At 39.2% G+C, this 144179-nt stretch overlaps 2 protein-coding genes across 2 annotated transcripts in view; both read left to right on the top strand.

Moving 5' to 3' along the window:
* Nucleotides 1-47066, top strand: part of TAF2 (TATA-box binding protein associated factor 2) — a 49621-nt gene extending 2555 nt beyond the window's left edge. The window contains exons 3-25 of the mRNA XM_054385285.1: nucleotides 1-151; nucleotides 7040-7158; nucleotides 8395-8536; nucleotides 8884-9115; nucleotides 10259-10443; nucleotides 11001-11114; nucleotides 12363-12462; nucleotides 14103-14188; nucleotides 17592-17727; nucleotides 17940-18094; nucleotides 20011-20125; nucleotides 20227-20336; nucleotides 21069-21134; nucleotides 22397-22649; nucleotides 24671-24811; nucleotides 26085-26195; nucleotides 27407-27600; nucleotides 28177-28316; nucleotides 31354-31423; nucleotides 33018-33127; nucleotides 35461-35690; nucleotides 38872-38995; nucleotides 46618-47066. The exon at nucleotides 1-151 is cut by the window's left edge and continues 10 nt beyond it. Of these exons, the coding sequence (XP_054241260.1) occupies nucleotides 1-151; nucleotides 7040-7158; nucleotides 8395-8536; nucleotides 8884-9115; nucleotides 10259-10443; nucleotides 11001-11114; nucleotides 12363-12462; nucleotides 14103-14188; nucleotides 17592-17727; nucleotides 17940-18094; nucleotides 20011-20125; nucleotides 20227-20336; nucleotides 21069-21134; nucleotides 22397-22649; nucleotides 24671-24811; nucleotides 26085-26195; nucleotides 27407-27600; nucleotides 28177-28316; nucleotides 31354-31423; nucleotides 33018-33127; nucleotides 35461-35690; nucleotides 38872-38995; nucleotides 46618-46883 (3350 nt within the window). The 3' untranslated portion in view covers nucleotides 46884-47066. The remainder of the gene's footprint in view (nucleotides 152-7039; nucleotides 7159-8394; nucleotides 8537-8883; nucleotides 9116-10258; nucleotides 10444-11000; nucleotides 11115-12362; nucleotides 12463-14102; nucleotides 14189-17591; nucleotides 17728-17939; nucleotides 18095-20010; nucleotides 20126-20226; nucleotides 20337-21068; nucleotides 21135-22396; nucleotides 22650-24670; nucleotides 24812-26084; nucleotides 26196-27406; nucleotides 27601-28176; nucleotides 28317-31353; nucleotides 31424-33017; nucleotides 33128-35460; nucleotides 35691-38871; nucleotides 38996-46617) is intronic.
* An 18732-nt stretch (nucleotides 47067-65798) lies between these two features.
* On the top strand, nucleotides 65799-133770 carry ENPP2 (ectonucleotide pyrophosphatase/phosphodiesterase 2). The gene is made up of 25 exons (XM_054385317.1): nucleotides 65799-66020; nucleotides 79233-79335; nucleotides 84699-84854; nucleotides 86820-86945; nucleotides 88994-89054; nucleotides 90298-90395; nucleotides 91507-91586; nucleotides 92768-92887; nucleotides 101488-101543; nucleotides 103942-104007; nucleotides 104650-104722; nucleotides 113286-113397; nucleotides 115174-115299; nucleotides 117671-117702; nucleotides 118501-118628; nucleotides 120575-120662; nucleotides 120810-120897; nucleotides 121789-121961; nucleotides 122252-122303; nucleotides 124049-124185; nucleotides 124692-124827; nucleotides 125822-125899; nucleotides 128434-128566; nucleotides 129169-129325; nucleotides 133600-133770. Exons 1-25 carry the CDS (start codon nucleotides 65799-65801, stop codon nucleotides 133768-133770), a joined length of 2772 nt encoding a protein of 923 aa, XP_054241292.1.
* The last annotated feature ends 10409 nt before the right edge of the window (nucleotides 133771-144179 follow it).

Raw genomic sequence — 144179 nt, 5'->3', positions numbered from 1 at the left:
AACTTACAATATTTCCCACAGTTGCAAACCTGAATAGAATCAAACTGAACAGTAAACAGTGCCGGATTTACAGAGTAAGAGTCAACGACTTAGAAGCAGCTTTCATCTATAATGATCCAACACTGGAGGTTTGTCACCACGAGTCAAAGCAGTAAGTGATGTGTTTAAAATAACGCTGTTGCTGTTAAGCATAACCTATTTTATTATACTGGCAAGTTTTACCTGGTGATTTCCTAATTGTGACTTTTGGTCGGGCTACTTAATTTTGGTAATAATTTGGCCACTATTCTTTAGAATGTCTTTTACTAACCTTTCTTGGTATTGTTTTGTAAAAGCATAAGCAACTTTTTGAAGTACTTTATGGGGAAAAACTGGTGGATGCCAGTAATATTCCCAGTGCTTTAGGAAACTCTTTCTGGGTGTTTTTTCCCTGTTAAGAAAATACGTTTGGCTAAAATATATCATTGATGGACCTAAGGTTTATTTATGCCCAACTTTTCCTCTTTTTATGTTCTTATAAGAGAACATTTTACAGTGGTGCAACTATGTTCACGAGAATTCCACGAGAGGTGTTTTTCGTGGTTCCTTTTTGGGGGTTGTTTGTTTTATTTTGTTTTATTCCAGCACGGTTGATAAAAGCAGTTTGGTTTCATCAGTACAATATTAGGTAGACCAAAACTGTATGCTCTGATAATTTGTCCTGTGAAAGTTGTCTAGATTTTTGACTTGCAGTGTTGGATTGGATAGTTATTTTTGATCCTTCCTATTTTTAAACCTACAAATATCCATATGGTTTCAAAGTTATTTGGAGTATTTCCCATTTTCCTAATAAGATTTTCTAAGAACTGGTTCTGGTTTTATTAAATATGTCTAGATAGCCTTATATATAATTAGCTTATTTGAAACAAGTAATAGGAATAAGGTGAATCACATGAGGTAAACTATTACACTACGAAATTAAGAGACTTATTACTGTCCTCCAGCTATTTGTTGTGTCCTCTTGGACAATGGTTGCTCTGAGAGACCTACTATCTGGAAAGATGAAGAGGGCTCAGTATGTAGCTTCAAGGGTGATACATACAGCTGACAAAGGCCCATAGGAGTTGGCTAGACTTACTCTGAAGCAACCTGCCAAGAGTTCATACAGCCCTGCTAGTTAGATCTGTGAGAATAGTGGCATTCTCAAATGATGTAGCTAGATCTGTAAGAGATTGTCTACTCATTGTCTTAATGACTAGAACCTTTGAGATATTTCTTAGTCCAGCTCAGTTTTTAATCTAAACCTGACTTTTGTGTTGTCTGAAAACCAGAGTATTGAAGAGAACTTGCATTGTTCAGTTACTGAGATTCAAGTACTACTTTTTATCCCAAGTTACGCATCCTTTGATTTATGAGTATGGTAGACACTCTGTATTCCTTTATCATTTATGGAAGAGTGTCAATAATTCAGTTTGCACATAAAATGTTCATTTATATAGGACACTGAATTGGATATCAGAATTCTGAAATGTGTTTTTAGCCTTGATACTGAGCCACTTGAGTATGTTAATTCTGTAGTTCCTATCTGTTTTGACTTGATCTTTTTTATTGTTATGATTGCTCAGTAAGTTAACAATTCAGAATCCTCATTATGGGGATTCTAGTTGTTCTGAAGAGCTGGAAATAAAGCTGTTGGTCTTTCTTGAACAATCAGACTTTCATTATTTATTAGCATCATAGATGAGAGTATAAGTCTAGAATGTTATCTAAACTGACTTTGCAATTTGAAAGGAAAGGTTTCAAATTTATTCACCATCTGATATTGAAAAGCATGTAACTTCCCACATGTATTGGGGAAATGGTATGGGAAAAGTAGTAAGCATTGCCTGTTTATTTTTCTGTAAGAGAAGCACCATGGAGAAATGGTTTCACTAAGTGTTCTCTTTAATTTTACTGAAACTAATGTTCTCACACCTTCTTTTGGCTGGCTTGGTTGAATGCAGAGTTTGCAGAATTGTTAAAGAACTTCTAGTGAAGGTGTTATACATCTTTTAACAGCAGCAGATGTCAAATCATAGGTTAGAAAGGACCTATTGAGATCACCTAGTCCAGCTCCTCTGCTCAAGCAGGGTCAGTGAGAGCAGGTTGTACCGGGCTTCATCCAGATGGATTTTGAGTGTCTGTAAGGACTGAAACTCAGCAATGTCTCTGGGCAGTCTCTGCCAGTGTTTGATTATCCTCACAGCAGAAAGGCATTTTCTTGTATTCATGTGGAATTTCATGTATTATAACTTGTGTCCAGTGACAGAACAACAGGCAGTGGGCACAAACTGAAACACAGAAGGTTATTCTAATCATCAGGAAACACTTTTTTACTCTTAGGGTGACTGAGCACTGGGACAACTTGCCCATAGATCTGGAGTTGCCATCTTTGGACGTATTCAGAAACAGTTATGACATGTTCCTGGACAATCAGCTCTAGGTATTAGTTGAGAGGTTGGACCAGATGACTTCCAGAGTTTCCTTCCAACCTCAGTGATTCTGTAATTCTGTAATAATTGAATCCTGAATAACATCTGGAAGATGTGAGAAAGGAGCAGCATTTTACTACAGTAAGCATGCTATTATGTTAAGAAATGGATCAGGAGAGAGAATTTTATCTGAGTTTCTTGGTTTAGAATCCTAGTGGTATAGTGGAACCTATTGTATTATCCTGTTTAAGAGGACTGAGCAAAATTTGAGGACAATGCATGCAAAATGAAATCCTGTCTTACACAGGGCTACAAATGGCCTGTGATTTTTTCCTACTGCAGATTTTCACATTGCTATTTGAACTTAGTAGAAAGCTTATGTGTTTCCTGTATTTCCTCCTGTGTTGTTCCTAGTTATGAAAGGCAGAGGTCACCAAATAGTCTTAATGAAAAACTAGTATGCTGTTCTCAGTATCTCAGAAGGCAGAGGCTACATGGGTGACAGCTTTAGGTCAGATGCATATTTTTTCCATTGAAGACAAGGGGTCACAGTTGGGTACTGAGCATGATGGTAGCTAAGTTTTGATTAAATACAGCATCTGCTCTTAAGGCAGGATTAGAAACAAATGTGCTAGAAATCTTTAAAACTCTGTGTTTTCAGATGTACCTACATAATGCAGTCACTTCCTGCCTGTCTGAGCAAACATCTGATCAGTGCTGTGAAGCATAAAAGAATTCACATAGTTTCACTATGTGTACACAAGGTGGCAGAGAATCCCATTTTGCTCATGCTTTTAGTGAAGAGTTTGCAGTCTTACAAAGATGGCAAATAGTCTTGAAGAATGTCTGTTTGGGTCTTGTTTTGGGACAGCTGGGTTTGAGTGTTATAGATGCCTCTGTCCTCATTTTCCCTCTTCCTTCTAAATTGTTACTTTCTCAATCTGTCACTATAAGGGAAGTGAGCAGTAAGCTAGAAGAGGGGACAACATAGTAGCCTTCAGCGTGTGTCTTGCAATATTGTTTCATCTGAAAAGTCAGTGACCAAACCTTTATCCTGTGCAAAAAAAAAAGAAGAAAAATTTCTGATGGAGTGAGCAGCAGTCGTCCTTTTGCTGCAGTAATAGCTTTCATTTCCACTGAGAGGATGCTCATCTAGTTGTAAATTCATTATAGACTTTTATAGAAATGAGTAGTGATGTAGAGAGCTTTTGAAGAGATGGCAAAGCCCAAAACCTTGCACAAGAATGAAAATTAGGATTCAGATTGTTGCTTTATTCATAAATCATCTATATGTGTAAATATAATACACTGTATGGTACATTTTATAGGATACATTTGGGGGTTGGACTCCACAACCAGGTATGAACTGTATTGAATTAAGGGTAATAAAGACTAGTAAATTACATGTGGATCAAAGACCTACTTGGCCAAGCAGTGTTAAATTCTGTAGGAAGAAAGTGTTTTATACACTCTGTATTTGGGTAACAACTGTTACTGTTTTATAACAGTAAAGTAGCAGAACTCCACCTAGTACTCAGAGATGCTATGGAAAGTTGATATGGAGGTATCTGGAAACAATAAGTAGCTTTTAAAAGGCTGATCGTTGCAGGATTCATGATCTGTAATTAACAGTGTTTTGGTTGGATTCTGATAATAAGATATATCTTTACCATAAGAAAATATAAATGTGTATTACTTTTTCATTGTCAATCTACACTTAACATCAGGAAAATTTATCTTTGCTCCTTGGGCTATAGCTTTTGGGGTGTACCCTGCCTCTGTTTAACTGGCCATATCCAGTTTATTGAGACAGTTTAACCTATGAAAAAATTAATCTGTGGTATCTAGCCTTTAATGGATTCCTTTTACAATGAATGACAAAAATAGCAGTATCAGAATAGACAGTTTTCCATATGATGTTAAGCTGTGTGGAGTCTACCTTTCTTGCTATAAAGCCATAACCTTTTCCTGTCTGTGAATCCGTTGATGTTTAAAATGTAACCACAAGTTTACGACAATCCTCAAACTTGGAACAAATGCTCACTGGTGTATTGGAAAGGAGTCCTCTATCAGCAATTTTCAGAACCAGTTTAGAGTTAAAAATTTGCAGGTTTTCCACTGTAACAGGATGTTACTGTTGTTTCTGTTGCTAGTTTCTTTAATTACCAAGAGTTTTCAGTCATGCAGTCTTCTTTTAAAGAGTTTTTCCAATTATTTTTTTTGCCTTCCTAGGATGCCGTTTGAGGATAGCTTAAAGTTGGGGTGGCTATGATCCCATTGACAGTCTCCCATGCCTCAGTACAAGCACTTTGACCTCTCTGTATGTCTGAGGAGGGAGATAAGCTGGAAACTGTCTGCAGAATAAAAAAAGACTTTTTTTTTTTTTCTCCCATTTGGCACTTTCAGCTGCATTACCGCAGGGCTGAATGAGCAGTAGTCCCCTTAATGAGGGAGGGAGTAGGAATGTGTGGCTGAGACTAGGAGTCAGCACATCAGCTGGAGTTTAAGTTGGCTCACATTGTTCTTGAGCCATGGCTGAAGTTATAGTATGTTCCAGTGCACAAATTCAACCTTGTACTTTTAAAATTTGTTGACATTATATCTTATCTTTAGTACACTTCAGCTACGGAAAAATAAAAAATTATTGTGTATTAAAACCCAAAATTTGGGTGTTTCTATGCTCATATGCTCCCATTTACTGTTCACATCCTATTTTCAGAACCTTCCAAGCAAATTAGACAAGTTTACTGCTCCTAACATTCTCAGTCTTGGTAGTGATGCCAGGGAATTTGTGCACTATTGTTGCCAAAGATGAAAAACTGCATGAAAATATGTTCTTAATATATTTCAGGGTTTTAGCAAAGTTTTTAGATGTGGAAGGATAGAAATAAAAGCATGTTTGACATACCTAGACTTAATGTGATGATGCTGGCATGGTTAATTGCCCTTTATTCTTCCAAGTAAGGTATTGTAAATTGGGTTAAATGCTGGTTGTTTTTTTTTTTTTCCTGTGGGTGGTGAAAAGAGAATGGTTAGATGAAAGGAAAATCCTGAAATGAGATCATGTCTGCTCTGTGTGGACTTCAGATTCCACATAAGAGTGGAGTCCACAGCCAAATGTAATTCACTCCATTGTATTGCAGTAATCCTGCACTTGAGTTGGGGCAACACCCAGTATCAATATAGGCTGAGGGATGAAGGTATTGAGAGCAGCCCTTCAGAGAAGGACTTAGTGGATAAGAAAATGAATGGGAGTGAGTAATGTGCACTTACAGCCCAGGAGGCCAGACCATATCCAGGGCTGCATTGAAAGCAGCATGGCCAGCAGGTTGTGGGAGGTGATTCTGCCCCTTTTTGTCTGTCGGGACCTCACCTGGGGTTCTGCATGGAGCTCTGAAGTCTTCAGCACAGTAGAGACGTTAGCCTGTTGGAGCGAGTCCAGAGGAGGTCCACAAAGATGATCAGAAGGTGCTCCTATGAAGCGAGGCTGAGAGAGCTGTGGTTGCTCAGCCCGAAGAGAAAGCTCCAGGGTAATCTTATTGCAGCTTTTCAGTACTTAAAGGGGGCTTGTAAGATTTTTAGCAGAGCTTATTGTGACAGGATAACAGATGGTGGGTTTAAACTGAAAGATGGTGGATTTTAACTAGATGAAGGAAAGGAGTGGTGAGATATTAGCCCAGGTTGCCCAGAGAGGTGGTAGATGCCCCATCCCTGGAAACATTTAAGGTTGGGTGGGACAGGGCTGTGAGCACCTGATCTAAAGAGCAGGTGCTGCTTATTGTGGAGCAATTGGACTAGATGACCTTTAAAGGTCATTTCACATCCAAAGCATGCTATGATCCTATGGTGACTTAATGTTTGATTAGGACCCTGCCACCACAGTGGTTGAATTCATCAACTGTACCCAAATTCTGGGGAGAAAAAGGTGATAAGCAATTAAGACAATTTTTTTTAGATGCAGAGTTGTGCAAGCTCTTGAAGAACTGTGTAGTAGAGGATTAGAAATAAGATAGGTTTTCCCATTTTGCAGAGTTTAAAAATCCATTTTGAAGAACTATTAAAGCTATCACATAAAGATGCAAAAGTAGTTATTTTTTAACTTGACTGGTCATTCTGTAGTATCTGAACATAATCACCTTAAACAATAAGAAGAGAGCATCTGGTCATAACCACTTTAACAGCAAACATATGCATGATCTGTCTTATTTCAGTAGAAAACTGTTAATTTAAGTTGTATTCAGAGTAATGGTATGACTTTGGAATTAAGTGTGCAGTCAGTTAGCTAATATATAGTATCTTAAACAGCTTAAACACTGAGCATTTCTCACTTGGGTCACTGAGGATCATTACTGTTTAAGACTTTCTGATCATAGATCACTTATTTAAAAGCCTAGTTTTAAGTTCTGGTTTTTGAAATCTCATCTGTATTTCTTTTTTTCCCCCCTCCATTCCTTTAAAACAAAACTAAATACTGGGTTGAATATGCACCGTTAAATTCAGTATAGAAATCATCTAACTTCCAAAGTTGGTGGTTTGGGTTTTTTTTAGTCCAACCTGTACTTTAAGAATTAACTAGGTGTTTCTCACAGGAGGAATCTCAACTATTTTTCCAATGCCTATGCTGCTGCAGTCAGTGCTGTGGACCCAGATGCTGGAAATGGAGAACTGTGCATTAAGGTTCCCTCAGAGCTGTGGAAACATGTTGATGGTAAAGTACAGAGACCATACTGAAAGCTTAACTTAAGAGACTATGTGAGTTAGCTACGAGTTTGCATAGGACAATACTAAGCTTATAGAAAGAGACATAGTATTACATTATTTTATGAAATGATGGTTATACTGTTTCATTATTCCTGACCCATATCTTTCCAGCTGATGATATGGAGAAGTACTTGGAAGATTTCTTAACACTCTTTACAAAGTCTTAGGTGGTCATGAGCCCAGAAGTATACATGAAGAAGTGGGTGTAATGGAGTATATTGGGTGCTAAATTATAACTTTGAAGCTGCTTCCAGTATATATGATACAACAAAGAAAATAATTTACAAGGATATGTCTATGTACATCTTTTTTTAAAAAGCAAATTATTTTTTTCTCATCTCACTTTGTTTTAAGATTCATTTGGTAGTGAAAAGTAGACTACTTGATAAACTGGTCTACTAGATCCTGGAACAAGTAACTGTTCTAATAAATCACTCTCTAGTAAATCACTCTTGTATTGTTTCATCTCATGCTTTTTATCAGTTTTTGTCATGAATTTGTGAGACTTGTGAGAGAGTAATAACTGTCATGAAGCTGACTCATGCAGTGTGGTCAGATGCATCTTAACTGGAAAGGTGCTTTTAGTTTTTAAGCTCCAGTTGTCTTTTACTTGCAAGCCTTAAAAGGGAAAATATTAAAACAGTTATAATTTGTCTTTCAAACTTCGAATGCCAAAATATGGTGAGACTTGTTGAATAAATTTCACCATATGCTTGAATTTCTTTTCTTTCCAGTTTAATCATAGGTGAGATTTCTGTGAAACTAAACCAAAGCAAAGACACAGTTGCAGGAAAAGCTTTAACTGTAGTAAGAGGTTGTAAGAAATTACAAATGGCAATAACATGTCTTTTAGGAATGTGCCTGTTAGATACAGTTTTTGTAGAAAATTATTTCAGCAAGGTACAAAGGAGGTCATGTTTAGAGTACAATCAATGTAGAAAGACTCTTTACTATTGGGAAGTTGGAAGATGAAATATAACTCCAATTGCAGATTTTGTTAATTAATAAAAATACTTTAAAATTCATATCCTGTAAGTTAAGCTTTGTAAGTTGACCTGGAGGTCCATGAGAATGAAGTAAATAATCTTGAAAGACCAAGAGTCAAAAAAACTGAGTGATTATTTTGAAATAACTTTCATTTAAGTTGTATATATTTACTCCAATTTCAATCTTGGTGCTGCAGAGTTAAAAGTCCTGAAAGTGCATATAAACTTCTCTCTGGACCAGCCAAAAGGAGGCCTTCATTTTGTGGTACCCAACATGGAGGGCAGCATGGCAGAAAGAGGCGCTCATGTCTTTTCATGTGGTTATCAAAATTCTACAAGGTAAGAAAACTATGATTGAATGGTAGACTGTATTTCTCAAAGTGTAGAAAATAAGAGTAATTTATTTGTATTCTTCTAAGTTTGAAAAATTCTGAAATTAAGTTTGTGCTTGAAAGGAGCTTACCAGTTTGAAGTAGCATCTAATGATTAGTAATTAGCATTTCCAGTCTTTATAGCTCAGGAGCCTGCAATGCTTTATAAAATTAATGTTTAGTAGGAGTTAGTATTGACAATCTGCAAAGTATTTAAGAAGATAGTTTGGAATTTGAGAAGAAAATCTGTGAAAGAGAGGTTATTATTGTTATGTGTAATTGTTAACCGTTTCCCCCTAATCCTAACTTCGCTAGGTTTTGGTTTCCTTGTGTTGATTCCTATTCTGAGTTGTGCACTTGGAAGCTTGAGTATACTGTAGATGCTGCAATGGTGGCTGTTTCAAATGGAGATTTGGTGGAAACTGTATATACCCATGATATGAGAAAGAAGACTTTTCATTACATGCTGACTATTCCAACTGCAGCTTCTAACATCTCCTTGGCAATAGGACCTTTTGAAATCCTTGTTGATCCGTACATGCATGAGGTAATTATTGTCATAGAGGTCCTTTGTTGTTTTTTTTGTTTGTTTCTAGAGAATTAGTGACTATTTTTATGTTGCAACTGGTATATGTTGGTCAGATATGAGTATGTCTAGATATGATCTCCATTAATAGAGTTATATGATAAAACTTGTCCAGTAATGCCTATATATAAATTTGTCTCCAAGTTAATGCATTTGAACGAACAATAATCCATTTATGCCTGAATTTATGGGGCTGATTTAGTTGGAATTGATAAAAGTGTATTTGTGAAAATAGCATTAAACTTATCCCATTGCTGGTAGTAGATGAAAATTGTTGCTACACCATTGAGTAGTCTTCTGAACTAAATTTGACACTGAGGTTTCATTCTTAACAGATTGTTGCCACCAGTTTACCTTTACATCTTTCTTTCAAATTAGGTAAGGATGGAGTTGGCAGGCAGATTAAGTTAGTAGTTCAGCGTGAGGACTGGCCCGTATATTCTTCTTTTGAAAGAATGATAAGAAAGTACTGGGAAATGGCTGTTTTCCTTGATCCAAAGGCAGACAGCAGATTTTAGTTCTCAGCAGTGGTATTCTGTTGACTTTTACTGGTGGGACATATTTCCTTGTGAAAGATAATAGCTGTTAAAAAACTAAAAAAAAATCAGTTGTTGATATTTGAAAAACCCAGTGATGAATTTCTGGAGTTTCACTTCTGTAGAGCTGACCTGAAGGTATGTGTAATTGTGAACTTGGTTCCTGTATCACTGCTGAAGTTGGTGGTGTTGCTTTATATTTGTTAACAAGTCTTTTCAACAAGCACCGTTTCACCGATTTAAAGAAAGCTAATACCTTTACCACATAAAACAAAAACACTTTGTCCAAAAGACCTTGAATTGCAAAATCAAAGGAAAATGTCAAGTTTTTAAAAATGATGGACATTACTAGACAGACGTTGTTACTGTGCATTGTCTGCTAAAAATCATTCTGTTGCTGCTGTTGCTCTCACAATTATGACATTCCGTCGCACTTTTCGTTCATGGTAGTCATTATTACAGCTTGAAAATACTTCAGTTAAATTTATGGCAGCTGTATTTTCGTTGTGTTGTGGCATTTTTCTTCTGTTATGTAATATATTTGTACCAAATTTTCCTTTGTTTTTAGGTGACTCACTTTTGCTTACCACAACTTCTCCCGTTGCTCAAACATACCACGTCATACCTTCATGAGGTGTTTGAATTTTATGAGGAGATTCTTACCTGCCGCTATCCATACTCCTGTTTTAAGACTGTTTTTATAGATGAAGCTTATGTTGAAGTAGCTGCTTATGCATCCATGAGTATTTTCAGGTTAGTATTGGAGAAAATTACAACTTCTAAATCCACAGTCCTAAAAGCTGTAGATCTGAGACTATTGAGAAATACATGAGGTTCTTATTTTTGTAGCTTGAGTTTTGGACTCTCTAGTTTGTAAAGGCTGGCTTTTGCTGACATTGCAGGCTTTTAACACCATTTTCAGTGTCATCTGGTATAAAGATGTTGAATATTTTATCTTTTAGAAAAACTTGCCAGTGGTTTTATTAGAAACACTTTGCATTAAATATTTAAGATCAAATTAAGTGCAGAAGTTTGATTATGTTTTATTTTTTTCTTCAGCTGGGAGATGGTACTAGGAATCCAAAAGGGTTTCACCAGTTAAACTGCTTGTCTTTACACAGAGAGTTCTATATGGCTGGTAATTGCAGGAGATCTGCCTGGATTTAGGGTTTTTAAAAAAAGATGTTATTATTGTATTAGAAAAACAGTGAAGGAATTATTTTATTTGATTAGGCTTTTAAAGGAAGGTCTCTTTGTTTCTTTGGAGCTGGTGCTTATATTGTGGCATTTTTCTTTTTATGGGGGTCCAGCACAAATCTCTTACACAGCGCAATGATTATAGATGAAACTCCACTGACAAGGAGGTGCTTAGCACAGGCCCTGGCCCAGCAGTTCTTTGGATGTTTTATATCCCGAATGTCCTGGTAAGTATTTTACCATTTCACTCTCCAGAAAATTGGGAAAATCAAGGAAACTCAAATATCAATTTGCTTATTGCATTTTCTCAGAGTAGGTGAAACAGTAACTGTAGAAAAGGAAAAAGCAAACAAACCACACAATAATAAAACAAGCTCAAAAAATGAAAATCCATGAATGGGTTGGTTGGTTTGCTTGTTGTGAGATATTATGGTCAAAAGACTGTAAGATTGAACATGTCTCTCAGAAATTAGTGCTACTGAATGTTGTAGTGTACTTTGGCAGAAGGGAAACTCTTTATGTGTCATTAGTAAATTTCTGTCCCATATTTTGGATGAAGAAGTGTAGCCTTCCTAGGAAGTACTTGTGGAGTACAGAAGCTCAGAGAGGGAAATGCAGACATTACTGATAAATGGACAAATTCACTGGGGTCATAAGCTGCCTGGAACTCCACTGCTCAAAAAATCTCTGCCAGCTGCCTCTTGTGGTTCTGATCAATGTTTATTTTAAAGCCTTTTTCATACACTTTATATATCAGGGACAAGGAGCTCATTATGCTTTTCATGGCTAAAAAGGATGTCCTAGAGTGTCCTTGGCTTAAAAAAAATTAAACATTTTTCTAAAAAATAGAAATTAGTACTATTTTAATTTCTATTGCTCTTTTTCTTATTTCTAGCCTACTTCCATTCTGAAGACAATTTTAAACTCATAATGACTCCTGTTCTTTTAAGGTCTTTATTTTACTTACTTCATCATACCCTGTATGTCATTCTCATATTTAGAATTCTAGTTTGTGATAATTTTGCAGGGGTTTTCCCATATTTTTCTCTCTTAGAACATAACTTTTAGCAGAGGTATTTAAATGACTGCCCTCTAAATTGCGTGACAGGTGTTTTGTCTACTTGCTGTCCAAATCTTCTGCATTGCATTGAGATGTTTTTCACAAAATTAAGGTCATGAGCAGTTGTTTTAACTTTAATGTCCATTTCTGCTGTTTCATTGTTACCGTTTCAGCTAAAATAGTTTGGTTTTCTATTTTAATCTGAGCTCCTGTACAAAACTTCAGTTTTCCTTGGCTTTACAGTTCCATCAGTCCCATCCAGATTTCCCGTTGCATAAATTGGTTCACAGCTCATCAGACATAGAGAACTTAGATAACCTGCTGAAATATGGGGCTATTTTGAGCTGCTCAAAAATACTAACCCTTGCAAAATACCTTGTGAAGTGTTACAATGAATGTTTCTTTCTTATTACAGGTCAGATGAATGGGTGCTAAAGGGAATCTCTGGTTATATTTATGGTCTTTGGATGAAAAAAACCTTTGGTGTTAATGAGTATCGCCACTGGATTAAACAGGTAACAATATAATAGTAATATTTTCTGTATATTTCAGACATTTTGCATCAAAGAAGGTGCAATATAAAACTGGATTATAATATAGTCTTGCATTACAATCTGAAGAAATACTCAGTAGTGGCAAAACTTAGAGCTGAAATATTTTTACCACGTGCTGCAAGGGAAAACACCAAACACACTAACCAAAATATGTTTCTGGGACCATTTCATGAATAATAATTTTCCTTGTCTCTCTGTGGAATTGGTTTTCCTCTTTTTGTTTAGGCTTTTGTGCAAAACCCAAAACAGTAAAAAAATATTTTATTTCTTAACACTTAGAATAGAATATAGGATTCTTACGGAAATATTCAGTGAATTTGTTATACTGTGATGGCTGTCCATATAGGCAAGAAGGGCTCCAGTGTTAGCTTGGATCAAGAACAGAGCAGGCATTTTTTAGTATCATTTCAGTGCTAAATAAAACTGTAAAGAAAAACCCCAACTGTTTGAAGAGATTTCTTTTCTTGGAAATGAAATTTCAGTCTATACCTTCTATTTCCATAGGTGATGCTCTGAGACTGTCACTTCTGAGTGATAGCATCAGTGACTCCTCATTTTTTTCCAGTAACATTCATTCACAGAAGGATTTATATCTTCTCTCTCTTCTCTCATCACATTCTCTTACTCTCCTTATTCCAAAAAAAAAGATTCTTAACCCCACGGACCCCATTTATATCTCTTACTCACATGGGGACCCAGTACAATGTCCTTATCAGCCTAATGTAGATTCATCTCACTAGTTTGTGTGCAGTCTGTGTTAAAGGTGTGGGTGCTATAGAGAACAGCAGAACTAGATGAAGGTTTGTCTTGAGTGTTCACTGCTGAGTGCAGTTGGGTATTATCTGCTGGATAGTATCATCTTCCCTATGAGTTAGTGAAGTGCTTCATTGTACAACTAAGGGATGCTACTGTCCCAGCCTCTGAGTTTTCTCTTACTGCTTTGAATGTATTATCAATGTATGAAAGTGTGTAAGCTGAATCAATGAGTAACAATATGTATTAACATTTGGAAATTCCTTGACTAACATTGGGTTGTAGACAGACATCAATTCATTTTCCCTGTGCTCAAGCTTGCCTAATTTGATTCAAAAGCCATGGTGACTGTTGGGTGACTGCAGAGCCCAGGGATACATTCTGCCTTGAAGTGTGCTTGTTAACATGAGCACACAAATACAAAGTTGGGTTCCAGTGCAGAGCCTACTTCTATCTGTCTTGGGCATAGATGAAGGTGAGCTTCTATATGCTGAAGTCTGCTGTGTGGCTATACCCAGTATTACTTACCAGTGCAAGAAAGTGGTTTCTTTTGGTCAGAGACAACTTATTTATTGAACAATGATACTCTTTAAGTATATTACAGTTAAATATTGTTGTGGGTTGTCCTGCCATTCAAACCCAGAACAGATACTAACTCCTAATTTCTCCTGTTTTGTTCTTTGCCTTGCTGAGGAACATCCCAATTTTAAAATGCTCTTGTGTTTGTAAACAAGTTTAGTTAGGACACATGACATGAACAATGGTATGAAAAGCTTTCCTGTCTTCTTTAAATAATTTCTCTATTTTTCAAAATTCTGGGTTTTTTTAATGTATGTTGTACTTTTTAGGAGTTAGATCAAATAGTGGCATATGAACTGAAGACTGGTGGAGTTCTGCTGCATCCAATATTTGGAGGAGGAAAAGAGAAAGACAAGTATGTTTATTTAAAGTTGCAAGTCAATACAGGGTATATTCTTATGGGGCAATTAATACATGCCTTAGGTATGTGTATAGCACAACGCCAGAGGCTGAAGATCTTCAGCTGATGAAGATATGTATTACCAGTCTTATGAAGTACATCTTGAGTATATTGCATTGGTATTTTTTTGTTGTTTTTTTCTTTAAATCTTGAAGGGTATTAGTTATAGTTAACGTTTATAATATTGTTATGAAACTATGTTTTAAATAAGAGGACAACAGAGAATATGGAGCCAGAAATTTGACCTGAGCTATTTTTGGAGTGGTTGATAGTCTTTAGGTTTTTTACAGTTTCATGAATTTTATTCTTCCTTTTTCTATTCACTCTCAGTTAACACCTTGCAATTTTACACTAAGATTTCTTAATCAAGAGGAAAAATAAAGTATTAGATCAGTTATCTGTGAAGTACCATTGTGAGCTGCTGAGTTAGTATTTTCTCAATAACTGTATCTTCAGTATTGCTAGCTATTTCCCCTTACTCCTTTTGTGATGGTCCTGTACTACCCACTGAGTAGTGTTAATCACTGGAGATAGAAGAATACTGGTACAAGTCAGATCATTAAGTTGACTGGGGCTTCAATAACAACTTTTTGCTGGGTGTCCTGCCAAATACATTTGTATTAGAGCAGTCCCAATTAATAATAATATGAAGAAAAAATTAGGTTAGTTAATAATCCCATTTTTCAACTAAGTGGGAAGAAGAATATGGAAATAAATCGCTGTGGGGAAAAAAATTCTTTCAGGCACATACATTTATGTGCAAAACATCTCTCGTAGATTCTTCCTCGTTTTGTGGTGTAAGATAAATACTGATCTCCAAAGCATGCCCTTGAAAAGAAAAAATCCCAAAGCCTGGGAAAGTGACAGAAGAGATACTTCAGGTTAACTTCTGTATGGATGAAAGCTTTGAAACAAAACTTTTTGTGTTACATTTCTATTATGCTCTCCCCTCTCAGATTTTGGTTCCCTTCAGCCTTTGATTGTGCTGGTACCACCCTGTTGTAAAAATTAATTACCTCAAGAAATGCATGTAGATATATTTCAAATGGAAGAAGCATATTAACCGGTTTATGTTGGAAGTCCAGAGTGTGTTTGAGAGCATGAGCATTATAAATTTCCATGGATGAGCCAACATTTTCAACTTTGACTTTGAAAAAGGTTCTATGTCCATATTGCAAATTTTAATTCTCATTTGGTGCTAATTCACTAAAAGTTAGAGAAGTATAATGATTTAAGACAAATATTATCAGAAGAAATATATTAATATTGAATGAACTACAAAACACTACTGTCAGATGCAAACTTGTCTTAGTTTTGATTTTTCAGTTAAATAGTGTAACCAGTACCAAAATCAATCAACACTTAGTAAATTTAAGAAGATTCAGCGTATGTGTCCTGGCTTGGTTGTAATTTTCAAGAAAAGAGTTCTACCAAAGTCAATCAACTGTATAATTTGAAGCCGGATAAAGAGTTTATATGCTGAGACCCAATTATTATACAAAGTCTGAACCATAACCTCAGTTTCCTTCTGCATTTCATGGTTGCTAACCATTCCCTTGGAATGGAGAAGTATCCAAAACAATAGGATCACTTTGATCAAGAGAACTGTTAACAATTGCCTGTCAAGTAGAAACAACCAGCAGTAAACCTAAAGTACCTTCTTATTCATACACCTAGGAAGAGTAGTACTTGCTTAAATTTAGAAATACTTTTCTATCTTCTTAAAATGTTTAAGCAGGCATTCATGAGTAAAGTCAGAGGAGTCTCCCAGTAAACAGAAGGATGGAAAAAACTGCTATGACATTGCAGCTACCTTGATTCTTGCCATCTCCTGAAACCTTAAGTGCTGCAAATAAGAAAGCTAATAAGTGCCGATACTGTCCTGGTAGAACTTTTGTAGGAATATGGGCTAGGCATTTTTTCAGCTATGTGGAATAGTTAAAATGGTCAAAGTTAAAATGGCTTGTTTGGTTGTTCAGAGTTTTGAAGACCAGTCTTTTCCAGGTTTGGCTTGAAAGATTAGGCATATAAACCTTATCTTTGATCATTACAAATTCAGCCTCACAGAGTCTTCTTCTAAAGGCTTTGAATAAAACAGAAGTCTGGTCCATCTGGAAATGGTTTAGTTAGCTTATCTGTGAGTGAGAATCGCAAGGGAGGAATCCAATTTCATTCTTAAAAATTTTAAGTAGCTGGCATTTTCTGTGTTGCAATGGGCAGTTTGTGATTCTCCACCAACCAGCATAAAATAATCCTGGATTCCCACTTCTTAAGAAATTGGCCTGACATAGTGTGGGTCTAGTTCCTTTAGATGTTTGTTATTCATTCATTGAAAACTCGAATGTCCTAGGAAAAAAACCTAGAAGAAGAAACATAGCACAGCAAAATACAGTGGCCACAGACTTAATTCATCAATAAAATCAAGCCAGTTTTCTATTTATCTCCACTTCTCAATTTTAAAGGGAGCTAAAAAGTCTTACTTTTCTTGAGAATTACATTATTAAATCTACTTTTCTACTTTGAAACTGGGATATAGGTCACAATGTTTGTGCTCTGAAATGCAAGACTTAGGGGAGAAAATTTTAAAGCTCATCAAGATTAAATGTTTTGGTGTTTTTGTTGCTCTATAGACACTAAGGCTATCTAGAAATCAGTCCTGTTTTTAAAAGTTTCAGGGTTTCACCATTTGTTTCTCTTCTGATAAGAAATGAACTTCAACTATTTTAAATATTTTGCTTATAGACATGAAGGGTATGTGTGAACACAATTCATGTTATGAAAAACAGCGTGGCAGCTGTCACATGGAGCTCTGCCTAGTCTTCCTTGGCCTGTTCTCTGATTTAGAAGGTAGTGGTTTGCCAAAGTATTGAAAGCATCAGGTTGATGATTAAGACAAAAACAAGCAATTCCTTGGGTTTATCACATGAAAGTCTGCAGTGAATTTTAAAACTACTACTTTTCTTTATTTAAATAAATGCTGTAATTGTAAAATATTATGTACAGTCAGTTTAAATGGAAGTGAAGCAGGGGAAATGTTCATTCACAAATAACTTCTAGACTCAAGTCACGGATTACTTGCTTTGGTTGCTGCTGCCACCACTGTCTTTACAGGACTCCCCAACATGTATTACCTACCCTAAATCCCTCTACAGAACTTGATCTATTCCATTTACATACACCCATGTCACCTTTCTGTACAAGTGTACAGTGGTTTTAAGCCTGTCATAATTTAGACCTGTAAAGCAGTAGAAGTGAACCTAAATAGTAGTTGGTGTAGCTATAATCTTGGTTCCTGAGATACATTTCAAGTTTTGTACCATAAAATGCAAAATAAAGACCTGTACTTTTTATTTTTCAGCCCTGCATCACATTTGCACTTTTCTATCAAACACCCTCACACACTTTCCTGGGAATATTACACTATGTTCCAGTGTAAAGCACATCTTGTTATGAGACTGATTGAGAACAGGATTAGCATGGAGTTCATGTTACAGGTAGGTATCTAAATGTTTATGTGACTATAAGCAACTTTTTCTTGTTAGTTTGATTTCTATTCACTAAATGGATTTTAAAGAAGAACAAAACGTAATTGTAGGATCCTATTTATCAGAAATTGAGGTTCTTGGCCTTTAGTATTAACTAAACAGAAAAGCTTAGTTTATGTATTGAAATATTAAGTTAAAGTAATAACTTTTTATCCTTCTAGGTTTTCAACAAGTTGTTGAGTCTGGCCAGCACTGCTTCATCTCAGAAGTTCCAGTCACACATGTGGAGTCAGATGCTGGTTTCCACATCTGGGTTTTTGAAATCTATCTCCAATGTCTCTGGCAAAGACATCCAACCTTTAATAAAGCAATGGGTGTATCCTTTCTATTCTTAGTCTGAATTGTTAATATGGAGAATAAGTTTGGTTTTTAATTGGCACTGTTAAAGGAATGTGAAGAAAGGTATGAAATATATTTGCTTAAAACAGTTAAGAACATTTTTCTTTGATTTAGATATCTATGTGAGCCACAGGTTCACTGTGAACTCCTTTCGTGGCCACTCATGGTACACTGGCTTTTTCATGTGTTCTTTACTAGGAGGAATTTCATTATTTTAAGTTTTACTTTGAAAGAAGCACAAGAACTCTGCTGGAATTCAAGGCCAAATTATACTAGAGGGATTCCAGAGGACACTGCCCATACAAATATGCTGAAGTCTGACATGGAAAATGCTATAGTCTGCTGCCTTTTAAGATGTTATTTCCAGTAAATCACCATGAAATAAGTAACCTAAAGTGCAGACTGATAATTTAAAATACACTGGCATTTAATAGTTTGGTAGCTTGTGTTAATATTACCATTTCAGGTAAAATAAACATCTGTGTGTTGACTGTTTAAATTTTAGTGATATTAAGGAGGAGGATTTCTTATTTTGGATCGATATGAGGGTAAATTTGAATTTGTTTCATTTGACAGGTTTAATTGGTACTTTTAATTAATGTGACTGCAAACTACAGTAATATAGGACTGCAGCAAAACCATACCTTCCTGTTCTAACAGAAAATAACAGCAGGTATTTAGACTTCTTATTTGAGCTGACTTAATAATGTTCATGCATCCCAATATCTCACTGCATAATTAATATTTACAGAGTAATATGAGAACTTAGTATTTTACCTACATCAAAACTATTCATAAAGTATAAGTACACGTTATTCTAATTTCCATACTTAGGTATAGCTGCAGTGTGAGTATATGGACATATACAACCCTATTTTCTTCAACTGCTTGGCACAGCTAAGTGTCATCTTTACCAGATGGTAATTACCCACAGCTGGATGAATCTTAACTACATCTGTTCTGTAAGCAAGGAAGAATTGTAACTCAGATCTGGGAATTTTTCAGCTGCTGTGGATGTTGGCCTTAAGGCAAATCCTTTAGGCAAATACAAATTGGGTTTAATCCCATGGTTGCCACCTCCCTGCCATGCTTCAAACACGGTTGCACCTGTGATTGATTTTACACCTTGTAAGACCACAGTAGGTCTTTGTATTTTTTGGGAGGATATCTTACTACTATTAACTGGTGCTATCCTCTGCTATTAACAAGTGCTATGCTAATGCTTTGTTTAAACCTTGTGCTGAAGAAAACACTAACACTGCCTTAAGATGCACCTGACAATAAAGTCACAGACCTTTATGAAAGTGGCCACCATGCACAGAACAATCCTGAGCTATCTGACCAACTGACCATATTTTGGGTCAAAAATGCCCTGGACTAAAATATTTCATTCTAGGATTTTAGTTTTACTATAAATAAATAAAGTGTATCAAAGGCTGCCATACAAATAATGAATGATGAATTTATTCACAGAAACCACCTGGGATAAAAATGCAAAGAGAAATCATTACTTTTTATCATCTATAATATTATACTTTCTTGTCTGTGTGAACTCATGCATATACATGCAGACACAGGAATTCTCACAATGACCCAGGTTGAAAAACTGCAATAAAATAACTGAGTTAAATATAGCATTGGCAGAAAACAGAAGCTAATGTCTACATTTTCTCCTTGAGTTTTATTTAACTGAATATATAAATACAAATCATACCATTAAAAACAAAATCTTTAAAAGTTCATGAATGAACAAATGTAAGTGCTTCCATTTTCCTGATGTTCTTAAGGTGGGAAATTATAGGAATAAAGCAAGGGTGAAGAATGAAAACATCGAGAATTATGTTTGTTTATAAATACTGCACTGTGCATTAGAATTCCTATACTGCTTATTAGCGACCAGAGTGGAGTGGTAAAATTTTATGGTAGCTTTGCATTTAATAGAAAACGGAATGTGTTGGAATTGGAAATAAAACAAGACTACACATCTCCTGGGACACAGAAATATGTGGTAAGGTCAATTTTCCATATTTTACGTGCATGGGACAAGCATGATAAATACATTAATAAGCATAATTTTAATGCTAATAACAAAATCTTGTGAACTTGAAGGGTCCTCTTAAAGTGACAGTGCAAGAACTTGATGGATCATTCAACCATACATTGCAGATTGAAGAAAACAGTCTTAAACATGATATACCTTGCCATTCTAAAAGCAGAAGGTAAGAACTACATTGCAATCTGCAAGTATTTTTCGTATGGGTATATGAAAACATGTAGTGCATTTGATGATAAATGTATGCTCTTTTCAAGTTTTATGTTTCTGTTTTCTTAATTTTACTGAATTAGATTTACTCCTGCTGCAGTGAATGGAAGAAAACAGAATTTACTACTGTTCATAGGCAGCAAGAAACCTTACATTTTATATGCAGTTGTTAATTATAAGTCGTTTCATAGAAGTTTTATAAACAACTTACATGGAACAAGCTCATATGCCTTTTAATGGGAAAGCCAAATGAAGAGGAGGACAAATGTAGTCCAGAGGAGTAACTGAAGATACATGAATGAAGCCATTGCATAGCTTTCTAGAAGACTGCCATGGCTGTTTTCTAAACCTAATGAACAAGAAAAGTAACAAATATCCAAATAGATTCTCTTATTTTCCTAATGCGTTTTAATATCTACTTTGACCTCTACTTCTCAAGGTTGTAAGTTTATTGTAGAAATTATGAGTTTAAACCAATGTAAAGTATTGGTGATTATTACTTGAGCAGAACTGTTGCACAGCTCAACTCTGCAAATATTTTTTGTGGGCAAATGCATTATTTTTTGGTGTGATGAAATACATGAGAGAATATTTTCACAGGCTTAAATTTCATCTATAAACGTATTTTTTGCTAGTATGATAATTAATACATTTTTTTCTATTTTCTCTCTTCTTTCCTTTTTAATAGAAATAAGAAGAAAAAGATTCCACTGATGAATGGAGAAGAGGTGGACATGGACCTTTCTGCTATGGAGTAAGCTACCTAGCTGTAGTTTCTCATTGTGAGGTTGAGCCATGTTCCCCTTATGTAAAGCAAGCTATTTTGAGTTATTTGATAGTAATGCGCTTCATTATATTATATGACTGGCAAATTTCAAGACTGTACCACAATTCTTTGCTTTCTTTAAGACTTTTCTTCTGCAGCTGGGGAAATGTTGGCAGAGTGTAAAATGTATGGGTCAACTACTATAATCAGTTAAAAAACAATCTTAGGCATGATAAATTGATACAACTAATTACTTAATTTTCTTACATACTTCTGGTTATATCTTTCAGCTTACTTTATAGAAAAAATGCAAACAAGAATTTGCTTGAAACAAAGTAAGAGTGATTTTTGTTGGACCTTGAAGACCATTTAACTGGCACTAAGAGGAGTTCCTGAAATTTGTGGTTAATTAGGAAAAAATCCTTTTAGATTGAAAATAAGCAATTAAATGATTTGTACTGAAATTCATACTGGCATTCAGTTGGGACTGCTCAGCTCTTTGGAAGCAAATTCTTGCTCAATTTAAATGCTTGCCTTACCCTCCCTGAACTGGAGCCAGGGGTACTCTCAAAAATACTGAAGGTGTTGGTAACTTGTTTGTTTGCTGAGGGAAATAAATAATCTGCTCTTAAAACTAACAGTGATTCTTCTTCAGTTAGCATAAATATTTGTGATTAGTCTTGATCAGGTAGCTATTGCATTACATTGAGTTGAGACTTCTTAGAACTAAACTTAAGTTCCTATATGATTTTATACTAGTCAGTTATGCTAACCTTCTAATCTGCAATGTTGTTGTTCTTCTGTCCAGTTTGGATTCCTCTGCTCCAAGTGTATGTGATAATGTTCATTCTTTTTTATTCTTCTGAATCTGATCTATGCACTCTCCTTTTCACCGTCCTTTCTTCTTTAGTTACTGTCATGACAGTAGTTCTAAATATTCTACAGATGTATACAGAAATATATTGAAATTATACAGTAATTTACCATGAACTCAGATTTGTAGGTTAAAAATACTAAGCCACCATGTACACTGTGAAATGTGAGAGGTTTGGACTGATTGCCCTGTGAGACTATAGGTTTGCCATCCTAGAAGCAGGAGATTGCACCAAGTGACTCTCGAAACTCCCCCTCTAACTTAGATTCTTTTATGGTTCATTGAATATAAATACTTTAACTCATAACAGTTTAGAGCATCTTTTGAATAGTCTTGGAATGTTGTAAGCTATTAATTTTTTTCATGTCTGTCTTAGTGCTGATTCCCCTTTGCTCTGGATAAGAATAGACCCTGATATGTCAGTACTGAGGAAGGTAGAATTTGAACAGTCTGATTTCATGTGGCAATATCAGCTTCGATATGAGAGAGATGTGGTTGCACAAGAAGAAGCCATTCTGGCACTGGAAAAGTTCCCTACCCCAGCATCACGGCTTGCACTGACTGATATACTAGAGCAGGAACAATGTTTCTACCGAGTAAGAATGCTGGCCTGCTTCTGCCTTGCGAAGGTGAGGTTGTCTGAATGGAGTAAGGGAAGAAGTCTGACAGTCGTAAACGTTTGAAAATGGGTCAAAACTCATCATAGTTCCTAAAGTGGTTTGATATTTAGCTTCTTAAAAGTGTTTGCCAAGTATTTTGACGTGACTGATTTCAAAGGAGAGCCGTGTTATTTTAGTCTGTAGGTGGAGACTGCAGGCGGCTTTCATAATTGTCAAAATTGAGATGTCAGACATGAAAACCACAAGGGTTTTCCAGATTTCATTAAATGGCAGAAATAAAAGACTTTTTTTTTTTCATTTTTTCAGAGCCAAAGTGTGTTTTTTTTTTATTTTAGTGGGAAGTTCCTTGGCCTGTCTATTGAGAACTCTGAAGTGCTGAAATTCATCTCTTTCTCTAATGTGAATACAGATTGTGACTCTGTATCGTTTCAGATTGAATAGGGGCACAAAATAAACATCAGGTTGTTCTGCAATTAAATATTAAGAAATTAGATAATTGCCTTGAAAAGGCAAGATCTTTATTCTTTAAACATGAAATTTACATTAAGAAACAGCTGAGTGGAAACAAAAGTATAAGCATGTTCTCAACATCCTTTTAGGGATATAAAGGCATACTTAATGTGTAGAGTTCAGATTATTGGCATTTAGCTTGCTTTCTGTTGGGTACCACCTCCCTCCATCCCCCAAAACATGGAGGAGTTTCCTAACTGTGTCTAACATTTACATCTTAAGCCATTTTTTTTAAAGTTATACTGAACTGAAGGATGCAGGTGTACTTGCCATCTGAGAAGAAATAACACAAGATAGGTTATTTGTATTATGGTGTGAGGAACGTGCAAATACATTTAATTCTGAGTGTATGTTGTATCAATAGAATAAGTAGAAAACTTGGATTCTCTCACTATTTCATGGGAACTTCAAATGATCAGAACATTTAATAGAACGGTGAATATCTTAAAAATACAGTTAACTTGGAGAATATTTTGTGGGTTGAGTTTTATTTTTACATTGTTGCATAAATTTCACATTTGCAATTTTATTTTTGTCATCATGTTTTCTAAGCAGTTTTGGGAATTAAACTTCCTCTGCAGGTTCAGCCATTATGTACCTTAGAGAAAAAGCTTATACCTGCATTTTTTAGTTCAAAGACTTCAGTTACTGCAAAGGGAAAAGCCAGTTTGACCACAGTATTTTCTCGCTCTGACTTTCCTTTCAAAAAAATAGGGAAATGGTTTTAGTGATAAAGCACCCATCTTACATAAGAGCAAGGGTAAAATGGATTGCTACCTATCTTCATATAGCCTCTTGCTTTTCTTTCTCTTATTGCGTATGTTGTACCTTTTGATACAAGCTAAATAATTTAAAAGGAAGTCATTGAAATAATTTTCTTCTGTGTGAAAAGATTTTTCGTTAGTTTGTGGTGAGTCTGTACCAATGGAAACTCCTGCTAGATTGTAGGGTGCTTGGCCCCCTTTATTTGTTCACATGCAGGGACAGTTTTTCACTAGGCTCAATCTGTCATCAGGCTTAGGTGTTCTTGTCTGCAGGTTCTTACTGCTCCATACAGCAAACGTATGAAACCTAGGCTACTGGGAAGGTATAAAAGTAGTTTTGTCTTTGTGGAACCTTACCGCCTTCCACAGAACAGACTTCGTAGAAATAAATTTGTCTCACTGCACAGTGCTTCTGTGGAGTCAGAAAACTTGGCTTAGTAAATACAGAATTTGCTTCTAAAATTTAAAGGAGAAAATAATTAAGAACAGACATTTATCATGGAAGGGTAATTAGTTGCAGACATCTTCCAAGTGGAATGATTTTCATAAAATATACTTTTAATGTAGAGAAAATATTTTGGGGAGGACAGTGAAAAAGTAAGCTATGTATTATACCAATGAAAACATATCTATTTGAAGGACAGCATGTTCTTGGCAGTTATCTTTTCTGATGATAAGAAATGTGTATTTTTGCATAGCCAAACTAAATGTAAGTGGTGATGTTAATGTGATTTGCCTTCTCCTCTAATTACACAGATTGCAAATTCCATGGTAAGTACATGGACAGGACCACCAGCCATGAAGTCACTCTTTACCCGAATGTTTTGTTGTAAGACGTGTCCAAACATTGTGAAGACCAACAATTTCATGAACTTTCAAAGCTACTTTCTGCAAAAGGTAAATTATTGTTTTTTCACCAAACTTTTTAAAAGAAATACCAATATACAAAAATATTTCTGTGGTTGACAACAGCAGGAACATGAATATCACAATCCTGCTTTATCCCTCCATAAAACCCTAAATTAACTAGTTCTTTTCTCATATGATATCCATTTGTTCTGTCTTACTCGGAAATCAGTTAATAGAATTCTAGCAATTTGTTATGAGTAGCTGAAGCTAAATTAGGAGTTTCTTCACAGGAGTGGACTACATTTAATAATTATTTGTGAACTTGTTATTAAATAGAATTGATTGCACCTGTCTTAATTAATGGCAATGATATCACACCGCAAATAAAATCCCAAATCATACCTTAAACTGGCCTATTTTTTTAGTTCAGGGCACTGTGACATCTTCCTTGTCCTTCCCTTTCTATTGTCAACATCATGTGTTGCTGCAGCTTATTTTGATATTAATGCCGGTTTCTACTGGGATCTATAGTTGTTGGTTGTTCAGTGAATAAAAAAATCAGTTACAATGGTTTTGTCTCAATATTCAGTTTATAATTATGTATTATTAAATTTCACAGATTTCATATTCATGGTTATGGAGAAAACTCAAATTTTGTTTTCTTAGTCTGTCCAAAGCTGCTTCATCTTTCTGCCCACAGATCTTTCTTGGTGACTTTGTATTTTTCTCGTCTTGCCATTGTTCCTTCCCAGTAAATCTTACACTTTTCTCCCTTTTAGTTCCTTGTCCCAAGTTTACAGACCTAGAGTAAGACTCTTAAATATATGTGATTGTAGCCTACAGTGCTGCTTATCTCATTATAAAATGAATACCCAATTAGGCTAACACCTACCTGGCTAATAATTCTTCAGTCTTCACTGACTGTATTGGACCTGTAGCTCTCAATGGTAGTGGAAGCTTCACGTTCACATGAAAGCACCCAAATCTGGTGTCTGTCTCAGAATTACTTCCATCATTGTTTTCTGTGTTTCATTATTTTGCATTTTTCATTTGTTACTTTTTTTAATAGTGCTTTGATTTGAGAGTCTTTTCTTGGATATACAGACTCCTCAAATTTCTACATTATGACTGATAATTGAGTATGAATTACATAGTTTGATCTGAAAATTGCATAGCATGTGGTATGACTTTCAAAAGCATTTATCTGAGATCCACCATTGTAATGTTGCTCACTGGTCATTTTCAGAATATAGCTCTTTCCAGGGTGCAACTATCTTTTCACTAATGCAAGGATGATGTTCGTATTCATTTTATTACACAGACTATGCCTGTTGCCATGGCCCTTCTGAGAGATGTTCACAACCTCTGTCCTAAGGAGGTTTTAATGTTTATTTTGGATTTGATCAAGTATAACGATAACAGGAAGAATAAGGTAAAGAATGTGTTTATTTTCATCTCTCCCTTTTTTTGTTGAAAAGAGTCTGTTAATATATTGCATAATGTTTTATGCCACTAATGTAAATATATCCCTAGGAGAGTTGATGAAAAAGTGATACACTAAAGTAAACAGAATGTTCTGTAACTGACATTTCTGTGGCAGCATTTCTTGGATGATTCAAAGCTCTTTGTGCTTATTGTCTTACTAAAGACCTGCCTGTCTTCATCTGCAGACATGCTTTCTTACTTTATTCTTCTAGACCCACATGCATGAGGCTAATGTAGCATGGAAAGCTAAGCACTGACTTGTTGGGGTGTTTTTCACCTTGAGAAGAGTATTTGAAAGAGCAAGGAAAGGAAGGAACATTTTTTTAAAGATATATAGGACTGTGATTCTGGATTCTGAATTTCAGCTCTAGCTCATAGAAGTGGATTGTCTTCATCTAGTTAAAAGAACAGCTGAAACCCAGACTAATACTGTTCATCACTAAATTGAAGCATCTGAATTGGAACTGTGGTCACCTAAACTTCCTTCCCACAGAGATCACCTCTGAAGGGTGATGACATAACATTTAAGATCATGAAATTACACAAAATCACATCTTTTTAGCTACAACTGCTAAGAGCCTAGCATAATCTTTTCAATTAAATACCCAAAGTTAAGTGGAACAAATTTGAAGTGTCTTACGCCTCCCTTTCCTGTGTGAAACATACTGTAACAGGGCACTAGCTGCAAGATTACTGAAACTGAGTAAACGCAAGCACCAGTAGTCACAGATTGCAGTGAGTTGTGCTAACATCCCCCACCACCAAAGGGGAGATTCCACCTTTATTAACCTTGATGACTTTGATACTGAATATAGAAACGGATAGTTCTAGATGCTCACATTTAGAAATAACAGCTTTTCTTTTCCATATCTGGAGAATTTGCAGTGCCTGATTTTTCCACTTTTATGAAACAAGGTAGAACCATTAATATGCTTATATTGCAGAGTGAAGGTTAATGATTGACAGTATATATGTTTGCTCAATCACTCTCAAATCCTTTTTCAGAACAGATTCATTCCTGTGTTGCTCACTCTCATGCAATTTCTCACATGGTTTTTGTTCTAAGATCTTGTTCTGTAACAGTGCTTTAGCATTTCCTAACTTTTACACAATATTTGTTGCTATATTTGCTTGTGTTTAATTGCTGTTTTTATCTAGTTTTCAGACAACTACTACCGTGCTGAGCTGATTGATGCCCTAGCCAACTCTGTAACTCCTGCAGTCAGTGTGAACAATGAAGTTCGAACATTGGATAACTTAAATCCTGATGTTCGACTTATTCTTGAGGAAATAACTCGGTTCCTAAATATGGAGAAGCTTCTTCCCAGCTACAGGCATACCATTACAGTCAGGTGTGATATAATAATTATTCTACACTTGAAGAGAGCAAACATGTAAACACTGGGTGTTTTTTTTTTGGTTGGTTGGTTTTTTCACCTTCGTATTTGAGATTTTTGTCTTGTGTCTCTGAACCTTAAATGCCAGATTCCTTCCAATTTCCGAAAGCTGATAGTGCAATTTTGTTTTGATTGCTATTTTCTTTCAACATTAATTTCTATCAGTGTAGACTTTTGGTAGCAGGCATAAGTTGTTCATGCTTGTGCCTCTTTACAAAGAGCATTTAGAAAGTTCTGCAAAAGGTAGCCTTGTAACAATACTTGTAGATCGCACAGTGTAACCTGAGCTGTGTTTCCTCTGTAAGTTAGCACAATTGTACTGAAACCAAACAATGACTTAGACAGAATGGGGAATACTGTTCGTGTTTCAGCCTAATTCAGAATTAATGTAAGGCATGTGTTAATGCTCTGGAAGTAATATGTTTATTTGGATAACGTAATTCTAGAAGTGCACTACTTGAAGAAAGTAATTTTATTCTTACCCGGCATTCTATAAACCTAATGTAAATTTTCTCTTTCTGCCATATCTAGCTGTTTAAAAGCTATTCGAGTGCTTCAGAAGAATGGTCATGTCCCAAGTGATCCTGCTGTCTTCAAGTCATATGCAGAATATGGACACTTTGTAGATGTCCGAATAGCAGCATTGGAGGCTGTCGTTGATTATACAAAAGGTACTTTTTGTTTTTTTAAGTATTTTGACACTTTGTCACCCTTGTGATATAGTGGAAAAGTGTAATACTTTGCCTGAATAACTGTTTTCGCATTTTTGTAAGGGCTTTATTGCTTTGATCTTACTGTTGTCCATTCTGTCCAAGGACTTCTTAAACGAGATCAGCAATGGGGGATTTTAAGGCAATTGGAGTCTTTGAGTGAATGTGTCTGGTGGAATTTGGATGTACAGAATGCAAGCAGACTGTCATACAGAAAGCTGCAGAGGGACTTCTTAACAAAGGCATTTAGTGATGGGACAGAAGGTAATGGATTTAAACTGAAAGAGGGTAGATTAGATCTAAGGAAGAAGTTCTTCTTAGTGATGGTGGTGAGGCACTAGAAGGAATTGCCCAGAGGATGCCTCATAGAATCATAGAATCAAGAAGGCTGGAAGAGACCTCAAAGATCATCGAGTCCAACCTGTCACCCTAAACCTCATGACTATCTAAACCATGGCACCAAGTGCCACGTCCAGTGTTCAAGGCCAGGTTAGTGGGGCTTTCAGCAAGCTGGTCTAGCAGCAGGTGGTGTCCTTGCCATAGCAGGGGTTTTAGGACCAGATGATCTTTGTGGTCCTTTCCAGCCCAAACCATTCTATGATTAATTCTGTGAATTCAGATCTCTGCTGGTGCTGTGCTTCTCACTCTCTCTGTTAGGCTACTTCTTTGTTCCTCCCTTCATAAAGTGTTAGTGGAAAGAAGTGCTGGAAAAAGGAAAGCTTACTCATCAGCCTGCTTCCTTTAGAATAATCCCACCCTTTGGAAAGAAACTGATAGAAATAAGGTTTTCTCATTGTATTCTTGACCTTTTTATGACTTGAATAAGAAAGTGTTTGTACTGCAAAGTAGTATGGTACATCTTTAAAACAGCTTTATCAAATTTGTTGCTGTACAAGGAAGATGGGCTAAGTTGCTTGAAGTACTCTACAGGAAGGTAAAACTTGAATGGTAAAAAGTAGTAGAAAGATTACTTGAAGAAATCAGTGATTGAGCTAAACATAATTTTTGACAGCTTATTGTGAGATCAGGAAATGATGGATTACAGCATTATTGTACCTAACTGCCTTACTCCTTGCCAATAGCTTTTTCTCCAATACAGAGGTAACACGCAGATATCTTATCTGCTGTAAAGTCAGTACAGTTCACAACACAACCTGCAGTTTAACTGGTCATTAGTATAATTTCTTAAATACCACCTTCTAGCACTGAACACGTTAGCTTGTGCTTCTGCTGTAAGACTGGCAAGTTTTTGTTTAAGGAGTAAATCCAGAAGCTCAGAGTGTTAAGTGACTTCTTCAACTACCCATAGAGAAGTTAGCAGTACTTGTCTTGCACATCCCTAAACGTGGTTTTGGAATGAGAAATGATTGGCTGGCTAATGCCAAGAGGTATGATTTTCATTGTTCCTGGTTACCTGGTTTTCAGTTGATTCTGGATGTTAACCAGTAGCTATCAAATGCCTGTTGCTCATGCCAAAGCTGTCTTTCAACAGTTCTTGTAAAGGAAGCTGACAGATTTTGTAATTTTCATAAAAAGGAAAGTCTGTATTTTCTGGGACAGTGTGGAACTCCCATGGTTTTTCTGTCACCTCTCAGGGTGGGAATAACACTACTGTTTTTTTTTAAATACTCTAAAAGAAAAAATTCTCCATGGAACTGAATAAGTTGTTTTCTTTGATGTTAATAGTGAAGACTTTTTAGAGATATGATAACTCTATGAAATGCATGAGGCTGCGTGTAATGACTTGGACAGTTCATCTAAACTGGCTCGAAGTAAAGAGGGTTTATTCACTTTTTACAGTTAGCTTTTAATAGTTATATGACTATGAGTATTTGTATGTATACAACAGTGCAGTTACAAATTTAGAAGAGGTAATGACAAACCATTCTAAATAAATATCCATGATTATTAGAGTCTTGGAATGCTCTGCTGTAACTGGGAAGTGGTATACTCTCTTGTAATTTGAAAAAATCTAAAGGGGGAGGATTTTACTTCAGAAAGCAATTACTTGTTTTTATGTCTATCACAAATATGAAAATCAATGCATCTTTCTTTTCCCACAGTCTTCTCCTAGACAAGCTGACAAGATACAGACAGGGTGGGTGGTCTGTTAGATGGGTTGGAACTCGGGTCATGGGCCACACTCAGAGGGTGATAAATGTTTTTCACTTGTCACAAGTAGGGGTCCCCTAGTTAGCATTTTCATAAATAATCTAGGCAACAACATTGAAAGCAGCTTCACCAAGTTTGCTGATGACACTGAACTGGGTGTTGAGATGGACACTTCAGAAGGGAGAGCCATCCTAAAAAGAGACCTGAACAGGCTGGAAGTAAAAACTGTGTGAAATGTCTTTCTGGCTGGGGAGCAGTGTTTCTGTTTTGCAGTGTTACTCTGACAATCCAAGGACTTTTGTAATGTAATTTAAATTTTACCCTAACAAACTGATATTGTTTCCAACAGTGTCAGGCAGCACTTTCCTAGAACCATGTGCTGATAAGTTTCCAAATCCATTTTAATTGTGAAGTATAATGACTTAAAAAACTAAAGGCACTGAGATAAGTATGCTTGCAGTTTGGATTAAAATCTTTAGTCTTCCTCATTCTGTCCTAATTCTACATACTAATTTTACACAGATTCCTGTGCATGAGAATTGTATGTTCTCTATTCCCCATGGAAAATACTGTACTTCTGATTGTTGAAAGGATATTTGAATGGAATAATTCTAGGAGGCACACAATATCAGGTTGATCATCTGCTCTGTGATCTTCTCAGTCAGTGCTCACAAGTGACAGTTACCTGCTAGTAGTCAGGTTGATGGGGTTTGAAAAATTGAGGCAGAGAGTTCTGTGCACATCTGTATTTTGAATTGGCACTATAATTAGTAAAATTTGGGTTTAGTTGCAGTGATTCAAATTCTTTGTCTGTTCTTTGTGGTTGTCTTGATCAAAATCCTTCCAGTTTATGTGTATTTATGTAACATTTTATTTTTATTTGCAGTTGATAGGAGCTATGAAGAATTGCAGTGGCTGCTTACTATGGTCCAGAATGATCCTGTGCCCTACATAAGGTTAGTGAGTTAATAAAGAGCCAGTATTTCTACTAATGCTGGAACTACCAACTAAATTCTTGGCCTGGGATCATTAGAATAAACAAATGCTGAACTGCTTCATACTTCACAAAACCGATTTTATTTTTTTCTTGTTATTTCACATAAATTGAAATATATTTTGATGTTACAATAGTTCACATCTCAAAAAATAATGTACTGTGTTCTTATACTCCATTATATTATTTTTGTTCTTTATTTTCTACCCCTGTGATGGAATTTTGAAGTTAGAGGTCATTTCCTGATCGTAAATGAAGTGTATAAATCTGATGTTGCATATAGCAATAAAACTTTGTGACACGTAAAAGAGGTAAAGATTGAGACACAGTGCACACAATGTTTTGCCACCAAAAAGTGTAAAGCAATTGTTAGACTGTAGATGGGGTGAAAGGACAATGTGAAAATAAGGTGTAGTTTCTAGTATTGCCTGTTTTGGCTTTCTTTTCGCCAGTGAGCGAGTGGATATTTTAGCACAGGATCACAGGATGTTAGGGGTTGGAAGGGATCTCTGAAGGTCATCGAGTCCAACCCATGTTCATTATAAACCTTTGAACATCAAGGCTCATAATTACTGTTTTCTCCTCAACATGGGATCATAGCTGCAAGATTGCTATTTCTCAGAGGGAGATTTAATTTGATTTATATATTTTTTAAGTGGAGTTTAAATTTTGAATTGAGTGCAATGTGTAAGCCTCCTCTAAAAGAAAAGGAAAAAAACCCTGCAAAAACTTTCTTATACTAGATGTGTAAGACAGCAAGGCGAAAGCTGGCTATACAGGAAAAATAGTTAAATAAGTAATCAATCAAATAATTATTTTTGTTCATAAAATTCAACACCAAGTTTAAAGGAAGAAAATGGGGGGAATGTGTCTAATTTTAGCTCAATATGTAAATATTGTAAGCAAACATGGTAGTGCAGAATCTGTATACACCAGTGTAAAATAGTTGAGAAGTGACAGTGTTCCTTTCCAGAAACATGTATAAGTGACTGGGTTTTTTTTTAAATCAGTTACAAACATTTAAAGTTATTTTTAAAATTCTTTTATGTCAGTATAGAATCATAGAATTGTCGGGGTTGGAAGGGACCTCAAGGATCATCTAATTCCAACCCCCCTGCGATGGGGAGGGACACCTCGTACTAGATGAGGTTGCTCAGAGACACATCCAGCCTGGCCTTAAAAACTTCACAGTATCTAAGGGATTTATTTGCCAATGTTGCTCTTTCCTTGTAATTATCAAGTCTGTGTGCAAAAAAGATTGTTACTGAAGACTATAATGTAGCCTACAATTTTCTGCCTAACTGTTAAAAATTATGCGTAATAACATCCTGCTGCTTTGCATTGTACTTCTCATCTTTAAGTCACATTGCTAATGGTAAATCTGTGTCTATGCATGTTGCGAGCAGAAGAGCTAAAATTATAAAACATTGGTTAAAAATTTGCAAGAAATTCTGTATTTGTAGAAGTTTGTAAAAATATTGAAACTGAACAGACTTTGTATTCCTAGTGTGTTCATTTGGATATAATAAAGATGTCTGTTTCTATCTCTTTTTCAGGCATAAGATTCTGGATATGCTGACTAAGAATCCACCTTTTACCAAGAACATGGAGTCCCCTTTATGTAACGAAGCTTTGGTAGATCAGCTTTGGAAACTGATGAATTCAGGTTGTTGAGGGGTTTTGTTTGTTTATTGTTTCATTGTGGTTTTTTTTTTTATTTTTATTGTAAGGTTTTTTGAATTAGGTGTTAAAGACTTAGTTCAGAATATGCCAAGAGCTCTGTAGTTTTGACAGTTAGAAACTGAAAATTCAGTCTTAGAAGTTCAGTATCATGTACATACCTCCAGAACATTCTCACTGTTTCTCATTCTTTTGTCCACAACTCTAGTGTGATTTGATGTACTTCAACATACGATGATTTTTTTTGACAGTATGTTCAAAGCATGTGTTTCCTCAAATGGTGGTGTCAGTTACCTTTTTCTTTATAGTTTGCTTTAGACGAGATAATCTCTCTTTGGCTTCTTTTACTCAATTGAGAGATTATGGGAGGATAACATTTGTATAGATAATTTAAATGAGATTTGTAGAAGTGTATTTGAAACCTAAGACTCAATTTGCCTTGTGTGATTAGGAAAGATCCTAGTGAGAGGAGGGCTTGCATATTCACCATTGACCTGTTCTTCATTACTGAAGCAATTTTATCCAGTCCTGACAAATGGCCCTTTAACATCAGGCGCATTACTAAATAGATTACATATAATGTTTATATAGCTTTTTAGGTCATTGAAGGCTGTCTGTTTTCTGTGTATCATAATTTTTAGTGTTTAAAAGTTCACGTCTACACTCCAGGGGCTGAAGTGGGGAGACTACTAGTGCAATTTCATACGATTTCCCAAGTGTCAGGCACAGAAAATAAACAGTTTTGATGTTCCCATCAGAGTTTTTCATTTTTCTTCAGAGAAGAGTGTGTGCAGTGTTACTTGCAACTATTGCCTCTTTTTGCAAGTAACAAATAGGGTATACATTCTTATTATGGTTTATGGGGCTTTGTAAGTACTTAAATTTTTATGCATCGAGATGACATAACATTTTGATTTATTTTCTGTAAGGGATAACTGTAGCATTCCAGGGTGCCTTGCAAAAATGTTTGTTAATGTGAGACAAGTTAGTAGCCAGGTTTAAAGCTGCATGACTCTAGAATCATGAATTGCTTTCATTTAACATAAGAAGACTCTGATTGATAGATGTAATTTTTTCTTCTTTTTTCTTCTGTTTTATTCTTCATTAAATGGATAATGTTCACACTTTCCAAAGATGACAGAAACACAGCAATCAGTTGTATTTAAGCTTAATTGTTCACCTAGAAAAGGAGAGAGATACCACGTGGAAATTTGTAATACCATTTTAAGATGTACTAGTTGAAGAAGTTGGGTAGATTATTTATTGATAAAATATTAGGATAGTTTTTAGTATTTGTGACTGTGTCATTCTCTGTAGCGTATTTTAATGTTAGAAATGTCCAGATTAGTATTCATATTGCTTTCACTTGTAACAGGGAAAGTATATGTACAGCTAAGCTTACAGAAAACGTTATTTAGTATTTACAGTGATAGCTCTTAATAATTTTATTTTGTGCTAACTCTTGCACAGCCACGTTAACATGGCAGTTGGTGTCTCTGTCTTGTTTACCAGATATAGTTCTATTCCTGCTGTGGAGCAGTATGTTCAATAAACTTACAATCAGTCAAGATCTGGGCTGAGTTAGCACCAGAATCACTGTATCTGTAATGTTGCAGATGTTAGATATCTTTCTGATGTGATTGGTGCCAAACATGCTTTGACTGTTGGCATTTGAAGATACAAAAGCAACACACAGTTCTCAGTGAAAAATAAAAGCGATAAAGTATCGCTTTCTGTAGTAAGAATATATATATGCAGTATGAATACAAATTAATGAATTGAGTATCCGATGAAGTAGGTGGCATAGAAATGACATCAGAAAGCCATGTCTGTGCATTGTTGGTTTGTGTTGTCTATTAGTGCATTTTCCAGATGATAGAAATCTTGTCAGACTTAAGGCTCCTACTATGTTTCATGGAGTATATAGGCAAGTGCGACCAAGTCCATTGATAAGAGGATGCCAGTTTGGTAGTAAAATATTCTACTTAATTGTCTGCCAGTAAAATCTAAAGTGAAAGTTTTAAAATAAAAGCATATGGATGTGATTATTTTCCTTTTTTCACTGTTATTATAGCACGTAGCTTCCCAGTCTTGATCTACTAAACTTGGGCAATTTACAACCCAAACAGCAAAGTCTTTCTTTTAAACAAGATGTGGCAGGTGAGCTTGAGTTAGTAAGAGGTAGGAATAATGAGGGAAGTGTATCTTAAGCACAGAAAATATCATACCCATGTGGATCCAGATTACTTAAACTATTTTATTTGTCAGAGAGGAGAAGATTGTATCTCTGTACTAACAATAATTTCTTTTGGATTTTAGGAACTTCACATGACTGGAGATTACGATGTGGTGCTGTGGACCTCTATTTCACGCTTTTTGGCCTCAGCAGACCATCTTGTTTACCATTACCAGAGCTTGGACTTGTTCTTAATCTCAAAGAAAAGAAGGCTGTACTTAATCCAACGATTATCCCTGAATCAGTTGCAAATAATCAGGAACCTGTGAATATTGCTAACAATCACGGACAGTCAGTAGGATTTCAGAACACCGTAAGCACAAACCACCTGCATACATCCCTTCAGCTGGCTCAGGCCTCGCTTTGGTTGCTGTTTTAGTTCTGTATTGTGTTGAAGCTTCTCATGCATTACCAAAGCTAACTTTACACCTTGTTACTCTTGATTCCTTCCACTTGAGAAGCTTATACCGTAGCTTTTTTGGCTTTTTGTAACTCTTTTGCATAGTGTATGCAAGCTTTTTACTTTTTTTTTTTTTCCTAGTCTTATCATTTCTGTTCTTTATAAACTTTTTGTATATTGCTTATGAGACATGATGTGATTCACAGAAATGTTTGATGCTGTGATTAAAACTGTTTTTTATTAGTCTAATAATATTGCTTATAAACAAGTAATGGAATTTTCCAAAACAAAACCTTCAATCAGTAAATTTATTACATCTTAAAATACATCAATATACCTTTTTTAAAAAAACTTTAAGAGATGTGAAATTTGGAACTTTAGCACATCTTCATTGAACACTTGAATCTGACAGTTTAGTACTGTGCTCTGAACGATTTGTAACAACTTCTGAAAAATTGCATACACTGATATTTTTCTGGCTTTGGAGGCTCCAGTCCTAACATATTTCATTGTGTAGTAGAAAATAGATCTTACAAGCTACTCCAGTCATTTTTCTTATGAATAACTGCCATTCCTGTAGGACTAAGTCTTCTTGTTGGACAAGTTTAATTACAAGGGGGAAAACTCAACAGACATGGAAATAATGAGAATTTTTCTTAACAGTTTCAAAGACTACATTTGATTAAAAATGCTTAGGATTAAATCCTGAAAGAGAATGTCAACATGTGATTAACATGTTTGAAATTCTTTCTACCCTTTTGAATGGGATGTTTATGGTTACTGCATCAGTCCCATCTAAATCACTTTTATTCATAAGTATACTGAGTGCAAATAGCCTTGCAGGCTATTTCCAGTAGGCGGAGAAAATTACGATGGAGTCAAATATCATTAGAACTATACTATGTATTTCAGAACATGTACTCAGTCCTAATTTGCTGAGCATAAGCGTTAGAATTAGCAGGAGACACTTGGTTGGCAGATTTTTAGGCTGCGATTCAGTGAACATCCAAACTTTTTTATCACTCAATTAAAAAGTCTGCTCTTAACTCTTTCCTATACTGTCCGTTGTGCTAGCGCAGTTGCTGCATAGTGATCAGGATGATCTGGTTGAAAAATACTTACTTTTTTTATGAACACAAATTTCCTGTTGGGTCAGTACCTGGTCCAGTTCATTGTGTAGTTATATAAATGCTTGTGGCAGCCCAGGGCAGAAAGGTATGAGGAAGATGAAGAGGCTGCTTTTAGCAGCTGTTCTAGCTTACACTAGTGTGAAAATACAGCATTACTATAAGCTTCAATTAACACTTCATCCGTCATATATTCTCCTATCCCTCATCTCCATTTTCCTATCCCTTACTTTAAGGTTATCATTTTCACTGTGACTCCCCCCAAAATTCAGGGGATTTGCATATAAAAAAAATATATATATCCAACCAGTTACATAACACAGGAACTGCCACTCACATCAGCCAAAGTGTGCCCAACAGTTTTTTCGCAACAGCAGTGTGTTGGGTTAAAAAATAGGGATGAAAAAAGGGAAATACATATTTGAGGGGAAAAAAGAATTGCCAGGTGATGGAATACATCAGATTAACTAGATTCTTTAAGGCAGACTGTTTATTCTGAGAGCACAAACATGTTAAAATCAGGATTGATAGACTTCTGACACTGAACCTGCTGAGGAAAGTTGTAGTTATAAACCACCTGAGAAAACTGAATTTGAATTGTTCAGGGCAAGAGTTTGTGGGGCAGGGATACCCTTTGTAGGACAGAAGAACAGCTCAAGTGGAGCAGCATGTGGTCTTGAGATTCTGTGATACAGCTTTTATCTAGCTTTTTCGTGGGCCTTTAATTACGTTTGCTTCTGTGGATGCTTTGTTCTTTCTGTATTTTGAGTATTGGACTTATTGGAACACCTGTCTCCTATTTTAATTACTAGCTGTAGTTCTCTCCTGCTATTTCTGTTCCTTTGACCATGGTTTTTTTTATAATCTAAGCAGTAATTTACAAAACTGTTTCACTCTTTTTAAAAAATACTGTTGTGTAAACAAAATAACCCCCAAGTTTTAAGTGATGATTTGTATTCAACAAAGTAAGCATTAGTTTTCAAAGCTAACTAAAAGATGAATCTCTTGTGTAGATCAGAGGTTATCACAGTTTTTCAGCTGAGATCTCTTAACTGAAGAGAGTCTGCCAGGCACAGATTTATAGAAAGGCTATTCAGAGGCAGCAAATGTTGTTGCACACCAACAGTACCATGATTGTGAGAAGGGACAGAGAAGATGCCAATGCTAGATATGCAGAGGGAGCAGGAATAGAAGTAAAGAGAAACTATGTTTGTAGGAGAGGTTGGAACAAATCCATACAGGGTTTTAGAAAATACTTTTTGCCAGTACTACAGGGAAAACTTTGTTCAGGTCACCCACTTTGCTCTGAAGTGTTTTCAGCTATCAGGTCTCTTTTAGGCTGAAACATGGCCCTTGCTATCTTCTAATTTTAATCTTTTAATGCTGCTTCAGGAGGATGATCATCTTATTAAGGAAACAGCATCCAGCATTTCTGGTCATCAGCAGGGGGTGAAGAGGAAGGCTGATATGCCACTCGGGTCTCCATTGGAGCCAGGGCAAATACTAGAGAAGAATGAAGACAGTAAAGTCAAACTCAAAATCAGAGTAAGAAATGGAAATTCAACTTGCACAATATGTAGGGTATTTGGAATAACAGCAATGGCTTCTGCTGGCTTCCCTTAAAGCTGTGTTCAAACAAAAGATGTGTTATGTATACGTGTACAGTAGTTGTTAGGCTTACTTTGGCAAAATCATTTCCCATCATATTCTTTCTTGGGTGGCGAGATCTAAAGTTGACACTTAATGCTCTTGTTCACACAGCTTCAAGGTAAATTGGAAAGAAGAAAAGACACTGACTTTTTTTTAGTTCTATTGAACTTTTATTCCTCTGCAGTGGTAGATATCATTTCCTTTCCCTCTCACCCCCAGTTTACCTCAAAAGTAAAATATATTAAGTTGTAATTAATGGTATTCTTAGAAGTTATTAGCATCTGCTTGTTTTCTTTTTTTTTCCCCCAATATCTTAGTTCTCAAACTCTCAAGAAGAGGAGGAAATTGATATGGACACAGTTCATGACAGTCAAGCCTTTATTTACCACCATTTGAATATGCTGGAGAGACCATCCACACCAGGTATGAGCGGATTTATTGGCAGAATGATAGCACAAATTTTTCAACTATTTCACTTGGGAGAGTGTTTTTGCTACTGCTTATTCACATACATACGACATTGGTTAAGTGTCAAATGTTAATATCAGGAAGTGTGGGAAGGGGGCATAAGAACATTTCTTTAGCTTCTGATGTATTTATAGATAACTGTGTACATGTGCGTTTTCATACATATCTAAGACAAGTATGTTTCATGCTTATAAAAGTGAAAAGCTAAGGAATTAATAAAATACCATGAAGATGAAATTGCATTCCATAAAAAATTAGGTGAATTTTATTTTACCGTAGCTGTCATTTAAAAATAATATTTTAAAATATTAACTTTAAAAATATGTATTTACTCTATTTAAATAAATTATTTGGATTAGAAATTGTTTTATAACTTAACATCAGTAGATGAAAAACAAAAAAGCCTCAAAGATCCTTAGTAGGGATTTTCAAAGTTGAAAAGATTGCATCTGTGAGTCAAATGGTTTCATTCAAGCATTTCTGCTCTTTCACTACTTCTCTTTGTATCTTTTTTAATAAAATATTTTACAAAATTTCTTAAATAATAGCATTTCTTAGAAAACTTAAGGCAGGTTGAATTTCCACTGATGAACTTCCACCTTCTTTGCTTATCTGTCACTAGCAAAGAAATTCAATGCTTAGTCTCATCTTCTCAAAGTCCTTTAACTGCATTTCCTAATTTTAGTTCCAGAATGTGCCAGTGGAACTAAGCTGAGGTAGTGTGACTTATGTAACAAAATTTTTGAGAGATCTTTGGGACACATCCAAAACAAGGTTTTAAGGCTGCAGTACTGCAATGTGTAAAAAGTTTTTAGCCTTAAAAGTAGGATTCACAGTAATTACCCTGTTGCTTGTTTTTCTGTTTTTATCCAGTGGTTGCCTAATGTAAAACACAAGTAGACCTTAGTGAGCAGGAGAATCTGGAATGCTGGTTCTGTCTTGCCTGCCCTAGGTCCTTAGCTATGCTAACAGGTGACCTCATCTGCTTTCCCTGTGACCTGACAATTTAATGGCTCTGTTTAAGAGAAGGGCTGGTGGGTGTTCCTGCTCTGAGTATCCAGCTGAGGCTGGTGCCTTGGTGCTGGCTGGGAACATTGGAAGCTCTAGGCTCATACTCCCCTAGGGGCCTGGGACTTAACGCTTTTCCTTCCTTGGCAGATGCTCTAACCAGTAAGGGGGTTTGTTTTGATTTTTATAAAAGGTAGCTGCTGTCATTGCTCAGCAAACAAATTAAGTTCATATGGGGACATAAACCACCAGGAGGTCTAGTTTCTGGATTCCAGATGGCCCTTGATTACTGATGTGTGCCTGTACAGCCAGCTCCACCAGGATGGATTTGCTGTTGGATGAGTAGCAAAACTCAATCTTTTGCCTAAAGCATTTCAGCCAAAGGGTAGGGTGCATATAAGTTGTTTTCATGACTTTAGGAGCCTAATTCCCCACAATCTTTACTTTAAAGCTCTCAGAGCTACTTTGCATATTGTCCTCAGTGTTATGGTTAACTGTCACATTTTCTCTTACGGCAAAGAATGACACATCCAGGGCACGAGTGCAAAGCTGGTCTGCTGAGGATTAGTATTTATAACTCTTACATGATATTTTGCAACTTCTTTTTTCTTTAACTGGATTTACACACTGTACAGAATATCAAGTCATAAGCATAACTCTGCCAAATACTTCACAAATAGGACTTATGGGACCCTGTGTACGCCAGCTCTGTCCTTCAGGACTGTTGCATATTAAATTTACCCTAGAGTTCAGAAAGGGGTAAGGTCTGATCAGGAGTGGAGTAACGACCAGTTGACTGCAGCTTTTGTAGATGTAGAGCAGACAAAAGCTACTTCAAGTTTCACTTATATGCTAGATGACCCTCTCACCTCTGCCATTTAGACATTCAGCAAATTGGAATACATTTTCTTTCCTAGGTGATAAATGAGACAAATGCTGGGTTTTGCCACAGAATTAATTTTAAGTAATAAGTTTTGGAAAAGCATTATTTTGAAACACTTCAGATTAATTTAATTTTCTTTGGTTTGTGCAGTTAGAAATAGTTTCACTTCTTTGCTTCTAAAATTTCACCTATTTCTTATCCATGTAATTTTTTGGAGAAGCAGAGATGTATGAATTTCAGACTGAGTAAAGACAGACAATTCAGTCTCTAGGAGATGACATATTTCTGAGAAGAAACATAGGAGAAAAATAAAAGCATACATGAACAAATCTGTTCCCACATCGGAGTGTTCTGTTTTACAAAGGACTATTTCCTGAGGACCTCTGACTTTTTCCAGCAATGATGGAGGATGGCTGAGTTTCAGTGAGTGATTATTGTGAAACAGACTGACAGTGAGTTCTGAAAGTTTCCGTATCTTGTTAATGAATCTGTAAGACCTTATATCTCAGTGCTGTGACTCTTACTTGGAAGGCAGTGAGCTCTTAGTCCATACTCAGTTTTCCTCTCACAGCTGTGTGTTATGTCCCCGTATGTCACATGGAATGTTAGGTCATCAGCTGAACACAGCCTGTGAACAGCAGCTGCCAGGAGGAGGGTCATATGGGCTCCAGATCCTGCCGTATCTGTGCGTTTGCTTTTTTTTTTTTTTTTTTTTTTTTTAACACTCATCACACCACACCAAATGATAACTTGGATTTGTTCAAGTCAAAGTAATCCCCATAAAGCCAGGAAAATATTTAAAGTAATAATTTTAAAGCCTTTTCATTTTCTGCATGCTTCTGCTCATGGATGTGAAAGGTTAGGGTTGAGACACACTACAAGGGCAGTGTTACAGGTTTTTGTACTATAGTAACAGCACCTTTAGTAGTCATCCTGTCTATGATGATGGAACTATGGACTGTGGTAGTTATAAGAGATTCTGAGTATTTTTTAAGAAGTTATTAAACTAAACATCCATTCTGAAATCTTTGAACAATATTGTTGTGTTGATTATTCATGTGTTCTAAGGACTAGAAACATGGTAGCTTCCTTTGAGCCTCTAAATCTGTGCAAAGTCATGTTTATAGTGTTAGAACAGATTTCTATTTGCTACCAAATCATGAAGAAAAGTAGTAGCATTTCCTACTCTTATTTCAAGGTGAAAAGAATTTAAATACCAGATTTTGTGTAAGCAGTAGATTTAAATTCTTGTTTCTGACTTTACGGTGACTTGTCATGGGTTATTGACTTCAGTGAAACCAGATAAAGATACACTTCTTTCACTTCAATATTTCACTCATTTGAAAGTGTAACACTTCAAAATTAACCTTGAAAATTCTCAGCTATGTGTATCAGTGGTTATTAACTGGCCTATTCTGCTTTCAAAATAAATGCCTGGCTGTCCCTTCATGGTTTATCAGTGAAGTTGCACATTGTTATGGCTCAACAGGTCGTAACTACTAAACATTTAGTTAGAATTTTCCTAGTTATTTTCAGTAGTTTGCTAGTTGATACAAACTAGTATCCAGTTCTCATCTGTATTTCTACAAAGGGAAAAACAAAAGCAAATACAGCGATGTTCTGTGGGCACTGGCAACGCTTTTTCTGATCACATTCAGGACACATCTTGATCATACCAGCTCAGACCAGAAAAATCCTTTGGCAATTCTATTAATCCATTTGCTGTTTTCAAGGATAATAAAAATGGAAATTTCCACTGCTGACCTTGTAGATCACTCTGTTTACCATATAGATGTTCACAAAACTATGAAGGTCTAGACCACACTCATACTTGCTGGTTGGACTGTGGTCTTGTTTATCACATTTACTGTCTGCAGCTTCAGAAAATAATGATTTAGCTGGACTGGATTGTTTCTGGAATGATTCAAAACTGGGTTCAGCACATACTGCAGTGAAGCACACAGTGAAACTACAGTAGTCATTAATGTTTAAACAGTGCATTTATGATAGTAGATTTGAGTATGTTTTGCAAATCACCACGTTTCATGTGTGGATTCAGTAGTTAAGAGGAGTTCTGTCTGAACTGTATAAAAAGCCCAGTGCTCTGCAGCTGCCCTGAGTTAGCTGTAAGGGCACCAAAACCTCAAAGTTCAGCCATTAGTTAGTGGTTCCCTGACAAAAAGGGTTGTGAGAACATCAACACACAAATAGATAACTGAACACTTCTTGGATATAAGGACACCAGTGACAATGATGAATTTTTGCTTGACATTTTAAGGAGGGAAAAATAGAAACTGTAGGCCTGTGGTGTTTCACCCTCTTTATACAAAATCAAAAATACAGGAGAGACCATATGGAAGATCTTAGGAAAGTTGCTGGCATCTTAAAGTCTCAGGTTGCATGTTCCCAAATTCTAAGGCCTCAGTAAAAAATTAAGAGTAAAATAAATAAAACAGTCTACTTAGCCATATTGTTCAATGTTCATGTACCAGTGATTCTTTAAAAGAAAAAAAAAAGAAAAACTTAGCCCAAGTAATTGATGGACAGAATGTTATAATTATCTGAGAGCAATTTTTATTGTGACAACAAAATGTTACTTTAAAGCTTATCAAGATCTAACCCTCTTTCATTCCAAAACTAAACTACAAGATCTTTGTTTTCGTATTCTATTATCTCTCACAATATCTACAGTATTTGTATAAATCCCTGTGACAAGGTATGCACAAAGTTTCTCATCTTTTTACCCTGGGATGGTGATCCTGTCTAATTTTAAACACCTACCCATCTAGCTGGAACACTGTAAAGACAATAATCGCCTTGGAATCTCCACATCTCAAGCAGAAGGAGATCCAAGTGGATAGACATATGTATGTGCATTTTCTTCCAAGGAATGCTGCTAACCACTTCAGAAGTGAGCTCCTGGCCTCACCCTCCACTTACTGCGTGTTGCTGTGATTTGAAAAACCTGGGTTCCAGTTCCACTCCCTCTGCTAAGAGGACATGGGCTCCATGCAGGAAGAGGGAGTGCTCAGTGCCTCCTCGCAGCAGTCCTGCTACTCCTGTTGACATGAGGATGATACTAATGCCATGTAAAACAATTCCTGTTTATCCTTGCTTTCCCGGTTTGGCAGGTTCCTAGCACAGATTTTAAGTAGATGTTAATTAAAATGAAGAAAAAGTTAGTGGTGAATTTTACAGGTACAAATCTGCAGAATTTTTTGTAGGGCTTTTACGGGTCTGTTCATTTTACAGTAACCAAGTTCAGTAGTCTGTGTACATCCTTTCTGAGCCATTGGCCAGGATCAATGTATTGCAAAGCACTCTTCAACAGTAGGAAGAAATATTCTGGATAGTTGTTACTTTTGCATTTAAAACCCGAACAGATTATAGCTATCATTGACCTTTATGAAGAGAGTGTATGTGTACTCTTAGTACTGTCTTAGTAAAAGTTTGCAATGATCTTTGATTTCTTGATGAAATTTGTGCTATGTTATCAGTGTTGACTGTCTCCTTAAACGTCAGTAGTCCTTGAGTTGCAGTTGGATCCTGTTTCTCCCCTTCCTGGAAATCTTCCTCCCTTATTACAGATTTTAGGTGCTTGTCACCACCCAATCGGTCCTGTTGTCTTAAGCTGCTGTTGTGTTTGCTCCCTAACTTGCTCCAGTCAATGATATTTAACTGCTTTAAACAACAGGTTTTTTTTAATAACCCACCTGAAGTAAGTAAAGAAGTGATGTTGCAGACTGTTCCCTTAGCAGAGCTGGTAGTTCAGTAATGAGCAGGAGATTTGCAAAAATGGGAGCTAGTGCAACAGAGTCAAGATAATCTGATTGCATCCCTGGTCTTTGCTGGTACTTGGTGCTGCTGCTGCATCATCCTGGCAGACTTAAGCCCACGTTCTTAACCCAGCCATAGTGGGTTAAGATTTTTACAATTCAAAGGCTTAGCTTTGTTTTGAGGTTGTTACAAAAGTAGTGTCTAGACTTACAGGTTCAGTTTCCATATAAAAATAACCCACAGTTTGAAACTAATGAAGCTGTGAAGTTCTGAAGGCTTATGTCATATGTAAGGTTTTTTTATTTTCTTCTAAGTTGACTTCAGTTTGCCTTGTATGTTTTAATGCATCATGTGCCTTTAGCTTGAGAACATGCGAGAACGTGTCTGTAGCCTAGATAATCTTTACACATCTTTTATGGACAAATCCCAATCAGTCACTTTTTGCCACAACCTTGTGCTACTGGTAGCTGTCTGTCACACAGTTTGAGTAATGGGGATAGGCTTAGGTACAGTTTGGAATTCCCTAAGTGAAATATGATTAGAAATAGTTAAATTGTGAAGCAGTCTTGTAACTTTTTCCATCAATTCCAGTACACTTGGGTGCTGTCTGCACTGAAAACTGTTGCAGGTAACAATGTAAAAAATGTTGTAGTAAGTGGGCATTGAAGTCAGCCAGTAGAAGTCTGAATTTATGTGCATACCTTCTACCTGTACTTATGCATATGTTAAAAAGTGAAGTCATTATCAGTTCTATATAAATCTTTGCATTGATAACATGAGCATACTGCTGCATAGTTCTATATTTAATCTATATATCTCATAGATTAAATAATTTATTTTAAAAAAATACTTGTATATTAGAGATTTTTAGTCTATGGGGACCTATTGTACTTTAGCCTCCCTTCTGATATCATATTTACATCTTGCAGTTCAGCCCAAATGTATTTCTAGAAAGACATTGCTTTTGCTGATTAAGACTTGGAGCAACAGAGATTGTACCATGTCCCATAATAAGTCATTGATTATCCTCACTGAAAAAAATGTTTTATATTTTTATTCTGACTTCTAAACACTGCATGCAGATGTAGATTTTGGGTTTTTTCCATCCATGTTTAAAAACAAACAAAACCTAGAACAGCTGCACTGTCTAGAAATTTTTCAATATATGTGCTTGATTGATGGAATGAGTCCTTAATCTCTTGGATAAGGCTGGAAAGATTGGATGAAAATCTTTTTCCGTGCTGTTTTGTCATACTACAGGGAGCTGGCTCTTCAGACTTCCAGGAATCATTATCAGAGACAAATCATTCTTGACTTTAAAGATCCAAAATCTACCAATCAAACAAAGATGTAATGGGAAAAAAGTCCATTTTCAAATATACAGAAAAAGATAATTACAAATTATACAATGTAAAGCCCTTGTTATTTTAACAGGGTTTTCTTTTTCACCAAAATCTGGAGGGGGGGAAAAAAAAAACACCCAAACATCTAAAGCAGCTGTGAAGAAAATCCATGTTAACTAAGACTTAAAGGTGTACTGAGGGTGCTTTTCTACATCTAATAGTTAAAGCATGTTCTTGCAATGTAAGTTGATTCAATTTCTGCCTAAAGGAAGTAGTTTTCCTACCTTCCAGTTGTTTAGCCTCATGAACAAGGTTATCCTTAGATTATTGGCTTTTAATCCCTGCTATTGAAGATGTTGCATTTTTTACCTCTGTAAAATCTGTAATCAGTACAGGAATTTCAGTGGCATGTTCAGAGCCTCTTCTGAAAAAAAATCAAAAAGCTAATAGTACAAGTATCAAAACAGATTGTGTTTGCGTGTTTAAATGATAATGTAGATTTTTATCTAATATTTCAGAATTTCTTGTGCTTGAAAACAACGCAAGATAAACATTTACTAATCCCCCTATATCCATTCTTTCAGGTAAAGAACAGTCTTCGGGAGAGATGAGTATGCACCCTGTCTCTGCAGCTCCGCTCTGTGTGTACAGTAAAGAAACAAACTCCTCAAAACACAGTGACCACCATCATCATCACCACCATGAGCACAAGAAAAAGAAGAAGAAACACAAGCATAAGCACAAGCATAAACATAAACATGATAATAAGGAAAAGGAGAAGGATCCCTTTGCTTTCTCTAACAGTCCAGCCAGTGCACGATCAATCCGTTCCCCATCACTTTCAGACTGATAGCAGCGGCTTCTCTGGAGTTACCTTGCAGTGTTCTCTGAATACTTAGAAGGATGTATATAACAATAGCTTCTATCTTTTTTGATGGAAATAAGATGTCATTGCCTTAGCAATTCAGAAGCTCTTCCACTGTCCTTGTCTTAAGCCTTCTATTTGCAGATGCGGTTGTTGAAATAATCAGATTCAAAAAATGTTTGACGATTCTGAGTCATTTTGTATTTCACTGTTCTACACACCACCCACTCTTTTTTCCATTTTAAACAATGAAAATAATGTAAGAGCCCCATGTCCACTGGCAACCCCCTGCACATCATGCTGACCATGTGCACTGCCAGAACCAATTATGTTTTAATTCTGTGAAGAATGTTACGAGGCGGAGTACATTTTAATCAGAAGAAGCCAATGGCCAGACCTTTGGTGAAGTACTGTTCCCAGAGTAGTATTGTATAACCAAGCATAGAGCTCCTGAGAAGATGGATTTTCTGCAGTCTTCAGTTGATCTGTTTCTTGCAGTAACCATTGCAATGTAACATCAGGATTCTAAGAACAGTACATAGAACATTAGCTTTTTTTCAGATACTAAAACTCTCAAAAAATTCCATGCTGCTTTTAAGCTGGAGGTATTTATTATGGACATGACCCTTCAAGTATAATGACATTCTGCACTGACATTTTTAGAATTTTAGCAAAATGCTTGATGCATGTTTTGTCCTGTAATCAGGCTTTTAAAAACTCAATAAAGTTTGCAAATTATTTTGAGAGGCAGATCATTTTCTTCAGGCGTGACATTGAAATATGCTTTCAAAAGATGGCTTTGCTAAAAAAAAAAAAAAAGCCTTAAAAATTAAAAAAAAATTTGGAAAAATATATATTTGCTCCTGCTGAGAGGTGGGTTATATATATAGAAGCATTCTATATGATCCACTCATGAATCCACAGGAGAAATGCATTACTAGATTACGTCTGAGACTTTAAGTGATGAATGCATTTAATTTTTTTAGCTGTGTTTTATGCAGTTTACTATTTACACCCAGCAAATGTTTTATTTAAAACTTTTTAGAAGTTTAGATGCTAAAACAATCTCTGCCACTTTTAATGTTTTCTTTATTTGTATGTAGATGCAGGGGTTGTATTTCCATGCACTGGTGGAGTTCTGCTGTCCAGAGTTCACCTCACATTTAGCTTTCTAGAAGATGGTTGTATTTGGGTTAATTTTAAAATTATTTTTTTTTTTTAGTATTCCCAAATTCCTCTCAGAGACTGATTCTCCTTAGGGCAAAGAGAGAAAGTTCAACAAGAACCTGAGAAGATTTTTTTTTTTAAAGCCATATTCTGTTTCATGGAAGTTAATAAATGCTTTTATATTATATACCTGCTGTTGAATCCTGTAGTTTTTGTCACAACAAATTACCTCTAGAATGGAAAGATGACAGACTTAGGTCTTTTATAGTGCACATATTTTGTTGTTCAGATACTATGTCCTTTTAATACTGTGTGAATAATTGTGCTAGTTTTTGTACTTGGGACACACATTAAGGTATGTTAGGGCTGGATTCGGACATGATAGACTTGGGTAGTGTTGCAGCCTCTCCCCAGCTGCTGACATTCCAGCACCTCCTCACATTAGGTGAAGCTCACCTTGTTGTTAGCCATGACTGCGAACTTCTGCAGCTTAGATAAGCTAGAGGTGCAACAAGAACAGAAAGACAGCTCTGGTATGAGGTACTGAGCATGTTTTGGGCTGACTGAGTGCAGCTCAGCTTGGCACCTCTCTTGAGCCAGCCAGCTGTTGGTACCATGAACTGTGAATCACGGCAGGGGGGCGGGGTTGGGAAGCTATAGTAATAGCTAAATGGAAACATTTTTAGGTGTTTTTCCAGTGAGGCAACAGTGCCAAAGGTGTTTGTGGCAGATCTGGGCTAATAAGCAATGAAAGCTGGCATTGTTTGGGAGAGCAAAGGCAGATGGGTTTATGTTTTAAAAATGAGGTCATGGGTAATTTGGACTGGTTGTTTCTGCTTTAGGAGATGTGGATTTACTCTCTCGTGCTGAGGGGAAATGCATTGTTCTGTGAGACAAGCACAGAACTGAGGCAGAGCTGTAACACAGTGATTCTGCCATCACAGATTGCACTGTATGACTAAGTGAACTGTTGAATATATGCTAAGGAAATATGATGACAATAGAAAATGGAGAGGGTGGAAATCAAAAAGGATTCTCAGTTTCTGAGGTTGTGCCATGGTCATGATTCAGAATATCCATTAATGTGTTTGGTGGAATCCGAAGTAAGTTTGAGGTCTGCAGGTAGTCCAACGTGAACAGATAGTGCTCACAAACTGGTAGATGTGCTCAGTAGTCAGGATAATCAGTTTGGTTACACAGGTGATCCCAAAGCAGCAAGCTAAAACTCAGTGGGAATGAATGTGAAATACTAAACCTGAGGGAAAATGAAGTGCGTGAAAGCAAGCTTCTCCTCCCATCTTGCGAGGTGTAGTAAGGGAAAAACAACTGGCTGTATAGAGGTGAGCAACTTGATACTATTGCAAAAGTTAACATTCACTTAACAGGAATTCTCATTCCAAGTTTGGTGGCCAGCAGGCTATTACAGCTTATTTCTCCTCTCTTAAGACCAAGCATAGATATTCCTTGTCCCTAATGGACATTTTACAGTTTCAGAGTCTGAGCAAGCATCTTTCTTGTGTTTGGAGCAGCATGTATAAAAAATGTTTCTCTAACTCAAATGCTTTTATCAATGCAGTCATTTTAAAATGTTGGAATTAATGTTTGTAATTGACTATTTGAGTAATTTCAAAATGCTGGACATTTCAGTTGCTTTCATTTTAAGACATTTTTAAAAATACATATTTGTTGTTACAAGACTGAAAATGTTGCAGGTGCTGGATAAAACACTCAGCACTTATAAGCTAGCACAAGACACAGAGTAGGAGAGAGAATTGAGCCTTTTTTGGTGCATCCTTTCATGGAAGAGAGAAATTCAATTACATTGTAGGAGAACTGATATAGAACTTCAAGGAATTGGTTGTTGACTACTGCTATGATGGAGGGGATATGAAAACCTGCAAAGAAAATAGTGTAGAGAGGGCAGCTAAACACAGTACTCTTTTTTCTAAAAAAAAAAAAAAGTTCAACAATTTAATTGGAGACAAATCATAGAATCACCTAGTCAGGAAAGACCTTAAGACCATTGAGTCCAACCATAACCTAACATCTTCCTGTACACAGCTGATAGACGGTGTCCCTAAGCACCTCATCCAGATGTTTTAAACACCTCCAGGAATGGGGACTCCACCAGTTCCTTGGGCAGCCGGTTCCAGTGCCCAGTGGCCCTTTCCATGAAGAAATTTTCCTAATATCTAAGTTAAACCTCCCCTGGTACAACTTAAGTCCCTGTCCTCTCATCCTCTCACTTACTACCTGGGAGGTGACACCAGCCCCCACCTCACTACAACTTCCATTCAGGGAGCTGTAGAGAGTGATGAGGTTTCCCCTCAGCCTTCTCCAGGCTGAACAACCCCAGCTCACTCAACTGTTCTTCACTGCATTTGTGTTCAAGACACCTCACAAGCTTTGTTGCCCTTTTCTGAATATGCTTCATCACCTCAATGTCGTTGTAGTGGAGAGGCCCAAAACGTAACACTGTACACCAGGAGCAGCCTCACCAGTGCCTATTAACAGGATAAGATCACTTTCCTGGTCCTGCTGGCCACACTATTTTCTGATACAGGCCAGGATGCTGTTGGCCTTCCTGGCATATTTTCTAATGCCCAGTGGGATGGCATGCAGCCCTTGGTAGCCCAGCACAACCCCAGCATGGTGGAGCCAACTGGGTATAGGGGCAGCGCCAGTGCCTGGCGTGGCTCAGGTGGCTTAGGCTGAGAGTCACGCTGGCAGCTGAGTGGCAATCACCGACTGGTTTGATCAAAGTGTAAGTGGTGATTCACCTCCCCACACAGCTGGCATCCAGCACTGTGCTTTCAAGCTGGCCTGTGAACAGGCAGCTGAGCAGCATTTTCAGCCCAGAGAAATAAACACTTTTGTTTAAGATTTTGTTTGTGGTTTGGGGTTTTTTTTTTTAACAGGTAAGCCTTCTGTGAAACATCCTAGGCATGTGAAGTTGAGTTAATCAGGTACTGTGTCATTTCCAGTCAGAGACTTTAGATTTTCTTTTAATACAAAATTTGTTCTGAATGATTCCAGGATTTCTGTATAAATTGACTTTATATGGCACCAATCATGTCCTGTGTTAATAACGTACTTACCAAGGTTTAATTCTGAAATACAGCAAAACCTCAGTAAGACATATGGAAGTGAGAGGCCCCATTGTGAGCCAATGACCTCTGAATGAACAAACACGTCAGCACTGTAAAATGAGATACACTTAATAGCTTTTCACAATGGATGCTTGTACATGATACACATCAGCATACTGTGAAGTGGTTTGTTATGATAAGACCACAATGTAGAATTTTCTGTTGAAATGGTTCTCTCTCCCTACTTCTTGGGAAATATTTGTGCAAATAAATATGTGGGTTAGTGAGACAACAGATAGTTATTTGTCTCTCAAGTGTGAGTAATGTAATGTGAACAAGCATTAATGACCTAACTCCTTAATTCAACAGGAGATCCTTATTTTTTCTTACATGCTAGTTTATTTCTTAATATTTTGGAATCTGTTGCGCAGTGTGTGCTGTGTGCGTTCCCAGGGGAGATGAGCGCAAGCTACAAGCTTTGGATAACTCTCAGTTCTGCTCAACTTTATCATCTCTTGGATTTCTTAACTCAGTGGCTGGCAACTGTGTGTATCTACTCTTTGAATCATCCTCTAACATCTGCCTGAAATAATGATAAGACTTGCAGTTTTCAGAGGACATAAGAGGTAAAATTGGCCAAACCATCCATGTGATTTAGAAGTCTTTATCTGATTTCCAGAAGAGACTCCAGCATGGAGTTATCAAAGTCCTATGAATTTCTGTGAGAGTTGCCACTTTGATAGGCTGCTGAAGGAGTTCACACAGTTGCTGCCTTCAGGGCAGAGGCAGCAGAAGGGAATGGGTGCTTCAGCAGTTCCAGTGAACTCTGGGGATGTTTAAACATGAGTCAAATGTGAAACTAAGTTAAGCTATCCCAGGGAGTGAGAAAATAGATGAAGGATTGGAACAAGGAACCAGTAACAAAGAATAAAGACAAACGAAGATCTGAGAGAGAACAGCAACAAAAAGGAGAATCACAGAATCATCCAGTTTGGAAAAGACCCTTGGGATCATCAAGTCCAATCGATAACCCTACTCTACAATGTTCACCCTTAAACCCACATCCCCAAACATGACATCTAAATGACTTTTAAACACATCTGGGGTTGGTGACTCAACCACCTCCCTGGTCAGCCTATTCCAATGTCTGACCACTCTTTCTATGAAAAAATGTCCAGGTATTTAAGAAGGTAATCCAGGTATTTAAGAAGGTCCTATTTCACTTCTCTGTTCAGCCCTCAGCCTGAGAGGCACAGCTCTGATTAGGAGAACTGCTGAGTCTTAATGGTTTCAGCTGGAGATAGGAGGTCTGTGCTGCACACATCCAGTACAGCAAGTCTCTGGTAGTGCCTACTGCATTTGTAGTGCCTAATGCTGTGGATTCTAGAGGCTGTGATTCTTGAAGTCTTAAGGCAGGCTTTTAAAATTGGTGCAAATAGTTTGTTAATATCTCATCTGAAAACTGTGATAATGCTGCCTTTACCTCAAAGGAATATTTTGGAAACTGCTTAGACACTACTGCAGGGGTATCTTTTGATCACCTTGTCCACAGAACAGTTCTTCATAAATAAGTCAAGAATTTGTATGCAGTGATTGTGTTGGGCTGCTCTGTATTGCTTTGGATATCACTGGCAGTTCCTGGAAGTTCAGCTGGTCCTGCAGTCTCAGTGCACAGCTCTGCAGTGTACAGACAACAAAGGTGTGACACTGTGCCCCTTTCTTCTTGGCAGCAGCTAGCATTGCAAAATGCATCTGACTAGAGAAGGCTGGCTCAATAATTCTGATCTGTAACAGCTCCCTGACTTGTTTTACAGTGTGGTGTTGATGAAGGGAACCAGGTGGAGCAAGGTGCTGTAAGACCATCTGCTTGTTGCTGTGGATGATGTAGTTTGAAACAAGGGTCTACAGCACCAGGATCTGGGCAGAAAGCACCTGAGTAAACAGAACACACTGGTGTCAGAGCAGCAGAGTCATGAATCATTGTCTTGCCAGAGGACATATTTCAGTGGGAGTGGGAATCTGCCCAAGTTTGAGTGACTTGGAGTACCTTTGGGGTATTGCATTTTGCATTTAAATGACCACGCTGATACCTCTAAGAGCACGCTAAAGCTGGTTGTTACAGAGATATGGGTATACTAGAACGTGCAGGAGGAATGTTGGCCTATGTTGCTGTCCTCTGCAACACAGAACTGATCACTGTCTTGATCAGTAGAAGAGAAACATTCAACCCACTGGGAGCTCCATCTGTAGAAGGCAGGAGGTTGTCCCTCAGCCATATTGCAAGCTCCCTTCAGCCTTGTGCTGCTCGTTGAGTACCATGTGTCTTCTCAGTATTTGATTGCAATTTGTATTTTACGAGTGACTTTGGAGCTGGGATGAAATACAATCCGTGTTAGTGGCTCCTTGCCATCCCTTGTTATATCTGCCTGCTTTAAGGTCATTGCAAAACGTTAGATGGGCTTCTGGTGAAAAAACTTGGCTTTCTCTTTGGTCAGTGTTCCAAATTTAGCACATCCTCTCCGAAGCTTACCAAAGCGCTTTTCTGGAGCTGCATCAAACCATAGTGTTCAGTGTTTACAGCTTAGTGTTAATGCCTGCTGGAGATGATGTTGCAACAGTTAGAAACCCCTGTCACGCTTTGAGCAATGGTCTTGTTTTCTGGAAAGCTCTCTTGCATATTGGAGATGTCAAATTTTGGAATAAAATACTGACTTGAATGCAAGAATTGTCCCCATGGGCCCTGAATCTTTTATCCAAAAATCTAAACCTTTGTATATAGTTATCATTGTTGATTTCCAGTCTAGGGCCTTGTCTCAAATTTCACCCAATTTGGTGTCACCAAAAAAATCTCACAGCTCTTTGCAGATAGTCAGAGCGAAGGGATGGGCATTAGGAAATCATCTGAGTTTGAAGACATTGAAAGAGCCCTGGAGTGTAGTAGCTCTGAAGCCGAAGATTTATAAAGTGATTTTATGTATTATATTCCTTTTCCTGACTAAATGAGACAATTCTTTTCTCCTTCTCTTCATTCTGTGCTCCCCAGGGATGGGAGGGGTTCCTTCAATTAAATATAAACAAAAAAGTCAAGATTCAGTTGCTACATGGAAAATAGCAATTATCATTTTCCCTGTGAATGATTAAAACCCTTTACATATTTTAACCCTCTTATTTTCCAGGGCAGGAAATCGATGGGGATTAAACCTCTCAACAAAGGCCTGGGTAACTCTGTCACTGGAGCACAGGTCTTCTTTGTGTAATGGATAAAGCCTGAGATTAGGGGGGACAGAAAGTGCCAGCTCCTAAACTCTTTCCTCAGACATTCATAATGGGTACGGATTTCTCCAGGGAACCTCTCAATTTTATCATGAAGTGTGAACTTAGCCATCAAGTTGTTGCAGCTCCAGCTCAAAAGTATTTTTATGGAAGTGAATTTTTGATATGAAGTTCATATCCCAGTTGCTTTGTGGCACCATGCAGAGGGTAAGATTTGGTATCAGGTAAAGGAAGGAGTTGCTTTTCTGAATGAAGGGCCCAGCTGTGCCTTACTGCTGTGCCTGTTGCTAATGTTATTTCTGATGAGGCATGTTTACTTACTTTCACCATGACTGTCTGGAAATCCCATGGCAAGGAGAGTCAGAATATTTGCCAAATCACTACTTCACTCTTCAAGTCGATTGTTTCGTGTTATTTGGTCTGGTTCACATTAAGGGCTTGCTCCATTGCTGCCTTTGGTCATTTGGGGTATATTGATTAGTTGTGGTGGGTTTTATAACAAACAGCCCTTTTTGAGGGATTACTTCCCCCTTCTCTCACTGAGCCTGTGGCATGCCAGTAAATGTAGCACTGATCTCTTCTACTTCAGACACAGTCTCTCTAAGGCAATTCTTCCAAAGGAATCAAGAGCAAACTCTTTCCACCTTTAATTGTTATTATAATAATGTCTTTTGCAAAACAAATGAGAAAGAAACAGCCTATCCATAAAATGGAAGGAATGTAATAAAACTGAAAGGAGCTTAATTTCTTCTCCTGACAGGTATCTTATTTTTCCATACATTGAAACTGGCGTAAGAAAGAGAAGTCCTGCAAGCAGAGAGAGGGAGACTGGTGCTGCTTGAGAGCCAACTGGCTGTGTGAAGGGAACATTTGGCAGCCTGAAGGTCCGGCTGGCTGGGGTGCACAATGCTGAGCCCCCGAGTGCCAGCACAACAGGCGGAGCTGAAGCCTCTCCAGGGGCCTTCTCCAGAGTGCAAGAGGAGATTTGACTGATAAAGACAGGCCTGAAAGGCTGTCTCAGATCTGCTGTCTGCAGTAGACAGAGGAAGCCTTTCATGGCCTGGGCTTGGAAGCCTGGCTTACTCCCCAGCCTCTGATTTAACAATTTCGTCTTACTTCCAACCTTAAATAAATGGCAAAAACGTAAGGGATCAGAGAGAGAAGACTGCTGCTTTGCAAGAGAGAGGCAACACCTTCTTGGAGCCCTTTGCAACTTATTTTATTGCTGCTCTTACTTGTCCAGCTCCATGCTGATTCTGCTGCTTTTACCTGTGGTAAAGAATGAGCTGAATTAATAGAGGGTGAAACTCTGCTGGAGAGTATGTGCTTCAATAATTAAGTCTTTAACATTAATTTAGCATTTTATTTCTGGCTTTTTGTTCTACTTCAAGAATTCCTGAGCATCTTGTAGGTAACTTGAGAAGGAAATAATATATATGCTTATACTCTGTAAATCCTTTAAAATGTAGAAATGCACCTTGAAAAGTTGTCATTTAAAGTATATTTTGTACTTAATTTGACTTTTGAAATTCATAGTGGTCCCCTGGAAGGTGTGTTGGGACTGGTGGCTCAGACAACAACACTTTACTTTGGTAGTAGTTACATGGTTTGTAAAAGTGCTGAGCACTTTGTAGATGGTAAAATGTGGGATTTGCACCAAGGTGTTTTTACACTACAAATTATATGAAAATGACTGTCAGTGGGGTAAGAAGAGAACAAGGAAGAAGTTTGGGTGCTATCACCTGTTCATTTGGGTCAGGCTTCCCTATATTTGTTCTACTAAATGATTCTCCTTCTCTGAAGTAATAGATTTACAGGTGGGGTTATAATCAGCTGCATAGTAGGCTGAGCCTGGATGTTTTTTCACCTTTTGACCCAAAAGGGTGATTAAGAATATCAACAGTGGTACTAGGAGTAACAAACCTGGAGGAATGGAATTATTGAACTTTACACATGACCTGAAGAAATCTCACCTGAAATCAGACTGTGACAGATTTCTGGAGCTCTCTGAGCCAGCTCAACGCTAATTAAGAAAGTCTGAAAATATTTATTTCAGTGTTATGATCCATAATAGCAATCTCCAGATGGAAATAAGAAACACAGCTGAACACAACTTGGCAAGTTGCTGTGGTGTCTGAGTTGTGTTTGCTCTTTTGGCTACACAGTTATATTGTAGAAGAGGTTAAAACAGCTTAAACTGGAAATGCTCAAAGCCCTAATGAAAGGTTTGGTATCTGAAACGTGGAGGCACACATCAAAAAACAAGAAGAAGGAGCTGACAACACCTTAGCTGAATTTGAGCTTTCATTGGCTGAGGAGTAATAAGCTGGGAAAATACTTGAGAAAAAGTGCAGGAGATTGTATTGCTTAGACCTTCTAAGGCCTCCTTTCTGTGTTGTCTCATTCCATGGCATGCATGTCATGAAAGCAGGTGAGAGTTGTCAAGAAACACAGTGCCAAGAGACAAGACATGGCATATGAAGTAAATGTATGTGTTCAGCTCTCACCTGCCCCAGGCCTCTTTCTTGGTATCCTCTCACAAGCCCATGCCTCTCTGTTCCAGCCTTGCACAGCCCTGTCCTGTGCATATGAACTGCAAAAAAAACCCCAAACGTATCCCCCACCCTCTCCAAGAAAAACCCCAAACCAACCAACCAAAGCCAAAAAACAAACCAACCAACCAAAAAAACCCCAGCCAAAACAAACAAACAAAAAAACACCCAACCCATAACAAAACAAAAAGTCCCACACTAAAGAATTAAAAAAATATATTCCCACATGGAGAAATAGCTGTTAAACCCTTTACTTAGTGAAAGGTGGCTAAACAAGTCAATGTGATCACCAGCTTAAATTCACTGTATAGGTCCTTGTCTCTGCTGGGAAATGAGGGAGTCTCGTTGAAACTGAATCAACAAAAGTAGCATTGATGGTAAGAGATCCTGCAAGAACTAAAGCAAAACCTTTGGACATACAAATAAACATCCATTTCTTGGCATTCCTATACACTTATTTGCTGCTGCTGCTTGTGAGCACCATGGGGCAGTTAAGAACCCTGAATCTCATGCCTCAGGTCTTGCTTACTCTTCACCCTCCTAGGAACTGATAGGGTGCCATTGATTTGCCTGCTTTGTTTAGGCCACCCTTCTGTAGTATTTCATCTTGTCATACAGCTAATTAAATATGCAAGCACTTAGGAGTTATGCCCTGTTGTGGGAAAATTCTGTCACAGATAAGCCTCCAAATTTGCTACTGTAAATCTTGAAAGCCTAATAGACATGTGGTTAAAACACAGCCATAAATCTCTTTGTGAGACATAAGGCAAGGAAGGAAACCCGCAGAGGGGTGATGGGGGGGGTGTGTGTGTGTGTTCACAACAGCAGTTACAAGGAAAAGGCTCAGAGCTCCTCACTGCAGCCAGTCCAACCCTGTTAGTGTCTGAATTAGATTCCTGAGTTTGTATAATAGCTGGAAAGTGATAAAAAGAACTAATCAAGAAGCCTTTACCTTGATTCCTGTTACTTAAAAACGCAAGCACCCATAAAAGCCTTCAGATGTTTTCACTTGATTTCAAGAGGAGAAACATTCTGAAATGTAAGGTTCCAGTCCTCCACTTCTTGATCTGGAGTATGTAGTAATCAAACTGTTTGTCTTTACCTTGAAGGGTACAGCTAACATACAGCGACTTTGAAATATGCTTAGACGCTGCTAAAATTCTGTCCAGGTGTAAAAACTGCCATGGTTTTCAGGCAATCTGCACTGAGGCATTTTCTCATATTTTTGTATTGTAAAATGCAAACACAAAGGAGAAGGTGCATGGGGATAGAGTGTGGAAAGGATACACGGAGCTGCCATGGTCTCTGTTGTAATTACAGAACGATTCTACACATAGTTAATTCAGTACTGCTGCATGCGGTGCTCCTGTCTGCCTCCCATTCCACTTCTGAAGACTCCTGTGCATCAACCCAGAGGCTGACTTCGCTAAATAGCTAGAAACCAAATCCAGCCAAAATCAGCAGGGAAAAAAAAAAGGTTTATGCCTTTTTATGGGACCTAAATCCCCTTGGGGCCAAGTGAGGGACAGAGGTCATACAAGGAGGAGGCAGTGGAGCAAGCCGGATGCTGCTGGACCCCAAATGTGCTGGGCTGCAGCTGAGACCCTGCTTGTAGAAACCAGTGGGGAGCAAACTCCATGGGAGTTTAAGCACTTGGTGGTGTCTAGCACTCAATGGTACTTAGTAAAAGGTGTATCGATCAAGTAAAGAACAATAGAGCAAAGCTGCAAGCTGGAGGCCATGAGAACGCAGTGGATTTTGCAAGTGGGTTTGGAAGAGAAAGCCAACTTGTTTGGAAACTACAAGGGGGAGGCTGTTCCCTGTGTGTAGTGTGGGGACACAGCTATATTAAAGGAGACATTAATTGAGAGCATGGCTGCAGGACTGGTTCAGGAAAGCTGTTTGGTGCTTGCTTATGTCCCTTCCATTCCATCAAAGCTCGAGCACTTTACTGAATAAAGGCATATGGGACCAATAAAGCAGATTTAAGGAGATGGAGTCCAGGTGGCAAAAGGGTATAATGGGAAGTGACTTATGGGAAAATGTTGCATTCAAAACTCTGGTGTTGGTTTAGGTGACCCTGTAAATCCAGGCCCTGCTTTTAGTCAATGGGCCTACTCATGAGAGCTAAATTGCTTGTGTTGCAGGATTGAGCCTACTGAAAGGAAGACTTTTCAAGAAGGTCCAAATAAATGTTGTAACTCACGCATATAGTGCTCTTGTTTTTTAGCACTAACCCAGTTATGAATGCAGCCAACCAATTTGCCATAATTTGTGTATTTGGTTGGCATGTGTTTACAGAGGGAAGATCTGAATTTATTTTAAAGAACTACTTTTCCCCTGGTTTCCTTATCCTTACCTTAATCCACAAAAGAAGTTCAAACCCCCCCCTCCCCCCAAAACCTCCCTTCCCTCACTTAAAAGCAAATCCTGTACAGTCTACCTTTCCTATGCACATAGATACTTTGCAGTGAAATGAGAGCTTTGCAATAACCATGACAGAGTGGCCAAGCAATAACCAAAAGGCCTTCAAGTGAAATAATGCTTTGTTAGAGCTTAATAAGAGAAAAAGTCCCCCTAGAAATAAATCCTCCCTCAACACAATTCTCATATGAAAGAGAGCCCTTCTGCGTTGAAACCAAATGTTCAAAAGCTCTGAGCTTTGTTTTATTAACACTCATAATTTATTCTTCTTAGAAAACATCCCTTGCAGGCTACCAGAGCACTCAGTGTGGTGTACATCATAATAAAAACAATTTAGAAGGCAAAAACTTTAGAACAAAACCAAAACCCTTTAAGCTTTAGTGAATAAAACCATGCAGGGGGGCCTGGAAAAAGGACACAGATGTGAGGAATCAAAAGCAGAAGATAAATTGCAAACAGGAATATAAACCAAGCCTTGCAAACAAACTGGAGTGGTTTTTAGAGGTCTTGAATAGTTATATATAAAACACAACCCAGAGATCATTTGTGTAGCCCCACAGCAGCTCCTCTCTTCACCATGCAAAACTGAACAGGCCACTTAGCTCTCAGTTTTTCCCCCAGAACTGATTGCATTTTAGTGTAGGCGTAGCTGTCATCATGATCAATACCTGCTCAGTCTAGCACTTGGAAGGCCCTAATCCATGTTGCAGATTGCCTTGTAGCTTCCTTTCATGACAGACCTTCTATGTCTGTCACTTGAGTTGTTCAGTCACTTGAAGTAGCTTTTTTACTCCAATAAGAATTAAGTTGTTTTTTTCCTTCTGAAAAAAAATCAACCAATTTCCCTGACCCCACAAAGGCTGAAATATTTATGTTGTCTCCAGATTATAACTTTATTTTCAGGAAGATGAATATCCATATATTACAATAATGGTGACCAGCCTGCTGGTTTTGAATTAGAGACACTGCATGAACAACTCAAGTCGTGCATAGGGTTGGCTTTAGGCGAGAAAACCACTAGAAGAAGAGAAGGATAGGTGTAGAAAGCAATGTTTTAGTGATATGAAAAGCAGATAAAGGAGCTATGGTATTAGCCCTCAAGCCAAGAAGCAGGATCTTGCCTGATGTTGGTACTGCTCCATTCTTCCTTACAGCTCTTTTCTGGCCTTATCCAGGATCTGGAGTGCCCTGAGTAATGGCACAAGTGATAAAGCTTTAAGCTATCTCTGCAAGTTTATGCTGTCTTAGAGGAAATCCTCAGCCCACGCAGAGCCTTTTCGTGCTGGTCAGGGAGAACTGAACTTCAGTTTATGATCTCTGTGGTTCTTCCATATCCATGCTTCATCTCCCCACACACGTTTACCTACAACTACAGTTTGTGGCCATTTCTGTTCCATCCCAAGCTCCCCAGGGCAGATACCTTCAGGGAGGTAGATCTCACTTGTGTAGATTTGTAAAGCTGTGCTATTTCATAGCTGCTTGTAGCCTTGTATGATGTCATTAACAGAGCTCAGGAGGGGAGGGTTTAATCTTTTGACAAAGGATCTGTGGAAACTTTGGGTCTGGTGACTTTTCAAATTGAAGATACATTTTTGCATAAACTGAGGATAAAGGACAGCATAATGTCTCTGTTGGTGGGCGAAGTCTAGCAGAAATAGAACATGTCATGGCAAGAGAATTGTCATTGAATGAGAGAAGTGATGAACCTCTGGATTTTGAGCAAAACTTTATGCCGCTGTGATATCGTAAACTAAGGGTTAAGTAGAGGAAAATATGCCAAAGCAAAGCCAGAGATAGAAGACCACATCATCCATTCAGATTGCAGAAGGGGTAATTCCAGCCATGCCTAGAAGGTAGCCAGACAAAGTATGTTTTTTTCCATTAGCTCAGTTTGTGCAATTATGCTTGTACAGAGTTACATACTTCTGCACAGTTCTGGCCACAGAAGCCATTTCTTCATGCTCAGACCTGTTTGCAGGAGGTGAAACTGAGCTGGGACATTGGAGCTGCAGAGAAACTCCTAATGAAGCAAGACTGCATGAGGTTGTACTTTGCAGGGGGTGGATGGTTGGATTAAGCAGTGTATTAAGCAATCCCCTGGGATATTTTTCAACTGTAATTCACGCTCAGTCATCAAATATGGAACAGATTAACAGAAAGAGGGGTTGTATATTTCTTGTAAGTCACAATCTTCTTTCATTTCTGCCCATCTACAGTACAATTTCTTTTCAAGCACTGTTTTTGTTTGATTGCTGGGGCTGTACTACCCATGGCATATTTAACTGCCAGTATAATTTTCTGTTTAATTTATTGGCAACAGTTCTGTTTAATAATTGTCCTGGGTTAACACAGCCCACTCTCACGAGCCCTCCTCCCCCATACAGACAGGAAGGAAAGCAACACACAAAAAAACCTCTGGGTTCAGATAAAGAGTTTCACTGGAAATGATACAATGCACAATGACCTTAGCCTATTTGCAGAAAAGTGCAACAAAATGCAGAAGCAGCAGCAGAAGCCAGTGATAGCAATGGTTCATCCCTACCCAAGCACGCAGCAGCCAGCCCAGTGGGAAAGAGCAAACACCCCAAAACTGGAAACCAGAAGCAGCAACCGGAACAGGGAGCTTCTCATGTTACCATGTGAGCTTCAAGCCCCAAGATACTTTGCTCCAGCCAGCACTTTCATTTTGAAGCTGGCATGATGAAAGCATGGTACTGAATACAAAGCATACTGAATATGACAATAATGAATGCAGAAAATGCAAGGATTAAGAGTACTAATGTTCAGCAGGTCTTTTTTTCTAGCAGGCTGGCTGCAAACCTGGCTTTTTAAAATAAGACCTTAGTGATAGCTCCAGAAATCCATAGATAGGTGCTCAACGTGTGGCCTGGTTTAAGTGCATAGCTATTCCTTCTGACTGCACAAGATTGAGGAACATTCAGATTTCTGATTCTGATGAGAACAGCAGCTTTCAAGCTGACCCTGTAGAATCTTTTCTCCTGTGGGGCTGCAGAGATTCAGTCTCACCCACTATCATCTCCTTACATTCTGAATATTGAGAAAGAAAGGATGTTTGTTTGGTTTGTTGTTTGTTTGTTTTTTCATTAACCTTGCAGTAGAGCCTGGCCTGGGCTACATACGAAAGCATGAAACTATGACCCTCAATAAATTTTCCCCTCAGAACATTTCCTGAGTATTAATTTGTGAACCTAGTGTGCCTGGGAACTTCTTGGTTTGGTTTTCATTAGACGGAATGTTTGGCATGGTCCAAACAGGACTTAGGTGGATTTCTCATTTCTCATCCAAGACTTCCAATCCACTGTCCGTCCACCTGAGCCACTCCTTCAGATGGGAAACAACTCTCTGCCACATCTGGAAAACTCCTAAATGCAGCAGCGTTGTCCAGACATGCCCTGATCTGAGCAGCTTGTGCATCCTCTCTGTCTAAAGCCAGTCCAGGAACCAGATCTAACATCTCTGCTCATAGCTCACCAGGAGTCTGCCACAGGTAGAAGATGTTGGATAAAACGCAGTAATGGCTACAGCCTGTAAAGGAGCAGTGGTGCACAGATCCCCCTTTGCAGGGGGGTGTCAAATTTATATGTATAAAAAGGCTGTGTTTATGAGTAGAAATGCATTCTCAAAGCCCACCCTGTGCCTTTTGAGACCTTAAGGACAGGCACTGGCTTCCACTGACAGCACTGTGTGCTCCCCTGAGCAAGCCCTGCCTCAGGCCACTGCCCGTGTTGGAACTGCACTAGATGGAATGTGGTAATCCTGAGGAGGCACTACCTAAAGCAACATCCACCGCTCCCCAGGCACCTAGAGACAGCAGCCTCTGTTTTGCTAAACAGCCCGATTTTGTTTATACAGAGTGAGAGCTGACTAAGATTTATTTTAACTGAGTATGACTCAGAGCAGTTGATAGCCATATGACCAAGAATGCTGTGGTGTTAGACAGGGGTAAAGATCTACCAAAATATTTTTAGATTACAATGAATATATTGGGAAATAGTGAATCATGCTAGTGCCTGTGACCCATGCTGAAACGAGACAAAGTGGGGAAGCCAGTGTGCTTGTGTCCAAAACCAGGCAACATAAAAATCCTGTAAATGTGAAGAAAACATTTAGTTTGTTATGTAAACATGTCTTTATTCATCAGAGCACTTGTAACAATGAGTTTTAGCCCTTCTGCTGCAGAACAGATGTGTTTTCCTGGGTTAATAAATAACTGGAAATGATAAACTGAAATTAAAAAAAAAAGAGAGAGAGAAAAAGAAAAAATTAAAGTCAGATGGGGATCAAAGGATAAAAAAAATGTCAGTGGCACAGCAGGCTGCACATTAGTTTCTGGGGGAAGTGAGATGCATCTTCTTTTACATAGAATTCAAACAACTATTAGGGAACAGCCTGCTATGAGGTGAAGAGATCTCCTGTGAGTTTGCTAATTTGTTTCTTCTTCTTGGCTACATTTTTTGCTCCCTTGTGTTAAGATTCTTAGAGATTTTGCTCCTAGACATTGCAGAATCTTTTTAAATTTTCAAAGTTATTGGCATTCATGCTTTTATAACTCTAATCAGATTTGAATCTACAATTGTTTGACGTGACAAGCAAAAATGCTGACATGGTAGCTGAAAATGTCTAAATCAAACACTTGAAATGTGCCTGCTTCTATGGTGTCTGTGCATTACCACATGCTCTCTGCTGTCTTTCCAACAGCAGCCTCATTTCATTTACCATAAAGGGCCCACCACCTATTCAGCAGCTCCTCAAAGCTTTAATTTTATCCTCTTTTTCAATGTTCCTTTTCTTGAAGGTACAATGGTGAGGGAAGGGGCTGTAGGGAGCAAGGAGGGTGGATGGGGAGTCCATGGGGAAATTAATACTGGAGTCTGATTTTGTCTGGGTGATGGAGCAGGATTTATTTCAGGAGGAGGCACCTTCTTCCCCAGCTTGTACAAGCACACAGACTTTTTACAGCAGAGAACATCTCTACTGTATGCTCTGTGTGCAGCAGGTGGGGTGGGGATGTGTATGGCAGATGGATGGACATGACTCCACTCCTGGATGTCATTGTGATTGCATCTTATAAAATGCTTTTCCCTTGAAGTAAGCCTGCAATGTGATCCATGGGCTCGAAGACGCATGGAAAAGAGGGTCTTCAGTAAGCTAGGCAATTCAGTGTGAGCAAGTTGCACAGAGGGCTGAGCATACACAAAGGTCTCTTAAAGATTTATAACTTAACCAATTTTGGCTGGAATTTGGTAGGGATGGCTGAATATATTCAATTAACAAAAGCCGTTCTTCCCTGGTCCTCAGAGTCCAATCTGTTGCTCTAGTGTGTGTAAGCCTGAGATCTGTTTGTGGGAAGGAGAGATAATTTTGATTAACATTAGCTTTAATCTCAAAAATGTTTGGCATATTTTGCCTTAAATTAAAAATAGATTAAAATCCCCTGCTCTTTCCAGCACAAAAATGTCAGTGCTAATGTTAGTTTGTCAGCACAATAAACAGCAAAGATCAAGATCTCAGGGAAAAAAAACAAAAAAAAAACAAAACAAAACAAAAAAAAAAAACCAAAAAAAAAAACACCAAACCAACAACTTGGCTAACCCTAAAGAGGCACACTGCTATTAACCTTCCCTATAACCCAACAAAGAACTGCCCTGAGGGACCTTCCTTTCCCCTGTTACATCCCCAGCCTTCACTGCAGTATCCCAATGGGAGGGTGATAAATTCCATCTCCACCCCTCCACCTCCAGCCTAGCTATAGTGATATTTGGATATCATATGTAATATGTGCTGACAGATTCTATTTTACATCCAATCAAGTAGGAAGCCCTCAAACTACTTAAAAATAACAGTTACAAAAAAAAAATTATAATAAAGAATCCATCCACTCCAATCAATTAAAAATCTGATGCATATATTTAAAATTATATGCATTCTAGCAAAGGTGGCCTAAGGTTGGAAGGAAGCAGCTTGTAGGTTGCCTCAGGGCATAGGGCTGGAAGTTAGAGTACTCTGGTTCTGTAGTTAAATTCCAAACAGCAGACAAAAGCACTCACTCCAGTTAGCAGATTCTGGTGAAGGATTTTGAAAAGTGAAGAAAATAATTGTATCCATTACTGAATAGCTCTATTAGATGATCAGAAAGAGCTCAGCATCACCTTGTTATCTGCACATGACCTCTCCTGAGGCATGTGTGGCAAAAAATCTAAAAACAAAAGAAAAAAAAAAAAAAGACAGATTAAGCAAGTGCCTCAGACTGCTGTGTTTGAAAGCAGAGGTTCAGGACGGGGACACTTTCCATGGAGTCATTTCAGGCAAAGGTCACATGTGTGAATATAAAATAATTCCTGCAAGCAGTGCCTTTGTCCCCCAGCTGTCTCCCAATGGAGCCATTGTCCTGCCAGGGCAGCTGGCACCCTGACTTCAGCCCCACTGCATTGGGATCCCAGGCCCAGGGTGGCCAGGCAGCCCTCTGGGAGCCAGCCCAGGGCCAAGGCACTCTGAGACCTCCCCAGGCAAGCACATCTACTGGGAGCTGCTGCTGGGACGAGGCTGAAGCAAAGTTTCCACATCAGGCTTCAGACATGGAGAAAAAAACCCCACTGGTACGGTAGGAGCATCTTCCCTTCTGCCCCACGTGTTTCTCTGGCTTGTTAAAGTAGTCCTAACTAAATATAATTAAAAGTAAAGTCAGGCTGTGAAGTAGCATGAACATGTTTTTGCCAAGTGCATCTTAGACTGGGATTTGGCAAGTTGGAAGTCCTTCAGTATGCATTCAGGGGTGATGTTGGAAGTGCTCTGATTCATAAGTAGAGCGTATGATTTAATGCACAGTAAAGAAAATGTATTTTAAAACCCAGAGTAGGTCTCTTACAACTTGTTTTGCCTTCTGAAGGTATCTTCTCTCTTAAAATCTTTAATAGTAACTGCTTTTCATATATATTGTTACCTTCCAGCAATGTTCAAATTGGCATCCAGGACAGACAAGCAAAGTATCTTGTCCTGTTTGTATTTACCTCCTACAATATTCAGATTATGCAAATACATAATTATGAGTTTAAACCTCCCATATCACATAGCTTTTGATTTATATTCAAATTTCCATCATCTGTTTGCTGGTAAAGGCCTGGGCTCAAAGGCAATCTGTCTAAATAAGGTTCCTATCTCAGATGTCTCGTACCCAAGCTTTTTTCTCCAGAGGATATACATGGATTTCTTTAATCAGGGCAGTAACTTCTCAAAGATTTGTAATTTTTTTCATAACTCCCTATGGCACAAATGTAAAGTGCTGATTAGAGAGGCAAATTGATAAGGAGTTAATAAAACAGCACATGCCTTGTAGTTCCTCTCCATATGATTGGACTCTTAATGGGTTTAATTACTCTGATTTTGAAGTATTAATCATTGAATCCCTCTTTTGAGTCTCTTTTGCTTCTGATTTGCTTAGATTTTAGTTGTGATTTGCTTCTAATTACTACTGATCTATGCAAGCTTCCTGCCAGCAATTATCAGTGCTGTGCAGGCTGTTCCTCACTGCCACCACATCTGGGATGGAAACGCTGAGCACTGCGAGTCGAAGTGAAGGGCTGGCTTGCTGGTCTCAAAAATAGAACATTTCTGTAGTGAAGAAGGTACTGCTCCCTTTATTTGAAAGACTGCCTTACTGGAGTGGTGTTGAGGCTCTTTCTGCAGTTTACACAGGTGCCCCAGACCTCCCTCCTGGACATGTGGTGGGCAGGTAGGCTAGGGGCCAGCAGAGTATGACCTGGAGAGTAGAAGGAGGTAGCAGGGTGTCTGTACCTAAAAGAAGAGGCTGACTCTGCCCCTGCCATTTGGTTATCCACTGCTGAACTGCTGAACTGCTCAGAGATAGCTATGGACATTTTGAGATTAAGAGAGAGCTTCTCATGAAGTCCAAGGCTAGAGAAATGTTTCCTCTTAGCAAGCTGACCACAAAACTGTGGTCCACTTGTGTAGTAATATTTGTTGTACAAAATCTTGCCTTACTTCAGAGGATGTAATGTGATGGTTAAACGATGACTTTAAAGTCGCTGCAGTGGGGAGGTTTCCAATTATTCATCAAAGATGCCAGCTGAGTTTGAAAGCCAGACAGTTAAAAATACATTGGCATCATTCGTGAAAGCTGGAGCTGTTAATTACAGTGTTTGCATAGCAGCCTTTATCTGGGGACAGCAGATATAATCCTTCGACATTAGTTGAGCTGGAAGTGGAGGTAATGAATATTTCTGAGAGCTGAATGAAAGGTGGTGGCATGAGACTGCTCCTGGCAGCACTGGGGCTAGCATCACCTCATCTGAATTCCCATGTGCTGTTTTAAGTGCTTCACCAAATTAATGGGTCACTGATTGAAACAGATACAATCTGTTATTGATGACAAAACAGTAACACAAACTGGGTTTTGTGTGCTTGCAAAGTTGATGGCACCCTTGCTGGATGGGGATTTTGAACCTCCCCTCAGAGCCAATTTTCAGTGCTGCCAACTACACCAGCCCAGCTGGGATGCACCCTCCCTTGGGCTCATCACTTGGAGAAATGATGACTATGTTTGCAGAGTGTCACATCAAATGATATCACAGGACTGCTTTGTCTCAAAACCCATGAAACTGTGTGTGCTCCACACACTGAGAGTAAAGGAGAACAGGGTCACTGGCACTTTGGTACACAAAGAAATGTAAGTATAGAAATAAATACATATGGGCACAACTGGCATCGGAGAACTATTTTGCTGTTGTGTACTGTTTAAATTCCAGTGCTTGGAATTTCCAATTGCTAGTGCTGTACAGGAAAAATTGGATGAGATTAAAAATACAAAATCACAGCATACATGCTCAGATCCTGCCTTCTCATCCTGAGCCAGACACAGCTTTTCTCCTACTGCAGATGGACCTTCCTTGCATCTGTGACTGGGAGAAAATTTGTGTCCTCAGACACTCCCCTTCTAATTCCTGTTCAGTCACCCTCTTTTAATTTCTGTGAGAATGCCCTCCTTCCACTCTCTATTGTGAAGTTCCTCAAAAAAATAATCCACAAGCTTTCTCCTTTGTTTACCTGATTTCATAATGTCTTGTAGAGATTGGTGGGTTGACTTTGGCTGGCTGCCAGATGCTTACCCAGCATCTGATGACAACCTTCAAAGCTCCACTTCCAACGTGTAAGGAATTAGGACACAACCAACACAATGATTTGAACTAAGCAAATCCCTTCCCCAGGCTGCATTATTGCAAGCGGCCACTCAAGCAGTGCGCAGTTTGGCGCAGTAGCATTTTTAGTCACAGCTAAGCAAGAGGTGCCAGTGTTTTAATAATCTGGATTGACAGGAATTCCTGTGTTATCTCCAGATGCAAGTGGTGACAAAGTTACTGTTCTTGGACTTTACAGAGAGACTACACACACCGTACTACTTACAATGTTACCAAGCATTTCAAGTCAACTGTGAAGCTTAAGAAAGCAAGGCTGAATGCAGTGCTTCAGGGCACAGACATCTGGTGACCCTTTACACATGCTTTCAGTGACCAGGTCCTTGCAAGTTTTAGAGATTTTGTTCAAGCTTTAAGCAAGTTTAGAAGAATAAACAAACAAATCATCCATTCAGGCTGCTGAGTTTAAACAGAATGATTCAGGCTACCTAAGATACCAATGGATTGAACTTGGATTGTTCAGAGAAGAAAAGAGTTTGGTGCCTCCACATGGGACACAGCTTTACATACCATCAACAGTTGGTAATGCTGAATCACTTTCAACTTTTTCTCCTTCCTCTTCAACCTGCACCCCTTCTAAGGCATTTCCCAGCACACCATTTTCCATTCTAAAGGAAACAACAGTTTGTTATCCCTTAGCTCTTGCGACAGTAACGTTTACCCCACCCTCATCTCACTCCTCTTCCTCAACAGACCAAAGGGTGAAAATCAGATGGAAAACCTCATGGATTGAGATAGAATAGAATAGAATAGAATAGAATAGAATAGAATAGAATAGAATAGAATAGAATAGAATAGAATAGAATAGAATAGAATAGAATAGAATAGAATAGAATAGAATAGAATAGAATAGAATAGAATAGAATAGAATCAAGAAGGCTGGAAGAGACCTCAAAGATCATCAAGTCCAACCTGTCACCCTAAACCTCATGGTACCAAGTGCCACGTCATTGCTTACCAGTTAGTGTCACGGGCAAACCAGACTCAAGTTGGGGAAAATTAATTCAATTTTTTGACAATTAAAATAGATTGAGATAGTGAGAAGCAAAGACAAAAATTAAACTAGCACCTTTCTTTCCTTTTTTTTCCTCAGACTTGACTTCAGTCCTTCATTTCTGATTCCTCCATCTCCTTCCCACCATCCCAGGTGGCACAGGGGGATGTGATCAGTCCATCTCTGCTCCTTTCTCCTGACACATCTCCCTGTCTCTGACTGGGACTGGCTGGAACCAGCTATATCCAGCACGAGGCAGCTTCGACCTCTTCTCAAAGGCTCCCCTGCAGACCCTGCTGCTGTGTCCTGCTGGTACCTGGGCATAGACACCCAATACAGAACCCTTAACCCTTGACCTCATATCTACAAACACAATGTTTGCTTTGTTTGAGGAGTTCTTGGGAATTCACTCTTGAACTTATTGACTCTGATGTCATCTAGTCTAGAAACCTATGCACCATTTGTGGAACATGGCCAGAGCTATTCCTGCCATTCTGCTCCTGAAACCTCCCATGGCAGGTACTTCTTACCCCCCCACACCTCCCCACCTGCAGTTTCCCATTTTATCCTCTTCACAGCTTTTTTTTCTCCTTGCTGTATGTTGTTAAATACGCTGTTTAGTTGAGCTCCTTCCTTTCATCCCTGTGGTGCACAAAGAATGGGATATATGAACTGTCCTGGGTAATACCACTTTGTTTGTGCAGGCTTTGTGAAATGCCAAACGTCAGGCTTCTGGCTTTCTGTTGGCATGTGTTGAAGAGCAGGTAGCTGTAGGGACAAGGCAGGGTGTGCTTCCTAGGCTGTGAGGCCACACCTGTCTTTAGCCAGGACTAACCCTGAGATGTTCCCAGACAGGTCCACACGCTTGTGTTTACACAAACCAACTCACCACTTTCACCAGACACAGATAATTTGCAAAGGGGAAGTGTGTGGATCTGAAGACAGGATTATTTTATGCTCCGTAGCATAAACTCAGGGAATCACTCCATGTTTTACAGAGAGCCTGGTGCAAGCCTGGAAGAGGATTTGAATACTTCCCTCAGCACACTGCAAACAGCATAACAAAGCAGAGGGGAGGAATAGAGCCTAGGGACACCTCATCCCAATCCTGTGTTTTTCAATGACACGATTCCAACAGCTTAACTCTGCAGAATTGCTCTGCAGAATTGAGCAGTAGTTTGCTCAAATGTTTTTTCTATGGGTTGGATCAGACATTGCCTTCAAAGGTGTTTGGATGCAGCATCTTGGAGAAGGGGTAGCAATGGACAGTGAAAGGATGTCACATTAAATAGACCCAGCTGTTTTGCACGCTCTCTGTGGACGCTCAGGAACATCTGTCTCTGCCCTGAGAAACTTCAGCAAATATAATTTCAAGCTGACTTTAGTATTTTCTTCTGTGAAAGAGAGATTTACTGGAGTGGGGAGCCTTCTGTGAATGCTGAGCAAAGCAGAGCTCTTTTTCTTTTACAGCAGTCAGCAATCACTAAACTAGGGAAGAAATTCTTTCTGAAAATCTTGTATTTCCAGATGGAAAAAAAATGAGTTAAAACTTAGCTCTGTAAGATTATTTGATTTAAAATATTGAAGAAGTCTATTTATATTTAAGTAGCCAGCTCTCTTACAGTCTGCTTGTCTAATCCATTAAAAAAAAAATCTTTATTCCCTTCCAAAGTTTTATGCTAGAAAGGTGAATAAGCTATTTGCATTAAAACAAAACCCTGACAATCCTTATGCAAACCCATGCCAGCAGAGTTGCATATTTTTGATTTCTAGCACTTTCCTTCCATGTTTTGTACTGCATTCCTGCAATCCAGCAACGGATCACATTGTTTTGTTGTTGAGATGTCACTTATGCTTTTCTCACCCTTAGAAAACAGGCAGAACTGTTCCAACAGGATGTTTTCCCCTTTGTACTTTCTGTTGTCATCTTTTCACTGGACTGTAATCTGATAAAAAGCTGGTGGTCGACTAAAGTGGTGGTGACATGGTTCAACTTAAGAATCTTTGTGATGCTTGGAGCGTGGCCCATCTGTCCAAAATGACCTAAAAAGTAATTTTCAGTTGTTTTATGCTTTTTGCTTTGGCATTAGAGCAGGCAGCAGGAGATGCATGTTAAGAAATGTGGAGAGCTGATCATATGTGGCAGTGGCACTGCTCTCATTGGGAGCAGCAGGGAGCTGGGGAGGGAAGAGAAGAGCTTGTCCCTGTCCTGCCTCTGCTCCCCTGGCTGCGGGATGCCACTGATTTACAGTACCCAGCCCGGGGGTCAGATGCAGTAGCAGTTTGCAGATCACTGTATCTCACAGATATGCTGCTTCCAGTGCTGAGGTCCAGAGCAGGGTACTCATCCAACTGCAAAACCTCTCAATGGGAGAATATTTTTTAACCTGACTCACAGTGTGGCCCTAGGAATGGTTGCTTAGGGTGTGAAGGATGGAAGTGATGGCAAGGACTAATCAGTCTGCCAGGGCTGTTGGTAGATGCTTAGTATCTGGACTCACTGATTTTATTTCTGCTCTGAAGGAAAAGGGCATAAAATCCAGTTATTTCCAAATTAATCAAATACCCCACCCCTCTCAATAGCTGGGGACAGCTTAAGCTTGTGTAAATTATAAAGGCATGTCTTTCAGCTCTGTAATAAATCAGTACCCCCCAAAAAGCAATTTCAGATGAGATTAAGTTTGTGACAGTGTTAACTGTGTCCTCATTTGATGCATTTTTCTTTGAGGAAAAGCTTGAAACGTTCCTATTGCATCCTTCTCCACACTGGGCCACTTCATTGGGCCACTCAGTGAACCAGACCGAGCAGTTTAGGCAGCTTTTAATAATTGTTATTTTTCTTTTCCAGAGGATATATTTTCTTCATCAGTTGTCCTAACTTCTTCAGGACTTTTTTTTTTTTTTTTTTTTAATAGAGGTTTTCCTTATCTTTATTCTGGACTGACTGCATTTAACAATGCAGTCTTGAAGTTCTTATGCAAATAAAAAAAAAAAACGTCTGCGTTTAAATTGGACTTGTGTCCATTTGAAGTAGGCTCAAGCCCCAGAAGGTCCTCAGCTTTTTCTTTATTTTTTGGTCCTACCTGTCACACTGCCACAGCCTATTCTATGTTGGTGCACTCATTTAACATGCCAAAAAAAGCTTTCATAGATGCAGACACTTATAGGTTACTGCAACAGCAGCCAGTTCTTCAGTCTTGAGATGTCTTCTTATGCATACAAACAGGAGGAAAAGGTGCCCACATGAAAGCATGCACCTATTTGTTGTGGGGCAATCCCCTGTTTCCACCATGACCCCACTTCAATTTCTTCCCCAGAAGAAGAAGCTCTGGTGCTACAGAGCATGGATGTTCAAAGCCTCATCTGCAGACAAGTTGAGAATATTCCTAGTGACATATCTCTTTCAATGGGAATCAAACAGGACTTTGCTATTTAGAAAACATCAGTGGTTTGGGTTTTTTAGATTAACAAGAAGAAAAATACTAAGTAAAATCTTTCTTGATCCAAACGCCAAAAACATTAAAAAAAAATTTCAAACAAACAAACAGAAACTCTTGTTTGGCAAAGAAAACAAACTCAAACAAACTCAAAGTAAACACAACAGTATTAATTAAATCCACATTTTACTTGTGGGGAAGAGATTAGCATTTGGAAATGTTTTAATCATATGCAAGCCTTGAGCTTGATAAGTGTGCCAAAATAGAGTTTGGGCTGAGGGTAAATGTGATTAAGTAGGAGAGATATGTTACAGGATTATGGCAGGAGTCCCCACAAGAAGTTTCATGTACCCAGCAAATCCAAAGATCCAAAGCTATTATACTACTGAGAAAGGTTCAAACATGGTAAAGGATGCACACACAAGTTACAGAAAGAAGCCAGGACTGTGATTTGAAGCCTAGAAAACCTGCTTTATTACTTCTTTAAGTACTTTTACCATCTGTTTTTGTTTTGCCTTTTTTTTTTTTTTTTTGTGCTTAGCTTTAACCCATTGTTTCTAAAGGAGTATGCTGGTTTTTGGGGTGGGGGGACAGAACAGCTTGTATCACTTGTAAAATTCAAATAAATGACCAGTTATTGTATATGGCATATGCTAGGTACCACTGAGACCTTCAGACTGCTGGCAGGGGGTAGATGGGTGATCTTCATACCACTGAAGCCTACAGCTTTTTTTTTGAAAGATGGATGCATATCTGCTGGTGGGCACTTGTGACCTCTGCCACCACCTCAAGCAAAGGAAAGCAGAAAACTCAAGTGCTTGTTCTGCTTCATAATAGTAATATTATCTAGAAAATTAATTAGGAAAACCTTGAAAGTTATGAAGGCATACATGTTGGACTGGTATTAATGCTGTTACTGCCATGCATGTGGTTCACAGCAAGAAGTGTAATACCCTGTGTTAGAGTGGTTGGTCCATTAGCTGTAGTACTGCTGGAAGGGAAAGAGACAGGCATTCAGGCATGCAAAGCTGTGTTGAGGTCACTGAAAGCTTCTCTCCCTAACTGTTCTGATAAAAGACGTGACCTTGCTGGTAAACCTTGTTTTGCTTGTGTGCATGCACAAATGGTGACCGTGTGTGTAGGGTGCACTTCAACCAAGGCCCCACCACAGGCATCAGAAGGAGCTTCAGGAGCTGCAGTGCTGTCACCACATTCATAGCCCACATTTAGCCACTGAAGCTCTTGTATCTGATGCGTCATATAGGAGAATTTGTTTCTTTACTGCATTATGCCTTCCTTATTTTTCACCATACTATACACCTGGGTTTCAGTCCTCATCCCAATGTGTTTTACATCTCCTATTTTCTCTCTGGTTAGGCAGAGCATGTAGGCTTGGTTTTGGACAATACAACTCCGTTTTGTGGGGGATGTGGTAGCCATCCTGGGAGAGCTCTTCCAGGAGGGTGAAGTGAGGAGGGATGTGACACGATTCGCTGGTCCACGTGCTTTGCTGATCATCCCAGCCATGGGAACCCTGCAGGCATTATATAGGGTGCTCAGAAATGCTGATGGACCTATAGGTGCCCAAGGCACTTGGCGCCTCAGGAGCTGGGCTGCAGCACGCTGCAATTTTGAAGACTTTAATTTTCCCGTGATTGTCCCTGAGGGTCTGGCATCCCTTAATGGATCTTTCTGGCCGAGAAAGTCATCCTCAGCACACTCCTTCAGTGCACCATGGTTTGCATAGCTTACCCTCAGGGCAATGATGAGCAGACAGATAACTGGTGTCTGTTAGTCAAGCCTAGAGGTGCTGTCAGGTGGTTCTGAGTGAGGAGTGTGTACTTTCATGAGCATAGTCTGTTTTGTGGGACTTCCTAGTCTCATGGGGTAGCAGCAGGCATGATGGTGCAGCTCCTCACCAGTTAGTCCTGTGACCTCTGCAGGGAAATTATCTCCTTGACAAAATGCAGTTTTTATGTGTTTAAGAGAAGATACATGTAGAAGCTTCTGCAGCCCTCACATGTCCAATAGCCAGAAGAAGCAATGGTGTGACCCCTATCTACTAGTAGCTTCTTTTCTTCTGTACCTGCATACCATATTAGTCCACCAATGTGAACATCTGTGTCCTCTCCTACCCTTTACAATCAGATCCTGATCCTTTGTTTCCAAACCATCTTGCCAGCCGTTTGAAATATGTCGCTTGCTGGAGTGTTTTGCCTCCATCAGGCAAAGAGGACTTCTCAGTGACCCTGTTTTGGGTCAAGCTGAGCAGAAACAGATCCCTCATCCTTCAGAAACTCTGGTGTATTTTTTTTCCTGCATACCTAGGCTGTACAGCCACATTTCTGGGCACCTGTATGTAACCATAACCTGGATCCTGGGCTGACCTCTGCTGAGGGACTGCTCACCAGGGACTGCTCATCACAGATCACACTGCTCACTGCTCATACACTGATTCTTATTCCTCCATCCTCTCTTTTTGTCATCAGGCTGCTGATTCTAGTTGGCTTTGCTGTTCTTCTGCTGTCCTTTCACTGTCTGCTTGCTGTCCATTTGCTGCCCTTGCTCTCACACACTCCCCTTCCCTTCCTTCTCTGTTTTGTTTATCAGTTGCTATGCTAGCTGGGTATTAAAGGTATTTGGTTTTGATCTATAAAGGCTTATAAAAATATGTTTTAAATTCCTTTATACATAAAAATCAGCTGCTCTTGTTATTGTCATGCTTCTTTAGCTTTGCTAAAAAGCTTTATGCTGTTTTCGGTGAGCTACCTAGATCTTCCCATGTTCAGTTTGGCTGCTGGAAGCTTCTTTGGCTTCAAGAATTGAATTTCTGCTGCTTGAATTTCTACAGCTTATCAAAAGGTTTTGTTGTTTGAAATTGCTGTCTCATGTGCCCGACTAAATGTTTGTATTGGACACAACTATATGTGGAAGCTGAGTGTGTTGAGAGCTCTGGGACACTCTGGAGAAGTCCTTCACTTTTCTGCCTCTCATGTTGCTGTCAAGCATCCTGGAAGCTTTCACCCTGGCTGCCTGGACACATAATGTAGCTACATCCAGCACCCAGTGCAAAGTGCCTTTCTTATATTAATCAGTGGAACAGGAGAGGGGGAATGGTTGTGGCCGTGAAAACGTTGCAGTAGCAGGACCTGCTCATGTAAAGTGCCACCTAGTGGCTGTTGGGAGTTTTGCATCTCAAGTTAAATAATGGTGCGATCAGGCAAGCTAAGAAAGCCAAGGGCCATGCACAATAACCCAGGAGCAGGCATTTCATATTTTGTTGACCATTCAAACATTCCTTTAAAATGTGTTTCATTTAAACCCTAAAACTTGCACTGAACCGCTGCATTCTTGGCCCAGGAATACATTATTTCAGCCTTAGTGTTTCCTATTCTGATGAGTAAAATGGCAATTAATTGCCAAAAAAAAGTTAATTGCCAGTGATCCTAGCAGTGAAATGTTGCCTGAAAAAAAATATAATCATTAGGGCTTGCTTATGCTAATAATTTCCTTGTGCATCTACGTAGTGGCTTCAAGCAGAATTCTTGTGACAAAAAGACGATTGTGCATCTGAGTACGTGGTCAGTTCAGAGCTACTGGAAAATGCGTCTTACATAACACATATGTAAAAGATTAGCAGTCCTCATCATCTATAGTTCTAAAGGATACTACAAAAGAGCTTAATTAAATTAAGGAAAATTAAAATGAGCTCTTCTATTGATGTAAAACTGCGCAGTGTAAAACCTGCAGAGAAGTTACATGAATGGAAAAATGAAATATATATTTCCAAACCAGTAGAAGTCATCCATGATGCTGTATTTTTCAGGGTTGTTTCTTGCTTTATTTTAATGGGTGACCATTTTTAACTTATGTTGGAAATTTCTTTCAAAAGAACTGACAACCTGTGTGTTGGGAGGATATTCAGGAACAGCAAAGGCTCAGTATCTCTGAAAATGAGGCTAGATACATTGGCTCGGGCACTCAAAATTGGCAACTAGATTTGAAAATTCAGTTGTGTTTTGTCTGGGTCAGTAAACTGAGGGTCCCATGCCGGAGGAGAGTTTGGGGCTGCACATTCCTATGTTTTGCCCATGAGATAATGAACTTCATTAATTGAGATACATAGACAACACTGCTAAGTGATTTTATTCCTGACAATTTTGGTGGCTGCTGCTACACACACCTCTGTACTTGGGATGAAGTTGTTTAACTGCAGGATACATGTGAAGCTAAGGGTAAAGGATTTCTGTCAGAACAGCTAGTAAAAATTTTGGTGATTACTTTTCTCTGAATCTTTATGCACAGGGGTGGGGGCTCTAGAAAAATATTGCTTATTGACACCTATTTAATTTTCAACCCAGCTAGCGATGAAGTGATCATTAGAAGATAGTTGTTGACTTCACAGCCCTGGTCTGCGCAAGGGAGACAAATGTGATGTCCTGGTAGCTAGGATGTAGGTCTTTTCAGGTTAATTACATTTCCCTGAGCCTTGCAGTGCAAAGATGCCACTGTACAATGGAGCCACTTTTGTTTAAGAAATTGCATTAAAAAGTACCAGCTTCTAGGCAAAGGCTACCAGGCTGATAGCCTAACCCTAACTCTCTGCCCTGAAAGCTACATGGTGGGGAAGGAGAGATATTGCAGCAGGTAAAAGGTGCCCCAAACAAAGCTCATGACTGTACTTATTTAATACTGCAAGACAGTTTAAAGAAAAATGTGTTTCTTAATGCCAGTATAGAGTACAGGACAGGTCCCAAGGGAAGCGCAGTCCATCCGAGGGCTTATGAACCTTGACTCTGCCCCTTTAGATGTAATTGTTAGTAAACGCTTCAATGAAAGGAGCTTCCATCAGAGAAAAAAACCCAGCAAATTACACTTGTAAATAATTTGCCTTGGCAAATAATATTTCAGCCACTGATTTGAACTCTAATTCAGCTCAGTATTATAAGTTGCTTTGTAAATAGGAGCTTTTATCCAAACAGCCAGCTTTCTGTTGTTGCTGATGAAAATGGGAAAACGTGGGGCAGGGGGAAGGTATCACTTCCCTTCGTATCTGGAAGTCTGTAGTTTCCAGCGATTCAGATAAAACTGCTTGCGTTTCTATTGATCTGCACCACTACCGGAGAACGGTGTTGAAAAACAACCCCTTACCCTGAAAGTGTCCCCGCTTTTTTTCTTTTTTTTTTTTGTTGTTTTTTGGGGGGGTGAGGGAGGGGAGGGGAGGGATTGCTCTGCAACCCAGTTAGAAACTTCAGGAGCAGCCTTGGAGCTGGGAGATGGGAGCCAGAGCTCCCAAAACCTATCCGGCTGTTGCAAGGTCAGCAGCTGCGGCTGTGTGCTCAAGCCGTGCCCCGAGCCCACCGCGCCGTGACGCACGCAATGCTGGGTGACATTTGAGGGTGGCATTGGGATATTTTAATTTCACAGCCCTGAGTGAGCTTCACCCCCTTCTCGGGGAGCCAGATGGAGACGCATTTGGTTTCTCTTTTAACCATGTTACTTTTGCAAGCAGAATAAAACGAGCAGGAACAGCTATTGGCTGCAGCAACATAAGAAAACCCAGCTCTGCCAGAGGAAACCACATAAAAGCCTGCGTGTGTGTGTGTTTGGGGGGAGGGCGCAGTGAGGGATGATGCCTGGAGCTTCTTGTACTCGGAGCTGCGATTTGTGAGTGCAACATGATGAAATCACCCCCTGGACAAATCACACGAGCCTGTCAACCTCACCAGGTGGGATTACTTGTAGCTAATAGCCCGAACTTCCAGAGCAAACAGAGCTCTGTGCTCACTAAAAAGAAAAGGCGACGGTGCTGTGCAGGCTTTTCAAGAATTCTCTAGCATGGCTAAGAAGGGCTGCGTCCACTCACACCAGGTAGGGGAGGAGAGGAGTGTGTTTGCTTTTGGAGGAGGAGTAGCCCGTCGCTCCTGAAAAAGTTCCTGCAAAAAGGAGCGTTTCAGCTTCAGAAAGAGATGTGTTATTCATAAACCCCTTCTGGTTTGTGTTACTCTCCAACGGTGACGCTACAAACTGCTGCTCCAGTGATGGGAATTGCAGTGCTGGGAAGCTCCAATGTACAGAAGACCATCTTTGCCCCTTTAATCGTAGTGCTTTTAGCTTGAAAGTCCTGCTTTTTGCACAGTTTGCTTACTTTGCTGTTTGCTTTTGCAGGTTATATCTTTATTTGCTTTTGCCTTTGGAGTAAATGTCTGCATGGGATTTACAACAAATCGATTTAGGAGATCTGAAGAATGGGATGAGGGCCCGGTCTCAGGTACAGTAACAGAAATTGTACATCTCAGTACCCTTATGTTATATGCTGTGGTTGGAAAGCACTCCTACTTCGAAACAGTAGTTTGCTTGTTCCTTTTCCCTCTGGGATACAGAGAAGACTAAATACCTCACTGAGCCTCAGTCAGTTGACCTTTGGGACTCACCTATAGGTCTCCTATTTACTTAAACTTTTGCTCTGTGTGCATGTGACTGGAAAATCTCGCTTATTTTAGGACTGAGCACTGTCAGTCTCACAGTGACCGATCTCATCAGCTCCTACATAGCAGCTGCCGTGTTTTCCACTCCACTCGGTTTCCTCCTAGAGCTAAGAGAAACTCCCTAATGGGTTTAAGGGTTCTGGTTTTATTTTGGTAGCTATTGAAGTGGTTCCTAGAAACTTGATTAATGCTTTCAAGAGGCACTGGTGAGAAAAGCTTTTGGGATTTCTGTGGCTCCTGAGGTCATGCTGGTTTGTGAACAGTAGACGGCAGACATCTGACAGCGGAGAGGGCCAGGGAGAGGAGAGCAGGTGTTCGTGTGGATGTGCCGTCACCGAGTCCTCTGTTTTCTTTTGCCTCCTGCTTTTTTTTTCTTTGGAGGAAAGCAAGAACATGACACAGAAGGGACTGTTGTTTGTGTTCTGGAGCAGTATAGAGTTTTGTGAGCTCATGCATAGTCCAAATGGAAAAATATATAAAACGGAAAACTAGTTGAGGAGGCTTGACTTGTGTCTCTGTTCCTTCCTTTTGCAGGAGAAAGGAATCCTGTGGTCATTGACTTAGAGCTGATTAATATAACTGAAGTGAAAGCATCTCATTTGCAATGCCCGTCTGTAACGATAGCTTGTGAAGTTTAGTTATGAAATTGTTTACCGTGGCCAGAGTTTGTTGTGTTCCTGGTAATGTGTTTGTGTCCTTCACTCTTCTCTTTCACAGGAATTGGTGTCTAATCATAGCCACGATCAGGGCTGCTAATTACTGGGCAGAGGCATTTTAGGTAAACAGAAAGATAGCGGCTGTTGCTTTTGATCTTTATACAGCAGTAAAAAAAGTTTGCTTGAAAACCCAATTTATTTCTGTTTTTGTCTTCTAGTATGTTAACCATAGAGCAGTTGTGTGTGTGTAACAGTGGCTTGAAGGATTTGCATTTCATGTCCTTCGACACTGGGTGCCAGCTGCTTCTTGCTGGTGTCTGTCTAGGCTTTCGAGCAAGGCTGCTCAGTTACTTTTTGCTGAAGTCCCAACGGTCTGATACTGGGGGCCCATTGCAGCTCATCAGTGTCAGCTCTGCTGAGCCAACCAGCGCTGTTCAGCACTGCTAAGGCTGGGATCAGTAGCTGCATGCTGTTTCCAGTAGCAGGAGGTTTAGCTCAGCATTCCAGAAAAAAGGAAGAAATACAGGATCTCTTGCATGCGGGCAGGAGGTAGGGTGCTTTTGGCAATCTGTTGAGAATTTACTTGTGAGTAGACTTGCACCAGCACCTGGCATTGGAGCAGTTAAGTCCAAGGTGCAACAATGAGAGACAGAAAAGTAACAGAGGGTTTTGTCCCTTTTGTGTTTATCCAGCTTGGTTACTTCTATTGCAATAAAAAAGAAGGGTGTCATAGCAGAGAATAAAGTGTTGTATGCTGTCACATCTGTCTAAAGGAGAAAGTGAAAAGCTACAATGGAGAGGTGCTTTTCTTAAACTCTTAAAGACCTATTTAAGCTCTCCTAGTTGCCTGATTTCTGAGTCCAGTGCAATTAAGTATCCAGAATTTAAAAAAAATTAGTATAAATCCTTCTTCTACTCTGCCTTTTTTCCAAGTTTGTTGATGTTTAATTATTTTGGATTGACAAAGCACTCTTTTTACCAACCATTACTGTATAGACTAATTTGTTATGTCTGGAGAGGTATACCATAATTGTAAGCAGATTTCAGTTTTCATCTAGCATGGAATACCTCTATGAGTCAAAATCAAGATGGTTAGATTTTTTTTGTTTTTCTTCTCAGTCCCTTGTAAACGTAGGTCAAAGAAATACCATAATTCTTAGACCCCCTTCTTCTTGTCCTCTTTTTATAGTGTACAGATACATATAAGCCTTTATGCATTTGAGATGTTTAATATTTGTAACAAAAAAAGTTGTTTCATCAAAATACTTTTTCTTTTTTAACTCACAATTTCTAAAAGACATTAGAGAAGCAAGGTTCCCTTTTTTCTTATCTTTGCCTTGAAGTTATTTGTTTCATGAGCTTTCTAGATGTCTTTGTAAGCCCTCTCAAGGAAAATGGCCTTAGTAGTTTCTTGAGGCGTGTGTCCTGGTCATGAGAGGATGATAGCTTGAATTTTGGAAGGAGAAATACTGAAGTTTTTCTCACTGGATTTTTAAGTATGTCATTAAAAATGGAGTCATAACTTTCTTGTACTGGAACAGTTAGGATGCTTTTCTTAGTTTATGTGACCTTTTCATTGAAATTTTGCACACTGCAATGACATTCTGAAAAAAATTAAATGCAATCTCATAATATTATCTAGCAAAACTGATGTTCCTGATGTTTTGTGTAGGTATTTGGTTGATTGGTATAGGTTCCATGGGATCCAAAATGGCAAATTCTTACCAGCTAGTATCCTTCCTGTAATGACTGTGTAAACATGTCTATATTGTGTAGTCCTGTGACTGAAATAATTGAAGTAAATGGATTCGATTTTACATATATATAAATAAATATTGAAATCAGGTAGAAGCAGAGCAGGTAGTTTGATGTGGCACTTTCAAGGTAAATATAACACATTTACAATGGAAATGTAATAATCTTCATGGAGTGAATCACTACTGCCCTATGTAATTTCTGATTTTAACCTATAAGAGACAATCTTTAGGTGGCTGTTTTGAGCTTAGTTGAGGGAGGGGAAAAAAGGTATGGAAAAGTATATGAAAAGGTTTACATACTAAATAAGGAGGGGAGATCCCTCTGCCTGCTACATGGTCTGATTGTAGGAGCTGTGGAGGGCTGCCTGAATTTTGAAAAGGATTTTGAAATTGTGTAGGTTTATTCTGGACAGGGATTTTTGTTAATTTGAAAATTCTCACCAGGACTGGAGCTCCTGATGAAAGATTTTTTCAAATGATTCTGCATGCACCAGTACCTATGCCATGGCATTGTGCACGACCTGAAAATCATGGTCTGGCTGCAAATGCAAGGTCAAGCATGATAAACAAAGGAATGATCTTAATGTGCTCACAGATCAGAGGAATGAAAATAAGCCCTCTTTTGTGTTGCTGTGTGGAAAATGTCCTACATTGGCTCAAGAGGTGTGACTTGAATTTGCTAAGTAATGTGGGATAATTCATCACATCTGTGATACAGTGGTTGCCAAGAGAAGTGAAAAAGTAACAGACAGGGTAGCTGGGATAAACCTTTCTTATGCGAAATGGAAACCCTGTTTGCACTTACAAAAGGTAGAACCACAGGAGACCTCAAACAGCTATGTAGACCACCTCTACATCCCAAGACATGGTCATTTATTACTGAAGTGCTCCTCACAGATCTTGGTCTAACATGTTCTTCAAACTCTCCAACAGCAGAGACTGCAGAGCCTACACAGATTCTGATCTGCATGTTGCAAAAATAGATAGATTATGTTTAACTCCTTGGAACTCCAGAAGGCCAAAATGTTGCTGGCTTTAAAATAATAACTTAAAGTATTAAGAATGTGCTTGAAGGGAATGTACCTATAGAGTGAAATGTCACTGTATGATGTTACTCTCTCTCAGCATTGCTGACCTGATTGGGAAAAAAACAAAAAAACAACAAAACAAACAAAAGGCAGAGGCAGACATGGTTGTTTACTGCGACCTTTCCCAGCGGTCATAAGAATGTGCCTTGCCACTGACATGATCCATCACTGCAGCCCTGGTAGGTTTGGTTTGCTCACCTGGTACCTTATTGTAGGATTGATTTGCTGCCAGGTTTGCTCCCTGAAGTGTTTTATGCTAGTATCAAACCAGTTCCAGTCTAAGGGAAGTTGTGGAATAGTAGTGCTGTCAGTGGGAGCTGGTGGTCCATCAGCTACTACAATGTCATCTCCAAACTCCCCTTTTATCTGCTTTTCCATCCATTCTCACAGTGTTGGGATAATAACATGGTGTTAGGCACAAGATTTCTCCACAGTTTTAGTGGAGCCTAAACTTTTAGCTATGTCAACAAGTCAGAGAATGATATATAAGAAAAGGTCAGAGCAGCTGCTTCCCAAAAGTGCCATTGCATCAATCCTTTAAAAATTATACTGCTAATCATGGTGAGATTTGCCAAAACCAAACCATAGTCTGAAAGAAAACAAACCCCAAGACAATTTCAAAGGCTCAATTTTAATAGGTCTCTCGAGGAACAAAAGGCATTGTGACATTTTCCCTGGAATACTTCTGTTTTTAAAGAATAACAAACAGTCATTATTTCATAAAATACAATTAACCCTAGAGAGTAACAAGCATTTTTCCTGCTTCATATAAGCTGCTATATAGGAGTCTCTTGCAGGAAAAATATATATAAGATATATAAAATCTATAAATCACTAAGCTTTGAAAAAAAGAGCAGAATGTTATATATCAGCTTTGAGTGTAAGGGCCTTTACTAATAAATAGATTATTGATGTCCAAAACATTATTCATGGTTTTCAGACTGGCAGTCCTCTGTTTGGTTATATGCATCAAATACATTGATTTCTTGCATCCTTCTGTATTTTGTTAATTTTTTTATAAATTAATGCTCTGTAGAAGCCACCAAAAAGCTGTACTTCACTTCTCCATTAATTTATAGAGCATCTTACAGTTTTGTTTCATGCTTGACGTTAATTCGGTGCCTTTCAATATAACAGAGCAAGTCCTGCTGGCTGCATGTAGATTAACTGCAGTCCTTTCCTATGCAAACTGCCCAGTCAGCCATGAAAATGTCACTAGGTTTCTGAAAAGAAAGGTCTACTCCTGAGGAGTGATTGTAGCTCCTGAAAAGGGGCCTTGAAGACTTCAATACATTTCTGCTAATGATCTCTTGATTGTTACAGAAGTAAAGCCCGGGCTGCTGCTTTGCAGGACATCACAGCACTCTGCTTCCTTCTTCTTTTTTTTTTTTTTTCTCCTTTTCTTCTTCCCCCCAAAAGAGCAACCTTTTTGGAATTTGTTCCTTTGTTGCTGTTGTTGTGGGGTGGTTTTGGTTTTGTTTTGCGTTTGTTTGTTCTCTTTCTTCAAGTAACCCTTCTCTACTCCCTGCTCCCTTTACCAGAGCAGGCAGCCGAGGTTTTGCTTATCCAAGTGGTTTCGGGGCTGAGACACCCATCTCACTGCTGCTGGCCTGACAGATGTTGCCCTGTTTCTTATTCCACACAGTCCTGTCTGATTCCCCCTGGATCAGTACCTCTGGCTCCTGCAAAAACAGATGCTTTGAACTTGAAGAGGCAGAGCCTCCTGGCTGCCGCTGTGACAACCTGTGCAAGAGTTACAACAGCTGCTGCTTCGACTTTGATGAGCTATGCTTAAAGACAGGTAGGATGGGTCTCCTGTCCTGCACTGCCAGGCACTGTTGACATCAGCTTTCTGCAAGCAGTTGAGACCTGCCTGGTGAGCAAGCGCTTCCTCCCATAACTTGCATCTCCTCCTTACCTCACCTTGCCTTGCCAGGCAGGCTTGGCTCAGACCAAAATGCAACCTGTATTACCCTGCAAGGAGCAGTAGGTATGTGCACCTATTGCTCCTCATTGCTGGGCTCCAGCCATGGCTTCCAGGGCAGAAAAGCAGGATATTATTCATTCAAAGTGAAAAGTAGATCTTCTGATACTCAGATGAAAGCAGTAATCAGTGTTGAGACATCAGTTTGACCTTCAGGTTACAATGAAAAGAGACATGGTAAAAGCTGGAGCTTGGTCATTCCATGTCAGCCAGTCTTTTTTTTTTTTTTTTTTTCTCCCAAGTGATACCTTTGGAGAATTGGAGCAATTGATGCTTGCTTGTGCATTGTGGTTGCTTGTGCATTGTGGTTGCTTGTGAGGGTGCCACGTGAGCTGGGAGTGCTGAAGTGGCATGGGTCTTCTCAGAGTGAGCTGCAGGTGACAGCTGGCCTTCGTACCCTTGCCCCAGATTCCAATTTCCAGATGTCAGAATGTGTATAACACACTGGTATAAACATTTGACTTCAATTGATTGGACCCTGGGGGATGAAAATACAGCACAGGGCTTATTTTCTTTGGGATTTTTTTTTTTTTCATGAGTCATTGGCAAAGAAAACTTCAGATAGGGCCATGAGTTGTTTTACTTCTTAGCATAGTGCATGTAAATTATTGCTTGTACCCATCTTCTTGAGGGTTTACACAGTGGTCAGAGTTGACACCAGTGCCTTCTACTTTGGCCACTGAGCATTTTCTTGCTTAATCAATTATACTTCCTAAGCAGCCAGAAGTGAATCATAGAATTGTTTCAGCTGGAAAAGACCTCCAAGAACAGAGCCCAACTGTTAACACTCCATGGCCAAGAACAGAGTCCAACTGTTAACACAACACCTCCATGGCCATGGTCATATCCCAAAGTGCTGTGTCTACACACTTTGTGAACACCTCCAGGGATGGTGACTGCACCACCTCTCTGGCCCGCCTGTTCTAAGGCCTGACCACGCTTTCAGGGAAAAAAAAAATCCTAATATCTAATCTAAACCTCCCCTTGTGCAATTTAGAGGCCATTTCCTCTTGTTCTATCACTAGAGATTAGTCTAATGATTAAAATTACCATTGCAAATGGATGTGCCATCCTTGAGTCTCAACTTCCTCAGTTCTCTTTATAGTGATACAATTTTAATAGCTTGGTATACATCCTTAGGCCCTGTTCCAAAATGTAACAATGTACTGCCCTTGAGAGATCACCCTAATTTAGACAGGCCTTTAGGTCCTAATTTCATTTGCAAGATGGGAAGAGCTGGAGTGTAGTACAGTGGCTGTGCCATGCTTTTCCTTGAAGAACAGCTCTTGTTCTCATGATTTTGAAGTTGGTGCTGAATCTCACCCTGTGGGTGAAGAACTGATGGGAGTATTTATTTATACGAATTTACAAACACACAGTCTCTTTTAAACTTTCTCTTATTTCCTATGAATTGAATTGTGGACTATTTCCTATTGGATTGAATAGTTGAGAGAAAAGGAATGGCTTACCCAAGAAACACCAGAATTCTTAGTTTGTGACCCCACCGTTTATCAGTCAAGATCCTTCTCTTCTTTCCATGCTTTTTCTGGCATTCAGGTCATACAAAGCCTGGAGCAGAGTAGTAGAAGCACTTGTGTGTGGATCTTGCAGGACACAAGGATCTCTTTAATTTGTGGTTGGCATGCCTGCTTCAGAGATCTTGAAATCACTAAAACGGGGCCATAAATTTTACACCATACTTAACTTGTCAGTATTGCTTTAGTGAGTACTTTTTGTTTTGATTATAATCTCTTGTTCTTGCTTACCTTGTGAATATTTTAGCTCGGGGCTGGGAATGTACCAAAGACCGCTGTGGAGAAACCAGGAATGATGACAATGCTTGTCACTGCTCTGAAGACTGCTTAAGTAGAGGAGATTGTTGTACTAATTACCAAGTCGTTTGCAAAGGTGCGTCTTTGGTCTTTCTACCTCTTATCTTTGCAAACCTGATACAAAGCAGCCGTGTGGATAAAGAGTTTTTCTTCTAAAAGAGGAGCAGTCTCCTTGTTTTGTTCTGATTTTGATTTTTAGAGGAGGAAGAATGGGGAATTGCATTTGTAACTTTTTTGAGTGCTAGCAGAGATGAATCCTTTCAGTTTGTGAATGATCTTTGACTGTAGAGATACTGATTAGAGACGAATCATAAGTGAATGGAGAAGAGTTCAAAGTAAAACACAAATGTTCAGGTGCATTTGTCTGCTTCACAGGGAAAGGAGGGATATCTGATGGTCTCAGGAGGAATGGAGCATTCCTAGATATGTTATCTCTGATTCAAAGACTTCTTCCCGCCCCCAGCACAAAAGCTCCTGCTCAAACTACTTGACCTAACACCTATAGGCTTTGTTCCTTATGGGAAGGGAGTTGTGAGAATAGGAGGGCTGTAATTCACAGATGGGTGGCATGGGCTTCAGATGGCCATGCCACCTTCTAGACAAACCATGGCTGCAGTACAGGCTGCACTGGTCTGTGGGTGGATGGGCTGTGGAAGCTTAATTTTCATGCTCTACGCTGATCTTCTGAACTATGTTCTGTATCACGTAATGTGTTTCCCTTCAGGAACAGGTCTTCTAATCCTTGGTATTGAGCTCTGAAAGTTCTCACTATTGTACCTCAGATAGCTTTTAGGTTTGTTTTTTGTGGGTTTGTTTTGTTTTGTTTCATTCATTAACTTCTTTGGTGGAAGGCTTACAGTTTGAAAATTTTTCTTCCACACCATTTTGGCCAACTGCGTATGTACAGAAAATGCTAACGCTCCAGATCAGTGCACTGAAAATGGGCTTTTTTTTTCTCACTGAGTTTTGTTGTTGGGAATCCAAACAAAATACCTATCTTCCAGCAAGTCCCATAGATTATTCATTCCCCTTTACAACAGAACCTCCAAGCTGAGGCCACTTAAATACTGGGCTAGTTTTCAGTTCTTGCCTTTTTGGTGAGCTCCCTCTTACAAAGGTCAAGACAGAGGAATGTTAAAGTCTCTGGCTTTAACATATGTAATCTTTAATTGGCTAATAACAAATTATCTCAATGACCCTGCCATTTTGACAGCAGCAAGCTTCATGTGAGAACAGTGTTTCCTCTTTATTCATTCTTTTGCCTGAGAATAGCATGTTGGTTTGTTGTCTTTTTCGCCCCCCCCTTTGGAAATTGTCCCTCCACCTCCTGTCATGGTCAGTTGGAATTGCTGCAGGACACATTTCCTGTAGATCTTTTCTATGGCGTTTTTTCCCTCAACCTTCATTCTAATTGAGCTGCAGTTCCTTTAATAGTGGCAGGTTCAGGAAGTGCACCTGATTAGTTAATAATTTGTTTTTCAATTGACCCGTGAAAGTGCAAGTCATGAGCCACTCCATAGTAAGCATTCAGCAGTGAAAACTCTAAAATACTTGATTACATGAAGTAATTTTAACTAATCATGTAGTTCAGAGAGCTTTTTTGTTTTATCTGTGTCTGAGTCTCACCTGATCCATGGCTGATCGGCTCTCTAACCAGCTGGAAACTATTTAGAGTTGTTTTTCATCCCCAGAGTGAGTTTTGGTTTGTGCCTTCAGCCAGCTGAACCAGCTCTTGGAGACATCAGAGCTGGTGGGGTGGAAAGTGGGAATTCACAGCCAGAACCAGCACTACCTGGTTTTGACACATTGAAGATAAGAAAATTAAAATATATGCCTACTGTGCCTAAAGTGTTACTACTGTCTCCTGCAATCAAAAGGACACTTCTAAGTCCAGTTTTAAAATCTCTTTGCGGGAGTGCTAGTTTGGATCTTCTTGTTGAATAGAATCCAGCCAGGTCATTTGTTTAGCTTTGTCAAAAGACCTGCTCCTTGTTCATGGGAAGGATGACAGGACAGCCCATTGACTAGAACTAAACTTTATTTTTGTGATGTTTTCTGTGAAACCTGTACCTGTGCCCACATACATATTTTTTTTCTGAAACGCCAATGTGAATTTTCTGGTAGGAGAAACCCACTGGGTGGATGATGACTGTGAAGAGATAAAGACTCCTGAATGTCCTGCAGGGTAAGTGTTTTGTACCAAACTACAAAGCCAACTGCAGCAAGGCCAATGGTTTCCACCTCTGCCCTGGACTTCCAAACTCCACATTCCTGTGCTGTCCCTGTCACACAGGCTGAATGGCAGTGGGTTGGATACTTTCCAGTGCTTCACCATTTGTACATTTAGGCTGATAATATTGCAATGCGTTTGCCTTAGAGTTTCTGGATGAATAGTGCACTGTATGATATGTGAGCTTGAACTCCTGGTGTTTGATCACTTGATCAAAGACAGATTTCCCTGCTTCACTTGCACACATAGGGAAGGTAACCACACTTCCTTGAAGTCAGTGGAAAGGATTAGGGTTTTCTGATTTCAGTAAAACTGAGATTGAACCATGAGAGAACACAGTTCAGGATTATTTTTTTTTTAGTCAAAATTTGTACTTTTCCTGTTATTTTCCTGGATGAAAGGATTTCCAAATTGCAATGGGGCACAGGCTTGATTTACTGAGGTATTTGAGCACATGAACAACCCTGAGAAAGTAAGCACTTTTGAAATCAGTTAGCTCACTATTATCCTTAAAAGTAAGCATCTGCTCAGGTGCTGTGCTGCGTTGCACTCAGTCTGTGCTATTAGAAGGATGGTTTGGAGGAGATAGGAGCCCCTGCTTGTCCTAGGGATAGTGATGGCTGTGTATACCTGCAGCAAGTAACTAACATCAAAAGCCCAGCTGTGTCTGTCCAGGACACACATCTGTCTTCTTAGGATAGATGCTACTCCCAGGAGCAGTAGTAAATAAATGTAATAAAGTAAAATGAGGTACTATCATCTTTGTTATGTGAGAATGAGCTCTGCCTCACAGAGCTCACTTAAAATGCCACATGGACTTTTGTTTGTGAAGAGAGAAGACCAGCTATCATGAGGTAGGGTTTTTAACTACAGATTATATGCTAGTGTGGGTACTCATGAACGCTATTTTTTTTTTTTTTTCATCAGTAAGGACTTGCACTTTTGAGTCATGTGCTTTTAGCTGCCCAGGGAAGATATCTTTTATGCTGGAGCTCAGCCCTCTTACTGACTGTGAGTGAACATTGGATGTTAGTAGTGTAAAGATTATTGGTTTGTGTTCATCTGTTAAGTAAAGAAAATAATTATAGACATGTAGCATATACAGTAACTGTACTTCAGATTCTTTGGAGTTTCAGTGAGCAAGTGGAAAAAGGAAAAAAAAAAAGCTGCTTTACATTCCCACTGCTTTTACTTTTAGCTTTGTTCGTCCTCCTTTGATTATCTTCTCTGTTGATGGTTTCCGTGCATCATATATGAAGAAAGGAAGTAAGGTGATGCCCAATATTGAAAAACTGAGTGAGTACATCTGTTTTCTTACAATAAATGAAAGACAGTCTCTTGCTGCCCAGTTGGTTTCATTCTTTGTTGAACAACAGAAGTCAGTGTGGAACTGGTGAGTAGAAGAGCTGCACCAAATGCAGAGCTACTCCACCTGAAAGCCTAACAAAGGTTAAGTCTTTTTTTCCACAAAAGGAAAATGACAGAAGTCTCCTTTGGCTTAGGTAGCATTAACTGGTTGCTTGAAAGCACACAGCAGTGTAGGGAGACAGTTGCTGCTTTGGGGAATGTTGCTCAGAACCAGTGACATTCAGGTGGTTTTGTCAAGAAGAAATGCATCTTTAGTACTGATAGGTATCCTGCACTCTTGAAGGCTAGTTAGGAAGTGCCCATGAAATTCTCCACTTGATCCAGGCATGTGAATATGTGATAACTGGCTGGGGACATGCCCTAGTGATGAGCAGCCCTGTACTCACCTTCAGACAAGCAGGCATCTACCTGTGGAGTACAAGATTCAATGCATATTTGATCATCTCAGTGTGGCAGTTTGTGTGTATGCCCACACCCTTTAAACGTGTGGTGGTGGTGTGATGGTTTTTGTTGTGTTTTGGGTTTTATTTTTTTTTTTTAATCCTGTCTGTGTTGAGCCTCCTGTTTGTGTAGCCATTTATGGCTGGACTTGATTATCTTAAAGGTCTTCTCTAACCTAAATGATTCTATGATCAGAAGCCTGTGGCCAAAGCCCATTGTGAAACTGCAGCTTTAGTTTTTGTTACTTAAAATTATCCTGTGCTTTCTCATGTTATTTTACTTATCAAGGTACTTCTAATGACTCTGGACTCTGGAAGGAGGCTAGTTCAGAAAGGAGAACAGTCTAAGGAGACGTACCTGGTTCTGCAGTTCTCTGGCTGCATAGTTTATTGTGAAGTACAAAGAGTGCATAAGTGGATTTACTCCTGTCCCATGGGAAAACCTGCCAGTTTAAAGCAGCAGAATGTTCATTTAAATTGGTTAAAATTTAAGCAGTTTCTGCAGCATTTAGAGTCAAGGCAAATGACTTTCTTTGTTTTTATTTTTCCTGTCTGAGAGCTTCACTTCCTAATGTTTGTGTTCACTATTGGTTTTTCAGGATCTTGTGGAACACATTCTCCTTACATGAGACCTGTCTACCCTACAAAAACCTTCCCCAACTTGTACACCCTTGCTACTGTAAGTTTCTGGGAAGGATTTTTGGTAATAAAAGTGTTGCACTCCAGTAGAAACATAGGTTGTGGGAAGTGTTTAGGGTGTGTGTGTTTTGTTGTTGTTGTTTTTTTTTTTTTTTTCAAGAGAACAACCTCATAGTCAATTTATGTATTTTCTTCAGTGTTTTGAATTTCTGAGATAAATTACGCCATTACAGCTTCTCTGTGCTTTCTTATGTCTACTTTCACAGTTATTTGTGCTGCTGTGTAATTACAGGTCACACTTTTTCTAGGGGGAATAAAACCACCCCTGCCCAGAATACAACCAGCAGTTGTTCCTTCATTGGAGTAGCTGAACTCATTGGGGCTAACTTAGCAGCTGCTTAGTGTGTCTGGATGCTGTGTTGGCCCTGCAGTAAAACAAACCATCACCTCTGCACTCCAGTGGCATGGCTGGTGGCCAGGCTCTCCCCACCCTGGCATGCAGATGCTCCTGTGTGATAGTGATAATGCTCTCAAAGTTGGGCTAAGGTGCTCCTTATTGGCAGCTGTGTTCTGCCCCCACCCCCTTCCCTTTTTTCCTGTAGCCTCTGTAAAAATGTTAAATGGGAAAAGAGGGAACGGAGAAGCACAGTAGCTGCGGCTGAGAGAGTGCTAAGAAAAAGGGACAAAAACAGAAGCTTCTTAAATTGCCTTTACTGCTGGACAAATTGTGATGTAAAGCCATGGCTTTGGTTGACTTGCCCTATTTTTTTTTCTTGGAAAAAAACCTCTTATCTCATAGAGGCTCTGCTGAAGATAAAACACAGAATGGAAACGCTAAGTGTTACTCTTGCAACAGGAGAATGAATTACTGTTTCCAGAAAGGCCAATTCATGAAGAGGAACTGAAAGTTCAAATCAATCTTCTTTTCATAAATTTTTGCTTACTTTAGGTGGCCTCAAACTAAAATTTAGCCAGTGTGAAAATATCTTAAAGTATTGAGTGACAGGAGTCTTCATGCTTTTTAGCACAATTCAGTCATCTCCTGCTGTGTTCATTACTGCAGCCAGTTTTAATGAGCTTATCTTAAAGTTAAAACCTTCTCTGGTGTGCAGTTACAAAGATAACCTATTTTAAAATTATTTAGTGGTATCTGCAGATAGCTATGAAGAACTGAATTTGTGGGCACTGGGATTTTACTAATTGATTTACTTCTGCACAAAGGGACTTTATCCTGAATCACATGGAATCGTTGGCAATTCGATGTATGACCCAGTGTTTGATGCCAGCTTCAGCCTTCGAGGGCGAGAGAAATTCAATCACAGATGGTGGGGAGGTCAACCAGTAAGTTTCATATTCCCCCCTTCTTTCCCTCCTCCCTCTCTTCTCCTCCCCCTGTGCTGTGGAACATAGCCAATAATAATAATAAAAAAAAAAAGGCATCTGTGAACAATTTGTACCTAATTTCCCGCACCCCCTGCCCTGGCTGGCCCTGTGTCTATCAATTGAATGTTACATTTTGAGTTGGAATTTGCTTTTCAGAATAATAAAGCCATTGATTATGGAAAGGTGCTTGTGTTGATAAGTATAAATTAGATGTGGCTAGGAAAAAAAAGCCTCATTTTAGTCAACAGTTTAACCCTGTATTTTCTTTTCTGTGGCATAATGTTTCCTTTTCATTATGGGTTTCATCCTAGTAATATTCTTGTGGCTGTTTCAGTATTAATGTTCTGTCAACACAGCATGGCACAACTTCATAATTATTATTTGTTATGTCCACAAGTGATCGCTGTTACCTGACTTGCTGCAGAGGCTGTAGACATCTGTGAATTAATTTCTGCCTTGAGGAGAGCAGCAGTGGCTGAAGTAGATCCTCTTTCTCAGATTAGTGTTGGACTCTGGTTTCTCCAGGTCTGAATTCTAGGCAAGGAAATGGCCTCCTGTGTTACTCCAACTAGCAAGGTCCCCTTGCTTCCGCTACCCCTATTATTGCATGCTGTGGTCAGTTGCTTTGCCGACAAAAGCGGTCTTAAATTAAACTAATAAGTTTTATGTGCAAGCAAAGGTGCATGCACATTTCATTGCACTGGTTGTTTAGTTTACAAGCATTCTGAGCAGTCTGACTGGTTAACCCCACAAAAATTGAGGTGATAGAGTTGGGGAAATCGGAAGGGGTTTGGGAACACAATAATCTGTCATTGCTGTTTGCTGAAGGGATCAGTGTCATCCCCTAAATCTCTTAAAATGGAAACATCCCTAGAGACTGCAGGAAGTTACTCAGATGGTTTTAGGTTTAGCAAGTGTGTGTGTTACTTGTCTGCATGTGGTTTTAGTCTGCAACAAATGCAAGACAAGATAATTTCGTGCTTCAGGCAGATGTGTCTGGCTGTAGCTGAGCCACAGTGAGGCATTTGTGCTCTTGTAAAATTTGTGAGTGTAATCGTGAGTGTAGTCACTCCCTTGCCCAGCTATGACCTGGGTTAGCTTTTAACACAGGTTACAGGGAGAGGTGAGACTGAGGAATGTGTCTAGCTATTATCTTCCTAGATGTAAGCAAAGAAGCAGGATCAAAACTAGGAGCAGTGAAAAGGCAGCAGTAGCTAACACTTTCCTCCATCTCAGCTACAGCCACCACCACCCAGATAACAAAGTGTGCCTGCTGCAGTCATAGACAATATTGTGGCTTAACTGCAATGTGACAACTTGTTAAGCCAACATTAGGCATTGCAAATTTAATTGTGCATCTTACCTTGATCACAATTAGGTAAGAGTTTGTGGGGAGCTAGCTGTTGTTATTGTACAAATGTCTGTTTTTAAACTATGCTTCTGAAGTGCAATGTAAGCCTATGAATACTTTATCACCTGCTGAGTTGAGTGCAGAACATTACTAATTCCCACACCCACCATTGGAAAAGCCTGTGCTGCCTCAGAGAAGTAAATTTTGTTTCTGGGTTGTAAATAAGGGTCGAGAAAAATGTCAGCTGAGAAGAGTTCAAGGAAGTTACACAACAGTGGATGACCATATGCTGGATGAAATCCTCAGAGGCTAGGGGGAGTGTTGTATACACAAAGAAGGATGATAAAATAAACCAGCTGATCTGCTGAAGTGTTAAAAAGGAAAAACACACAAACAACATCATACACTGGAAATGTCTTTGTAAAATTGGGAAACAAATACCTACAGGAAGGGCTATAACTCTACTTATTATGTAAGTTTAACAATCCTGATAGAGTGGGCATCGTAGCTAGGTTAATGAGGTGATATGTAATATGTGATATAAATGATACTCTCTCTGAAAATGAGAAAATTGTACATTCAATAACAGAATTGCCAATTTTTATAAGAAAAAATTATCTCCATATACATAGAGATTAGATGCAGTCCATTTCTGTCTCCTTTTTAGAATTGTTGCTAAAAATTGCATTGACATGCTGCCAGAACAGCTGGCTATTGAGAGACAGGACAGTAGAATGAGGGGAGGTGGAAGGGAAGTCTGGTCTGCATATCACAGAAATCTAGTCTGTCACATTGCAGATTCATCTGCTTCTTTTTAGAACTTGGGTCTCAAGTTGGAGTGCTCAAACCACTGCAGCATGGTATTTGGTTTGCACAGAATTGGAGATTACTGTTTGTTTTCTACCCAAGAAGTTTCTGGAACCCCCAGCATCATATTAAAACTGTCTACAAGAGAATATAATTTAATTTTGATAATTTCTGAAATAACTTTTTCTCCTGGAAACTGGCTTATTGTATGTGGTGCTGTTAAAATGAGAGGATTTGGCATTGTCTGTTTTTCTTCTTTTTAATTACTTGTTCTAATACTCAGCATCTTGCTGGAAAACAGGCAGATTAGTATGGACATCAGTGGAATTTGGCAGATGAGTAGCTGAATGTTCTACACCAGGAATTAAGAGATATTAATTTTAATAGCATTAGGGAAAGAAGAAAGGGAGACAGGGTAGTTGACAGTGTTTTGAGCTGGTTGTGGGACTTCCTGAAATCCAGTCTCTGATTTAGCACACAACATTGATTTATTGCGTAGCCTTAAAACCACCTTGTAGTCAAAACAAGTGTTTGACAGGAAACAGCTGCAAAACTCCTCCTTGTATTGCTACAGCATCTCACAGAAATGGTGAGCATCAGCACCCGTGCTCCCAAGGGAGAAACTATTTTTCACGATACGGAGACTTTGTTTTCATCCCAAGTAATTTTAAGCACTTTAAGCAAAGGCCAGCTGCCTTTTGTCTTATGTTAAGCAGTAGTTTTCCATATCTTGGTTTGCTGTAATGAGCTTAAGCTGACACTATAGACAATACATTGCCTTTTTTCTAGTCGTCTTTCATGATCCTTAGAAATAATCCATTGGCCTCCCCAAGGTCAGAAGACAACAGTTGTAAAACTGCCAGCCTGTGGTTAATAGGGACAGTGAGGCTCCTTCAGAAATTTAACCTAGCTTGGGCTGGAGTTTGGATCCAAGAATGTTTCTCTTCTCAGAAATGTATTAATTTTAAAAGTAATTAATTTTTTTAGGGCACCTTGCATGAAGCTTCATTTTCACTGTTAGCCTTGTAAAGAAGACACAGCACTCAAAAAGGACCCAGCTTGAGATGCTGAGATAATCCTTTAAAAGGGTCATGACATTCCTGGATAAATGACAACATGTCATGAAGCTATCTTTACAGTTTGCAAACTGCCTGTAGACACTACCCATCATCACTACACATCTTAACTGGATATTCCTGCTATTATCTAAATTCCATATTCTATATGGATCTTTGGGATAAATCAGTTTTGTTCTCCAGTTTACTGGAATCTTGTTGATTTTTGACTACCTAGTGATTACAGAAAGAACTTCTTTTCATTCGCTTGCCTAGTCAGTCTGAGCATTGGCAGGATAGATACTTCTGAGGAGCCCAGGCTCTGCAGAAAGCTGTCATCTGCCTTTTTGTCCTGAACACTTTTTGCAATCACTTCATAGATTGATGGAGGAAGCAGAAGAAGGCATGTCTGTTACTGTCTTTTTATAAGTATTTCTTTTGCTTGTTCTGGAGCTATGAAAAAGCAACAGAGCTCTTTGAGCATGTCTAATTATTTAACAGACTTCTTGTACCAAAAGTTTTCTGCCTGGGCAAGAAGGCAATATTTGCTTGTCAAGGCTGTGATATCACAGAATTGTCAGGGTTGGAAGGGACCTCAAGCATGGTACAGTTCCTACCCCTCTGCTGTGGGCAGGGACACCTCACACTAGATCAGGTTGCTCAGAGCCACATCCAGCCTGGCCTTAAAAACTTCCAGGCATGGGGCTTCTACCATCTCTCTGGTCAACCAGTTTCAGTGTCTCACCTCCCTCATGGTGAAGAACTACTTCCTCACATCCAATCTACCCCTTTCTAATTTTGCTCTATTCCCCCTAGTCCTGTCACTACCTGACATCCTACAAAGTCCATCTCCAGCTTTCTTGTAGGCCCCCTTCAGATACTGGAAGGCCACAATAAGTTCTCCTTGGAGCCTTCTCTCCTCCAGACTGAATAGCCCCAACTACATAATTTGTGTCTTGTTGAAGGGTAAGGAGTGTGGAAGGGGCTACTTCACTTTTAACCTTGTTGCAAGGACAAATTGCAAATGCTGCAGGAATGTGATCTTTCCCACCACTGGTATTAATTCTGCATGCTTGCACCAATCTTGTACCTGTTTCTTTACCTGAGAAATGCTGATTTCCTCTTTCCCACCTTTGCCTCTGTATGGAAGTGATTTCCCATTCATGCATTCCCAGCTGCTGGCTGCAGTGGGTGTATATGCTTCCTCTGCTCTTGACACGAATCTCCTTCCCTGGTTGGCGAGCGGGAGCATGTTTGTGCAATTTGGCAGAAGGATCCAACTTCAGAGCTGTCCCTCCCATTAGCCCTGATCTGAGATGTGCTGCTGCTGGTCCTTCCTTAAGTGCAACAAGGTAGCCTTTTATGGGATCATAATTATACATGGAAGTTTAAAAGTAGGGAGTTTCTTCACTGTCTGTGTGGCTTTTCAAAGACAGTTCAGCAGCCAAATTGATTAACTCTGTATGTAGTATCTGTGTGCAAATGTCTCTAGCACCAGAACATAGGCCTTTAATGTTCCCTATGGCATTGCCTCCTAAACTATTATCCTGTCTCTTTTTATCCATAAATAAAGGGGAAGAAGGATATAAAAGTGACAGTGATTTAACTTACGGTGTACATTTCATCTGAAAAAGCGTCTATATTATTTCTGGAGACATTTGCCAGTGTACCAGGATTGAGTTTTTGGGTCCATACAAGTCTTTTTGCATTGGAAAAGTTAGGCATTCTTTAATTCCTGTGGCATTGTATGAAGACAGAGTGGTTAGTCTCTGATTTTATCTTAATTTTTGATTCAGCAAATCAGCTGAAGCAATGGTTGCAATACAATAAAGGCTTGTCCCATATGCAAACCAGGGGTGCACATCTAACATAGTTTAACTACTGGCTATAAAATTCTAACATACTAACAGTTGAAAACCTACTTACCTATGCCAAATAAATTACATAAGATCACAAATGGTACTGGCCTTGCAATGCCTAGCAGCAAACTTTATGATAAGAGACCTGTACAGATGTGATCAGCCATGGAGCATATGTCATAGAACCATAGAATGAGTCAGGGTTGGAAGGGACCTCAAGGATCATCTAGTTCCAGTCCCCCTGCCATGGCCAGGAACACCTCACGCTAGATCAGGCTGGCCAGAGCCTCATCCAGCCTGGCCTTAAACACCTCCAGGGATGGGGCCTCAACCACCTCCCTGGACAACCCATTCCAGGCTCTCACCACTCTCATGGTGAAGAATGCATTGCATTTCCATGCTGAGTACTGGAACATCTAGAATTAATTTTAAGACTGTGACTCTAGCCAGCAGAGGAAAGGGAACAATAAGCCCTACTCCCTTCTACTACTAATTGTTTTGTATGGACAAGGTTGAGAGGGCATCAGCTAAATCTTTTTCTGTCCTACACTGACTGACCGCCTACTCACGTTAGTCTGCAAGACTGGTCACTTAAGAGTGTGCAACAAGAAGCAAAGTCCATTTTCTTGCCTTACTCCTGGTTCAGAAAGGTGTTCACACTGTCATCACGTGGTATTCATGAAGCTCACTCTGTGCTTGACAGGATTGAAAAACAGCTACCACCTTCTTGCAGGCATGCTGGGTACTTTGGCAATGTATGTGAGGCTTATTTATTAATCTGTTCAGGATGTCTACTGTCACTTGGCCAGAGAGAGACTGTCTTTTGCCACATGTTTAAAATCATTACCTAAAATAGGTCATGGGTGATTTTAGCAGTGCTAACAGTCAGGAGCAGCAGAGGACAGCCTCAGTTGCTGACGGTGGAACTTGACTGCTCTGTCAACCAGGCAGGCTGGACCACTTGGACCTGTGCAAGCCAAAGTGCTAGAAAGTCAAACTGGAGTTAGCAGATGGTAAACTGCAAATACTAAATTCCCTGGACTCAGTTTGTTGGTGCCTTCCCAAAGATATCTGCAAAATATTTAAACTTTGCTGGAACGCAAACATGTTCAAAGAAAAATAAATCTCTGTAGAAACAATGGTTTTCCAAGTACACCAAGACCAAAGAGCATAACAGCAGTGGAGCTGACACTCCTCATGCTGAATTTGTATTTGACCTCATTTCTCTGCCATGACAGAGTTCCACTCCAGCTATAAATCTACAAAGAAAAATGTAATTGCTTTAAATGTGGGCCCTTTTTCACCTGGGAAGCCCATGAACCACTGAAGAACATGGAGTAGCTCCTGCCTTAGTTAGAGCTCCTGCCTGGACCCTGCATCTATACCCTGTGCTGATTTATATGACACAAATGAGCTTGTGGATGCATCCTTGCATTGCAGTCACACCTCTGCTGCGTATGGGCTCAGTGACACGATTAGTGGATTGATTGTAGGCACGCTTCCTCATACCTGCATGTTTCTGTCCTGTTCTTTCAGAGCTAATATTCTATGAGCACTTGAAAGCAATATCTCTGTTATTCAACAATTCAAAGCCAAATTCCAATATAAATTCAAGGACTCTTTTTCTTTTTTTTTGATGAGTTACTTTGCTGCCTCATCATCTTCTCATTGTCATCATGCTTGGAGGATTCCCTGTTTGGTAGCACGTTGAACACAGATTAATATAAACCAGCTCTGAAATAAGACCCTTAAGGAGAAGCTCCTGAAAACAGAGTAGAATGGAATGCATATGTGTGGACATTCTGCTCCTTACTCTTGTTGTATTTATTCAGTAAACCACAATTTCTGCAGAGTTACTATGGATATATTCTTCCCTGAAAAAAGAGGATACATTACCAAGAAGTTAGAATACAAGACTAACAAATGATGTCTCATAGCTGTGATTCTAATTTAACTGGGATGAGTCCAGTAAGCTTTGGAAGAGCAGAAAAGGAGAGATAAGGGCACTGGAAAGGCAAAGATGGATGACTTTCTCATAACTAACATTACAGTACCCAAATTTAACTGCTGCCTTAGTGTGCAAATGATCTTTCATCAGCCTGTGCTAAATTTATTTCAGTGAAGACTGATAGATGAATAATTTAGGCATAACATTTGAATAATGCATGCCCAGGTGACAGTTTATAAGTGTCTGTTGGAGGGTAGAGGGCCCCTGAATGTGTTGTCAAAAAGTATATTTAAAGTAAAAAGTATATTTAAAGTAAACCAAAGATTTTGCAATTATTAGGTAAGGGAACTATGCTTTGACTTAATTGTTCATTAAATAGATAAATTCCAGTATGTGTAAATAGTGGGATAAATAATTCAGTTGTGTACATAATGCTGTCCTTTAATTACCACTTTTGAAATGAGTTTTGAGATAATTTGGGTAGTTCAAGAGAAATTCAGTTCTATAGGGCTACATAAACTCATATTTTTTAGTTTCCTTGATTGTGGACCTTTATGATATTTGGTTATTTTCATTCCCCTGTCTTGTGTATCTATATTAAAAAAAAAATAGAAAAGGGAGAATGAGTGAAGGGAGAGAGAGAAAAAAAAAATAATGAGGATAACCATGGGTGTGATATGGTTTTCATTAGAGGAAGATCAAGCCAACCAAGGCTACTTTTGTTCAAGCAGGAATAGAGGGAATATCATGAATCTTTGTAGAGAAGCTGGAAGAGAAAGCACTGATAACCTGTTTTCAAAGCATGAGGAGAATACCCTAACCCCAGAGAAGCTGGCAGGTGTAAACTAAACAAATACAAAAATACACTCAGGCAGTCTGTGGCTGTGTTGTGGAACTTTGTGCTGCAAACTGATTTATAAGCATAAGAGGAAAAAAAAAAAAGATTTGAAAAATTCGTAGAGATTGCTTCCACCATTTCCACCAATTACCACTTCAGGTGATCTCAAAAAGTTCTTAAACACTTATAGAGGAAGGTGTCCCTCCCTGCTTTCTTTGTGTCCCTGCTCATCTGTGCCCATTTTTTGTGTACTCTTTTTCTAACACATCTTTTGTTGAAGGCTCCTAGTGGTAGAATATGGAAAAAGAAAGACATTTATGCAGACACTGATTAGTGTTAAGCCACGTTCTTTCATAACTGATTATCCTCCAAAAGTTGAACAATACAAGGCTCAGGTGAGTAATGGTTGGTTTTTGGAAAGTAAATGGGATACTGGAGAAATTCCTGAGCAGGAATTTTAATACTTTGCATTAAAACAGATTTAGGGGTGAAAGTCTACAGCACAGTGACTAGTCCAATTCTACAGAATTCATTTAGGTTTGTCACTCCACGTGTTCAAATTGGGGATGTAAGCTGAAAATTGCAATTTTCACTTCTAGGCTCAGAGGGGAAGAACGTGTCTCGAAAACGTTTTCTTTTGACTAGAGAGGGTCATTAAAGATCTGAACACCTTATAATCCTCTTACATTTTCCTCATTAGATTTGGATTACTGCAGCCAAGCAAGGAGTGAAAGCTGGCACATTCTTCTGGTCTGTGTAAGTGTCCTTTTTTTTTTTTTTTTTTTTTTTTGAGATTTGTGATAATAATTCAGAATTAATTTGTTCCAAGTGATTAAGTTGTTTTCCTTACTCTAAGCATTTGGTAGCCTGGAGACCGCACCTGTAACTCTCCCTTGTTTCGTATGTGCAATGTTTTGCCTCCTTAGTATTGCTAGTGATTTTCCTAGTCCTCTAAGAGTCTGTGGAAGGCTCTTATTGTCTTCTTGTGTTATCTGACATTAACAGCCTAACTGACTCAAGAGTCTGACTCATTCGTTTTACAATCCCGGCTGACATATCAGTGACACATCCAATTTCCCTTTCCAAAAAAGACAGCCTTGACGACCTTTGCTCTTTATTCTTTTGTTTAATGGTTCCAAATCATTTTCCCTTATCCCAGCTGAGACATCTTGCTAACTGAGAAAGAATTATTTTTATAATTTCTGAGTTCTGTAGAATTTGTGTGCATCGATCTCTCGGTCATTGTAGTGTCAGTGTTGCAGGACTAAAGATCCTGAGCTAACTGTCAAGGCTGAAGTACTAAGGGCTTTTGCCTCTTTTTTTTGTGATTGCACCAGGAATAATAATTTTTTCTGTTCTCTCTTTTTTTGGTGATTGCACCAGGAATAACCATTTTTTCTACCCTACTCTCTTTTTTTTTTTGGTGATTGCACCAGGAATAATAATTTTTTCTGTTCTCTTTGTTTTGGTGATTGCACCAGGAATAATAATTTTTTCTACTCTACTCTCTTTTTTTTGGTGATTGCACCAGGAAGAACCATTTTTCTACTCTACTCTCTTTTTTTTTGGTGATTGCACCAGGAAGAACCATTTTTCTACTCTACTCTCTTCTTTTTTGGTGATTGCACCAGGAATAAACATTTTTTCTACTCTAAATATCATACAGCTTATGGAGGGAATAATATGAAATAATGTACAATGAATAATGTACAATGCTGTTGATAGGCTTAGGCTTGAAAGATATCTGATAAAGCCCCAGCCCACTGCTCTATAAAACAAAGAAATTAATGTGATTCCTAAGCTCTACAGCTGCATCGTTACCGTAAACACCCTGCCCAATGCATGCTTGGGGATATAAAATATTATGGAATGTTGCCAAGGATATCTTATATGAATGGCAATAGTTAGAGACTGAGACAGCCACTTTATGTATGAATGAAACATACATGCCTTAAAGCTGCATTATTTAATTTGGGATATGATGTTTTGGGGCAGAATTTTCAGCAAACTACTTTAGGAAAACAGAAATGTTAAAAATTCTTAATTGAAATAATGGAATTTTTTCCCCCTGTTGTACAATTAATAAAAAATGAAAATTGGACAATAGCCAAGATTATAATTCCGTTTTGCCTTCTTTGCAAATTTTAGCATGAATTCTTATTTTTATAGTTGTTTTACTACCAAAAGTTTTCTGCATAGTCGGAGACTAAGGACCGCTGTTGTTCTACAAGACATTCATAAGGCATTATTTTATAATGGCTGTTGTTCTACAAGGCACTCAAAGCTAACTTATTTCATAATGGCTGCTGGTATCTCTATTTCTCTGTCAGACATTTCTAGAGAGTGCTGAATTCAGTTCAGCATGGTGAATCCAAGATGATTGTATTTGATTCCTGCCTTAGGATTCTGCTGTTGAAAGCTCTGGAATCTGAACTAATTATGCTATGGTATTAGAACAACTGACCTGTAGAGCTTTCCTGAGATGAGATATTTGGAACTTTAACAGCTGTTTATAAGGTTAGTCATTTTCATGGCGTGAACTTGGCCTCAGAAGCCAAGTAAGTCTCAGGATGCAAGCAGTGAAATAGGATGTGTCTGGTCTGCAGAGTGAGAAGCTGTCAACGTTGTACAAGCCACTGTGGTGATAACCTGGTGTTTCAGGTGGCTCTGTTTTGGTTTACACCAGCCTAGTCCTCAGCTTGGTTACAATTCAGTCAATAGGAACTTTGCCAGTATCTTCAAGGCTACCAGGCTAAACCTGACATGAGCAATCTAATGTTTTTTTTTCTCATGCCAGCTATCCAATGGCAGCAGTGTTGTGTGTAAAAAAGGTTCATCAGGGTTAAAATTCTCAGAATGGATCTTCATTTACTCCTGTTTAGAACAGTTATATTTACTATTTTGAGTCCTGAGTCCAGTTACAAACTTTTAATCATCTTTCTTTTGGAGTATGTGGACATGCAGGACATCTGAAGTGACTCTGTTTGTAAAATAAGAGCTAGTGCCAAGCAAGAAAGAAGATACAGCATCCTAAAAGCAAATGATATTGTTGTGATTGATTTTTAACTATGTTAGAATCAGTTCATAGCAAGGCTTTGTTGATACTTCTTGTGTTCTATGATAATAAAGTATATTTTTCTGTTTTTTGGTCCAGTGTCATCCCCCATGAGCGCAGAATATTAACAATACTGCAGTGGCTAACCCTTCCAGACAATGAAAGGTAATTCACTTACTGCTCTCTGTCTGTTGCACATTATCACCAGTTTGAGGATGTGCTTAGAGTTTGCGTTCAGGTTTTATTGTTGGTGTTTTCGTTTTTAATCTCTGCTTTTAACCATCAGCATTTTGATTCTTCTCCATAAATGTATGGTATGACTTTGCTTCCTATCCAAAAAATATTTAGTTTCATGGATTAACTTGGATTGTTCTTATCCTACTGAGTCTAATGCGGTTTAACAACCTCACAGGCAATGCAAGCTGCAGAACTGGACCTTGAGGACTGAGAAAATGTTAAGACTTTAATTATGAGTATTTTGTGGTACACAAGTTCCCACATGCTGCTGGCTGCAATGCTCAGGCGAGCTGCTGTTTTGATCTCTCCTGCAAGACTTAGAGCATGTGTCCTCAGATGGTACCCCATGTGCCTCCCTGCATGTGTTCTTGGAATTAATAAAACTGTAGAACAACTAATTGCTTAATCACATCATGGAAACATATGACTGAGAAACAGTTCTTTTTCCATAAAGCCAGCTCTCATTGGTTGACTTGATTTGGCTTGACCTTGCAGGTCTGGGGGCTTTTTTGTTGTTGTCAAAGGAAAGCTGTCCTGAACAAGACCTTTCTTTCTTTCTCTTTCTTTCAGGCCTTATGTTTATGCTTTCTACTCTGAGCAACCAGATGCTGCTGGCCATAGATATGGTCCTTTCAACTCAGAGGTTAGTGCAGATTTTCTTCTGCAGAAAAAGCACATGTCTCAAATACATTTTTGAATTATTCCCACTGCTCAGGAGTAACAATTTTTTAGTAACTTTTTATTTCACTCATTTGTACAGTATGCTTCCCCTCTGCCAGAGAAAGCAAAGTTATTGTCTAACGGATTTATCATGTGAGAGTCACTTCTGAGAGAAGGAACTGCCTGTGCCTTTTGGGAGGTTATTTCTCTGTGTGATATGATAATGCAAATGGAAAGATTTATCTGGCAAGGACAGAAGTATATTTGAGTTCAACAGAATAATTTCTGTCTGCCAGTTTATCCTTCTTAAAAGTAATAAAAACATAATACATAAAATACCAAAGAAAAATGCAGAGAAGAAAAACCTTTCTCTAGAGCTGACAGCCTGCAGTAGCTGAAGGAATTCCAATCTGTCATGAACCGTAAAAAGCTGCTATTTCCATTTTCACATAGGCCCTGCAGGGGTTCTGAAAGCTTGGCCAGTACTGTTCCCACAGGACCCCACTGTTGAGTTTGGAAAAAGTTTTGAAGTACTGTGAGGTATTTTAAGGAAAAATTCTGTGCAAAAAGCCTACTGTGGTTTAACCCTTTTGAGCTTTGGATATCTGACTGGGTCTAAGGAGTACTGCTTCTCTGCTTCTTGCATCTAGGTTGCAAGAACTTAAAAGACTATGCACTTGTCTGGGATTTGTGGGGAGGTAAAAGAAAATTCTGCACCTGAATATCCTATTGCTTTGGGAGCTGAGATCTGGCACCCCCAGTGATCTCTGACATCTGGCAAAGCTCTCCTAGTTTCAGTGCAAATGTCCGCCTGCCATCAGGAGAATTTTGTACATGCCTTTTAAAGAGTAAACAAATGTTTGCAAACCTTCAAAATACGGAAGTGTTTCAGATACTTCCCTTTTGTAGGTACTACAAATCTTCTCGAGCAGCCAAGTGAACATCAGCAGTTTCTTGTTTAGGATACATTTGATAGCTGCTCTTTACTGGAGAAGAGAACAAAGAGAAGCAGTATTCATATTTTTTTAATATGTTTGAGTTATTTAGGCTCTTTAAATAAGTTTGAGGCAGTTACAAACTTCTTTGTCAGCAACACCCCATCTGTAGCAGTTTAAGCCACAGTCTGAGAGCAGTGGATATGAGGAATTATTCCAAACCAGCACTGCAACACCATACTGGACAGGAAGAAGTAATCCTTTTTCTGGCTAAGCAGTGGTTAAAATCTGCCAACACTGTTGCTAAATTGACAGGCATTCATATGTCCCCATATTGTTATTTGGCTGAGAACAGGAGAAATGTCTGACTCAGTCAAGCAAGGTATTGGTAATTAGAGCTCTCTGATTCAAAGAGGTGCTTTACAGTTCCTCTTATTGAATTGTTAAGAGCAATATGTGTGGGTTAGGACTGACAACTCTAATTTTATTTTTCTGTAGACAGCCACCTCCTTCTGAACAGAGTTGTGGGGTTCTTTCCATGGATTTAAAGGAGAATACGAAATGATGGAATTTAATTTGTTCTTTAAATGGTGGTCTTTAACAAGCCAGTTTGGCATCCAATGTGGTAATCTAGTTTCAGGTTAAATATAAGTATCTAAAAAGTGAAGTGCAATTGTATCATTATAGGAAAAGTCATTATAAAAGCAAAAAAGCCCCAAAGGCTCTTATTTTGGGGGATTCATATGAATGGTTGCCTGAAGATTTACCCCCAGTTGCAAGGCAGTACTTAGGCTCTTAATAAGTATGAATCAATAGCTTATGAAAGTTTTACAAATTGATTTATGCTGTTTGTGTTAAACACAAGAAGAGCATGAAATTGATTTTTAGCAAATTGAGAACAGACAAGTTAGCAGATGGGGATGTGTTGGCTTTCAGTTCAAACAGCAGATAGAACTTTAAATAAATGAATACAGCTGTGTGAGTGTACAGATGCTGGGATTTGCTATGGGCCTGGCTTTAGGAGAGAAAAGCTAAGAACTATTGGGTTTTTTTTTGGGGGGTGACACTGTTTTCAATATAATTCTTAGTACCTATGCAGTTTCCATAAACCAGCTATAAAGAGAGTGGGTTCTCAAAGGGATCCCTTTCAACTGATTCCCTGGTACTGAGAGCATGACCTACCCATGAAATCATTCTTTTCTGGCGTACAGCTGGCAACAGATAGAGGTTTGGAGTAGTACTGACCATTTAATTTTTCTTCGTGCAAGGGCAGATCAGCCAGACAATAGTGTTTGAAAGCAAACTCTCCACAATTCTGTGTTGTATTTAAAATGGGCTTCTTATTTCTTCTTTCAGAAAGTGAAGAAGCTATTTGAAATGTGAGGAGTTTTCTTGCTGCATTTAGTAGGTTGAGGAATAGTTTTATACCTTGAAAATGCCCAAATCTGACAGATGTCTGTTAGAGAAAACTGAATGTTTGCTAGAAATTGTTATACCAAACAATGTTCAAAATGTATTTTAAATGTATGTTCTTAAAGGTCTAATGGCATCCATTACTGATAATTTTCAGTTTCCAGATTTCAAAAGATGGCACTCACAGCCTCACGGGACATGCACAACAGCTGATGCACAGAATGTCTTAAAAGCTAGAAATAAAAGGACTTAGATGCATTTAAGCTTTATTGGTGAATTGCCAGTGTCGTTGAAAATAGATGGAACACAGGTTATGGCCACTGAGCACTAGTGTAACTTTGCATGTCTTCTAACATTATGAATTTCAGTGTAAATGAGTTGGGATCTAGGTTTTGGGGTTTTCTTCTTGGGTTTTGTTTGTTCATTTCACTTTAGGTTTTAGGTTTTAATGTGAGACATGAGTGAATTTCTTAGGAAGTATTCCAGTGATTCCATTAGATTTCCAGGAGTAGTTATGGGATTTATCAAATATGTGCTTGCTCTTGATTTTACTTCTGCATTTTTTATTTTTTTCCCCCCCTCTGTGCTTCTGCAGTTGAACTCCGGTAGGTTGGTCCATCTGGGTCAAGAAGCAGAGCTTTGGCTGGCTAGTTACCCTTGTGATGTTACAGTTCCCTTCTGTAAGTGGGGAGGGATTCATTTCCCTCCTCCATAACTCTATTCTGACTCTTCTCAAGCAAGACTAAGATCTGGCTGGTTAATAAGAACTTGGCTTTTTTTTTTTTTTTTTTTTTCCCTTTTTTTATCTCCTAGCTAACTTAAAAAAAAAAAGAAAAAAATTCTAGAACTGTACTACAGTAAGAGCTCTAAAACACATCAAAACCTGGCACTGCTAAGCCATTCCTGCTGCTCCTCTAACATGCTGTCTTGGGACGGCCATTTTCAGTATCCAGACCTTGGGTCTCCTGCGCTCGTGTGTTTCTGGCATTGTAGAGCTTTGTCTGAGCTGATTCAGAGACAGTAAAATGAGAATCCTTCCTTTTCCTGCTGCTCCTCTCATCAGGACTGCACAAAGCTTGAAGCATTTTAAAAACAGAAAACTTTGGTGCTGCTTTATTAAAATGCCTTTCTGGAGAGAGACGAATGAGACTGGACTAGAATCTCCTTTCCAGCTGCTTGCCTTGGAAGCAATGAAACAGCATGGCAGATGGTAACATCCCCTTCCTTCCCTTCCCTGTTTACATAGCTCTGTAACTGAACCAGCTGTGGGAAGCTGCCTGAGTACATAGAGGTTAAATAGCATCATAAATCTCCAACTCTCCTCAAGCCCATTCAGCATATTCCCTTCTAGACAACACATCATGTGCTGCCCAGTAGGCATCATCTCTCAGCGCTTCACAAGTGATCCTGAGCAGTGCCAAGAGCCTGTGACTTGTGGTAGAGTCAGTGAGAGTGGTACAGTTTAAAATTATGAGCAAGCTGATTAATGGAATAGTATTTTTTTTCCAGTTATATCTTACATTTTTTCCCCTTCTATCCTGGATATTTGTGCATTTATGAACAATAACATTACTCAATAAGATGCTGCAGTGACAGTGCTAGGAAATCAAATTCTCCAATTGCCCACACAGCTGGCAAAAAGGCAGGTAGCAAGGTAGCCCTGCACAGCTGATGTGAAGAGTAGAAGCTCTGTGCTGAGTCACACTTTCATAGCTTTGACCTGCAGTCCCCTGCTGGTGATTTCAGTGGGGTTTGTGGCCTGGCACACCATGGTGGCACCTGCTAATGCTACTGATGATGGGTATGTGGTGTCACTGATTCTGCCCAGCATTAGGTGTGGGAAACCTTGGAAGAAAACCATTTGGACTGGACAGGCTCTAGTACTCGAACTGTCATCCAAGTGATAAGTTGTGATTCTACCATCAGTCTACCCTAGATACTCATTAAATTGTATGCAATTAAATGTACTTAAATTGAAATTAAGGTTACTTTTTGATAACATTAATGGATTACTATTTGATCATCAAACCTCCCCAGATGATTATATATTTTGAAAACCAGAAGTCCAGCCTGTCTTCTGAAGAACCAATTTAATTTGCTTTTACACTCTCTGCTCTCGTAGCTGCTGTTCTGCTTTCAGTACAATTCGGTGGATTCATCCTTAAAATAGACAAATCCCAAATTATCCAAAAGCCTAAATTTTTGAAAAAGGCCACAGCTTTATGCTTCAGGATTATTTGGCACAAGTAGCTTTACTATCTTATGTGGGTTGAGACAGGCTTTTTTTCTGAGTCCAGACATCTCTCCCCGCCAGTACAGGAGAGTAGTTATGGCTCCTCTCTTACTACGACTAAGACACCTAAGAGAAAGCTTCCTCCTAAGAGGAGACAGGAAAGACCAGTTGCAGCTCCAAAGAAAAGAAGAAGAAAAGTACATAGAGTGGATCAATATTCTGCGGAGGCTCGTCGGAAGAAAGTAAGTTTGCTATGTTCCAAAATGTTATGATGGCAGTGCTGCTTTGTAGGCACTGCTCTAGCTTTGCTTTCCTCAACTTGGGAGTTTGCTCCATGCTTCAGGTTGGGATTTTGCAGACAAAACTTCTATGAATGTACTGAAGGACCCAAAGGAAAGCAGCCAAACCAGACCAAGTCTTTTGGGAGCTATGTTTTTTCTTGTTTCAGACTCTTTTTTTGTGTTAGGGAAACTTGTCTTTATAATAAAGCTCTTTATAAGTGCAGCCATCGGCTAAAGGCCATGTCAAGTAAATCCCTGGTGCTGCTAACTCATCCGAGCTATTGCAAATTCTGCAATAGGTTGTAGCTTCTTTTACACCCCAGCCAGGTGATTTATTTGCAATTCTACACCTAGTCATCACGGTTTTGGAAAAGTCCTGAGAATGTGGCTCGTAAAATCGAAAAGGAAAATAACTTCTAAAAAAAAATTATTTCAAACACTATATTTTTTTTTATAGCCAGTTTCTGACTGTGGGAGGTAGAGGATTCTCAGGATTACCTGATTTCTGAATATTTTACTTGCACCAGAATTGGTACATAAGTATGTTTTCACAAGGAAAAGGGCAAATGTAAATTGCTTTGTTAGGAAAAGCTGCAAATAGAGGAAAGTGGAATTCCTTAGTGTGCTGTCTTCTTCCTTCTGGCACTAGCACACACACTGGGAAAGGTTACAGGCCACTTCAGTTATATCTTCATTCTAAAATTTTAACTGAATAACTCTTCAAATAAACTACTAAAATATTTCTCCTATAAGCTTTAAACAAAAGCCTTGACACTTTACTATATCCAAAAAGGGGCTATGCATACTTTCCTCAAGAGCTTTTTTTTTCTGGGGGTGGTTTTGGACTTGTGTGATTCAAGTTAAAATGGCTATTTTGAGACCAGTTCTGTAAGTGTAAAGTCATGGTAGACAGAGACACGCAAATGATCAGGTATAAGAAAAGAGGAATTTTCCAGAGAATTTTTAACAGTGATTTGCCAGAGAGGAGAACTGATAACTGCTGTGGATGGCAGTGCTATTACTCTTTAATTTGCCAATCTAAATGATACCCTTCTGGCCTATAGCAGATAGTTAATAACATTCTGACTGATGTGAGCATGTGTGACTCCATTTTTACTCCCTTTTTCTTTCTTTCTGTGCTGAAAAAGTATCCCACGCTCACTCCTAAAGAACTCTTCCTGTTAAGTCAACTGTGACAATTTATCACTATTATTTGACCCCCCTCCCGGGGAAAAAATCCTGATGTTTTTACTTCCATCATATCTACAAGTTAATCTTTTGGTGCTGTTTGAGAGCAGTGGAATATAGTACAGGCTGGATCCTACCATTTTTATTTTAATAGGATAAAGTGAAATTCTTTCTTCTTTTTCATCAAACTCATTCTAAAGGAAACCTGAGGAGACAATCCAGTTGTGGTCTCTATATCTCAGATCATGGGATCTGATACAGAATCACAGAATATATTTGGAAGAGACCTTCAAGATCATCCAGTCCAACCTTTGACCCAGGACTGAAGGGTCAAAACTAAACCGCATCCATGAGTTCCAGTCCACACACCGTAGTACCAACTCTATTGTAACACTGTTTTAGAGATCCATATATCCTGAAATGTAAAATGTTTCTGTTCAGCCTTCAAAGTCTTGATACCAATATTAGGTAAAGAAAAGTATATGTAAGAGTTTTAAGTTTTTAATTTTTTTACCAATAACTCTTTGGAAGTTGCATTTGGGAAAGAACACAAGCTGTAAGAGCAGCATGTCCACACAAAAAAGCCCTCACTTGAATATTCCACCTACAGCCAGCCTTGGACTGCAAAGACTTGAGCATTATATAGAATAATAAAAGAGAGCTGAATTTTAAAATTGAAGAGAGACAACAAAATAAGGTGAAGAAATAGTCATGAGGGCCTAAGAGCTGCTTTGAACAGTCAAGTAGTGAAAACTGCAAAGCTGAAGGGATTTTTTTTTTTTTGGTGGTTTTCTGTGTGGGATTTGTATTCTTTTAAACCCAGGATTTTTCATTTCTATTGACCTTCTTACAGGTTTGTAACGTCTCTGCATGTTTACAGATTGAATTGATGAAGAGGGTAGCTAAACCAAATTGCCATCACTCATGAATCCTTGATATCTCTGCAAATAACTCTTGACTTTTTTTCTGTTTTTTTTTTTCTTCTTTCTTTTTTTTTAATAAGAAGCCTTAAGTCTGCTGACAGAAGCAAACATTAATGGGAAATCCATCTGGATTTCCAGCTTCCTTGAATAAGCTTTGGATTCTGAGTAAAAGTTGTACTTTCTTATATGAGTGATTTTATACATAGAGAGTTTCACAAAAATGAAATTCCCATTTGTCAAAGAAATTCTTTGGTTTTGAGAGTGGAGGAATGCTGAAACCAATGTTTTTTTTCTAAATTAAAAATGTTTCAAAGATTTAATTAAATAGTCTACTTAGGCTTTCCTGAATTAAAATACTTCACAATTTCACAGCTTGCCTGAACCCCTTCTATATGTTGCAGAAACTGTTCTTCCTGTTCTCCACCATGATTCCATCTCTCATGAGCTGTTTCTCTGGGTATTTATAGTGCCACATGGGGATGACATTTCCTACCTCCTCTTACAACCTATCAGACTCTTTCAACATCTATTCCTTAGTGGGTCAAGCAGAGGGAGAATTTCTGAGCCCTCTCTTTCTGGGTCACACTAATATGATGTTTATTTTTTTCTTCTCAGAAAATTCTGCCCAAACCTAGTTTTATCTCATCCAAAAATTTGTTAGCATTTTGTTTGTCACTGGGAGCATGTTTTGTTGTAGATACTTGGGCCAGCCAAATCAAACAGACATGTGAGGAGGAAGTTGGCATATAGTGACAAGAAATGTTTTCTTCTCAAAGCAGAACAAAATCTGTGTCCTCTGCTTAAAAGCTTTCTTTAAAATGTTTCCCTTCTCTGTGTCATCTGGTAAAAAACGTTGCATTTTCTTATAGCTGAAAACACAATCCTGTGAAGGTATCTTCGTGTTTTCTGTTTAGTTGCTTTCTGACAAGGAAACTTGCATGCAGAAATCACAGTACTGTACCCATGTCTTCTGGGGCCTGTCGACAGTTTTGCCAAAACTGCCATTTGAGGTGTTGGAAACTCTTGGCTTTGAAGTTGAAGAATGCTTCCTCTGAGCCCCATGTGCTGCTCACATGACTTGCGTGTTGTCATCCTAGCATCAGATGTCCTTTGAAGTCAATTTCATTAAGTGATTTGGCATATGAATCCTAAACCCAAAGCTTAATTTTGTGTTAATGTTTTGACTAAACCAACCACATAAAATAGCCTTTTAAAAGGACTGCTGTTTATCTATAAGAAACAAATTAACCCCAGTGTCACATCCATTTTTCTAACACACATGCTTTGTTTTGCCAAGTGTACTTGTATCCATGGGATGCCTAGCATGAACCATAAAGATCTTCTGCTGTCTTGTGTCAACATCTCAGCAGGGCTTTCTCATGATGAATTAATAATGTGGATAGAGAAAAGGAAAACTACAATAATTGTAGGTGTAACAGCTCAGCCAAGGCTTTGCCTCTTGACCTAGATGGGTTATCCTATCAGAGTTTTGCCACAGGACCTCCATTGGTAAAGGAAGTGAGAACACTGCAATGACAGAATTCACCTTTTCCCTTTCTGCATATTTATACAGATGATGGTGAATCCCCTGAGAGAGATTGACAAGACAGTAGGACAGCTAATGGATGGACTGAAACAGTTGAAATTACATCGATGTGTCAATGTCATCTTCGTTGGTGATCATGGTAAAATAAACAATATTCTTTATCAGGAGGTGGGGGTTGGTCTCTTCTCCCAGGCAACCAGCAGCAGAACGAGGGGACACAGTCTCAAGTTGTGCCAGGGGAGGTATAGGCTGGATGTTAGGAGGAAGTTCTTCACAGAGAGGGTGATTGCCCATTGGAATGGGCTGCCCAGGAGGTGGTGGAGTCGCCGTCCCTGGAGATGTTCAAGAGAGGACTGGATGAGGCACTTAGTGCCATGGTCTAGTTGATTGGATAGGGCTGGGTGATAGGTTGCACTGGATGATCTTGGAGGTCTCTTCCAACCTGGTTGATTCTATGATTCTATATAAATGCTTGAGCAATGTAGATGTGCATATAATAGGTGGCTTAAATGAAAATTCCATTCAAGAGATTTTTGTGATGATTTTTTTCTGTCAGCTTAAATCCCCCAAACCAGCCCAGCTGGTGTAGAGTAGCCACTCATAACACCTGTTAATTGTCATTGGAGGACATCTCTTTCACAACAGTAGCCTGGGTATCTACATCCTCACTTAAAGCTTTTCAAAGCTTGATGCGGTTTGTAGGACATCCAAGAGCAGCTTCCTTTCATGTACTAGAAGGCTATAATGTGCCTAGAGTAATTGTTCTGACAGTTTTTATAGAAGGAAAATACGCAGTAGCACTGATCTCCTCTTTGTGAAGAAAGGAGTAGGACTTTAGAGTGACATATTTCTTTGTCAATTAGTGAGACAAGTTATCCTACTGGGAGAAAGACTGGAATATCTGTATGGGACTGTGGCCAGTTTGGATGGAAAATGCCATCAAATTAATGGAGAAAAGCTGCAAAGATAGTTCAGGTTCAGGTGGAAAGTCACCCAAAAGCAGCTACTATTTGATGGGTCTTATTCTTTCAGATATCAGATGAAGGTTGACAATAGAGGAAATCATAAATACTAGCGAAGACAAAAAGAAAAAGGTTTTATTAAAGAAAAATGTGACCATGTTTGAGATAAACCTGTTTCTGCATTATTTTTTAGTGATGCTGCCAAAGTTCCTGTTCTGTTTAGAACTTTGTTTATGACAGTCTTATAAGAACTGCCACGTTAGCAATAAAATGGCACATGAGTCCTTTTTGGCTGTGGGAAGAGAAGGGTAAGGGGCAGGAAGGATTTCCAGGGGAGGCAATTTGGTGCTGAGAACTGCCTGTGACTGGGAGGACATTCCTCCCTGCCACGAAGGGCTGCAGGAGAGAATTGTTTATCTATGACTGCCTTAGGACAGACCACCAACAGACAATACCTTTTGTGTGTGAGCCTTCTTAAAATCCTTTGTTTAAAAAAATAAATAAATCCCAAAGCAGTACACTAAACTAGAAACAGACTTTGATTTTTTTTTTTTCCATGAGCTTAGCTTGGAGGAGTGTCAGTGCACACATGGTATATGTGGTGACTATTTCTACAGTGCTGAGACTGTTATTTCTCTTACGTAGGCAAGTGCTAAAATCACCCCTAGTTTGGCTCCTACCAGTGTCTGATGTTGGAATTAGATGACTGGGAAAAACAAGAATGAGATGAATCATAAGAAAAAAAAAAACAATCCCAAAAAACAAACAACACCCCCCCCAAACCAAGCAACAAAACAAAACCACCCAAAACCAAAAAAAAACCCCAAAGCCCCAACAAACAAAACATAGAAAACACAACAACAAAAGAAACTACATAGTTTGGGGTGTCTTCCTGTGTTGTTTTGTAAAACATGTTTCTTTTCAAGAATTAATTCTGCATTTTCCTTCTGCAGGGATGGAAGACAGTACTTGTGAAAGAACTGAATTTTTAAGCAACTACCTGACCAATGTGGAAGACATTGTTTTGCTGCCTGGATCTTTAGGGCGAATTCGCCCTAAATCTATCAGTAACCTAAAATGTAAGTTAATTTAATTGTACCACTTACATCCTGAGGACTAAACTCCACCCCTTCATTGGGCTGATGTTGTCCAAAGGGCATAAGTTGACAGTGTGTCAGCGGGACACTTGGAAGGAAGCCTACTGAAGGCCACCTGCTTACTCACTTCCCAGTCTGTAGTTCACAGACCCCACAGTGGTAGAGCTGTGTCAGGCTGATGGTTGAAGTTTTCTAGGTTGAACCACACTCTTGTATAGCAAAGAGAAGTGAAACTCATGAATCCAGTTTCACATGCCAGCGTACACATTATCATGAGTTTATTCATGCACTTATCCCCTCTGCCAACGGAAACAGGACTTGGGAGATCTCAGCACTAGTCTGATTGGATATAAAAAAAGTCTGGTATCTTTTCTGAGTTAATGGGAAAATGGGAATTGTTAACTTCTAATTCAGTAGCTTCATACTTTTGGCACAGATGAGAAGCTGCTGTGGGTTGCTAAACAGCAACAGGCTGGGGAAGTTGAGAAGTATAAGGGAGATTTAGAAAATGCATTGAGAGTAAATGTTGACAGTAGATCTTGCTGCCTTTTTGCACCATGCTGTTAATAATTCATGCTGACTTGGTGTTTGAGATTAGCTGATCTTGATGAGAGGGCTCAGACAGGAGTCCTCTAGTGAAGCTGACCCTGTGATTTAAAGCATTACAGATTTAGCTGCACTGCTACGACTCTGATGAGTACTACTGCCTCCAGGGTAGCAGCACCAGGACAGGGCTTGTACCAGCACTGTGGCTGCTCTGGTTCAGTGTACCAGGGCAAACCTGGTTTTGCCAGCAGGTTAAGCTTCCATGCAAACTGTGAAACTCATAAATTAATTACAAGTGCTATGGTTGTTTGGTTTTGGTTTTTGTTTTTTTTTTTTTTTTTCAGTGTATGCTGCAAGGCTGACAGCATTTGGTGGAGGGGAAGATGAAATAGCTGAGACAGCCAGCTTGACCCCTTGTAACACTTCAGATACACTTTGCTTGAGGACAGATATTACAAAAAAGTTGATCTTTGAAGATTGCATATTTTTAGAATAGTAGCAGAAATCATAAGAATGTGACAAAACTTTCTTAGCCACTGGTTTATTATGCATTTAGTTACTATAAGCTAATTTACCTGGGTATTTATGCTCCAGGTATATGGAAATTGTGTGTAAAGGTCTGTTGAAAACTGACTAAGCTAGCAGAAGGACTGAATTCCTACACCTCGCTGTCTAAAGAAAACTTACATCTCAGTTCTGAGAAGGCTTTTTTTGAAAGAGCTTACAACCCTTGAATTCCCAAATTGCTGAGAAAAATTAGTTTTCATTGGAGGATAACTGGCAGAAAGATCAGCCATTCCAACTGACCTCTGAGTCATACTACTGGTTTTCCCACAATACCATTTTCCTCAGTTGACCTCAGTCCATAGCTTACTAGTTTGAATATTTGCAATTGCTTACAAATCATGAGTTTCAATATAAACCAAAGAAGAACATTCCTTAGTTTTAGAACTGGAGTCTGCCCCCTTAAATGGCAAATGATCAATGATTTCATTCCTTCTGCATTTTCATAATACACGATGCTGCCCCAACACTCCAGGCACACCTTTGCAATGAATAAGCCTGTAGCTTGTGTTTTGAGAATCTATAGAGCTCATTTCAAGATCAGCAAGATTCTGCCTTAATCAACCAAAACAATAATAGTTTAGCAAGAGATTTTAAATCCCCTAAGGTTTTTCCTTTAGCCTGTTTTTTTTTTTCTCTTAGGACTAAAAAATGTTCCCCACCTCACTGAAGAAAACAGTGTTCGTGTGGACTGTCTCTGGTTTGGAGCTTTCTGCATCTTGCCTGTCCCTTTAATAATCCAAAGATGTATCCACAGTTTTTTACTGTAGCTTTTAATTTACTCTCTAGTAGCCTAAGAAAGATGTTAAATGTTAAAAGAGACATCAAATGATACGTTATGTCTCTTATTGTTTATAGAGACGTGCATTGTTCCCTTCAAATGTGCTTTCCAATGTTTTCAATGGAAGTCTTTGTGTTTAGGGATAATTTTTCAGGAGAGCAGTCAAAAGACCTCAAAATGTACTTTGATGAAATGCGGAAAAAATATTAAGCTTAAGACCCAAGCCATGAAACAGTGAGCAAGACTAGCTAAGGAAATACAGTATCACAAAGTATGGGGCATACTTCAGTATACTCTGAAGTGGAACTTCAGTTCGTATTCAGGATATTTTAGCTGATATATGCAATGTATTTTAGTAAGATTGCTTCTGTAAAACTACATCATTACCTTGTGTTTTCTTCTGCAAATTGTTCATCTTTTATGTTACCTATTTTTTCTTTATTTTTTTTCTTTGCTTAACAGATGACCCTAAAGTGATTGTTGCCAACCTTACCGTAAGTATTTTTGACTGGGAGGTGTCTTTCTATACAACACTGTTCACTTCACACTTTATTTTAGCATTCTCTCATCACTCTTTAGACAGGAAAACCAACCATTAATATGAATAAAGAGTGTTAAATAGTGTCCTTTATGAGCACAGATTAATGCTTGTCATAGATCCCACTGTTTGCTGCTGTAGTTGCTTTTATAACCTTCTTGGGCAATGCAGAGCCAGAATCACCCTGACTGTGTTGACTCCCTGAATTGAGTCTATTTATTCATTCCTTCAGAAATGGAAAATAATCTTTCAGGGTAAATATTTTACCAGCACTTTGAAGATGATGAAAAACTTTTTTTGATAGCCTTCCACTATAATCTTGCTCTTAATGGAAAAAAAAATGTTTAAGCTAAAAGTTCATTAAAAATATATCAGTTTTTGTAACCAGGTGACTTTAAATATATCTGCAGGTTAGATGTATTTTTGAACAGTCATCTTTCCTCTGAAATTTAAGCTTTGCTTCAGTTAGGATAAAATTCTTCATTTGTGAGCTAAGTGTGATGTTTTGCATGATGCTTTCGAAAAGACTGTCAGGAGAATGAAACTTTCCAAATACATATTTGAATTGGGTCCCTGAGCTCCTCATCTTACAAAAACACCACACAGAAAGGGATGGACCACGTCCTCTTAAGATGTACATTGTTTTCAACACATCATCAATAATGACCCCAATAGCTTGATTACTGCTCTTTGAGGTTTTGTATGCATCTAAACTAACTGACAGCAATGTTGTTTGTAACCATTTGTTTTTCAGTGTAGAAAGCCAGACCAGCACTTCAAGCCTTACTTGAAGCAGCACCTGCCTAAGCGCTTGCACTACGCCTACAACCGAAGAATCGAGGATGTCCATTTGCTGGTGGATCGCAAATGGCACGTGGCAAGGTACACTCTTGCTTTTTCTTCCATCTTCAGTTTCAGCCTTTTTTCTCCTGAGGAAATGAGACACCTGGGATTGTCAGCATCCCACTCCTGCACCCTGGGAGCATGAGGGGTTTTGAACTCACGATTGAAGTTCAGTCGTATTTGGTGCAAGGAGATGTGGCTCAGAACACAAAATTGTTTTAAAGTGTGGGAAAATCAGTAGCTGGGTAGAGGGCAGAAATCCTGATAGGTTTCCTCAAGCAGCTGTGTGATTTTGGACTGAGGAGCTCAAATACAAGAGCTGATAAGCTTTTTAAATGAGGTGCAAGCTTATTCCAACCAGGAAGCAGCATATATTTGACCAGGGGATGTTAGGTAGCAAGAGGCTGAGTGTATACAGTAAGTGAATGGAAAGGAAATGGAAATATTGGCAGAGCGGGTGAATGTCTGAGGACATGTAGAAGGGTATGACAGGGTGGCCATCAAAATGTTGGCATATGCCTCTGAACTTTCAGTTATGAGATATAGGCAGTTTTTAATATCATTAGCTAAAAATGGAGCAAGTTAAAACAAGCTGGCACATACATGCAGAGTGAACAGAAGAGGAGTAGTTTTTATTTATGAATTCTGAACCCCTTTCTGATTTTTTGCTTACATCTTTTGACACATTATATATTAGAGCTGCATAAAGCTGACTCAGTGATTCTTGGAAGATGACACAGCCTTTGGCTCATGGTACTCTCCTCTGAGCTTTAATATAACAGGAGGTTTTGCCCATATAGGTGCCAGGCAAACACAGGGTGTGTTGTAAGTGCCTTTTGACATCTGTGCTTATCTTTCCATGAATTATGCAAGGATCACTCTGCTGAAGCAGTGAATGAGAAACTCTGGTTGCTTTCTTGCATTACTCCAGTAGCTGGCTGGCTGGCTGCCCCATGCCGTTTCTGTGGCTGGGGTTCATGTACATTTCAAAGAATCACATACTGGATTTTAGGCCTATAAAAGCTTTAGTTTTACGAACTTTACTGGAACTGATGGGATGGCCCAAATTAATTTACATTTAGGGATTTCTTGTTAATGACATCAGATTTTCCTAGATTTACTTCTTTAGTAGATTTTCTGAAATCTAATTCACTAATACTTTGTTTGTAATGTAACTAATTCACTGTGTAGTCACAGCCAGGAAAATGGTAATTGTAGACCTAATTGCTGTAGCTTTAGTAATTTGCAAGGCCAAAATCAAACTTCAGCTCAGCAATATTTTATTGCAGATGAAGAAATTAAACTTGTAGGATAACCTGGTCCTGCCTGTGTTCCCTGCACGTGGCCCTCATAAAACTGTAAAAACTTTGTCTGGAACAAGCTGGCAATTATAATTCCTCTGTTTCCCACATATTTTGTAAAAAAAAAAAAAAAAAAAAAAATAATATCAGTACCAAGCTGATAATTTGAATTTCTGTGATACAGCACTGGTTGCACTGGTTGTCTCCACTATTCATCTTCATTACAATCTTTCTCCTTTCCCTCAAGCTTTGTTTCTGCTCCCATGTTTTTTGCATTATTGGGTGGAAGGCAAAGAGGTGAAAGCACTTTACAGCATTGTATGACTTTTGCTGCATTGTAACATCACTAAAATGTTTCTTAGAAGCCTTTGTTGGCCTTTTGAGAATGGGAAGAGTGTGGTCCAAAATATCTCCAGTAAGTAGGAAATTAGGTGACGTGAGAAAGTTTGAGAAAATAAGTAAAGAGGTGCTGAAGCTGTTACCAGTGAGTAAGAGACGGCTCTTAGGTTTGCAATGGCATCAGAGAGAGAAATTCTGGGTTGTTATATGATCCTTCAGTCTCCACCATGGTTATTAAAGAAAGATAAGCAGTATCTTGCATCCTTCCTACCCTCAAAGTATGTTGTCAGGTCAGCCACCATACCTACACCTTTTAGGAAATTTTCTAATACTTTTTCAATTTAGAAAAGCTGTGGACGTTTACAAGAAACCAACGGGAAAATGTTTCTTCCATGGAGACCATGGCTATGACAACAAGATAAACAGCATGCAGGTATGAGCAATGCAGTAACCTTTGTGGTAGGGTCATTGAAGACAGAAGAAATTGAAGGTCTCTAAAATGCAAACATTCACTGAAACCCCCTGTACCTTTTAATGCTCTTCTTTTGTATTCTTCTCTCTTCCTTATTTTTTTTTTAAGACTGTCTTTATAGGTTATGGCCCTACATTCAAATACAAGACCAAAGTACCTCCTTTTGAAAATATTGAACTATACAACGTCATGTGTGGTAAGCTATCTGCTTGAGGAACTGCAAGTGAAACACGCTGTAGCTAGTAGGACTTTGTTTAGGCACCCATGAGCTTATACCCTGACTCCCTATCAAGTGTCTCCTCTCCTGACCCCCTTTTCCCATGCACTTGCCTTTTGGCAGTAAGGTTGAAGGCATGTCTCAGGGGCCTCATTTTGCTGTGCTTTAGCAGCTGGCCAATAGAGGTGGGATACTCTAGTTTTGCTGAGTGCACTTTGGCAGAGATTAAATACACTCCACTACAGTTTATGGTATCTGCACCTCAGAAGGAGGTTTCTGTTTTGAGATGGCTTCTTCACATTCATGTTTCATGGAGTAGCTCAGGGGCATCACTTCATTTTCTGTGGCATCTCCTGGTGTGACTGTTTAATGAAATCATACTGTAGCCATGAAGAAGAATCTGGTGATGTATGTAGGTGTTCTTTAGGATCTTGATTACTGATTTTCCAGGGCAATAAAACTTTCAAGCCAGACATGTAATTCAGTTATTAAATTGATATTTTTTCCAAACATGAAATACTAAAAGAGTAATTGTTCTCTGTCTATAAAGCACTGCACTCCAGATAGTTGGTGTAAGCTCAGCACATTGACTGTTGGTTTGCATTGCAAGCTGCAAGAGTTGTTATAATAGAAGTGTTTTCCAGTGACTTGATGCAAATTAATCTTCTTGTCATAGTGACTACCATACCATTCAGGCAACATCTGCAATTTTATGATTTGGACAAAATGTTAGTATTTTTGTTACATTGAAAGCACTCATTAGCACATTGTGAGTGTAAGCAGTATTGCAAATAAATGTCCTAGCTTGCTAGAGATGCTACTGAGTATGTTTGCAATCTAATTGTCATCTTTTCTGTGGTGCTTTCATAGATCTCCTTGGATTAAAGCCTGCTCCTAATAATGGCACTCATGGAAGTTTAAATCACCTGCTGAGAGCCAATGTTTATAAACCAACTGTACCAGATGAAGTTGCTAAACCACTCTATCCTGTTGCTCTACCTTCTGCATCAGATTTTGATATAGGATGTACATGTGACGATAAGGTGAGTGTTTAGGACCTGCTGATGCTTCTGCTATTAATAGTAGTTGCCTAGTGAAGTTGCAGCTATTTAATCTGGGAGGGTTTGATCTGTAAGAATTCCCCAGATCCTTCTTGTGACATGTTTGGGCAGGGTTTTGGAACAATTATGGCTTTTTGTAAAATAGGAAATAAAAAAATCGTCAGTGTTTCATGGCGGTAGTTTTGTTTTGCTAGATGCCTAATAAAACAAGATGTCAGAATGTTCCAGTAATCTTGAATTTATTTTATTATTTTTGTGTGTGTGTCCTTGAGAAGAACAAGTTGGATGAACTCAACAAGCGTTTTCATGTCAAGGGAACAGAAGGTAAGACCCCAATGCCCCGGTTAATAAAAGCTATTTTTTGTTTTCTTTTGGAAGTTACTTTGATCATTGATACTAATGAAATTCCTGGTTTGGTTTAGTTAATGTGCAGTAAAACTTCTTTACAAATAACTGTCCAAATAGCACATAGACATACAGACATTAAGTGCTGCTCACATAAGGGAATGCATGCTATCTTTTGTTGTAACCAGGACTAAGGTGATAGGACTTCTAGCTTTTGCTTTCCATTGCCTTACATTTAATCTCTGCTGTGGAACTGGAGAGATGAGGAAAGGAGAGGCTGCAAGAGGCACTTCTCAATTCTACCACAAGCTATAAATGGTAAAAACCACTTAGACCACATCTGCACACTGTGTTTTACCAGGATTGTTCAGGCTGGTTTCACCAGGTCGGGGGTAGAAAAGATGTAAGCATTTAAACTAATTCCACTTAATGGTTTTTAGGTTTTCTGTTAAGGGGCCTTAAGTCCCCCTTATATAAATGACAAGCAGTTCTGCTCCCTGCAGGTTGTTTTGTTGTCTGGCAGGCTGCAGCAACTGTTCATGTGTCTTCCTGTCTTTAGCTGGAAATTCCCTTCTCCTGCATGCTGCACCAGGCATATTTAGCTGATACTGTTGTTCATATGCAGAAGAAAAAGGATACTTCAGATTCTTCTAAATAAAGCAAGTGTATAATCTTTGTCCTTAGATGAGGCTTTTCCTACTTTTCTTTCTTGTGTCATATAAAAAGATCCTCTCTTTGGACTCAAGCACCAATAAAGCATGTCCTTTTCACTCAGGTTAAATGCCTATCTGTGAACAGTGTTAGGTTGCTTTCCTTGTTTCTATGTTTTGATTTCTGAAAGTCATCCAAGCCTGTTTGTCAAATGGTTATCAATACGTCTGAGACGTTGAGCAGCCAAGTCTAATTGAGAGGTGTCCTTGCCCATGGTGGGGAGGTTGGAGGTTCCTTCCAACCTAAGCCATTCTATGATATGCAAGACTATCCAGAAAAATTATTTTTCTTCTATTTCTATGGTGGTTTTTTTTTTTGGTCTTTTTATAAACAAGCTTGTCAGAGGTGGCATTTCACCACAACATATTGTGAGTTTTGCAGAGCTGGAGGAGGGTTTTTTGTAGGAAAAGTTAGGAAAAGGGTTGGGTTTTTTTGTTTATTTCCTTTGATATTACTGACAGAAAATAGCACATTAGTCCTCAGGATGTGATCTGTATTGGCAAAGCAGAAAAAAATACTCTTTTAGTGAGTTACCACTTTTGCCTCTCTCTTGAGAGGAATTTTAGAAAAAGAGAAAGCTTGGAGAAGAGTGACAGGAGTGAAAGGCTAGAGAATGATTTAAAGCTACAAAAAGAAGTGCTTAGCACCACATGTGTGACTGGTATGTGGGCAGAAAGATGGAGTCTTTGTGGTTGGAGACTCCTGTGGTTGGAGAAACACCCTCTCTCCATGCTTGGATGCCAACAAGTTTTCAAGTGCAGAGGGAACTTTTAACCCCAGAGTGGGTTGTAAGCCTGGAACAGGGATCCTGACCAAAACTATTGGTTTGAAGAACTTGAAGAACTGCTGCTCTCTTTGTTAGGATGTTTCCTCAGCAGTTACTCAGGCTCAGTATTCCATTAAGGATTACTGTAAAATCCTTATGTTTTGGAAAGCCAACCTCTTTTTATTTTTTTTTTTAATCTTTAAGGATTCCAGTAATAAATGTAACTGTAATTTCTTCTAATCTGTAGACAAGCATCTTCTATATGGGCGCCCTGCAGTGCTGTACCGCACAAAATACAATATCTTGCATCACCATGACTTTGAAAGTGGCTACAGTGAAACATTCCTGATGCCTCTCTGGACATCCTACACTATTTCCAAACAGGTTTGTGCTGTCTTTGTTCTTGGAAAAAAGTGTGTAAAAAGTCCTGTGGAAACCTGTTTAGTATCTGTATTCTTGAAGCCCTAAACTTCTCTTTCCCCAGGTAGATTTTCCCACTAGAAATTTTTGCCAAATACCATTGTACAATGCTAAAAATCCCCCCCTTTTTTCTTCCCTTCAGGATAAAAGAGTTTAAGGCAGAAGGGCTGTATATTTCTTTTCTTGGTTTTCATTTTCTTTCTAAGTTTTGCTCGATGAGGGTTTGCTTTATTATGATGGAATAAGCAGCAACTTCATTTGATTTTTTTCCCCATGATGTAATTCTGCTACCTGAAGGAGAGGTTCTGGAGCAGATGCAGGAGCAGATTTTTGTTGTACAGTCAGGAGCTTTATTTTACTCCACACAAGGCCTTTCATGTAATCTGTTTGACTATATGAAATCATTGTCTTTCAGCAATAACTGCTGGAGTTACTTTTCTTGTAATTTCTGTCGACGTCCCTCTTTTCAGGCAGAGGTATCAAGTGTTCCAGAACACCTGGCCAGCTGTGTGAGGCCTGACCTCCGCATTTCTCCAGGGAACAGCCAGAGCTGCTCAGCCTACAGAGGCGACAGACAGCTGTCCTATGGCTTCCTTTTCCCTCCTCGTAAGTTCAAATAGCTTTTCAATGGCCCCTCCCAAAACACACTGAGGAAAGATTGTTGGGAAAGCATATGGGTAGGAAGGGGTTAATTTCCTCAGAGGAGCTGCTCCTCACTGATGTCACATATGGGGCCCAATGGAATGGATATTTTACTCTTTCTGCACTTGCTGAGGACCAAGCCCCGTGAGAAACATTCCAAACTTGTGCCCAGTTTCATGCACCAAACCAGTGAAGTGTCTCTGTTTAATTAACAATGTTAAAGGTGAACAAAGAGTTGCAGAGAGTAGGAGTACAAGCTAGGAGACAATCTTCCACAGCTGCACCGCTGAATTCGGTGGATAGATACTAACTCATATGGACTGGGAATGAAGTTTTAACTTTTATTTCAAACAACAGTAAAATAAATGTGCATTTAATTCATAAATCCAAATTAGGCTCTTGCATACTTGAAAAATTTCTACCGTCCTATGGTAGAAACAGTACTAGCTGAAAATCATATAATTGTGTGTCCTGGATTCTGCATTGGTTCAGTCTTGGAACAGTGTTCTTTTGGGGTTAGCAAATGTGCAAGGGACACAACTATCTCACAGTTGTGAAATTCATTTCTCTGCCTACTTCACTCAGTGGCTGAAATATTTTATGGTGGATTTCTGATGGAATTACTGGTGCAGAGGCTTGCTCAGAGCTAGAAGATAATCCCACGCTCCTCCTTTTGTAAAACCTGCAGCGCAGGTTTTTGAGAGTACAAAAATAGAAAAACTTTACAAATTTTTTTACCTGGTTGGCAGTTGAAGCAAATACAAAATCCTTACCTTCCATGTTCATATGTCACATAAAGACAGATTGTAAGCATGTAATGTGTGCTTCAGAATATATCATTCAGATGGCAGTATTCCAGTTGGTTAATCTCTGAAGTTATTTTTTTCCAAACATTTTATTATTATTTGAATTTATGGTATTTCATCTTAGTAATATTTTTGTGGTTTATTATTTTCAGAATTAAGTTCCTCCACAGAAGCAAAATATGATGCTTTTCTAATAACAAATATTATTCCAATGTATCCTGCATTCAAAAGTAAGTTCCCTTTACCTGGCTTTACTTACTTTCCCAGTGGTTTGTTGGTTTGTTTGGGGTTTTGTTTGTTTGTGTGTTTGTTTTTAATATGTGTGTTGGACTATGGAATGAATTGATGGATGAATATAAAGTTCAGCTACCAGTAGCCAGCAGATAATACATACGGACATTTATATAGTTGTAGGTATGGGCAGGTGAAATACCACAAGAAACACTGAAGTTTTAAGGAAGGTTTATTTTCCTTGGTGCAAGGCTGTAGCTCAGAAATTTCACTTTCATGCTGCAGTAAGTCAGTTTGAGCAAGTTATGCAGATTTTCTTGTCTATAGCCCAAGCTAGTGCAGAATTTACTTAGGCAACATGTTTTTGCTTCTCAACTGGAGCAGCTCAAGGGTGCCCAAGCCTGAGCATGTGCACTTAGCGTGTTTTAGTTCAGGGACTTGTAATAGTTTCACATCTTTCTTGTATGAGGTGTTCCAGAGCTGGATATGCTAGTCCAGATGGGGTCTCACAAGAGCAGAGTAGAGGGGGAGAATCACCTCTCTTGACGTGCTGGCCATGCTTCTTTTGATGCATGCCACGATATGGTTGACTTTCTGGGCTGCAAGCATACATTGCCAGTTTATGCTGTTCTCATCCACTAGCAGCCTCAAGTCCTCCTCCTCAGGGCTGCCCTCTAATACTACTTTTCTTTTATGTGCACATCCCTTTTCTCTCTAGTTTTGCCAAGAGGTAGGAAAACCATCAGAGTATTCTGGTGGCATTTTTGGCTTGGCACGAACTGAGAAGCCTTGGAAGAATCTCAAGAGCCTGTTCTTGTGAGATTTCCAATTCAGATTTGAGACCAGAGAGGTTTGGATAAACATCAAAGCCTATGGGAGGCTTTTTCTTTTTAACCAGAAAAGAGTGTTTTTAACTGAGAAACCTCTGAGTAGGACCAAGTGGTGATGTTTGCTGGAAATGTGAGCAAAGGCACTTAAGTGATTACAGACTGCAAAATTATTGGGGATTTCCCACTTTCAAATCACTTCATAAAAATGCTCTTATGCTAACATTAGTCTAAGGAAATTAGCTGAGATGCTAATCACAGAACAACCCACTACCAGCAGCTCATTTTGTCTAGTGGCCTTCCCCTTCATCACAAGTGGGTAAAGGATTACCTGAGAATAAATGCTGGAACTAATATCATTCCTGGGAGATGATGAAACACTATGTGTGCAGACTGCAATACTTGGAGCAGATTATAAGATCATTATGTGGAGCATCTTCCACAACAGGGAGAATGTAAGGTGGCAGTTTTATGCTATGCTGGCTTTGGTGACAGTGCTGGCTGCAGACACCCCCTCCTCTGCTTTGTTTTTGTAATTCACTGTCCCATCCTATTCCTTCAGGCAATAATTCTGTACCCATCTTTTCTGCAGTGAGTCTGACTTAAGCAGCTCTTGCTTTGCTGGAGCTGAAGATGATGCCCCTGGGGCATTGGCATTGGCATCACTGTCTATGTGGCTGCAGTGGGAACCCAAGTTGGGGAAAGCTGGAAAACTCAGAAGGGGGAAAACTTTGGTTTTGAGCTATTTTTATTGTAAAGGCTGATGCACTGGAGAAGCAAGCAGCTGGAGCAGTGGTACTGCCAAGTGGTTTCCACAGCTGAGGTTCTTGTTAGATAATTGCTTGCATGGCTCTCTGCACCAGCCCAAGAAGGGACTTCATGTGGCACTGAGTGGTCTCTGGACAAGGGGTGCTGGAGAGCTTGCTGAAGCAGAAGCTGCCATCAGCATCCAGGGAGCCATGAACTTCACAATCTGAGCTGGCAAGACAAGAGTTCAACTTTTATAAGTTGATGTTTTGTTTAAACTCTCTTCTGTTAATGTCAAAATAAAAAGACAAAGAAGAAGGAAAAGAATGATGTAACTGGAGAACCCAGTATTTCCCTTCACTTGTTACAGTTGAGGAGGGCATGGTGGGAGAAAAGAGTGTCATGCTCTGCCCAAATGTTGCTGTAATGAGATGCCATACCATGATTTGGCCATCCTTGATGACACCTAATTTAAAAGCTGGACATTCTGTGTCCAGGAAGAATTCAACTGGAAGGCTATGACCTTTGTGTTTCCCTTTCTTTTAAAATGTTTGAGTTTTTCTTTTAATCATGCTGTTGCCTTTAACTAGATAAAAACCAGCGAAGAAAGTGTTTACAAGGACGTCAAAAGTGTGTGAATAGCTGTTTCTACTGCTTGCAAAGGAACAGTAGCCTCTCTGTGCAATGTCTGTGGCAATGCCAGCCTCAGAGTTGTACCAAACATTTCCTTTATCACTGGTTGGGGAAAAAAAATGGACAGAGAACAAGAAGTGTGAATAGGCTTTACTGACCAAACTGAATGAAGCTGTCATAAATCTGTAATGCTGCCTTTGATTTCTGCCACCATCATCTTCTGGATTTTTATGTTGAGGGAAAAAAAGTGTCCACATATTGTGACTTATTAAAACCATGGTGGTTTCTTGTGTTTCATTTTTTTTTTTTTAACTTCTTCTCCACAGAGGTATGGAATTATTTCCAAAGAGTTTTGGTGAAGAGGTACGCCACTGAACGAAACGGAGTCAATGTCATAAGTGGACCAATCTTTGACTATGACTACGATGGTTTGCATGACACACCTGACAAAATAAAACAGTAAGAGTTTGTCTTTAACTTGGTTTACTGTTTCTTCTCTTAGTACTGGCTTTATCTTAAACCATTAATTATCTGCACATTCTTTGATTTTTGGAGAGGAGGTATAATTTTCCACCTTTCTCCAAAGTTATTGGTCATGAAAACTGAATGCCTCTGTAGGTAAAACAGTGGTAAAAATTAAAAAATGGCAATTCAGCAGGTAACTGTTCACCTTGATTTTGAAATTAAATGTTCATTCATCTTTAAGGTGAAACTGAACTGTATTCCAGTCAATCTATTTTCTCTAAAATTACCCAGAACAGCTGGATACCAGAGCCAACCCTAGCAGTGCTATTGAGGTAGATAAGTCTTTCCTTAATTCAGTAACGCTTTCTTTCTGTCCCTGAAGAAACCTTTCAGCACTGGCATGTGGTGTTTCTACAGCACAGTATCAGAACATGAGCTAATTGAATGCTCATTTTCAGATAGTGTTTAGGAGTCAGAATCATCTCAACAGTGTACGTGTGTTCTCACATGTAGGGGAGGAAAGGCCATGCTGTTTATGTAACATTCTGCCAAACAATCTTTTCGTTTGTGGATAAATGTTTGCTTTCTTCCTCCAGGTTTGTGGAAGGCAGTGCCATCCCTGTTCCTACTCATTACTATGCCATCATAACCAGCTGCTTAGATTTCACTCAGCCAGCTGACAAGTGTGATGGACCACTCTCTGTTCTCTCATACATCCTTCCTCACCGGCCTGACAATGATGAGAGCTGCAATGTAAGTTCTGCTGCACTACTGCATCTCCGTGGTAAATACAACCCTAGGACACGTGAAACCCCATTACTATTAGATGCTAGTGCTCACTGATGTCTTGAATGAAAGCACAGGATAGTGACTCTGTTGTCAGGTTTAACTCACTAGGAAAGAAAGCACTTCTCCATGATATCAAAGAAGATACGGAACTATTACTGCACCTAAAATTGTCTGGAAGAACTGACATGCAGTAGGTTGGCAGTAAACAACCTGCAGAAGTTGTGTGTGTAGATATATTGTGCTGGCTGCTAGCCTGATGTTTTTAATGAGGTCTCTTTCCATATGCAGGTATAATATAGTCTGAATTGCTACATCTGCTATGGCTGTCTGAATGCATCAGACAACATGGTTATATCCAACCCACACAATATTTAAACTATATGCTAAAATCTGCCAAGGGTAGTGTGCCAGTTCTTGCCATTTCTAGAACATGATTCAAGGGTAAAGTTTAGGTTCTTATCGAAAGACATGACCAAACACCTTCCCAGTTCCTTTCCTACCTTCCTTTAGGATGCAATATCCTGTAGTGTAAGAGTCGTGGTGAAGTACAAACGCTTTGGTCTGGTCAGAGCTGCAGAAAGTAGCTTGCACACTGGGCAGCTGATGGAGCAGCAGGAGTGGGGTTGGGTCCCCGTGGGCTCTGGCACTCTGCAAGGACAGCAGTCCTCCCAGGCAGCTCTATTTAGACTTGTCCTTCCGCCTGAACTTGCTCTCCCATTACACAGCTGTGTGGATTCCTGCACACAGACACTTCACTATAGGCTGCCAGGAGACCGTTTCCTGAATGAACACATTAACGTTACGAATTTTGTACTGGCACCAAACCTTAAGACTCCTTTTCCAGCTACAGGCAGAAATAGTCATTCCAACTCTGTACACAATTCACCTGGAACACTGTCTCTTTCTTGTTCATCAAACATGCCTGCTTTCAGGTCCTTCATTTTAAAACCACACTTTTGGAGCAGTATCCCTCTCTTGAGCACAGCTGGCTTTCCCCTGTTTAGGCTCTTAACTGCTTTGGGCAGAGATGTCTTCCACCAGAAGTCTTGTAAAGTCCTGCATATATTTCATTGTGTTGTTTTCCTCTGAATCCAGATCCAATTGCTGATCTGGAAGTTACTAATCTGGCAATCATTAGTGCATCTGTCCTTGTATCTCTTCCCATATTTAATTTTATGATGAAGTAATTTTTTTTCTTCCCTATATTGCATATCATGGTCCTCTTAAACAGCTGAAATCTTTTTTTATAAAGTAGTAAGAATAATGACCTCTTTTACTCTTTGGTTTCTTATAATCCATCCCAGGCTTATTTTCATGTAATATGTGCTACTTACAGTATCTATAGCTACGGTTCTAGGAGGAACTTCAGTGCTGCTAAAAGGTCATTAGCAGACACTGCTCTGTGCTTTTTTACACAGCAAAGAACCACTCAAAAATATTTAAATGCAGCTCTTTAATGAAAATAGTTAGGCATAATTTTGCCATTCGAATACACTCTCTGTCTTACTTTTGGACATTGTGTTCCACCTTATTTGCTCAAAGAAGTGAGCATGTAAAACCTCACACATTTCACAGATTAAACGTATGGGATAATATAAGAATTTTTCCTTAACCTCTGCACAACTTTCTTTGAAGATCTGAAGAAATATTAGCTTTCCCCTCACTCTGCTCTGGTTGCACACACTTTCTCTCTCTTTACATGGCCGTTGGAGAACACCACTACTCTTCTTATTTGAATTTGTTCCATTTCCAAACAGTGTTTATCCATGGTGAGGTTATACCCATTTATTCTTGTGTCAACATTTTTCTATGGCTTAAATAGCCCTTCAGTGGGCTTCTTTGGGATTTACCCTAGTGATGATTTATGATGATTCTCAAAGGCATATACTTCTCTCTATTCATGGGAGATCCAGGATCTTATTAACTCTTCTTGTTAGAGAGGTTGAGCATTTTAGTAGCCTTCCTATGCATCTGTTCCAGCCTGATTTCCCCCCTGGAACATGAAGAACATGAAGTACTTCATCTGAGATCTTGAAATGAAAATACTTTTCTTTCCATAGGACACAACTCCTCTGATACTATCTAGGATTTGCTTTTGCCATGCCTGTCTTATAATGATGGCTCAGAATCATACAGCATCAGTACACTCAGGTCTTTCTCTTTGATCTGCTGTTTCACCTAAGAAGCCCACAGCTTAGCAGAAAATTTTTCCAGCAATGTGGTATAACCCAGGTTCATACCATACCAGGAACTAGATCAGTTGGTTGACTTTCTGGAGTCATGTAAATGCTGTGTTTCTGGGTTGACTTTCTGGAGTCATGCAAATGCTGTCTTTCTGGACTTGGTTTAAACCAGCCTCATTAGTCCTGTGATATATTCATATTGCAGATCTTCTGCAAACTCTTGTAAGCCCTCCTTGTATCAAAAAATGAGCTTTGTAGAGATCAGATTTTGCTTTATGCTCTTTAAAATGCAGGTTTCCTTCTCAAAAGGAAGGTTGAAGGCAACAAAAATGTCAGTGTTTCTATTTGCACTAATATGCTTATTGAGGCCCATTTGCAGGCTAGCAACCTGATCACTAGGCTGAAGGCTGAGCAGGAGGCTTCCCGTGGCCACATGCTGCCAGGTAGTAATGCCAGAGCATGGCACTGCCAGAAGGAGTGAGTGGAACACGCTCCCTCTTAATTTGCATCTTTCTTTTCATGTTCCAGGTCTGGGTTTGGGCTTTAGGCTGCTAGTGGCATGGAGAAGAAAGTTGGTCTAGAGCTCAAAAGCTTCAAAACAGAGAAGTGCTGACTGGGTCATGGACATTTGCTTTAGAGCAGCCAGCTGGGACCTAGCTGGTACTTCATGTTCTCTCTGTGCAAACGACCAGCTCTCCCGCCTGGCCTTTGCAGAGTGACCCAATGCCTGGTCTGTAGCACATCTCGCTGTTGGGTAGACTCTGACATTGCTGCAGCTTAGTCTTGACTGGTGAGAGGATTACTTTGTAGCAGGATCACGTTGAGACAGTCGGAAAAGGAATCATTTTCAGAGTAAGGACAGAAACTTACTTTAATCAGGAAGAATTGGAAGTCACACACATGGAGTCCAAAAGCCTGGAGACACAACCCTTCTTTCCTGTCTTGCTTCCCCAGAAGTGGTGTAGACATACAAGCCAGAGAGGCCAAAGGGGGAAAGTCCTGTTTGCTCTGTCCTTTTCCCACGTTTGCTCCCTGCTGTGCAGTCTGCAGGGCTGGCTGCAGTGCTTGTAGGGCATGTCCCTGGGCTGGTTAATGCACTCCAACAGCCAGCAGCTGCATCGTTTTGCAGGGCTGATTTTCTGATGTGAGTTACATGAATTTGTGGTTGGCTCCAACGTGCGGGAGCTGGCACAAGGCATATAGCAGGAACAGTCCCCTAAAAGTGATTACACCCACTCAACCTGACCTGGATCACTCTGGCAGCTTCCTAGTTTTTATTTTTCTTTCATATGGAGAAATTCTTAGTGAAAGTCTTTTTTTCTATCAGTGAATAATTTGTGTGTTCCAATAACAGGATTTTACATGTATCAACACAAACTGTATTCCCAGATGTATAATGAATTGTAATGGTCTCTTATAATGAATCGTTGAGGTTGTTTAGCCTGGAGAAGGGGAGGCTCAGGGGAGACCTAATTGCTGTCTACAATTGAAGGGAGGTTGTAGCCAGGTGGGGGTTGGTCTCTTCTCCCAGGCAGCCAGTGACAGAAGGAGAGGACACAGTCTCAAGCTGCACCAGGGGAGGTTTAGGCTGGATGTTAAGAAGAAATTCTTCACAGAAAGAGAGATTGGCCATTGGGATGTGCTGCCCATGGGGGTGGTGGAGTCACCGTCCCTGCAAGTGTTTAAAATAAGACTGGATGAGGCACTTAGTGCCATGGTTTAGTTGATTAGATGGTGCTGGGTGATAGGTTGGACTTGATAATCTTTTCCAACCTGGTTAATTCTGTAATGGTCTCTTAGCAGTGAAGTAGGAAGATTAAAACAGCATTATGTTAGATGAGGTGCTGTCAGATGAGGGGTAGGGGTAAATTTAAAACTAAATAGCTTTTCAACAGTTTTCTTGGAACTTGTTGGCCTTGGTCATTCTCGAATAGGGCACAGAGGTTCTTCAAATGGACCCCATGCTTGGAAAAGTTGAATTTGCGTTTGGAGATTATTTTTCTTGACATGGCATGGGCTTTGTTTCTATTTTTTTTTTTTTTTTTTACATTGCAGAGCTTGGAGGATGAATCAAAGTGGGTTGAAGATCTTCTCAAGATGCACACTGCTCGTGTGCGTGACATTGAGCAGCTCACAAGCTTGGACTTCTTCCGAAAGACCAGCCGCAGCTACACAGAAATCCTCTCCCTAAAGACATACCTGCATACGTTTGAAAGTGAAATTTAGCTTTCTAACCTTACTCAGTGCATCCTTTTGTCAACTGGTGTATATTTTTATATTGTTTTTATATTTATTAATTTGAAACCAAGACATTAAAAAAAAATATTAGTATTTTAATCCTGTATCAAATCTTAAATATTAAACCCCTGTGTCATTTGTTTTGTTTCTTTAATGTTTAAATATAGGTATGTTTATTTAGTAGTGCTTGTAATACTGCATCTTGAGTCCTTACTCTGAGCTTTTAAGTGGTGCTGCAGGATTTGATATGTGCATCAAGGAAATACTAATTTCCCATGCTTCTTTTCCACACTTGTAGTCCTGTACTCTGTATCAAAATGCTGAACATGTAAAATTACATTCATTTACTGTTAACTATGTGACAGACATATTTAAACCCTATAGACAAATAGCATCTTGAGTATAATAAACCACACATTCAGGTTTTTTAATGTGTTTTGATTTCCTTTCACAGGGACGTCTAGAGGAACTTGTGGGCAGCTGGGTGCTGCCAAATCTCTCTTCTTTATCAGGCAGAGCCCTTCTTGAAGAATTTAGGTTTGTTGGTTAGAGGATTACTGGGAGCAAAGTTGCCATGCCCTGGTTCTTAGCAGCGAGATCATGAAACAGCCACCCATAGTAGTCATAACTGGTTAGGTTTTGCCATAGGGGCAGAGTTGGGAGAGGAGGTTGGTTGGTGTCAAGCTACTAGGGCTACCCCACAGTTAAGGCCACTTGGCCCTGATCTGGAGCTGTGGGGAGGACGCGAAGTGACAACATCTGCTGTCACCAACCAGGCTGCGTCCCATCCTTTCTCCACCACTGGTGCCCTGGGTGGTTCCTGGAAATACCTGTTCTATCATCTTGGACCTTGAGGGAAGCTGAGCTAAGGCAGATGCTAAGACAGGTGACACTGCTAGACATCTAGCAGTAAGCTTTTACCTTGTGCAAGAAAACCTGAATTTTATTATATTTTTCAGAGTTCGCAGAGCTTTGCCGTTTCCGAAGTTGAGTCTGAGGCTTAATGCTGGCCCTCATTCTTGAAGGAAGTCCCTGGGCTTGGTTGCACATACATAGCTTCTGGTACTGTGAACCCTACACACTGCACCTGATTTGCAACTGTCACCTAAGCCAAGTCTCTGATGGCTGCTATTGTGCAATCACTGTCTGATAATCCTGGCAGGCCCCTGCAAGTCACTCTGCTGGTACAGTCCTAAGACAATGGAAGAGAAGCTGTTGTGTACTGGTGTCTTGATGATGCTGTGATTTGCACAGTTCTCACAGAAGCTATATCGTAAGGAGCATTAGCATTAGTGTAGTCAAATGATGTAGAAGATGAATTATTGTTTGGAATGCCTCTTAAGTCTGAACCCACTAGTGGCCCTTTTACAAAGCCATTGGTTGGGTAACATTGCTCTCTTTCCAAAGTGGTTTCTGTCTATTTTCTCTTTGAGGTTTGCAAACACTGGAGGGAAGTGGGAAGGGCTGGAAAGCATCTCAGGCATGTACACAAATAAGTAGCCAGTTCAGAGTCACAGAATGTTAAGGGTTGGAAGGGACCTTGAAAGGTCATCCAGTCCAACCTTCCTGCCAGAGCAGGATCACCTAGAGTAGGTCATACAGGAATGCATCCAGATGGGTTTTGAATGTCTCCAGAGGAGACTCCACAATCTCTCTGGGCAGCCTGTTCCAGTGTTCTGTCACCCTCACAGTGAAAAACTTTTTCCTTATGCTCACGTGGAACCTCCTATGCTTCAGCTTGCACCCATTGCCCCTTGTCCTGTCATTGGATATCACTGAGAAAAGCCTGACTGCATCCTCCTGCCACTCCCCTTTCAATATTTATAAACATTAATGAGTCTCCTCTTCTCCCAGCTAAAGAGCCCCAGCTCCCTCAGCCTTTCCTTATAACGGAGATGTTCTACTCCCTTCATCATCTTTGTGGCTCTGTGCTGGTCTCTTTCAAGCAATTCCCTACTGTCATTCTTAGACAGAGGAGCACAGAACTGGACACAGCATTCCAGATGTGGCCTCAACCAGGGCACAGCAGAGAGGAAGGAGAAGCTCTCTCTATCTAGTAACCGCACTCCTTCTAATACACCCAGGATACCATTGGCCTTTTTAAGGCCACAAGGGCATACTGCTGGCTCACGGTCATCCTTCTGTCCACCAAGACCCCCCAGGTCTCCTAAGGAAAATTAATCTGGCATAATTTTAGCAAGTTACATCCCTGTAACATCCATCTCAGAGAAAGTAGTAAACCAAAATAAAACATGTCTTGTTACCAGTAGACAGAATTTTACTATTGTAGGTGCCAAATTCTGTTTACATTAGAAGAGTGCAAATCTTGAATGCCTTAAAATCCCCCCAAAATGTTAGGATGGAAATTCTAATAATTGCACAAAGCTCTGAGAAACCTCCTATTCTTGCAACTTAAAAATTGTCTCTTGTGGTTGTCTGGTAGCATGGAAATATTTTTCTGTGAGCTCTTGGCAGGAGTTCCTGCCATGATAAACTTTACAATCTTACAAATGAATATTTCCTCTGGATTTAAAGCACTTTTCAGTTAAGCTCTAATTCTTCCAACACCAGCTTCAGTGATGATACAATGTGGTGGTTCATAAACTAAACTAAAGACCACCACTGGTGTGTTACTTTGACATTCATCTGTTGCTTTATTTGATTTTTTTTTTTTTAAATCCACTTTCACTAATGATGTAAGTCTTCTCCCAAAATAAGATGACATTTATACCAAAGGAACATTTAAGCTCTGAAAGATACTTCTTGTTTTCAGAGAAGATTGCTGTTGAAATACAGTAAGTGAAGATGTTGGGAGAGAAAGTTTAACTCTTTCTCAATTTCACTAAAAAATGCCTTCTAGTGTCGAGAGAAATGTCATTTTAAACTCAGTTGCTTACTGTGAGAATCACTACTAGCAATTTACTTACTTCTTTTCAGTCCTTGCCCCTGTGTGCTTCTGTGCTATTGCTCTTTTATTTGACCATGCTGGTAGAAGCGTCTGTGCTGAGAAATGTTTGTGGTAGCTCCTGTGAATCCTATGGGGTTTTGTTTCCTATTGGAAGATGCTTTATCAACATGAAAGCTCCAGTGCAAAGCTAAAACCTTGTAATTCCCTCTAAGCACCATGAGCTCTTCAGGAACAATAGACATTTTTAAGGAAACTTGCAATTTCCTTTTGGTGTTTATCAGGGTGAATGTTAGCTTAGGGCAGCATGTAGGAAGGAACCCCTCTGCTTTCCATTCCTCTTAGATGAGTTTGAAAATATGAACCATCACTTGCTTGTTATATGTTTCCTTTTCTTGCTATTACACTGGCTTCTGCAACAGGTCCACTGAGGAGAACAAGTGCTGAATCTTTTCTGTCCAGTGAACACCAGTTTTGAAGGTTTGGGTAATTACTGTTTGCAGTTGATGATGTAAATTTGAGGTATGTTTAATGAGTTAGAGGCAGTTCAGTGGAGCAATTGTCAAGGCAACAAAAGCCGTATGTGTCCTGCATACTCAACAAAGGCTTTTTGCTCTAGGAAAAATTATTTGGAGGTAGTTAGGCAAATGCAATATCCCTGCTACAGGAACCTGTTAATTTTTAACTCCTTTTTCACAGTCATATTCCAGAACAAAATCCTTAATAAATAAGCACTGGCCAATGACATAACCAGGCATGGTTGCAATGTCAAAATTACAGCAAAAGACACCATCCTTTACTGGCAGCAGTGACATACTTAATTACCACTGATTATAGCCTGTCCTGATTACCAGTGATTATATTCTGTTCTGATTACATTCGTACTTTCTGCTTGCTGATGCTGCTTCCCTTTCCATCTTGCAGCCCCTTCATTATGTTAGCTGCAGCATTAAATGGTTTCTGTGCTCACTTGAACACTGGCACTGTTTTGGTAACAGCAGATCAGTTTGTATAGTGTTACAAAGCACTTTCAGCTCCAGATGAACTAGAAAATTAGGGAATACAAGTCTGTAACCAGGTTTCTCACTGTTCACAGGGATATAGTGTTTAGATGTAAATACCCATGTTTAATTAGATCAGCCTTGCTGTGCCTGTGGAGGCTGAACGACCCTGCCATAGCTCTCGACTTCTCGGTGCTTTATAGGCAAAGAGTCGGTCAACTGATTGTGCAAAAATTTTAACAAATGAAAACGTGCACTTTTTGTAGGAGAGGCTATAAAACAAAAGCAGTGAGAAGGAGATAAGAGAAGAAGTTCCCCACTTTAGGAGACAGAACAGGCTGAACAGATTGAAGGTCCAGGAGATGCTGCCAGAAGGGAACTGGAGCTGGAGATTTATTTGGCAGGTTTATGAAGTCCCTGTTTCCCCTGAATCCGGTTTCTTCCAATAGATCTTCATGTGTAACAGATGAAATAACTCCCTCCTCTCTGCACACAGCCAGGAAGCAGAAAACTTCTTGGGGAAGTTGAGAGAATTCCTCTCTGAAGGTGTTGCTAATTGCATGAACACAATGTGAACCCCAGAAGTATCAGGACATGTAGAATGAAGCCAGAATGCCAGATCTGGCCTGAAGAAACCAAATTTATGGCAGCTGGAGCTGATGTTCCAGTAATATTTCCCTTCAGTTTCATGTCCACTCCAAACATCTTTATTTAACTTCAAATTCATATTACTGAGCTGTGCAGCTTAGCTTCTCTCTGCAGGAGACGGAGGAGATCATGCTTGTGGAGCAATTGAGAAAAATCCCTTTTAAAAAAAATAAATAACCTGCAAGCCCCCTACTTACAAATGGGGAAATGTACTTGCCCTGTCCCATGAGGCAGATGAGAGAAACCCAGGAATTCCTGGAGCAGGGGATGTGTGGATGTTGGAGACCTGTCACCTCTCCTCCACTCCGGTATGGTGTGCTTCAAACAACTTTTGCATGTAATGACAATGGGGTTTATTCTGCTGTTTTGGCACAGAGAGACAAATCAAATTTCACAGTCTTCCTAGGAGGCAGCTTTTATCACAGGCATAGATGAAACTGACATGGAGAGGCTGAATATTACATTTAAGGACATGCATGCAGAATCCCTCTAAAGCTGGTCACAGAACATCTACGTGTAGTTTAATATGTGACACTTAAAAAAATTTCTGGTAGGAGGGCACAGGGTAAGTTTTTTCTTAAAGCAGAAGCCTCAGAATTATGTGGCTGAAATAAAATTTGAATGCAGGCCTATAAGAAGCAAATTTCCCTTTCTTTGGGGCAAATAAATCATGCTGAATTAGTTTTCTATCAATCTCAACCACCAAAATGCTTCTGATAAGCCTGGTTCCATATCAGAGTACTCTTCTGTCTCCAGAGGATGCTAGGGTACATGTCTGGCCATTCTCTCTGTAGTCCTAGTCCTGCTTGATTTTGTGACTCTAGTTTCCATTTCCATTGATGCAATCCCAGACAATCCTTGCACTTGACCTGACTGACACAGGATAGTCATGGTAATACAACTGTAGTCTGATCAGGACAGACCTGCCAGTAAATGATTAATACTGCATTAATTGTATGTCTTCCAAGTGGGACCATATGTGTTGGAAATGATTAACGTTCAGCCCTTGTTCAAGACAGGAGAGGGGGGAAAAAAAGACATTTGAAGCATTGTGGGAAAATACCTAATCTCGTTTCTTTGCACTTGTTGTGTAAATACAAGATAAGAGCAGTATTCCCAAGGTTACTGCAAACAGCCCATCACTACAGAGTACAAGCTAACATTTACTAAAATGGATGTTGACATAAAAAGCAGCATTGCTGCAGTCAGCTGTGGTAAACAAAACCACAGGTTTCTTTGCCTTTACAAGTCAAAAGCTTGGGATGTAACCTATTCGGACCTGCCCTCACAAAGGAAAATCCCTGCTGTGCTAGAGCATCCACAGAACGTACACAGTGTTTCTGGAGCCTTGCCCTACCTTCTGTATTCTAAATATGGTTGGGAAAGGCAGATGGAGGTCACCTTGGTTTCATCTGCAGGTTTCACCATAGAGACATCCACAGACGAAGGCAGTAATTGTGGATTAGCACAGCTGTAACAGCTTGACCCTAAATCTGAATTTACTAGGAAAGAGGATGATTTCAGGGATATTTTCCCCAGAAGTTTCTGTTTTCTGGCTGTGTGTGGAAAGCAGGGAGTCATTTAACCTGTTGTATGTGAAGGCCTGATCTATCAGAACAGGCTTGGTACAGGGGACACAGAGATTTCATCAGTCTGTCAAATAAATCTTCTCCAGCCTTGATCCCCTTTTGGCAGCATCTCCTGGACCTTCAAACTGTTCAGCCTCTTCTGTCTCTTGAAGTGAGGAACTTCCTGGCTTATCTCTTTATCACTTTTTTTTCCTTTTTTATTTTCTTTTTTTTCCTATTCTTTCTTTCTTTCTTTTTTTTTTTCCTTCTGGCCTCCCTGTGTTATTTCAGCTTTGATCTGTTTATCATCAGCAAATAGCTTTGGTGTTAGCTTAGCCAGTGCAATTTCTGTGCACATGCATATCTCTACAGTATGCGCTGCCACCAGCTCTCAGCTCTGTCAGGTCTTACACACCTCAGTCAGATAACCAGATGCTCATTTGCGTTGATCACCATTACCTCCCCATGCCCACAGGGCCCTGGCTGAACTCGGGGTCTGTAGTCCAATTACTGGCCTCATCTGCAGTGCCTAGTGCCTGCAGTAGGAAGCAAGTCACAGATGTTGTTACCTTCTGGTGGGCTGTATCTAATCTGTGTGTACTCCAGTCTGTTCAGATGTTGGCAGCCTTTTCCCATGTAAGAAAAATGGAATCCTCAAACATTATTCACTAGCAAAAACATATTTAATTTCAAAGGTTCTCCTTACAGCTAACACCAGATTTTTTCCTTTTCCTTTTTTTTTTCTTTTTTCTTTTTTTTTTATCTTTTTTTCTTTTTCTTTTCTTTTCTTTTCTCTCTCTTTCTTTCTCTTTCTTTCTTTCTTTCTTTCTTTCTTTCTTTCTTTCTTTCTTTCTTTCTTTCTTTCTTTCTTTCTTTCTTTCTTTCTTTCTTTCTTTCTTTCTTTCTTTCTTTCTCTTTCTTTCTCTCTTTCTTTCTCTTTCTTTCTCTCTCTTTCTTTTCTTTCTCTCTTTCTCTCTTTTCTTTCTCTCTTCTTTTTATTTTCTTTCTTTTCTTTCTCTTTCTTTTCTTTCTCTCTTTCTTTTATTTCTCTCTTTCTTTTCTTTCTTTTCTTTCTCTCTTTCTTTCTTTTTTTTTTCTTTTCAGCTGAAGACAAAAGCCTTTATACATAGTGTGCTCAGCTGGCCTAGCAAGCATCCAATCTGAATTAGGAGCAGCTCCATGTCTTTCATCTTCTGTGCCTCAGGATCTATTTCTAGCCTTTCTCAAAAGTTTTCCATATGCATTCATGAAACCTGGGAGCCCTCCTGTGGTCAAAATCATTAGCTATTCTTCTGGCTGTTACCCCAAATCTGATGTAGTCAATCTGATTTTAAACTTTATTCTGTGACTATTCATTGAGAATAGTTTTGATCAACTAGAAAAAAAAAGCGTTCAGATAATTTCCTGGGTCTTTGGGGAGGTGACCTCATTACACCTCACTCCCCTTGGCCATTATCTGATGCTCTCCACATTTTTTTTTTCCAAAGTCAGGGTATTGCCTAACAGTCTACCTATTACTTTGTCTTTATTCCCTTCATACTCCATGGTTGCTGTCCTTTGTAGGCTTTCCTGCTCTGATCTAGCCAGGTTCTCACAGCTGAGCTAACACCCATGACATCGTCGTGTTTTGTGATCTACATCACAGATACTAGGGATGGCTGGTGGGAGATGCTGGGTTCAGTACACAGAGTGACTAGTAGAGAAGATGTGAGGTCCTCAGCTCTTCCCACTACCCTTTTTGCCCTGGAATCTGTAAAGACAAATGGAAATTTGTGAGGGTAAATGCTTCAAGGCTTGTCATTTGTAATACCACAAGGGCTTGACAAAGTTTTGAAGCTTCTAACTTGTAGAACTGTTACAACATATGGATAGCACCCAAAATTTCAACTTTATGAATTGAGCAGATCTTGCAAGGCCAGCCTAGGATGGGGCAAAGTTTGGAACTTTACTTCCAACATAAGCATGACCTAACAGAAAGGACTAGCCATAACTCCATAGTCTTAGAGGCTACACTTCTGAATTTCACCCAAAAGAACACACAAGTACTTTCAGAAGTGAGACTTTGTTAGACCACTGCATCCCAACTTGACACTGAAGGCAACTGGTCTAGGAAACCACTTAGTAAGAACTGCAACAAGCTGTAGCCCTGGTGGAGCTGAGCTGTTGGCTTCACTGCTCTAAGTGAAACTAGCTCAAGAACTGGAATCATTAAGATAGTACAAACCTAAATGTGTTCATGATCAGATTATATCTTTTTATTCCTTTTGTGTCAACATTATTCTTAACTAGCCTTCCTCACTGGTACTCAAAAAATCCACCCTACCCTTCCCAAAAGATTTTGGGTGTTTTTGTTGTAAGTTGCAAGCACATGTCTTCGGAATAAGAAAAGAAACTGCTGCAACTGATTCTTGGAAAAGAGGCTTGTTGAATTTTTGTATTTATTTTATGGATTTAGATTTATGGGAGTACATTTTATGCCCTGGGTACCTTTGCTTAATTCTAGTTTTACAATATGGATGTCATAGAGAGGATTGTATTTTCCGTTCTTATAATTAAATGTACAGCAGCAAATAAAGCTTGCACAAAGATAATAATTCTCCAGCAGCCACATAATTTAGTGTTGGGTTTTGCCTAAGGATATATTTTTGTGGGATTTTCTGGTATGATTTAACAAGCCACCACCTCTAGCAGAAGGTTAAATTTCTTGGCATTGCAGAAGCAGATCATGTAATGTTCCGAGTCTTTGGACATGGACTTTTTTATCTGCGCTGAGCTGGCTGAAGAAATTGTTGCCTCCTAAGTCCAGGTATGTGCCAGTGTTTGATGCAGCTGCTGGGAATGCTCTGTGTATGAAAAATGCATTGCTCTCTGGAGTGCTAAGTAGTACTGTCCTGGTAATGTGTGTGATCTCCTCCCTTCAACAATCTTCTTCTTCATGGACCTATTTCAACACATATAGCCATTGTGTAAAGGTCTGAAAAATCTGGATCCACAGGTTTCATAGATACAAGTGATGGTCCAACCAGTGCCCTCCTTGGGAGAAGATCTTTGCAAACTGACCTGCTAGTCAGGAGTAATCAGAAGATGCAAATCCTGTGGGTATGTTTGGGCATCAATACACTTTTGTCTATCCTGCCTGTGCTACTCCTCTGAAAGAAAACAACCAGACGTGTAGATAGGGTCTGATAGGATACAATTTCAGTCTCAACCACAGTACCAGATGCTATGCATGGAAAATCCCTGTTAGATGATCTTATTCTTGAGCCTGTCCAAATGTTCCCTGTGGTGTGTTCTCAATTCTCTTCAAATGACCCAAGGGCAAGGGTTTAACCACTTCACTGGAAGTCTGTTCCCCCTCTTCACAGGCCTCATTCTTGGGACATTTTTCCTGCACCCACATTTACTTTTCTGTTTCACACCTTGCTTCCAGACGCAGATCCTCTCACTGAACCTTTCCAAGTTCCTTTTAGGCAATACTGTTTTTTTTTTCTGTTCACGTTTTTACCTTTTCAGTGAGTGTATTTGCAAGGCTTAAAGGACAGGAGAAGCTATTTTTGCAGCACTTCACTGCAAGCTTCAATATATAAAGGATCTCTTCTTCAAAATATGCTTAACATTTGAATGAAAAAGCTCCTATTACTATCAGTGCTTTCTTTGATCCCCTCAATTTGCAATGTAAAGAGCAGTATTTCCCTCTGAAAGGTTCTTAAGCTCTTCCTGTCTTTCATCCTAGTCATATGCTGAATTATCTTTAGATCACAGTTTTCCACTGTGAATTTTTTTTTCCTCCTTACCCAGGTAGAGCATTGCCAAGCCATTTACTAACCACATTTGTTGAGGGAACAAGGAGACTTAGCTTTACGCTGGGAACTACACGTGTTTGAGACTTGGGTTTGTGCTGGTAAACCAAGCTGTACAAGTTAGTAAATCATGAAAAAATTCCAATAAATTCCTTTTCAACTAAAAGGAATTTCAGTGCTCAGACCTCTCTAGGAAAGATGGAATATTTCACAACTGTTTTTTTTCCCTAGGATAGATGAACACTGACTGTTACAGCAAAACAGATTTTATCATGGTAAGTAACACTTCTTTTTGGCCTGACCAGTTATTCAAAACTCTGGAGTGTCAAAAACTGGTTAAGAGGAAGAACTACCAGCATGGTTCCTCTGACACAGTTTATTTATAGGGAATTCTCCTACAATTTGCCCTGAGATTTGATAAGATGGCTGAAATGAGGTACAGGCTATCTATGGCACACCCAAAGCCTGCCTAGGA

Source organism: Indicator indicator, chromosome 12 (genome assembly GCF_027791375.1).
Source record: "Indicator indicator isolate 239-I01 chromosome 12, UM_Iind_1.1, whole genome shotgun sequence".
In the NCBI taxonomy this organism is placed as follows: Eukaryota; Metazoa; Chordata; class Aves; order Piciformes; family Indicatoridae; genus Indicator; species Indicator indicator.
The sequence above is the reverse complement of the archived record's forward strand: the minus strand, read 5'-3'. Positions and strand labels throughout refer to the sequence as shown.

Excerpts from the sequence above, each read along its gene's own strand:
- ENPP2 (XM_054385317.1), top strand. The coding sequence starts at position 65,799 with ATGGAGCCATTGTCCTGCCAGGGCAGCTGGCACCCTGACTTCAGCCCC. Across the intron at positions 125,900-128,433 it reads AATGTATCCTGCATTCAAAA|AGGTATGGAATTATTTCCAA; the intron begins GTAAGTTCCCTT and ends TCTTCTCCACAG. Across the intron at positions 129,326-133,599 it reads ACAATGATGAGAGCTGCAAT|AGCTTGGAGGATGAATCAAA; the intron begins GTAAGTTCTGCT and ends TTTACATTGCAG.